At 36.8% G+C, this 123,743-nt stretch overlaps 1 protein-coding gene across 1 annotated transcript; it reads left to right on the top strand.

Moving 5' to 3' along the window:
- The first annotated feature begins 2,648 nt into the window (after positions 1-2,648).
- On the top strand, positions 2,649-81,965 carry NEK10 (NIMA related kinase 10). The gene is given in 37 exon segments (XM_059493384.1): positions 2,649-2,693; positions 2,695-2,723; positions 3,042-3,102; positions 4,234-4,364; positions 4,868-4,963; positions 7,236-7,278; positions 7,281-7,325; positions 7,846-7,956; positions 8,446-8,524; positions 8,871-8,938; positions 9,976-10,055; positions 11,041-11,121; positions 14,346-14,570; positions 14,929-15,126; positions 15,624-15,681; positions 17,738-17,815; positions 18,231-18,311; positions 20,047-20,163; positions 20,715-20,852; positions 21,452-21,497; positions 21,779-21,874; positions 21,877-21,899; positions 22,086-22,192; positions 49,189-49,318; positions 49,724-49,794; positions 52,730-52,961; positions 62,959-63,043; positions 70,274-70,322; positions 71,074-71,084; positions 71,116-71,119; positions 71,837-71,859; positions 74,771-74,871; positions 77,847-77,959; positions 79,955-79,962; positions 80,176-80,278; positions 81,764-81,817; positions 81,902-81,965. Coding segments are annotated over 37 exon segments (3,084 nt in total).
- The last annotated feature ends 41,778 nt before the right edge of the window (positions 81,966-123,743 follow it).

The raw sequence follows: 123,743 nt of genomic DNA, 5'->3' as shown, positions 1-123,743 counted from the left end.
CCAAGGTAGCACTAGAATTGGAATGACAGCCCTAAAGTAAGTTTGGTTGACAGTTGTAAAATGTTCTAAATAATCACTAAAACCTAACAGTTCTGGATTAAATTTTAGCCATAGTGGGAATCCTTCTCTTTGTGGTTTGGAGAGTTAACCCAAGGATTTCACAGGATGCTAAAAATTTTAAGATTTAACTCTGTTTGCTTATGAACAAGTTATTTGTGTGTGGTTTGGTTGTTCTTTAATTGGTTGAAATCTGTTCTGTATGCACAGATACTCATGGTCAAGTAGACAATTTGTGAGTTTCACAGTATTTCCCACTGTGCAAATGTGAGGTGCTTATTGCATTGTGTCATGCCTCAGTAATATTCCAAATGGACAGGGTACTGGGGAGATGATATAAGAATGTCACTGAAATAATACATGGAAATTCTTACTCCTGAGGATTCTTAACGTGCTTAGCAATGTGCATGGCTTCTCTTAACTTTTAATGCTCTTGAAGCAAAGGAAGTAAATGCTTTGAGCAAACTGCATTCAGTTTAGTCTGAACTCAGTAGTTTTGTCTGCTGAGTGGTGGAACAAATCCTGTTTATATTCCTTCCCTGGTAATAACTGGTGCCACAGAAATATTCTGGGATGTTTTTTAATAACCTTCTTGAGCAGATACATGGGAGAGAGGAGAGAAGTTTCTTGTGGATCCACAGCAATGATTCCCTGTAGTAGGATAAAGGCTTGTTTAAAATACTAGACATGGATGAACTGGGCTTACAGGCCACTTCCGAGAGGGATTTGATACAGTGCACGAGTTCATACTGTCAGTAGTTGCATTTTGGGTAGCTCTATGATGTGAGATTGTGTAACTGGAAAAATGACTCTGATGTTCATTTGGGAAGGAGCAGCTTCTGGTAGTTTACAATGCTTTTGTTTTCTTCTTCTTCTTTGCCTTTATGAGGAGGAGAAGTAAAAATCAGTAGCAGAGGAATTCTACATTGCACGAAAAGGAGGCCATCAGGTTTGATACAGAAAATCCTCTTAAGGACACACCAAAGGGAACATCCAAACAGTCCATGTTTAGTGAACAGTAAAATAGGTGGAAAGGATCAGACAGTGGTATTATATCTATGGTTTTTAAATTGAAAGTGCTCTACCATGCTACTGCTGTATGTAATTCTCCAGGGTAATTCTAAAGCCCCAGCCTGTGCCTGACCATTCTTTTTTTTTTTTTCACTCAGAGAAGGATCTGTATCAATATAGTTGCTTTTGTTGCAGCAAGAGATTCCTCTTGAGTATCCTCTTTCCACGTCTTTCTGTATTTTTCTAGGGCTTTAGAAGATTTTCAGTGAACAGGTGTTGTGCTCTGAAAAGTGAGCAGGTCAGGGCTTTTGTGGGAAGTCAGACCTACAGATTGAATGTTTTTATGCAGGGATTTAATGTGTGCTAATGGCCCTGATGAGGCCATGCCATACAGATCTGCTCATCTGTGGAAAGAAGCTGTGTGTCCCACTGCAAGGAAAGCAGGCAGGTTTGGTATAAGACATTGAGAAGGCCTAGATTCTAAACTGCTGAAAATTTCTGTTATTCTTTGACAGACTGTGTGATCAATAGATTCACAGAATGGTTGAGGTTGGAAGAGACCTTAAGATCATTGAATTACAAGTCTCTGCCATGGCAGAAGTACCTGTCACTATATAGCAGATTGATCACAGCCCCATCCAGCTTGACCTTGGACACTTCCAGGGATGTCCACAACTTCTCTGGGCAACCTGTTCTGGTACCTCATCACCGTCACAGTAAAGAATTTCCTCCTGATATATAATCTAAACCTGACTTTTTTGGTGTACAGTCATCATCCCCTTGTCCTAACACCACATACCTTTCCAACTCTTCTGTAGACCTCTTTAGGCAGTGGGCTGCTGCTGGATATCTCCCTTGGAGCCTTCTTTTCTCCAGGCCAAACAACCCCCCCTCTCTCAGCTTCTCTCAGCGCAGGGGAGGTGCTCCAGCCCTCTGATCCTCTTTGTAGCCTTCCAGACTCACTCCAGCAGGTCCCTGTTGTGCTGATGGGAGCCCCAGAGCTGCATGCAGTAGTCCAGGTGGGGTCTCAGGAGAGTCAAGTAGAGGGAGAGAATCACATCTCTCAGCTCACTGTATGCATCTCGGTTTTTTGTCAGATACCTCCTTTTTCTACCCTTCATTTGACTTGTTTATTTGGATAATATGACTATTAAATTCTCTGTTGTCTGGACAACAGCTTGTTGTTGACAACCTTGATGTTAGAGCCTGTAAGCATTGCTGTAACATAAGCAGCCAATTCACAGAGAGAAATAATGGCAAGAAGATTAAATAAAAGGAAAAGTCATAATAAAAAAATACATGAAAGAGCAAGACAGTATTGTCTATGCATGTGTTGGAAAACCAAGGTTTTTGTATGTTAGGTTAAAAGCTTTCTTATTAATATCTGGAATTTCAAAGGATATCCTGATATAATACCCAAGGCTTCATGCTGAGAAAATGGCAAAGTTGTTTTGGTTTTTTCTGTCTAAAACCAGTAAACCAGTATCGGTTGATTCTATAAGCAAACATGTGTTCCTTTTGCTGCAGTGATATAATTCTCTGTATCTACTTTGCTTTTAAGGAAGAGTTTTATCATGACAATGCCTGATCAGGACAAAAAGTTGAAGAGCACAGCAAAAGCAATAAAAACAAAAGCCTTCTGGGATCTCTATGAGGTGTAGTATCTGACGTTTTACTTTGAACTTCAGTGGGACTCGTGTGGAATTTACACTGGCTGCCAAAGCAGAATGCTTCAATTTGAAGTGCAGTATAAACATGACAACTGTTACTCTGGTCACAAAGTTTATTTACACCTATGTTGACTTAAGGCATTCTGGAGAAGCTGTGAATTCTGCTGTATGCAAAAGTGGACACCAGGCAACGCTAGAAAACTTTATTTTCTGTCAGTAGCATTGTTGCTTGTTGACCTTTTTTACACTTATGGAAATACTTTTATGTAACTATTAACACACACTGTTGTGGTTTTGTCCTAGGGATTATTCTGAGCTAAAAAGGCTTCAGTCTCTCTTAAGTGTTCAGTCAAGGAACCAACAAGTATTTTTCAATAACTGTTATTAAATGTGCTTTAGAATTGTAATTAATGGTGATTATGGTTTCTGGCATATGCTTAGAACATTATGTACTATAGTGACTAAAACATGTTAGCAAAATCTTGAATGGAAGATGTCTTTCATCTTGTCTCTTTTTTCTTGGCAGCATTAGACCTTCTGTGTGGCACAAATCACATTTAGAATGGGTAAAAGAACGAGACGGATCCATTTCCCATTCTACTATACCATATTTTTTATTTTAACAGGAAAAAATTAAAATTGCTTTATTTTGTATCCTGAGCAGGTTTTATCCAGCTATTGTTGCATATATTAAAATAGCATAGCAGATTTTTTTTTCCTCTGTGCCCTTTCACAATGTCACACGAAGGTAGGCTTAAATATGTGTGGCTAACAGCATGGGGGAGAGTGGTACAGAATATAAAATAAGATCAGCATTTTAACCATAAACAATTTGTCTTTGAAGAATAACACCTCAGCTAAAAATATCCAGGGCTTAAATACCAACTTACAGGAGAAAGTCAAATCTCCTTCACCTCAGCTCACATAGTGAAGCTTGTATTTGCTATTTGAAGCAAAGAAAACCATCACATGATTATGGGTGTGAGTCTTTGGAATCACAGAACATTTTCTCCCTTTCAATTTTGTAAAAAGATATGACAAAATGACTAAAGGATTCATCCATGTGAAGTAGGAGTTATGCACTTTCTACCTGGTTAGAGGTCTGGAATTGCTTCTGAGCAGAAAGCTGAAACATGTAAGTTGTACAACCTAAAAAGAATGTGAAGGCTGTGCAGTTGTGGAGTTGGGACAGGTAAGAAACACAGATAACGAGCATGTGTTGCAGATTTTGTCAAGCTTTGCTATCATAAATTTAAAAAGACTTCATTCTTCACCTTTTACTTACCTCTCAGTACTTGTTTTTCAGTCTTGCTTTGCATCAGTTTTCTACCATGTCGGTGTTGTTTTCCAGAGGAGGTGTGTGTTTTCTAGAATGGCTAGTTTTAGGTCCAAAGTTCAAGTCAGAACTTGAGAAAACGTACTTTGGCATGATAATGTTCTCAGAAAACTTAAATTGCCGCATTTGCCTCATGACTACTATCCCTTCCCTCTTTAGCTTCCAGCTATATATATTGAAAGTGGTCAAACTAGTGTGACAAGAACTTGGCAAAATGTCAAAAGCGATGAACAGCAGTCCAATGGTCAATGCCAAGCATCAACAGAAGCTGTTGAGCTTGAGAAATTTAGGTAAAAATAATTTAAAGCTGATCATGACACACTCATATCCCTGAACGAGAGATACTTTTATGTATCTAATGATATCACCTTGTTGAGGTGTTGAAGGCATTTGTTTTTTTACATATGTACTATTTACTTGTACTTTTCATGTTAATCCAGTATTTGAGATGAGAATTACGTATTAATTAATTAGTTAATTTTTAAACCTGTTTATGTTCCTGCCTTTGTAAGTTTCAACCTTTCCCACTCAGCAGAGTATACTAGTGAGAGTGAATAAACTCATTTAAAATGTCATAATTTCTTTATTTGGAGAAATTATACCATTCTGATAGTCCCAAATTATGCATGAGACAGACTGTTAATGTCTGCCAATATGAAATCGTGTTATTCTGTGGTAACTGCTGGTATGACATTTCTTAGTTTTTGTTGCTGATGTTAAGTTGTAGCAGAGCAAAACTTTCTTGTGGCAAGTTAATTTGTAATTCACCATTTTTCTTTTTTTTTTTTTTTAGTGTGACCTACAAGAATGAGAGAAATTTTAGCAAGCATCCCAAGCATCAGCTGTTTCAAGATATCTTTACAACATTAGTTAAGGACAGACTTACCTGCAGATCAGTATATGAAACACATTCATAACCAAGAAGGCAGGCTACTTTCTTGCCTTCCATGAAGAAGCAAAATGCATGGATAATATCCCATATTGCTACAACACACCTTTCTGTGGAAATTACCAGCAGCACTTGTGGTTGTATTAATTCACCACTTGTGTATTGGCTTTGAGGAGCAATGCCCAGGTTAGTGGGACAGAAGAACACAGGACTGGTATATGACAAACCTTGGATGACCAAAATTCTAACTGCTATGTTTTCTTGATCATTCATCTGTATATGTCTGTAATCTGTGATTTGCTTCTCGAATTTATTGCACTGATTCTGTTTGTATTTTATGGTCTGCTGCCTTTATAGTGAAAGACCTGTGGTTTCCATAAAATTCAGATGAGTTGATGCCATTTGTTTGTGTTTATTTGTATTTCTGTGTATGACAGGATTGGAAAGGGTAATACCTTTTCTTATGCTGTTCTCATTTGTGTGAGGAAAAAGTACAGGACCTTACAAAAATAGAGGGGGCAGAGAAAGATATTTTCAGGGGAAAAAAAGGTGTATTTTCTAGATTTTTTTTTACTATTCTCCTTTGCAGTGTATTGTATTTTCCTATTTAAAGTCTGAATACATTTTCTAAAAAACCCTTAAGTGGTACAGAAGTTTGACGATGGAATCCTAGAGCACTTAAAGGTATTAATATGCTACTACTAGAGGAATTTAAAAACATCACATGGTTTGCTTATACCTTTATTCACAACCAACTGGGGAACTAGGGGTGTCTTCTTTGATTATCTAAATGACAGTGAGTTTAAAACAGATTATTTAAGTGGTTTTTAAAACTGGTACCTCTTTTTTACATGTGAACTCAGTATTCACCAGTGGGAGGTCAGTGGCTCAGCTTCATTTGCCAGAAATCCAAGAATAGCTTACACTGTGATTTCCCAAGTTCTGTTTATACATTGTGACATACTTGGCTTATATTTTGGTTTTCTTTGGTGTTATTTGTGATAGTGATATTGCAAAACAAGCCTCTTGTATTAAGAATGAAAGCACCCGGGCAAGGTTGGTGAAACAAGCATAAATTAGTAGATATGCAGATAAGCTGCATATACCCTGGTGTGTCTAGTAATGTGTGTTGTAAATGTAACTGTAGTAGAAGGGGCTCTCAAATGTTAATCAGGCTCAGGGAGTGACTGTCGACCACGGTAATATCTTCAGGCCACTTTAAAATCTGACCTACAAATTTTGCATGCTGTTTTCTTTCCATGAAAGTTTTGTGCTGTTCTGAAGTAGCCAATTATGGAATCATAATGATAAATGGTATTACTAGGGCAGAATATTGGCATAAAAGGGCTGAGAGTTTGTTAGTATCTATTTGTAAAACATTTATTTTTATGGAATTATTTTTAGCTGTTGGTGTCATTCCCAACTGCAAATGATGAAATGGGAAGAGAACTGCCATGACCCATACACTTTTTCTGTTTCCAAGAAACCTATCCAAACAAATTTTGTCCTCTCATTTAAAACAGAAACAAAAAACTTATGGCAAAGATGTCTAATTTTAGGTTTATTTTAAATAGGAAAATGGGGATATATACTTTCAACAGGCAATGGAAATAGTGATTCCTTTACTGGTATTTTGTGCAGGATTACTGCCTCTGGACACTTTCTGCAAATCTGATTTGTATTTTCTGCTATGTCTTATGCTGGTGAATCATATGGAGAAATATAAAGGGGGAAGTTGTATATCAAAATACAATCCTATTTCAAGAACATTTGAACTAAATAACAATTTATTTCTAGCATAATACAATTAGAATTTTTAAAAGCCAGGATAGATTATGAAAATTCAAAAGAATATTTTAAATATAGCTATTTTTACTTCTGTAGCACCCATATTTTTGCATAAGTGTATTTTGTGCACTGAAGTTTGCTCTGTGGTTTCTCATTTACTTTGTTCTTTTGGGCCTCAATTCAACCACTAAAAGTTTATATCAAAGCACAGTTAGTTTGTTCTTACATATGAGCATGTACTTTCCCTCATCAGTCCAGTGATAATAAGTCATGGCTGGTAATGCTCATATAATGTAATCAATTTATTTATAGCTGCCACTGTGATTCAGTATAAATGGTATTAAAAGTTCTATGGTATAGTATGTTGAACAGTTGTTGTAGCTCACTAATGATCTAGTCAATTGATCCTGAATCAAACTGTTTTATGTAAGTATTTAAACACTTTTTAAATTGCATTTGATTTATGTTTTAAATAATTAATTTACAGGCAATGGGTTATTCAAGCTCCATGCATGCATTTTCTTAGATCTTATTAATCTGCCTGAGATTATTAATAAGAGATCCATGCTACCAGGTCAGTATGTCAAAATGTTTCTTGCTTGGATCAGGGGATGCTTGTAAGTGCCACGTGTGCAGTTGTGTTGGTGCTTGTGTATAAAAACATTTGTTCTTATGAATGCACATGTACATGTATGCATGTATATTTCTGTATGTGAGGATGAGAATTGCAAACAAACTGATTTCAAGGGTGGTTTTAAACCATTGCTGTATAACTTGCTCAATTTCTGTTGTTCTTTATGTCATGTCTGTTGTTGCTGACCCTAACAAGGAAACTGTAAATCTCCATAACAGATGGCTTGGTCATTGCTCGGAGCCCTAGACTTGGTATTTGACTTTATCACAAAGATTTGTAAAATTCTCATAATGTAGTTACTGAAGGAAACTGAAAACTCCAGTTTAAGAACCTTTAACATTCCACCTCTGTGTTTTTATTTATCTACTTATTATAAGTAATTCTGAAGATTATTTTTGGTTTTTTTGTTTGTTTGGTTTTTTTGTTTTTGTTTTTTTTTTTTTTTTTAATTTTCCTGTAGGAAATGCTCCACAGCCTGGGTGGAATTGAAAATCTAAAAAGTAGAATTTCTCATAGTACCTTTGTCCATTATGTTGCCTGTCAGTTTATTATTATTAAAATGATATATACTGTAAAAAGCAGTGTACAGATATTCTTGGTTTATGGAAAGAAGTGAGTCTGTTTCTCTGTTTTCACATGAGAAGTTGGTGTGGGTTTTTTCACTAGTTTTCAAGACAACTGTCCTATAATCTAGCTGCATTCATCTAGGATTTCTAGTTAGGAGACTTCAGAGATGCCTCCTGAAGTGAGAGAAGAATTAGAAAAGTCAACGCAATTGGTTCAGTCAAAAGAAACTGTAGACTTTTGAAGGGAGATGAGCAAAGTCACCCTGCACTGTAGCAAATGACTTTTCAAAGGGAGAAGCATACTGATAATTTATTTTTTAAATGTTGAAACAGGTTTAAACCTTGTGGCTACACCACTATTGCATTACAGAATTTTTTTCATGAAACAGATGCACCACCTACAGGCTCTACCTGTGAAGAACAGTCTGGGTTTATGAAGTCTGTAAACTTTTTTGTCTTAATGGTATCCTTTATTTTTCCTCCCCTTCTTGTAGTATATGGAAACAGTAGCAAATTGTTATCTTAATTACAAGGAAGAGCAGCGCAATGTAGACAAGTTGGTCAACATGACATGTAGGTACAGTAGCTGATAACAGAAATCATAAGGCTACCCACAACTTTTTGTGTGAGGCTTAAAACGTTTCAAATACTTCAGGTTGTCATTAAGTAAGACAGTAGTATATTTACTGGAGGCATCACATGAGTAAAAGCTGAAATTCCTGTAGAAGGGAGCAGCTTGTTTTTCTACATAAGTAATATTTCTTTAAGAAATTGGTATCTTTTTAAGCATTGAAATAAAAGAGTAAATCATGCTAGTTATGGTTCAAAGAAGTTATACAGTATTTTTCTCTGTTATCTGACTGGTAAAATAAAAATATTAGAGAGAGAGTCAATTTGTGTGTGTTCCTTTGTTCCATAGATATTTTCCAAAAGCTTGCTGCTGTTAGAAATCAAAGGGAATAAGATATAACAAGTGGAGCACACAAAGTAAGTGCTTTATAAAATTGTTAATTTTATTTAATTAGCTACTTAATAGAATAAAGTATGCTTTACAGATTTGACGTAGGTGAAAATAAATTCCTTACCTTGTCAGTCTTGTAAGGTAAGATAATCTCTGTGTTTTACAGATGTATTAATAGTATCATAAAAAGAAGTTCTTCTCTGTAAGTTAATTGGTCTGATGTATGATTATTGGCTGTTTGAGAGAAACAGATTGTAAACATTTGGACTAAACATTTGTTCTATAAAAAGTAGTGCTCCTGTATACACTGTCCTGAGCTACACCTTACTGTGATTCAAATAGTTTTATATATTTTTAAAATGTAAATATATTTTAAAGTTTTCTTGCACAAATTTCTGCTGTGGTTTTTCACTTGTAAAGTATTCTGTGTCTAAATATTCTGTGTCAACCCAGACATCCATTACTATACATTACCATCAGTCTAAGAATCTGTAATTAACTATTGCTGGTTTGTGGCTAAACTGAGATCCAGTTGAGATCAAAATCAGTATAACTAGGGTTTCATGATTCTGTCATGCTGCAGAAAAACAAAGGCAATTGTGATCATATGCAGACAACCTATTTTTAGAGAATCTAGACAGAGTTTACTTAGATATTAATCATGAACAGAAATACAGACAGGCCCTTAAATTACTGTGCTGTTTAAATATAAGCTGAATATTAACTTTTTACTTCAGGAGGCCTGAGTTAGTGTTCTGAAGTGTTACACAAAACCAAATTTTTACAATGGTGTAATAGACACATTTTAGCAGTCAAAGAGATACTAACTGTAGTTTGAGAAGAAACATCCTTGCATGTCCTACTGGGTGTATTCTAAGATTTTAGGTGTATATTTAAGTGTACTTTAAATGTACCTAAGGCTTTTAACATATTGTGTAAGGACTTGGTACCTTAATTTTTACTTTTCATTAAATATTTTTATATGTTTCTGAGTCATAAAATAAAGTAATATATTTACACAGAATCACATGTTTACTTACCTTTTTTTTCATTTTTTTTCCAGACCTTAGTAAATTTATTATTTGCCAGAGAGAGTTATGTGGTTTTTAGTGCCCTCCTTGCTCTGACTAGCTTAGTAGAATGGTAGGTTCAACTTAATGTGCCATAATTAACAAAAGCTTTTTCATATTTTCTCTTGACAGAATATTAAAACTGCTCTTTATGAGGAAAACTTAAATGTTCTTAATTTTATATTGAAGCAATAGAAACTAAATAGAAACTTTGGTCTTTGCAGCAGACTTCTTGTTCATGTGGATGGCTCTGCAATACTGGAATTCACAGATTCTGTTTTTTCAATCCTCATGCAGGATTCTGGAATTCCTATTGACTTCCTGCATATGAAAGTCTTCTCTCCTCAGCTTAATATAACAGTGCCTCACAATAATCAGGTAGAATATTGTTCAGTGTAGTAAATAATAAACTCATGCAGTCAAATCCATGTATATGTGCCCTCCTCTCATCAATTAGTGGTAAATAAAGATTAAAAGAGAAAAAAGTAGCCAAAAGGGGGACAGAGCAACTTTCATCTGTAATGGTATTATAGAAGAAAAACTGCTGTTATTGATCTGCTGTCTTCCAGACTTCCCAAAACTCTGATTCAGTTTAATTTGGTTCTAATATCTGTGTTAATTTAATGATGTTTTACATACATTTTCAACTTCCATTTAACTTTCTTCACTGAGTGGAATGTAGGATTTTGTGTTACATTTGGACTGGGCAATAAAGAGTTTGCGGTATATTGCAAATGTTCATAGAAATTGTGGTTGTTTTTAAAAATTAATTTCATTTCCTTAATTATCAGTAAGACACAAAATTTAGTTGTGTCTTTATTTTTACACATTCACATTCACTTTTTTTTGTACTAGGAAAACTGGAAAATTGTTGCACTATTTCTCTTGACCCAGCATATATTTGTGGCTTTAAGTGCTTGTGTGCACAAGTTGATATTATTACTTAAGACTTGGGGGAAAAATAATTCATCAAATGGACAAAGAAGGAGGCTAAAGAGCAATGTGTGTTTTTCATATAATTTCATCTGATATAAATGCCAGGAATAATCAATTTGTAGTCCAGAATGTAGAGAGGAGATAAGTGAGATTGTTGAGAACTTGCTGGTGATATTTCATGAATATGATTTTCTCTCTAACAGGTGAGACTTTTTGTGTGGATTAATTATGTTAAAATAAATTTTGACTTTTTTATTTAAGGATGCGTGTATTTAGAGGAATTAGAAAACATGACACTTTAATATAACCAAGGTCAAATTCTGAAACCTGAGTATTTTCAGTCACATACTGATACAGCAAAATCTTTTCCAGCAGTTTCATTGTAATCCATCTTCTCTCTCTCTCCACTGTTGGCCTCCAGTTGCAAATGAGTTACAATGTTATCATAAAGTGATCGCAATCACTTTTCTTGGTCCAGGTCTCTAAGGAAGTATTCAAGAGGGCTGCTAGAGTATGCAGAAAAAAAATTAGGGAGGCCAAAGCTCAGTTCGAACTCAGAATGGCGACTACTGTTAAGGATAATAAAAAATGTTTTTATAAATATATTAATGGTAGGAAGAAAGGTAAGACCAGCCTTTGTTCTATATTGGACAAAGGTGGGAACTTAGTATCTGCAGATGAGGAGAAGGCAGAAGTGTTTAATGCCTATTTTGCCTCAGTTTTTAATGGGAAGATGACTTGCCCTCAAGACACCCGCCCGTCTGGGCTGGTTGATGGTGTCAGGGAGCAGAATGGTCCCCACATTATCCAAGAGGAGGCTGTTATAGAACTACTGAAATGCTTGGATACTCATAAATCTATGGGACCAGACAGGATCCACCCCAGGGTAATGAGAGAGCTGGCAAATGAGTTTGCAAAGCCACTCTCCATCATTTACCAACAGTCATGGCTTACTGGTGAGGTTCCGGATGACTGGAAGCTGGCCAATGTGATACCCATTCACAAAAAAGGTGCAAAGGAGGATCCTGGCAATTATAGACCAGTCAGCCTGACCTCTGTACCTGGCAAAATAATGGAACAGTTTATATTATGTGCCATCATGCAAAATTTGCAGGATGGCCAGGGTATCAGACCCAGCCAGCATGGATTTAGGAGGGGTAGATCATGCCTGACTAACCTGGTCACCTTTTATGACCAGGTAACCCGGCTAGTGGATGCAGGGAAGACATAGATGTTGTTTACTTGGATTTCAGCAAGGCCTTTGACACTGTCTCCCATAGCTTACTCCTAGACAAACTCGCAGGCCGTGGTCTGGACTCTTTGCTGGGTTCAGAGCTGGCTGGATGGCCGGGCCCAGAGAGTGGTGGTGAATGGTGTCACATCCAGCTGGCGACCAGTCACCAGTGGTGTCCCTCAGGGGTCTGTGTTGGGGCCAGTTCTGTTCAATATTTTTATTGATGACATGGATGAGGGTTTAGAGTCTTTTATTAGTAAATTTGCTGATGACACTAAATTGGGAACGTGTGTAGATCTGCTAGAGGGACGTAGGGCTCTGCAGAGAGATTTGGAACGGTTGGATGGATGGGCAGAATCAAATGGGATGAACTTCAATAAGTCCAAGTGCCGAGTCCTGCACTTTGGCCACAATAACCCCCTGCACCGATATAAGCTAGGGACGGTGTGGCTGGACAGTGCTCAGGTGGAAAGGGACCTGGGGGTGCTGGTTGACAGTCGGCTGAACATGAGCCAGCAGTGTGCCCAGGTGGCCAAGAAAGCCAATGGCATCCTGGCCAGTATCAGGAACGGTGTGGCCAGCAGGAGCAGAGAGGTCATTCTTCCCCTGTACTCGGCCACTGGTGAGGCCTCACCTGGAGTATTGCATCCAGTTCTGGGCCCCTCACTTTAGGAGGGACGTTGAGCTGCTTGAGCGTGTCCAGAGGAGAGCAACGAGACTGGTGAGGGGCTTGGAGTACAAGCTTGGAGTACATATGAAGAACGACTGAGGGAGCTGGGGTTGTTTAGCCTGGAGAAAAGGAGACTAAGGGGTGACCTTATCACTCTCTACAACTTCCTGAAGGGTGGCTGTGGTGAGCTGGGGGTCAGCCTCTTTCTCCGGGCGACAACAGATAGAACAAGAGGACACAGTCTCAAGCTGCGTCAAGGGAGATGCAAGTTAGAATTAAGAAGGAAGTATTTTACAGAAAGAGTGGTCAGATACTGGAATCATCTACCCAGTGAGGTGGTGGAGTCATCATCCCTCAAAGAGTTCAAAAAAAGACTGGATGTGGCACTTGCTGCCATGATCTAGTTGAATTGTTAGAACATGGGTTGGACTTGATGATCTTACAGGTCTCTTCCAGCCTTGAATTTCTGTGATTCTGATTCTGTGATTCTGTGATCTCTTCCTTGCTCCTGGCAGACTTGAGTGGTTAGATGGGAAAGCATGCTGGGCCCTGACAGTTCCTGGGATGCCCAATATAAATGCGTAAAATTGCAAGACCTAGAGCTGCTGTAGTTTATGCCAGAGGCTGAGTCAGATTCCAAATCTTCTTCATCAGAAAATCATCAATGTTCCTTCAATTGTTTAATCATCTCAGCTAAGCAAAGCATTACTGAATTTTAGTGAGAAACATAAAGACTATCAAATTTGATAATACATCACTTATCACCTTTAAAATTCTGAAGAGGTTTTAAAAATTTCATGCTTAACTATTACATATAAGTGACCTTATATGTGACTAAGAATAGACAAAATTAATATATGAAAAGGTTTTATTTAGTTTCTGTGTCAGAAAATGCTGGGCCATATTAAATCAGAAGTTAGATGTAAGAGTTAGAATTTGAATGTAGACAGGAAGATGGTGAAGTTCAGTGCCAGTAAAGGATAATTTTAAATTCAGATATGAATCTGAATTCACATGTTTCATTAAACACACATGGAGCTTTTTGCTTAAAGTGGAAATGGATATCCTTAACCATATTTTCTATGGGAAGTCCACCTTCATTGCAGTTAATGAAAGTCTTATAAAAAGCTTTTAAGATATATATCCAATTGCTTTCTAAATATAATATTCAAACTATACTAGAGAAGAATGATGCATTTTTGTGTTATCTGTGGAACTAGGCTATTTGAGTTCCACAGATGGACTTCACAAGTCCATGCAATCAGTGCTACTTGTACTACTACTGCCATTAATAAGAAGATGGTAGCACAGATGACTGCAGCCCACCTGGCCACCTCCCAACCAGGCTGGGGATGCCTGTGTTTTTTGGTTTTTTTTTTTGGTTTTTTTTTTGGTTTTTTTTTTTTTTTTTTAATAGTAGATCTCTGTTCTTTTTTAAACTTCCTGTTTCCCCCCCTTTTCTAACTGACAATACAAAGTAGTGATGGAGTTATTGTTGAAATTTCTTGCTGATTTTTTTTTAGGTTCAGAACAGAGTTGCTATGACTCCTTTGTGCAGAGTCACGAGTCAAAGAGCAAATAAAAATGTACAAAGGAATTGCAGCCTTGCTCAGTTTGCTCCATTCTGATTGCATCAAAGTTCTATGGAGTATAGTTTGGATTCTGGTACAGGTTTGCGAAGCTCCTGAGACTACTGTGGAAATTGGGATCTGGGGTAGAATCAAGCAGCTCCTTCACATGTTACAGGAGTAGGTTTTCAGTCCTCAACATTGTGGCAATTGTATAAGACTGTTTGTTCTTTTAAGATATATTTGACCAAGCCCTGTTTTATGAAAGAGCATCTTTGGCTTGTTCAGCTGTATGTGATACCAGCAAAATTTAAAGGACTATTTAGAACATAATGAATAAGCAATATTTTTTCCAGCCTTTTGTATTTCATTGTTATCCTAAGGTGTTTTTCATATTTTTAATGTGTAAACTAAATAATGAATGTCATAAATACAACATTACTGTCTGTTTAGTTCTCCTATTAATCAGACACCTATTTAGTGAGCTAGAATTGTGAATATAATTGATGAACATGGTAAAGGAATTTTCTGTTTAAAGGCTTCTTTTCTTTTTCAAAGTGTTAGCTAATTTAATGAAAACATACACATTTTCAGAACTTCATGAATGGTTAACAAACACATATTACGCCATTTTTAACACTGCAACTGCAGCAGGGAGAATCTGGTATCTTCATTTGTCAGATGAACTGAGTCCTGATGAGATACAAGAAAATACTTTCTCACTTCAAGCAGGTAGGTTTATAAGGTCTAGTACTCTGTTATGTCTTTACATACACTTGTGCAAAAGGATTAAAATATTACAAATTTGTAAATAATTATACCTGCTTTAGGGAGTAGGAGCATCAAATTGGAGTTGTTTATTTTCAAATGAGTGATAGCAGCATTTAATTTTCAAAAAGTATACTTTTGTTAGAAGGAAGCAAAACGTAAAGTATTGAGAATCTGGGAATCATATGTATTTCTTCACCTGTAAAAACAGTGACAAAATAGTTATTTATTTATTTATTTAGTTAGTTTTGTGTTTAGTATGACATTATTTGATCATATTTTTCTTCACTATTTATATTTTCTATGAAATATCAATATGAATCATATGATTTCAAAGTGGTATTTTAATGACTTGTATTTAGGTGAGGATTCATTTGTAGTTATGGAGCAAATTCCTTTTGGAGGAGATTTCTCAATAGAGTCAAATGGCCCTAAATGTTACTTCTGGATTTTTATTCTACCTAGTTGTGCTGCAATTACTGAACTAGTGCTCAATGAGACTAATGCTTACCAGGTTGTACAGGTAGGAAGATTTTATTCAGTAAAGTAAGGCATTATAGTTTATAATTTCACGTAATTGTTGTTCTTTGTTATCATAATTTAAGAGATTGGAAATATGCCTGTCTATAATTTTAGTACTTCTGTTTCTTTATCGTTTTACACACAGAGACACAGACACAAAGGTTATCAACATAGGTGTCTGGAAGAATAAACAGCTTTATTCAGACAAGGTTCATTTTGGCATCTCTTACCATGCTTTTGTCATATTCAAAATAGGATAGTAAATAAAAGTAATCACAGAATAAACTGAGAAATGTATATTCTGAATTTCTTGATGTTTATTACAGAAAGCTAATGCAGCTAAAAATTGACATGTTGCTGCTTCACAAACTATTTCTCTTTTCATAAGAGTGTGGTATTTCTGAGAGAACTTCCTGCCATTCTGTCTCCAGGGATAAGCCATTCTTAAAATCCCTGGCTGTATTCCAGACCTTGTCAAGATATAAATATTAAGGGCATTAATATCAGCTAAAAGCTGTAGCCAGCTGTTAAACTCTAAATGTTAAATCAAAGCCTTCAAGTTAGCTTAAAACCCAACTAGAGGTATTCCTGGAGGAACCGAGAGAACAAGAACCTTAAATATGAACAGGAAAGAAGTTTGTGAATATTTCCTAACTATTGGTTAAGAGAAAATAAATGAAAGTAAGTCTAGAAAAAAATATTGTTTTTGCACATTAGAATTGTCAATAAACTGTACTGATTTAGACAACTTTTATCTAAACAATATAATGATATCTTTTAGGCTGAGACTGATTTCAGTAAAATAAAATATCATTTTTTTAAATTAAATGGATTTAACAGAGATGTTTTCTGCATTGCCCCAGCAGTGCATGGTGACTGTTGTGTCAGTAAATCATTTAATTGATGGTACAATGTGCAGAGCTGGAAAAGGTGTTTCAAACTTATCTTCTTCTTGTCATTATGTTAAAAGACATAGACCTCTCTATTTATTTAAACACCAGCCAACATCCCCCTTTCAAATCAGGAAATAGCCTCAAGCACGTTCATTTCTACTGGAGTTCCAGCCTCCAATACCACTGTAGTAATTTTAAATCCTACCTCTTTCTTTTTGCTAATATAACTTAAAGAGTTGCATAGTGAGCAAGGTGAAGCAACTCACTTGGGTTAAAAACAGAGGAAAAAGGCGTTTCAGTTATGTGCCAAGGAGGTCAATCTGAGTAACCTGTAAAGGTTTATATCATTGCTGTCAAAGGGCTCTTGAGAACTTTTGCTTCTGCTGTAGCTGCTCTTTACCTGTCTGTCTGGCCTCTGTCCTTGTCACAGCCTTGGCAACAGTCTGCAGTAATTCTGGTAGCAGACAGAATGTGTTTGACTCAATGGCTCTACTGCACAGCCCAAAACCTAAGCTTAATCATGGTCTAAGCTTAATTCTGCCTTCCTGAGCAGTAGAAGAAAATATCAGGAATTGCAGAAGGGCCTCTGCAGAGATGATATATATTCCCTTCAAGTCTGCTAAAGAGGAGACTAGTGTCCATCAGGGACCTTGTCAAGTAACTGGGAACAGTATTCCAACTAAATCTACCAGTGCCCATCTATCAGACCTACCAAGTGGAGAGAACACTTGGAGGATACATGGTTGCATGAATATGGAAGCTGAATTCAGTATGGTTTTCACAAAATTTTAGAGGCATGGACAGACTTCTCAGGCTATTGCTTTTGGTGTTTCTCCAATTTATTTTTATTAAGACTTGAATTTTGTTCTTGACAATTCAAAATATGGTGCCACATGATGACAGGAGATCTATTGCTGCAATTTCCTTCTCCTATAGAGATAGAAGCATTTCTTCTTTATCTGTTCACAGGCTCTTTTTGTGGTATCAGTTTAAATGTAACAATGATTTAATTCTTATACATGTTTAAGCTTATATTTTAGGTGTGCAATAGGATGTTGAGAACATGTCCGTTGCTATTAGCTTCTGATTTATCTGAACATTAATTTTCATTTGTGGTTTGCCTGCAAAGGGGCATTATTAATGCTGACCTTTTTCTGTTTCCAGGCAAATGCAATATATACAATAGCAAAGCTAATTTTATCAAACAAAGAAAGGAATGCTGAAAAAGCCAGTTTATTACAGGTAACTCGCTTTATTATCATTGCACAATGAAAGCCCCAACAGTCCCTGAGAATTTTTATGAATTAAAGTTTATTTTGAAGTACAGTAGAAAAAAAAAAATCATATTTAAAGGGGAAACCTGTACACCAAAAGAATAGCCCAGGAACTGAAAGTTAAATAGAGACTCAGTTTCTGTTCTGATTTGCTTTGTTTCTGGCACCTCATATAGTGTAAAGGAAAGTTAATATTTTTCTTGTGATAATCTTTCCTCTACGTTTTCATGCTGTCTAGCATCAGACCTTTATAGAGCCTTGATGTTCATTGAAACTTGCCCTAGACTTGACACTCTACTAATATCTGTTTATTTCTGGAGCATTTTTCTGTGAATGTTAAATAATATACATGAAGGCAATGTATAAAATATAGAAAATTTAAGTGTAGAATAAATATAGGCCAAATAAGCATCGAATGCCTCTTGGTTTTGCATGTCATTACCCCCATAAATGTACTGGTTAGAGTCAACTTAGGCTAAAGGTCATCAGTAGTAATTAATTACCTGGTAGCTTTTCTCAGGCTCTGTACAGTGGTGAGTGTCTCTCTAAGATATGGAAATGTAGTGCTCAGGGGTTCAGGGATTGTGGATCCCTGTATTTTCCACCTCTGTCAAGGTCACGATTGAAGGCACTTGAGACAGTATTTCATGTTCAGACTCAGGTATTTATTATTTCTTATCAGTGTAACAGCCTCACAACCATGAGTCCTGCAGCCATTCATTAGCAAGGCACAAAATTACTAACCATCTCTTCTTCCAATGTCTTTTAAGACTAAACTATCCAATTAAGAAATGACACCTATATTATTTTCCCTTTTAACCCAATAACTGATCCCTCAAAGCCCACAATGTCGGCTTTTCTGTCCAATTACAAAATACCACCCAAACCCAGGAAGAAGAAGGGGAGAAGAACAACCTGCCTCCACCCTAAAATCTCCATCTTGCTTCATATTTATTTCTATATTCTAAAACCTCAAACTTTAAGTTTTCCACCCTGTGATATTGCATGCTTCTAACCAAGTACATACCTGTAATCCCAGTGCTGTTAATCAAATTTAGAAGTCTTCTCCACAGCCTCAGGTCAAATGCAGTGATCTCTTGCAAGTCTGTGCCTTTCAGCACAGAAAGTGTAAAATGTTCTCTGCATCCAGAATTCCAACAAAGGATGAGCACAGCTGCTGCTGCTCTAGTTGGCAAAGTCCTTAGCACAGCTGAATGCTTTCATGATCCTGCCTCTCACATGGCCTTTGTTCTGACATAGCCCCTAAAATGTGTATATAGCTACTCCACTATCTAATCAGGTGGGTGTGCTTGGATAGCAAAGAAAGGCACTTCCACGGAAAAAAAAAATCATTCTACTGTCATCTGTCTCAGGACAGTTCTTCTAGATTAGAATTGGAGGGCAGATTCAGTACAGTAGGTGCCTTTCTACTGCAAGGAGATTTTATAATGCCCTTCATCTTAAGGATGAGATAAATACAAACCTTCCTGGTGGGTTGGTATATGGAACTAACATGTAGTCTAACAAACTGGAGCATATGCTCAGTATAGTTTCCTCACACAACTGTAAGGAGCTTAATTTATGCCCACTGGGGTTTTTAGATTCCAGCAGAATGCGTTGGAAATAACTCACAAGAGCTACCAAGCAGCTGTAGTTGGGTTGAACATGAAGCCATATGAATTAATAATGGACTTAATGATCACATATGAAAACTAAGTCTGTTTTGGACAAGAAGTTTATGAAACCTTGTTCAGCTTCTCATACTGCTACCTGCATTGCCTTTGAAAATGTTACTGGTATGAAATAGAGTTGCAGATATGGGAATATCCTTTTTGAGTTTCACAGATATTTTTCTTAGAATGGTTTTTCTTGTGCGGTTTCTCTACTGCCCCATTGTGTGTGTTTTCAATGATGAAATTTTCATCTTCCTTCTGCTACCTTAGTGATCTTAATTCATGACAGTCTTTGTTTGCTCAGCTGTAAATCTGCTATATCATTGGGTCTTGACAAATAGAGCTAGAGATGAGTTGCATCAAAGCATACATATTAGCCACCTGTCAGTAGCTGTTTTAAAGGTAAATAAAAACCTTAAACCTTCATAGTTTTAAGACGTTGTATTTGTGCATATTCTTAGCACAAGACAGGCATGAAATATTTTAAATTTATTTATTTATTTGTCATGTAATTTATGACTAGGAGGATGTATTGAAGCAAATTGCTGAGAACATGAATCAGAATAAGGCACCCACAAATCGTGTAGGCAATGATGCAATTTTAGAGCACCTTGGCAGTGGAGCTTTTGGAAGTGTATGTAAGGCCAACCATTCTTTTGCTATTATTTTACAGACTTGAGGAGAAGCTTCATGAAGAGGGTCTAATACCTGTTCTAGGCACAACTGTCTTTTGAATTTTAGTTGGAAAATGTAGGTGCAGAAAGACCTTTGAGGGTCTGAGCTTATTGTTAGTGTTTGCTGTGATTTTGTTTGTTCTATGTTGTACTTTTATGATTGACCAGTGTATCTCTTAGGTTTCCTACCTTATTTTCTCTTAATTCCACTTACAGCATTTGTCTATTGCAAAGGCTAATCAACCTGTGTAAAACCACAAAAATTCAAGCATGTTTCATCTGAAAGGCAACACTGGGCACAGATAATATTGCTTCCAATACCGTGCAAGTTCAGAAGCATACTGCTAACCTGTACTGTTGGATTGTAGTTCTTCTACTAATCACATCATACACAAAAAAAGCAATGATTACATATTCTGTGAGAAAATTTTGGACTCTGATAACTAATCTGGTAGCCATTGTACCATTCTTCCTGTCCCCATCCTATATTTAGTATTCAAAGGTTTAAGCTTGGTTATAGGTTAGAAAGCATAATGGACAACATCTCCTGGTAATGAAAGAAGTCAATTTACACAATCCAGCATTTGGAAAGGACAAAAATGACAGAGACAGCAATGTAAAAAATATTGTCTCTGAATTAGCCATCATCAAAGGGCAGGTGTTTCTCATGAACTCTAGTTTGATATGCTGGCATTCTGAATTACTGACTGTGAGTTCTCATGTAGGAAGCTGCCTGGTGGAAAAGGAGACCTGGGGATGCTGTTTGGCAGCTGCCTGAACATGAGCCAGCAGTGTGCCCAAGAAGGCCAAAGACATCCTGGCCTGTATCAGCACAGTGTGGCCAGCAGGGCCAGGGCAGTGACTGTCCCCCTGTGCCTGGCACTGCTGAGGCAGTACCTTAAATCTTGTCTTTAGTTCTGAGCCTCTCACTGCAGGAGGGGCATTGAGGTTTTTGGGTTGGTCCAGAGAAGGGGAGTGGAGCTGGTGGAGGGTCTGGAGCACAAGTCCTATGAGCAGTGGTTGAGGGAGCTGGGGGTGTTGAGCCAGGAATAGTACCCTATTTTCCTGCTGATTACTCTGGTAATGTGCAACATTTCTCGGCATTTGGGGTAACAGTGAAGGAAGGTGTGCTGGAGTTCCTAGACAAGTTTGTGGAATCTTTGTAATATCCTTCCTTCCTACATGTAGCTAAACATTTTAAATACTGTGCCATCAGTTAAACTATTGTAAGCCTCTGCATTTCTTTCCTCATTGTAGCTTTATCATCCAAATGTTGTATGGTATTACAGAACCTTCTTGGAAAGTGAGTATAAATGCACAGAATTATCACATTTTACATAATGAAGAAATAGGAATATATAATAAAACGATTTACAGGTTGGCAGGAGCATGTCAAATTTAAACAATAATCTTTCTTCCAGAGCTGCTACAAGTTCAAATAAGCCTATATTCTGATTCTATCTGTACCAATACAATTTTTAAAGACTAAAAAATAACAGCTTTTAAAATACATTTTAACCTCAAATACTCTATTTAAAAATTGTTTCTATATAAATACAGTATTCTATTAATTTCTTTTATGAGATGACAGGTTGTATATAGTGATGGATCTCATGGAGGGGGTGCCATTGGGAGACCAGTTTCACTATTTCAAGGAAAAGCAACAAGAGTTTACAGAAGAGGAATATGGCATATATTTATCAGAGTAAGGGCCTCCATTCTTTTTGCCAGGATTTTCCTACCTGTAATTAGTAGCACCATGTTTTTAAGCTAATAAATGATGAAGTAATGTTTATTATATCAATCACTAATACATAGCTGTGAATTTAATATGTCTTTATTTAGGTTGTAGTTAAGAATCTTTGTGAGGCTCTTTCTGTTTGTTTTTAAGCTTTGTCTAGCTCTTCGTTATTTGCATAAAGAGAAAAGGATTGTTCATTGAGATCTCACTGTGAGCAATATCATGTTGGAGGATAAAGACAGAGCTACAATTATTAAGTAGAACTGCTTTTCTTGGAGACAATTTCTCAAGATGTACCTGAGAAGCATTTCTTTACTGAAACTCTGAGAAGGTTTCAGATTCCTCTGTGTTGGTTATCATTCTTAGAAGCTAGTAAATGATTGCATTATTATACTGTTGTGTGAAATCATTGAATCACAGAATGGACTGGATTGAAAGGGATCTTAAATATAATATATTTTCAACACCCCCTTCCCCTGCAGAGGGCCTTTCTCTAGACCACGTTGCTCACAGTCTCATCCATCTTGACCTTAAACATTCCCAGGGGTGGATGACCTGTTCCAGTACCTCACCACCCTCACAGTAAAGATTTTTTTCCTAATGTCTTATCTAAACCTACCTTTTCCAGTTTCAAACCATTCCCCCTTGTTCAGTCACTATGTGCTGTTGTTAAAAGTCCTTCTCCATCTTTCTCAGAGGCTCCCTTCAGGTACTGGAAAGCCACTATTAGGTCACTCTAGAGCCTTCTCTTCTCCAGGCTGAATAAACCAAATTCTCTCAGCCTCCCCAACAGGAGAGGTGCTCCATCCCTCTGATCATCTTGTTGGTAATCCTCTGGACTCACTCCAACAGGTTGACGACCTTCCTGTGCTGGGACCCCAGAGCTGGATGCAGGGTTCCAGGTGGGGTCTCACCAGAGTGAAGCAGAGGGGCAGAATCCCCTCCCTTGCCCTGCTGCCCACGCTGCTTTGGACACAGCCCAGGAGCCATTTGGTTTCTGTGCTGTGAGTGCCCATGGCTGGGTCATGTCCTGGCACCCACCAGCCCCTCTGAGTCCTTCTCTCCAGGGCTGCTCTCCATCTGCTCATTCCCAGCCTGTACTGATACCAGGGGTTCCCTGACCCAGGTGCAGCACCTTGCTCTTGGTCTTGTTAAACTGAGTGAGATTCCCATGGGCCCATTTCTTGAGCTTATACAGGTCTCTCTGGATGGCATCTCATCCTCCAGGTGTGCCAACTGCACCCCTCAGCTTGGTGTCATCTGCAATTTATTTAGACTGATCCCTCCATTAATGTCATTAATGTATATATTAAATAACACTGGTCTCATTATGGATCCCTGAGGGACACTATTTGTCACTGGTGTCCATCGGGACTTTGAGCCATTGATCACTACCCTCTGGATGCAACCATCCAATCAACTTCCTATCCATCTAGCAGTCCACAGATTAATTACTGTTTTGGGGAACTATGCCAAAGGCTTTCCAGAACTCTTGATGAATGACATTTGTTGTCCTTCCATTGTCTACTGATGTAGTCAGTCCTTCATAGAAGGTCACTATGGTCAGGAAGGACTTGTCCTTGTTGAAGCCATGCTGACCATCTCAAATCACCTCCCTCTCCTACATGAGCCTTAGCATAGCTACTAGGAGGATCTGTTCCATGACCTTCCCAAGCACAGAAGTAAAATAATTGCTGATGCAAATATTGCGTCATCAACCATGGCTATATTTTTTGCAGCTATCGATGGTAAATATAATGGAGATGATTTAGCCTTAAAATATTTAAACTATAGTTATGCTTCAAGGCCTGTTTTTATTTAAATTAGCAAGAATATTGAAATAACTAGATTAGAGAATAAGTGCTAATGAACATATAAAGTATAACAGCTCCATTCCAATTCTGCCATGAATCTGTAATCATCACAGGGTGGATGAAGGAACCTAGACAGGTTCCAAGACAGACTTTGAAAGCAATATGTGTGTCAGCAGTACAAAGCATGGCATAGTTTTAGTCTTTGAGCAAATTAACACAACCTGGTACACAGAGCAAGCCTTCCAGGAAATTCAGATCCTGTAGTTTTTGAAGTTCTCAAAGAACTACTGCATGTTTTCTTGCTGCTCATGACACTGAAGAAAACAAACAATTTGAATGCTGCAGAATTGTTGTGAGAAGTCTTTATGCAAAATTCCATTTTTCGTCTTTAAATATAACAGTAAACTGTTATATTTAAAGTTAAAAAATACACGCACACCCATCCACAAAACACTCAGCTATAAATAGTTAGCAACTGTTGTTTCATAGTAAATATTTTTACCTCGTGATCTACATATTTAAATTTATTAATTATGAAATTGTGTGTGCTAAACCCCTTCAGAATCTTAGTAATGATGCAGAATTGAAAGAATGTGATTTAATGGTGCAATTGTCCTTGAGTGATGAAAAGAAATATTCCAGTTATTATTTTAAAGTAACGTATAATTGTATTTTATATCAACTGCTGCCACTGAGGGGCACTCTTGTCTCAACAACCTTTCCTTATCCTTAGTCCGTTCTAAATATGGAGAAGTCTAAATGTACTTTCAAGTATAAGCTCAAAATTGCCCTTGAAAAGCATTTATATATCTGTCAAATATTTACAGGAGTTCAGGAAAATTGGAAGAACAGAAACTTATTTGGATAATTTCTACAGCAATTAGTTCAAAACTATGTCAGTATTTAAACAAACACACTCTATTTAGTCCTACAGCTACTGCAAGTGTAGTACCTAGTGAATTTTTTGGGAGAGCTGAAGAACTTTTATCTACTGTTTCTGAATTTTATTAAGCCTTGCTTTTTAACAACCTTAATGAAATTAAGATTAATTTACTTTCTCTCTGATGATGGTTAATATGTACTGTGTAAATGCATGCTGTGGTCTTCTTGTAACTCATACAGTCTGTGTATGCCAAAGACTGGAGCATTTGTGATCTTAATGATTATATCTCACCTTAGCTGAGGATAAAGGTACTGTCCGTTTTGTACATTTCAAGTGCTCTTGGTGAAAGTTTGTCCTGATTTTGTTTGGGATAGAGTTAATTCTCTTTCTCGTAGCTGGTACAGTGCTGTGTTTTGAATTTAGGATGACAGAAATGTTGATAACACGCTGAGGATTTAGTTATTGCTGAGGAGTGTATACTCTAAATCAAGAACTTTTCAGTTTTCCATGATCTGCCAGCGAGGAGCTGCACAACGAGCTGGGGCCATAGGGTACATCCAGAATGGCTGCCTGGAACTAGCCCAAGGGATATTCTGTACCATTGGGGTAATTTGGCCAGGAGGTGCCAATGGCCACTCGTGGACTGGCTGGGCATCTTTCAGCAGGTGATAAGCAACTGCAGTGAGCATCATTTCTTTTTCTTGAGTTTTATTCTGCCCCACATTCTTTTAATTACAATTGCTACTAATAATAGCAACTATATGTATATAATTTTATATTATATAAATTATAATACTATAATACTGAAATAATATAATATTTTATTTTGTTTCAGTCGTCAAACTGTTTTTACATTGACCCATGAGTTTTATTTCCTTTTTTTGTCATTCTTGTTCCCAGTGGGGAAGGTGAGAAATTGAATGTGTGGTACTTGGTTGTTGGCTGGGGCTAAACCATGACAAAGTTACAACAAAATGTCAGATGAATGTGAAGCATATGCTAAAAAGCTGAGAAATCTCTGAATTTAATTTTTCCTGTCAGCTTTTTAAAAAGAGAAGGTCTGCTCTAAGATTTACTAAAAACATTGCTTCCATGTTTACAAGCTGCATGCTCATCCAAAATAGAGAGAATTCAATTTTCTGGAGTCTCTCAAATCTGAAAACTGACCCAAACTTACCTTGATCTTACTAGAGTAGTAAACTGCCTGTGAAGAAGTGTTGTGTGACTGTAAGTGGGATATGGCTGAAATTATTTTGCTTTGTAAAAGAATCTTATAATACTGCTATATTTTCTTTTCCTCAATCAGTCCTTCTGGAAATAGTAACTCTTGTTAATCTCTTGCTATGAGAATCTGCAGGCTGACAGTATAATAAAGGCAGATCATTTTTCTGTAACTAATGTTCTTAAAAAATATTGTCTTTAGAGAAGTGCCTTTGTTTCAAACTCTTATGGTGTCTTTTGATTAAAAAAAAACTAGTGAAGTGAGCAATATAATGGAGAAAGACCTTTTAGAGATTCAGACTTTAATTCTGCAACAACCACACCAATGAACTGCTTTAAGAAAATTCTTGGATTCACAGATAGGCATTTTCTACCTTCTGTATGAGAATGGGACCACTCATATTCCAAATTCCTTGAAGATCTCTTACACAGTTTATTCCTTTATGTTGGTTGAAAAGGATAGAAGTGCATAGAGTGGGAGACACTCCCACCTTGCTGTCAGAGTGGAAAACAATAAACCTGCTAAATAATTATGCTTATTTGTCCTGAATTCATGGAGAAATGTTCTACAGGTGGCACTTGTAGAACAATTCCAGCAGAACTTGGTAGGCAGGGACTTAGGGTGAAAGAAAAAAAGAATTCATACAAAGAAATCTGCAGCTGGCCTGGCACAATTCAAGATTAAATTTGAGGGACCTCTTCTATGGATGGTCTCTGAATATCGTGTGTATAGGTCTTATTGAAAAAGAAATACCTGAGATAATACCTCACTCTCTGATAAGACCTTACCTGAAGTACTATGTCCAGCTCTTGGGTCCTCAGCACAAGAAGGTCATGGACCTGTTGGAGTCAATCCTGAGGAAGGTTATGAAGAGGATTGTGGTGGTTTTGCATGGGAGATCTGAAACTGATGAACCAAAACCACTGCACAGATTAGAGGAGTGGAGCACCTCCCCTATGAGGAAAGGTTGGAAGCATTGGGATTGTTCAACCTGGAGAAGAAAAAGCTCTGGGGAGACCTTAGTGCACCTTTCTGAACATAAAGGGGACTATAAGAGAGCTGGAGAAGGACTTTTTACGAGGGGCTGTAGTTGCAGGACAAGGGGGTATGGCTTCAAACTGAAAGAGAGTAGACTTAGATTAAATATGAGGAAGAAATTATTTATGGGGGCAGGGGGGTGGTGGGGCTCTGGAATCAGAGAAGTTCTGGATGCCTTGTCCCTAGAAGTATTCAAGGTCAAGTTAGATGGGTCTCTGAGCAGCCTGATGTAGTGAAAGATGTCCTAGCCCATGACAGGGAGCTTGGAACTAGATAATCTTAACATCCATTCCTACCCATTCTACAATAATATTCGGAAGAATTTTTGAATATTTATAGTCACACTGTGTTTTCTTTTTCTTAAGCAATGTGTGCGGTTAGATACTTTCTTTATTCAGATCTTTCTTTATTGTTTTGTTTTTGAACTTATGCAAGACAGAAATGAAAGTTCTAAGCCCAGGAGGTGCTTCATTCTAATGTGAAAATTGTATAACTTTTTTGTATTTCCCAGGACATCTTTTACACATGTCAATTAAACTCAAATTATCCTAATCTTTTTCAGGCTCTATAAAGTTGTGTATTGTTGCAAATGTAAACAGACATTTACAATCTGATCCCAGTGAGCTGTTTCTCTGTAGAGAACTTAAGCATGTTGTTGTTTTGTAGTCTCTAGAAGTGCCCACCCTACTCATTTTCTGTTTAATTTTTGACATAAATTCCATAGGAAGGGGTCCATAACTACCATCTCTTATGCTGGTACAGCATTTAATCATAATTGATTGAACTACCAATGCTATGAACATATAAATATTAAATCATGCCAACCTGCAATTTTGTAAGACATCTCAGTCTAAATTGATAGAAAAGTACAACCAAAACTGTACATCTCTGGTCAGACTGAAAGTCTCATGTATTGTGTCAGACACACACAAAAAAGGTGGAATTTTAAGTGCAGCCAGGTTGAAAGTTGTTTTGTTATAGGGTTTTTGAGATTGATTGAACCAATATTATCAGTGGCTTTCCTTTTCATCTGTCCAGCCTTTTTATATAAGACATTGAGAAGTTACAGTTCTAAATTGAAAATGTGTATCTGCTTTTATTGCAGCTATATTTTACTGCAGCTGTGTTTTGGTTCTAGCACAGTGTATTTCTGTCTAGAGCTCCATAGCTGCATCTGTTTGTATGACAAAACAGAAGACTCTGTAGATCATCACTTTTCCTCAGTGTCATTTAACTGCAGAAAGGTTTACACCTTAATGGTCAGAGGGCTGTGTGGAATCACTTTCAGACACCTTTCAGAGCTGATATCAAGGAGAATTGTGAAGGGTACCCTACTCTGTTTTAGGAAGCATGTTCTGTTTAATGTTTAGTTCTCATGATAAAATAGCAGCTGGAAAGATCTGTATGGGTCTGAACCTAGGATTATATAGCAGCAGAATGCTTGTATTGAGACAACTCACCTGTTGGATAAACTTCTAATCATAGCAGGCAGCCATGGAGTGTTAGAATGGTTAAATGAATGTGACTTGGAAAGTTCAAAGAGTTGCTGGGTGCTGGAAGAAAGTTCCCTGTTAGTTTTATAATTCAGAATATTTGCTTGAGTGCATTGTATAAAACACTTACTGGCTCTGGATTCTGTTCCATGCCCAGAAAAGCAGGGGCCATGAGATAAAGTGGACATAACCAGTGTCTGTTGTATGTTAGTCACTGCTCAGATTCTTTTGAATCAGTCAGTGCTATTTTTTTAGCAGATTACATGGCTCATTTATCTAATATTCATAATCAGAATTGCTACCCTTCACACTGAGGTTTAAGGAAGTCCTTGTAGTACTTTATTTTTAAAGTTATTTTCATAATAGGCTGAGTGGAATCTTCTACTTTTTTATATTCACATTGTAATTCAAACATTCTGGAAATCATTGGTGGATTAATACTATGATCACATCTCCCCACAAATCTCAGTTCTAGATGTGGATCAGGGCTTAGGTTCCTAGTGCAGAAGTTACAAGCTTCACAAATCTAGCAGTAGATTGTTTACAAAGCATTAATAAAAGCACACAGAAAGGAGAATGATAGAATAGCTAAAAGATTTATTTGGGAATGAGAAGTTAATTCTGTTTACATTCTATTGATGGGTAAAAGTAGAATAAGTATGTACTGTTGTTGATTAAATTGCAAATTATCCTGATTTTAGCATATGTTTTTATAGAAAATGAAGTTGTAATTTTATACTCTAAATCGCTGTACCTCAGTTAGTTGCTTACAAATCTGCTTGATAAAAATTGCAAACTTGCTGAAGAGAAGCTAAGGGTTTTTCTCCCATCCCTCTCTACCCTTCAGGGTAGAAGAAGAAACTTCAGCTGATACACAGTGAAAATCTGATGTGAGCAGGTCTGAAGTCCATAGATGGGGGGAATTTGCTGTTCTTTTTTGTGCTGCTTTTGGAGAACAGAAAAGAACATAAAATCCATTTTGTATTTGATTTTAGGAGAAATTAATGGCATTTTCAAATGGAGTTCAGATATAAATTAAGGCAAGAAACTTGCAGATATGGAATCAGTGTTGTTAAGTTGTATCTGGATAATTTTTGTCTTGTTTATATTGCAGAAGATAAATTTAGATCAGAATTTTGGGAAATGAAACAGCAAATGCAAATCCAGATTCTCTTAATAAAAAGAGTAATAAGAAAACCATTGCAGGTATCGGAAATGCTCATTGGAAGAGAGTGCTAAGATTTGGAAAGCTTCTGTAATTTGGCCATCATGAAAGCTGAGGAGACCATTAATAGGAGATTAAGATACTAGCTAAGTAAGCCTAGTCCTATTTTCATAGTTCTGTCTTTCCTTCATACCCTCTTCCACAGATTTTTAATATTTTTTGAAACCACCTTGCTTCATTATCACTTATTCTGCAACTCTAAACATAGTGTAAACAAGTGAAAAAAGTGAAGGAGGGTGATCAGAATCTAAAGGATTATGACTACATCATATTATTTTAATTTTTCTTCCTGTATGAGGATTGCCTTGTATACTTGTTTGACTAATTTTTAACAATTTTTAAAAAATCAAAATAAAACTAATCAATAGGGGTCACCTTCCTATTTTGTCAAATCTTCATTTAATGATACATGAGACAGGCCTGTCACAGATCTCAGAAGTTATTTCATTTGTTTGTTAGTCATTGTAGCAACTTTTGGCATCACATACCAAATAATCATGGAATATTAAATTTTTTAGACCAATTTATTTATTTATTAAGACAAATGCTTAAATACATTAAAAGAAGCAATGTCCCTAGTTTGATGCAGTTCAACAGTTGGCAGTTCTTTTTCATTTGAATCTCTATTATAGGCTTGAAAAAGCTAAGAAAAAAAATAAAGCAGATTGTCCTGGGCATTACATTCCTTAGCTCTGGCAGCGCCAGTTGTATGTAGGAGTTTCTTGCTGGTGTCAACAAAGTTTAGCCAAATTTGGAAAAAGTAATTGCCACTGAAAGGGTTTTATCCCTCCATTTCTGAGGACTTTAGCTTAAAATGAAGAGAATATATTTACTCCATCTGGCTGATTTTTCCCTCGCTTTCTTTCTTTTCTCCATAATCACTCATGTTGTATTACAATGAACTACTATTTCCAGAACTGAGATGTTCAGCTGCCTTCTTTCCTTTACTAAATCTCTCAACAGGAACTGAATTTATGAATTGTTGTAATGTCTCAATACTCTTCCTTCATCAAATATTATTTGAAGAATTCTAAAGGAAGGAATTTAGAATGATTCAGCCCAATTAATACAAGGAAGTATCAACACTGCAAAAACCTCTGGTCCTTTGGGGATTAATATTTCTTGTGGTGAGCTGCCTGAGGACTGCCTTAACTCAAGGGAAAAGGGAGGCTTCTTGGTTATCCCGTTAATTTAGCATTCTTTATACTTACATTTTCCAAGCACTGCAGAGCTAGTCCTTCTTTGGACATTTTGTTCAACGAAAAATGATCTGTGGCTTGAGCGTCTAGATTTATCTTTCTTATCAAAGGCCCTTTCTGAATTCAAGAACTGCTCCTTTTCAGACCCTGAAGACTTGCACTGAGCAAGAGCCAACAGAAACTAATTTTTCTTACCTGTATTTCTTCTCATCTCCAGCTTCTTTTAATGGGTAGTAACATTTTGAAATAAAATTTTTATGAACTGTGTCAGAGTGAAAGCAATTGGAATAGGCATGCTATGGGCTCTGTCCAAGTAGAACAGAAGTTCTTAGAATATTTTAAACATTGTGATTTGTTACTTACAGCAAAAATCTTCTTCTGAAGTAGTATTGCAATACAAAAATTATTAACAAGATTTAGGAAGTACAATAGTGTTTTCTGCTCTTTGTGCTTGGACTTAATGAAGTGTGATGTATCTTAACTGCATTGTTGTGTGGAGGCAGCAGTAGAATATTGAATTGGAAAAAACAAACTTGAACTGTTTGCATGGAACTTTGATTAAAAATATAATATCTAAGACTGTGTGTGCCATTTTGTCAACGACTACCTGATAATTACACAAGGCACTTTATTAACATAATTACATGACCATCTAAATCTACAGCTTTTTTCACAAGCTAAGGCTAAGATTCACCATTATTTCTTACCAAATTTCATTTTTGAACATGAACTACCAAGCTATTAGACCCCCCCACCCCCATGCTCCTTTGAAATTAAATTTGTTGCAAAGTCCACCCTTCCCAATTGTCATAATTTCAAGGAAAGAAAACTAATTACCATAGATTTCGATTATTAGAGATTAGTATGAGATCACTGCTTATTAGATACATAGCATTGACATACAGTTTGTTGAAATATATTAATATAAACCTGAAACTGGTCATATAGTTTACTCTGAAACCATCAGAAGTGTGCTTATGGTATTTTTAAAGCAGATAGGCTTAATTCAAGTGTAAGTTGCTGATGAATGTAGAGATAAAAGGATATTATAGTCCAGTTCTGTGAAATGTAAAAGATAAAAAATCCCAAACCTCCCTTCCACCCTCCCCCAGCTTTTCAGCTGTTGTGACTGAGCACTGATTTTCATCAATGAGTGGAGGTGGTGGCTATTGAGATGTGAATCTTTGTCCCTTTTTTTAATTATTGTAGCTGACTTTGCAAAATGAAGGCAAGAAATCTGCAAACTTGTATAAGTAGTGGTATCCTGTAATATAGGTAATCCTATAGGTATTTATGTATGTGTATATATATATATATATATATATATGTATGTGTGTGTGTGTGTGTGTGTGTGTGTGTGTGTATCTATCTATCTATCTAGGTGGGTGTTTATATATTACCTATAGGTAATCCTATTATCCTATAATAATAGGTAATCTTATTATATTTGTGATAAGTACTCCTGCATGTAACTTTTAGTCCAGGGACTTCCCTCTTCATGGTTACTCTTGGAGCAGACAGGGAAGTTGCAATGAAGTAAGGAACAAGGTGTAAGTCATGAGCTACTCTGCAATAGTTGGTTGCCTCCCTATTTTGATGTTGCCTGTTCTCAACACATGGTGGTTACTGTGGGTTAACTTGGTGCAAAAATGAACTAGCTGCAGCAATGTAGTAACTTATTCGTCTATATGTAGAATATCCTTATAGATAAGGAAATGTATGTTTAATTATAAAAAGGTGTATGTAAACAGTATCAATTACCACCACCACATGTGAGGGCTTTACACCTGTGAGAATATTTTGCCTGCAGGCTGTGATAACTAATTAAAAGGTCCAAGCCATGAGGGGAGCTGCTGGTTGTTCCTCTGAATTAAGAGTCAAGAACTCAGGCATTTGGCAGTTGAACATAATTCATTTTGCCATTTTTGAAATTGTTGCTTGTGAATTCCTAGTGCCAGAATGATAATGATTGACACTTATTCCCTAGAAATCCCTAAATCCTAAAATGGCTTCAAGAGTGACACCTTGTAATATGTTAAATATTCAAGTCACATACCTTGGAAGACATGCTTATAGCTCTTAGTGAGCAAAGGTAAGAGGGTTGCAAGGCTGCCTTAATTGCTTATCCAAATATTCCTGAAACATTGCACAATTTCTGAGTGACATTGGATCTGTGAGTGATAGCGGGGGTATATAAAGTGTAGTAAGAGTTTGGTGTAACTAGTTATGTGCCATCTTTTTTTCAGCTTCTCTGAAATAATCAATTTGTTTTGTTCACTTACAGCTGGGAAGAGAAGCTGTTGATGAGAATTTATTCTGCTCTTTTAAACATCAGTTTAAAAATAGAGGTGTCAGAGGTGTCAAAACCATGCTGCCATGGCCCTCAGGCACACTGAATTGTAATTTTTCTTATCCCATCTACATTTATTTCTTCTTTTTCCTCTGTTAGATGCCTATTTTGTTTTCACTGATATCTTTTGGGTTTTTAATATTTTGCAGGAAATTTTTGTTTGAGAGTAGTGTTCTGTATATTTAAATACTTTTTAAAATATAATTTTTGCTTATGCTATATTTATTATTATTCTTATACCCTGTCTTTGTACATAGAAGTTCATATCAGAGCTGGAACTTTGGCAGATCTTTTTCTACCTCTTTATCCAGTTATTTGGATGCAGGATTGAGGATAAAATGTCCCATACAGGTTGCAGTCTCTCAAGTAAGTGGTCTTTTGGGACGTTACTTGTCAGTTCTACTCCACAGGCAAAATCATGGAAGCAGTGATCCTTGTCTGTCTGCAGTCAGAAAAGAGAACAAGGATAGAGTACAGATGTCTTTGTATTTAAAATATATGCTTGAGTAATATTTAAAATGACAGGCTAAGATATTAGTCCTTCCAATGTCATAATAATTTAAGAATGCTAAAGAGGCTTTGCAAACAGCACCATGCACTGGAGGCCACCTTCAAGGTGCTTGGTTAGTTCTGGGTGTGACAGTGGGCTTTTTGAAATGGAAGCCTGTTCACAAGGAATAAGATGAACTGACAGAGTATTTTAGGGCAAGTCTTGAAGGAGAAATCAGACCCTGTAGACTTAAGCAGTGCTTGGACTAGACTTTTTAATGGTGCTTTTTTGTATGATTTAAGTAGATGTTAAAGGCTATTAAAAACCAAGAAAACTGCCTACCTATCAATGCACAAAAAACCCCCCCAAACCAAAAAGAGAAAGAGAAGTGAGAGATTGTTTTCATCTTAGAATGGCAGAAATAGCTTTCTTCTGAATTGACAGGTAATAGTTTTGAGTAGTTTGAGATGCACCCCACCCTTCTTTGAGCAGACAATACTGTGCAGAAGCAAGACAATAAATATCAAAAGTAGCATTTGATGCTTATTGTTTAAATTTGACTAAGCAATATTATGCAAAATGGTTCAGATAAAAACACACCACTGTATATACCAAAATGTTTGTATTTGGGCTTGGCTGAATCAATTTGCTAATGCAATTTTTTGAACCTTGTGTCATCATAAAATAACTGCAGACACTGTTTTTTGTTTAGAGAGGGGCTTATATAATTATGTTTTGTAATTGTGATGGTTTTTAATTTTACTTCATACTAAGTTGCATTCTACTATCACACTAATTAAATTCCTTTTAATTGATTATCTCCCTGAACTAAAAAATCCAGCAATGTGTGTGTTTAGAATACCAAATGTATTAAACGGATGTGTTTACACTTAATACATTAAAAGTTGAGGAAAAGACTGCTTTAGGGAATTGGTAATGAATCCTGAAGTCTTTTCCCAGCTCGTAAGTCACTAGAAACAATCTGCTCCAAGTTAGTGGTGACAGTCTTTATTATTGTGCTGTCTCAAAGGCCTTCCCAGAAGAGACACAGCAATTGTCCATGGTTATAGAGAATGATGTTTCCTTTCAATTATACCTTCCATTTCTTTGTTTCAAAAAAAGGATTGTGATTTAGGAAGAGAGGATATATTGCCAGCAGATCAAGAGATGTATATAACTGTATATGTATAGAGACTATTTAGATGAACTCTGGGAAATTAACTTAATTTTGATATTGGATGGAATCGAGAGTCCCATCATAATTGCTTGAGAACTTGACTGATCTTTAAAAGCTGTTGAGAAACTATGAGTAGATCCCTCAGGTGTCATTAAGAAGCAGACAAGAAAGTTCTACCTTAGTTGATGAGGTAACTTGATCTTTCTGAAACAAAATTGTTTTCAAATGTTAGAAAACTGATGCACAGAACAATGTTGTTTATTTAGCTTTTTGTGCCAGTGTTGGGGAGTTTTCTTGCTGTGGTGTTTTGAAGAAACTCCCATTTCAGTGGCAATTGGACATATTATTTTACTCCCTCATCTTCTCTGCTGTGGAGGAGAAAATATTCGTTGATCTTCATTTATGTTTATGGACTACACACTGGGTCTGTGTACAGTGTTATGCTAGCCAGATTTCTTTTCTAGTACTGGTCACTGCTTCTCTTTATAACCGTATCTTGTGAGAGCATTGCATAAATCAATAGTCTGGTATGATTTCTCATGTAGAGACCTGCAGTAGCTGCATTCCCTATTATGGAGACAATATTTTCACTTACTTAAAGCATTTTTGTTTTGGGAAAGGTAAATTAAGATGAGGGAGTATGTTGTATTTTCAGAAATACTTTCTTTTTAGCCATTATGATGCTATATGGTCAAACTGATGATGAGATTTCCCAGCAGTACTTTATTCCTCCAAAAATAGAATCTGAAACATTTCACCAATTTCAAGCATGTTTGAGAGTTTAGCTTCTTTCAATGTTTGTGAAAATTTGGTGATGGATATCAAGTAATGAAATAATTCAGTCTTGGTGAGAAAAGTTTTTAAATTCAGCTGATTTTTTCCAAATTTCCAAAATAAGCTGCAGGATATGCTGTTGTGTGACAGCAGTTTGGTGTGTTTAGATAACCCAGAGAATAGGAAATGGAAGGTACTGTGTAATGGTGAGGGGAAACAGAAAAATAATGGAAAACTGATCTTATGCTAGTTTTACCATTCATGCAACAGATGGCTCCTGGAGGGGATTTGCTGATTTGAATAGAAAGGTAACAAAAGTTAAATAATCCTTTCAGTACATCAATACTGATTTTTTTACCAGAGGATCTTCTGAAAGTTGTTTAATACAAGTGTTCATTCTGAGAATGAAAGATAGCAATGAAATACAATTGTGAAAATTTGGTTGTAGTGTAGACATGAGTTTATAATACTGTGTATCAGCAAAAAGTCCCGTCCAATTAGAGATGGAATGCACAGGGAGAATATAGGCTGGACAGGCAGGCAGCACTGTCCCTGTGTGTAACCCACAGGACAGCTCTGTTTAGAACATTATGTTTCATTGTGAGCACCTGGTGACTAAAAAGATACCTGGATAAACCTCAAGGAAGAACATTATAAATACTTGACAGAGACTGCCTTACAAAAAGATGTTCAAATGATTTAATTTTTATAGGTTTTATTAAATAAGAAGTTTGTCTAGTTTACTGTCACCTGACATTTGAAATATACTTAATACCATGTTGTGAGATAGCATCATACTTGGGGGTAAAACTGGAAATTATGTGAAACAAAGTAAGAAAGCATGAAGATATCTGTATTTATCTCCAGAAAAATGTTCCAGTGGCAATTATACAATTCTCACCATAAGAGATAACTTAATACTAGACAGGAGAGAAGGAGGAAAAAAAAAATCTAGGACTAAAAGAAAACCATCCACTTTATAAGTAACATGAACTAGTCCATATTATGAATTTTTTCTAACCTGAGTAGAGTTGTACTCACAAGGGCTTGTAAGTAGCTCAAAGTCATAGCGCAAGTTGTTTACATGAAAGGGAATGTGAAAACAGTTTTCTGAACTTCTTTTCTATTAAGTGAATGGTGCTGATCCAGCTTCTAAAGAGTTACTTTAATGCTGAGGGGTGGAATGTAGCATCTAATAATTTTATAGGCTCCATGGTGACTTTAGACTGCTACCTTGAGGGAAAAAAATAGTACTGTTTTACTACCATAATACATTATAAATCAAAGTACTTCTCAGAAATAGTTATTTCTGTAAAACTTATACAAGTTGTACAGCAATTATTTTCATCTATAATAATCATTATATTATTATCTCTTTGGAAGAGATAATAATGATAATGAACAAACACTTAGAATAAGATTAGTCATTTAATCAGACTAATTTATCATCTTCTAAATGTCTTTTAGTACAATGTTACTGGCATTTGTTTGCTGGAATTCTTCTTTCATTTTTGTTTTAAGTAATGTTAAATGAGTTACATTAAGATAAACTATGTTGTTATGACATCTGAACTGCAGGACTTAGAATAGTTTTGGTGAGTTTATTTCTGCCTTTTCCATTCTATTCTATATGCAAGATGCTAGCTGTATTAGTATCTTAGCAAATCCTTACTATTTCTAAATCTTACTATTTCTTGTTCTTCTTTACTTTGCTGCTCAGTATATAGTGTGCTGTTTGAATTTCTTGTGCCACTATGTGGCATCTTTCTGTCTTGGATATTTCCTAAAGACCCTCTTTGCTATTTTACCATTTCTTTGATGGTCAGTTAAAGCTGTTTGCTCTTTTCATTTGAGTCTTGGGGTTTAGTTTCTTGTGTGGCCTTGGTTCAGTTGCTTGCTTTCTCATAGAAGCCAGATTTCAAAGCTCTATCAAGGGTTGTTTAAACTTAGTCTTTCCTTGGTCTGTTGTATCTATTCCAGCTGAAAGAGTTTGAATTTAAATACCCTGTGGTTTCAGACAGACTCATATGTCTGCATTTGCTATTTATTCTGCTGAAGAAAGCTGTTGTCCTGGGTTACTGCCCAGTATCTCTCTAGGTTCTCCACAATTTAATCTACACAAGCAGGGGTAAATGATTTTATGACTAGAGAGATAGTACAGTGTTACTAACTATGTGATACCACTTTCAGACAACTAGTGTATTTTTATGGAGAGCAATGTGCCAAGTTATTAAATTGGGAAAAGAGGATATGTAAATGTAATTTGTGGGTAGGTTTTGTTGATTATTATTTACAAATTCGTGTGTATGTTGATTCTCTTTCTACTTCCCATCTCATGGAGAATTTATAAAAGCTTTAGTTTATCCTGAAAAGGATTTTTAGAGAGAATTTGGTGAAGAAAGCTGTGGAATTAAATATTTTTCTCATTGGAGGATCATGTGACAGTTCAATTTGGATGTCTTGTCTTATTTTGCTTCTGGTCTATTTCTCAAGGATGCCCATTGCTGGGGTTTGGTAGTGAGCTGAACAGAATGAGGTGGTATCTGAAATCTCTTCCTTCCTTCTCTTTAGTCTTTGCTTAGTTTCCCATGTAACCTTACATTTTCAGTTGGTGTAACCTTACTTTTTCAGTAAGTGAGGTAGGAAGCAATACATTTCAATAAAAAATACAATAAAATATGTATAGATTATTGTGTTATAAGCCTGTGTGCTTATTTAATCTATTGACTTTCATCATGGTTGTTGGGAGCATCTGGATCAACAGATCCAGATTTTATTTAGATTGGAGAGTTTTAAATTCTATGCAAAAGAAAACAATGAAGTCCCCATCTTATTAGGTAAAATTTTCATCTGTCTGCTTTTTTTCCTGGTTGTTTTTATTTTTCCATTTAAGCCATACTGAATGTGATTGCTACACAGAAGAGTTGTTATTAGTTAATTATATTGTGTATTATTTTCCAGCAAATCCACATACTTGCAAAGTCATCTAATTCATACCTTACTGTGAGACACAAGTTACTGTCAGAAACAAGTCTCTGTGTGGCTGGGATTCATCTTATGCAGCAATTTTTAAATTTCTTATATGCAGCAATTTAAAAACTGGGCATCTTACTCAAGCAAGCAGCTAGATTACTGAAAGTAATGATTACTGAAAGTAATGGAAAAAAAATGGGCATTCTGATAATGAATTTCATCCCATCTACCTTAAACAGTTGTGTTTAGTTGATGAGATGAATCAACCACCTGATGTGTCTATCTTTCATTTGCTACAGAGGGATCTTAGCATAAATATCTTAGAGGAGTTTAAAGTTAGGTGAAATTGACACCTTTGAAATCAGTTATCAAAGATCTCGGTTTATTTTAGAGTTGTTGTAGAGTAGGATTTGCTATTGCTTCTGTCGTCTTTTTGCAGATACTTACTTTTCCATGTCTCCCTCAAAAATGTAAATATTCATGCAATTTCTTGATAAGCTTGGTTATCCAGCTTCTAAGCCTGATAAAGGCATTGAATAAAGTTTATTCCAAAAGGCATGTATCTCAGTATGCAAAATCCTTTACCATTTTTAACTGTTCAGATTTCTGTTCCATAGATAAAAGGAAAAAAATATTTTCTTGAGCTGTTTGTACAGTTACAGACTTAAGGCAATTCTTGAAATATTTTACAGGAAATTGGGATATGAATTCACTGAAAAACATCTATAGTTGGAAGGAAACTCTTCTTAGAAGAATCTGCCAGATGCATGTTAGGAGTACCTTTTTAGTATATGAGTGGTTCAGGTTTTTACGTGTATGGATAACATTTGCCACAGCTTACAGTTTGCCTAGAGCATTTCTGTTAAAACTGACAGCTTGACAATTTGCTAGGTATTTTTGTATAAATGATATAACATCCCATGGGTGGACCGTGCAGTGATGCTTGGTTTTGATAATATAAATAACAAATCATATCAAAAGGAAATTTTGTTTTTTTTTAAGTTTCAGAATGCAGCTTATACTTCCTTGTGTTGTTTTATACTTCATCTTGTTCCATGATGTGTCTGAAGGAATGACAGATATAAATTAGAACTTTAATGTGTTTTTCTGTTTTAAGCCTCCCAGCAGTTCTGTATGTAATACTGGAACACTAACTTACAAATTAATGGTACTGTGATTTGTTCTTATAACTTATTCAAAGAGGCATGTAATACTCTCGAAAATTCAGAAGTATAAAAAAGTTGAAACAGCTGTGCACATTTTGAGTTTAATTAGGTAAGTGTATCTTTATCCCAGTGTGAAAGGTGGTACTTTGTGACATTCTTTAGTAACAGTAATAGAACTGAAGAAAGAATTGGCTTGATGTAAACATGAACTTTTCAAATAGAGGCAGCGAGACTTTTTAAATTGTCCTTGACACAATTTTTTTTTTAAGTGAAGGCCTAGAGAGAATAGTATTTTTGCACACTGACTCCCAGCAAGTTTTTTCAGCAGATCGACAAATACAGTATATAGAGGAGAAGGCCAAATTCAAGCAGAATTGTATCTTTATGGTACATTTTCCCAATATGCCTATACACCCTATCCCGATGAGGGGTAAAACACATTGCCAATAGATCTGTGTCATATTTAACCCCAGCCATCAAGCAAGCCTCATGCAGCCACGAGTTGGACTGGAGAGAGAATCAGGAGAGTGGAAGCTGAAAAACTCATGGGTTGAAATAAAGGTTTTAATAGGGAAAGCAAAAGCTGTGCATGGAAGCAAAGCAAAGCAAGGATTTCACTGCTTCCCATGGGCAGGCAGGTGTTCAGCCATCCCCAGGAGAGCAGGGCCCCATCACATGTAGGGGTTACTTGGGCAGACAAATGTTGTCATTCCAAATGTCCCCCATTCCTCCTCCTGTATATACAAAGAATGATGTCATATAGTCTGGAATATCCCTGTGGTTGCTTTGGGTCACCTGTCCCATTCTGTCTTTTCCCAACCTCCCATGCATTCCCAATTTCCTTTCCAGCATGGCAGTACAAAAAGCAGAAGAGGCCTTGGCTCTGTGTAAGCCCTGCTCAGCAGTAACAAACACATCTCTCTATTTACCATGACTGTGTTCAGCACAAACCCAAAACACAGCTCCATTCCAGCCACTGTGAAGAAAGTTAAATCTACATCAGCCCAAACCAGCACATTGTGTAACTTTTTAAGAAGAGTATAGAAGTGCTTCAGTTGGGGTAAATGCACATCCCAGCCCATGAAACTGATATTTGTGATGTACTTGTAATAGATACCTAAATGTTGAGACATGGGCCTTTGGATTCTGTTAAGAGTTCTCCCAATTTTTATAGCCAATGTAACTCAATAGTACTGTACTCTGCAAGTGCTCCCAAGCCTCTTCATTTCTGAAATGAAACTTTCTGTCTGGAAAATCCTAGAGATTCAAAATATATCTTTGAGCAGTAGTACTGTGTATATATGCATACACACATATGTGCGTGTACAGATATATGCATATATATACTGAGACACACAAGGGCATGCACATACACACACATATATGTAAAAATCAATGAGAATGTACACAGTTGTGGAGACTTTAGTTTACAGAGTGTAAAACAGATTCTATCATGTTTGGTTTTGTGTTCGGCTTTTTTATGGGGGGGGTTGTGGGTTTTTTTTTTCTTTGTTTGTTTTCTCTTTGTGGGTTTTTTGTTGAATTTGTTGTTTCACAATGCCAAATTAAGCGTAGATTGGATTAGCAACACTCTTCCTGGCATAGCCACATATTCAGGAAGTTGCCATATTGATGTCTCTCATGCTTTCAACCTATGATATTTTACATAATGAGAATTCTTTTTTTGTTCTACCTGCTCTTGATACTTAAGCCAATGTGTCCTAGCAAGTGGTGTCCTAGCAAGCACACAATTGCCATACCTGGGAGTTGTTGGAGGGTGTTGTTCTCTGTGTGTTCAAACATGGGAACATTTAGAAATGGATGTTCCTTGGAAGCATAATCAGGAAATATATGTGAAATATATCCTTCAGTTTTAAAGATAGTTTTATGAAGACACTTGTGTAATGAGCTGCATTGCTCTATGAAATTCAGAAAGGGCTGAGATTTAGCATTTATTTTCTCTAGCACTAGAAGTTCATATGTGTAAAAACAGTGAAAGTATAAAGTTGCCACAAAAAAACAGGTCTGTCTGCCAGAAATGTACACTCTTGCAGGAAAGGTACAGAGTTCAAAGATGGGAGAATGTGTAGTAGTTGAATATAACTTGCTAGTCTTCTGAGTATGAAAACAAGTCCTGACAATAATATTCTTCTGTTCCTTTCACCAGCTTTTTATCTAGGCTTTATGCCCAGAAAGAGGAACTGGTAATAGATATGCTGAAGTTTTTTATCCATTTTCTTGTATGGTTATATTTTGATTGACTTAATTTTTCTTAGTAAAGGTAAAAGAGACTTTCAGTTCAGCATTATGAGCTAAGGGTAAAACTGAAAGCTGTGTTTCACTGAAAGCTGATTTTATATTTCTAAAGCTGGCTCCTTGGCAGTTCTTTTTAGTATCTCTCTTCCACAGGAAAAAACCTCACAAACTTCTGCCAGTACCAGTTGTTTCTGAGGCTGTGATATAAACTGTGTCAATGAAATGATTCAAGGCAAAAAAATCCAATTGTGACAACAACCACCCAACCTGAACCAGCCATACTCCAGGGCAAACACAAGCATTTAGGTAAACATATAATGATGAACTAGATTAGAGAACTGAGCTGGCTTAAAAATATTTTAGGTCTTTGATGTGTAAAGCAGCTGTAGAAGTACTTGTGCTGGCACAGGAGAGCAGACCCTGGTGGAAGAGAGTGACTGGGAACAGCAGAAGCAAGGCACCATCTTGGCTTTCAGTATCTTTTCAATATACAGCCTAAACAACTTACCCCACATGAGGCTGTTGTGGTCTTCACAGTTTCATATTTGGTCTAAATTTTTGATGGGGGAAAAAAGTAGTTACAAGTGCCTCTTTGCACTTAGGAATTGGGAAGAGGACCTTGTGCTCTGAACATGATTTTGCCTTGGGTATTTAATGATTTAGATATGAAGAAGGTGTTTGTTCAGTTGGTTTTGTTTAACAATGCAATATGAGTAAACAACAATAGAATAAACCTTTAAAAATGCTGTTTGATTTATATTCATATGTGGCAAGGGTGAATTAGAAGTGAGTTGGTGGCAGTTTTTCATGCATTCTGGAACAATGTCTTATTACAGTGCTAGGGACCATAAGTTATTTTCCAAATTTCGTATGTTTGGCATTGCTAAGCAATGTTGTATAAAGTTGGCACACATAAAAGCTTGAAGGTTTGTAAATTCAAAGAAATATGAATCTGTTGCTGAATGTTAACTGGATGTCCATATCTTCATTTTCAAAAATATAGAATAAGAAACCCAATAAAGTAAATTGTGAAACTTCTTGATTATTTCAAACAGAGAGGTAGTGAATTGTGTTAAAAGGAAGCAGTAAGTTAATGAGTTTTCTAAATTGTTGATCAACAGCAGTGTAACTGAAATTTACACTGGTTTATTACTGGGATCTTGTTTTTACGCATATCTCAATGCTCATTAACATTTGAGATTGAGACAGACTACACAAATTTACAACTATTTGCAGTGAAAAGCATCCTTCCACATCAAACCAGGTGTTTTTTTGAAGATATTAGTAAAAATATAAGGCAGGCATTATGCAGTCTGCTGTATCCTACAGTTATTAGTGGCCTGTCACTGACTGTGAATTGGTTTTGCCTCTCTGTAGAAGAAATTATATGAATGTAGCAGAGCTTTCTGGGCAGAGGCAGGCAATGGTTGGACCAGGAAATGAAACTGTTGAGATTACACTGATGAGAGAGCAATTATACACATGAAAGTGGCCTCTCTTAGGTGACTTCACCCATTTTAAAATTACATTCCCCACCTGGTGGCGCGAGGATTTATCACAATGTATAATTGCCATCTGAAGATAGTAAATTTCTTCCCTACCCCTGTACATTTTAAAACTTGGTGGAACTGATGAATAAGTGATGAATTTTTCTCTAAGTGTCAGTAGAAGTTTAGGATGTCTGCAAAAATGTCTTTTGTGAATAAGAAATTATATGTATATTTTTTTCCCAAAAAATATTTAACATAATTTGTATGGAGAAAAATGGTAGCAATTAGACAGCAACTTAATAAATTATTATAGACTTCCTTGGCCATACTTTTTCCATTTCAAAATAGAAAACTGTGAAGGTAAAATTTTAACTAGTGATTGAAAATCCTGTTCCTGCTTCATCACTCAAGGGATAGACAGAATATCCCCAAAAGGCTTGTGTTGAATTCTTTATGTGGGTGAGAAATGCAAATAGCTTTCAGCATTATTCACAGGACCTCTTTATTCAAACTGTCAGTTTTGTGGCTCGTGTTTCTTCTTCCATTGGTTTTAGTGGTAATTATGAAGCTATGGTAATGAATGTGTATCTGTAGCTTGCAGCAAACTATCCAGAGAAAAATTGTGACATGCAGCAACTGCTTTTCTATTTTTCATTTTGGGATTGTGCTGGTGGTGGCGTTTCTTTTTTTTTTATTTTTATTTTTTATTTTTAATTTTTTTTTTCCCTCTTCCTTATTCCTCTCTCTTTCTGTGACTCAGAGAACTGATTCTAGAGTAAATGTAAGGGTATTTTTGCAGTGGTCTCCAAATACTCACATATTACCCTGCAGTAGTTTGGCAAAATGAAGATGGGTTTGTAAAAACCTAGAAATGGTGTCCAAACCAAAACATTTTCTCATTCGTTGCACTGCAATTCATGGTCTTGGATCTTTTCTGAGAAAATAGACATGAATTGAAAGAGATTCTAACTTGATATATGCAAATATTTTTTTCTTACTTGTAACAGTAAAATATGGAAATGAAAGGTTGTGTAGTCTTTACCTCTGAAGATTTCCAAGGCACTGCAGGATAAATCCCCATTTGTCTGGGCCAGGGAGCAGCAGGTTTCATTTTTATAGTATTCATTTTAATTGTTGCAGTCATAGGTACGAAGATTGTGAAAATCCTTTTCTCTGCTTTGCTTTGGTGAGTCCTGCCAGTAAGTAGTAAGGCTATCCATTGCAAGTGAGTATTATTATATAGGTATTTTAACAAGGATACCGCCTTACCTGAACTTAGTAGAAGCTGCAGAGACTCTTTCAGCATTTGGGACCAAAGGAAGCAAAAAAACCCCATCGATCAGTTTGGCAAGCTTGCCTACTGTCTCTCCTACTGCCCTGTCTCCAACAGTGGGAAAAAAATCAATATCCTTAGGTAAGGGAGAATGGGATAAGCATATTGGATTTTTTGCAAATTTCCAGCTATTTTCAGCATGGATTGTTTCCTGAAATAGTTAGGGTTTCTAGGCATGAGTGTTTGTATAGCTAATACCTACTGCTGGAATTCTCCATCAAAGTTTAAGTAATGAACTGGAGTTATGTTAAAAGCAATAACTGTCATTGTTAAAATCCTCAGTACTGGCAGATGATTCTTTGTTTAGCCTTTCATTATAACCACCACCTTCTCTGAGAGTCAGTCTTGAAGGATCACTGCTGTTTTCATTCATTCCTAACTGTCCAGTTGAAACCAAGTCTCATTTAAAAGTGCTCCTCCTACTGTGGGATGCCACATACCAATGTGTTCCTACACACTGGCGTTGGAAGCACCAGTGAACACTGCACCAAGATAAGTCATGAGTGGCTCTTTGAAGTTCTGCGCAGCTCGGGAAATCTTCACTGGCTGTGTCCCATGTAAAGTCAGCCTGAAAGTATTAATAACATTCTTTAGAAGTTTCAAAGGCTCTAGAAAATTAATGCTGTTTTGGAAACATCATTCCCTCATCTCCTCTTTTCCTTCCTCTCCAAATTCAGGACTTCTTTTTTAATTTTGGCACTTCTGCCCACTAATAACTAATGTGGACACGAGCTAATCTAGTGAGGATAGTCATCTTTCATATAGCTGTGTGGTAGGGCAAATGTAGCAGACTCAGATACAGTCTGTTTAAATCTCTCTTAAAAGTGTTATTAAAGAAAAATAATGGTAAAATAACATCAGTAAGCAAAATTATAAATGAAAGCTTGATGGCAAAACTACCTCCAAGGCCATGTAGAGGTTATTTGGTTAAATATGCTGATGTGTTTGATGTTTTACAAGTAGCACTGTACTGACAAGATTTGTTTATTATTGTTTCTTTTTTAAAAAACCTCCTAATTATAAATGTGGTGTAGTATGGGAAACCTCTTCTGTATTTAGAATAGCTTCTTAATTTTGTAAAAAGGAGTTCAGAAGGAAAAACAACTATTTGGATTAAGCAGTGGCTCATTTTGATGCCATGGTCATGGATGATTCTATTATTAAGAATAAAAGCAGTGGTAGTATGTTGACCTTTCTGAGAAAAAATTATAAAATTGTCTGGTAAAGGATGCTGAGAATTTGCATGGTTATTCTGGGGATATAATTCTGTCTTTCATTTAAAAGAATTTAGTCTTGCATTTGCAATGGACATTTGTTTAGTGAAGGACTCCCTTATATTTAATATAATGATGCTGGAGTAAGCTTTTTCAGATTGAATATGTAAGTTGGAAATCACCAGTGATTTGCAAACTTAGATGAAAATTATCTAGAGCTATTAGATGAAAAATATCTTAGATGAAAAGTATCTTAAAGCTGTTATCTTGAATACGTTAGCTGTAAGAATTACATGCTGCCACTTCTAGTAGCTGTGGCTAATAGCATCAGCACTGCTGCTTAGTGGCAGTAAGCTCAGCCCCTGGAGCAATGGAAATTAAAATCTTTATAATCTCTTAGGGTCTCCCCCTTTCTGTATTCTGTTTTGAATGCATTTTATGATGTAGGCTTCTGTTTGCTAAAAATTTAACTAGTACTGCTGTCTGATTTCAGTCAACTGAGTTATCTTCAGCTAAAAGTTAAAGGATGAGTACTGCCTTTACAAATAATAATTATAAAAAAGTCATACTAATGCTTAAATTCTCAGTGTTTGTGAGTAAAACTGGTTCCACATACTCTTTCTGGTCTTGACCAGGCAGTGACAGTTTATACACATTTGTCATCTGAGTTAGGCAAACCATATGTACTCCCACCATGCTCCTGTTGGTGGGTGGCAGTGTACAGGAACAAGAACTGGGTACTTTCTCTGCTTGGCATCCCTGCCACTGGGGATCCAAAACATGCAAATTGGCTGCAGAACTGTTTTGCTAATCAACAACTACTGTACCCCACCCACATTTCTAACTAGCAGATGGTGAGGCAAGCCTGTAAAACATGGTGATGGGTTTTACTACATCCCCAGAAAAGTAAATAAATAATATTTGAAAATCCTATTTAAAAATCTAAATTACAGAACTAATGAACTACAAAAGCATAGCATCATATAAGTAAGGGATTTATATTCTCTGTAAAACTTTCATGGTCACCTTAAATAAACATTGCTTCAGTAATTTAAAGTACTTCTTAAGCAGGAGACCGTATTTTTTAAGGTATTGGTCATCCTAATGTTCTCAATATCTGAGGTTTCTGACTAAGACATTAGTTCTGGAAGAAAAGAAACACTATTTTGCTACAAGTCCCTTTGATAAAAAAAAAAAAAAAAAGAGGAATTAGATGAGCATTTAGAACAAGAAATCTTTCAACATGAATAAACAGAACAAATGACTTCATTAACTTTCAGCTACTGTGCATTTGTGTGAAACTATGCTAAAACTATAACCCTGTCAGCACTGTATTCTTTCTATGATTTCCAAATCATAGTATGATTTTTCCAAGTCACCAGCTGGTGGGCTGCTGTTTGCTCTGGACATCAGGCAAGAATTTTCCCTGGACAAATCTTCAGGAATCAAGATGCTGTAGGCTAGGTCATGGTTGCCTTTGTTTCTCTCTCAATTGTATTCAGCTTATTCTTTCTGTGGCTGCTGCACAGCTTTCTGCATAGTTACATAAATTTGGCTTGAATAATCTCAGTTTGGTATTTTAATATAATTTAGTAATGTAAAATAATATTTTTTAACTTGATCTCTCTGTGGATGAAAATTATCCTTAGAACAAAAGACTAAAATTCAATTCAGATATTTTCTTCTGATCAGGAGCATTCTTAGAACTTTACTAAGATAGGTGCTTTGCCTTATTGAGCTCACCATCTATATGATAAGTTGCAGTATTAATGTTTGCTAGTAGACACTTTTAATACACAGAAAGGAAATTTTCACAAAGACATCTAATGAACTAGTGTCACAGGCAGTGTGATCACAGAAATACCAGTATGTCCTAAAACAATATTCAGTACCCACTCTGTAGTTATGTAACAGCAGCAGCAAGATTCAAAGAAAATTGCTTATTAGATTTGACCCCATAATCTGTATCTTGCTTGATAATTTTATCAGAAGAGTGTGACCCTGTCAGTCCCTCTCACTTCCCTGCACTGTGACCTCTCTTCTGACTTTCTATTGTAAAGTTCACGTAATTAATCTTATCTTTTGTCTAGGGACCTCATCCCATATATTTTAAAAATCTGCATTTTGTATATAGCAGCAGGATATCCTCTAGCATCACTAATTGAATTTACACAGTACCTCTGAGCATCAAAATAAGACATTTTACCAAAGATATCAGTATTATAATTATGAAGAAAAAGTGGCTCCAAATTCTAATCTGAAGGGAAAAAGTAAACAAGTTGGTTTTCAAGTTGATTTTACAGATTAGAGTATTTTTCTATATCTCTGAATGAAAAAAACCAAACACATTCTATGATATGATCTTTACTTGGTGCTAAGACTTGAACTCCAACATCAGAATACACTGACTAGTGTAAATTGTTATCATCCAGGTTCATAAAAAGCACTGAGGAAATTAAACAGAGGAAGTAAATGCTGTTTTGTACTGCATCAAAATTGAAGTTACTGCCTTCTTCCATTTTCTTTAAATGTATCTTTACAATGTTTTTTGTATTGTCATTTGGCTGCCTGCTGAGTGTGCATGTTGCATCCTCACAAGGAATGCATTACAGTAGTTTTAAGAGGATGAAAATAATACAATGAGTCAAGTTCATTTACTTACATTAATAGCAAAACTATATCCACTATCATTCTAAATACAGGAGTTGTATCAAATCTTTCTGATGTCTGGATTATCAGATGAGGTGCCATACTTATCTGTTCTGTTTTACTGAAATGTCATCATTGTAAACTTGTTCTAAATGCTGTAGTTCATGTCCGGTATGTCCAAAGACAGTGTGAGTGGAAAGGACAAGTGAACAAAATGTAAACCCCTAGTGTTGTGAGAAAAAGTGCAGCAGAATTTGAAAATCTATTTACTGTACTTCCCCTTAAAGAATTTGGCTGGTAAATGACACATATGCAACCTTTTGAATGTAATTGTGTGTGTAATTATGTTGTAGTGAGTAACTAAATATTGGGTGAGTTGGGTGTTTTTTTGTTGTGTTTTTTTTTGTTGTTGTTGTTTTGTTGTTGTTGTTTTTGTTTTTAAAGAAAATAAGCCCACTTCTAGGGGAATTAATAAAACACTTGTGGCTTGCATTGCTTTCTCCCTAGTCCTGAAGTTGTAAAGGGTGAGCTGTGTGGAGAGAAGGCTGATGTCTGGGCTGCAGGATGCATCCTTGAACAGATGGCCACTCTGGGCCCACCAGTTTACAGCACCAATGTGCCCTCCTTGGCAACTGAGGTATCCACATTTTCCAGATCAACCTCCCAGTTATTTCTGCATGTTTTGTCATGATCCAAGAGAATTTATATTTAAGTTTATTGATAAACTGCTCTCAGCTCTAATGTGTGTGGCTTGTGAACAAGCACAAGTGTTTATCATTGTATGAATTGCTATCTTACCATTCTAATTGCAAAAATTGCTAATAAATGTTCAATATTGTAGCACTTTAACCTACAGTAAGTACACTAATGTGGATACCTGACTGAAAGAGACAGTCTGCATCTAAGTTGTTCTGCAAGTTAGAGCTGGTGATGTAATGCTCATCAGGTAGTTTAAAGGGACAACACTTATCATATTGGATGCTGAAATAAATACTGGAGTATTTTTCTTCAACAAACTGTAGATTTTTTTTTTATTTTTCAGACAGTAGGGGCTGTGTATGAACCTGTGCCAGAAGGACTGTACTCTGAAAAAGTCTCATTTACCGTTAAGAGGTAATTGCTCATTTTATTTCGACATCCTGCTGTAAAGATGTTTTTGTTTTGTATGCTTCCAGCAGAGATAATGTGACAGTTTGCAGACTTAAGCAACTGCCAGTATTTGTCTCTGAATAGGAAATATCTTTGGATTTAAAGAAAAACAGAGCTATCTCCTTAGACCAATAATAACATATAAAATATAGCTGCACACATGCAACTGGAAAATTCATACCAGTATAATCAGGGCATTCATTTAGCCAGTATAGACTTTATATTCAGTACTGAAATTTACATTTAACGGTATCAGTGCTGTACTTAATTCTCTGCACATGATTTTTTTCCCAATAAAAATCCAGAATCTGAGTAATTTTCAAATGCAGGTTGTGGTCAAGGAAATAACCCCATCAGAAGATGTTATTTACAGATTACTGTATGATCATATTCATAATTTTTTCTGTTTATTTGACTGATAGAAATATGTCTTTCATTACCTTATAATTCTGTTAGCACAGCAGCAGAGGTAATGAAGCAATGTAGGAAAAGATGAGCCTGTACTTGCTACACTCACTCATCACAAATTTCCTAGCTACGTTTATATTTTCCTGGAGATAATGTAATGTGTAAGGCAAAGTATGGAGTGAATTAGAGATTTAGTTTGCTCCCTTGATTTTTCCATTTAGAAAAAAAAACCCTACTTAGTACAAAAATGCTTATACTTTTTCATTCAGATATTCAATTCTGTCTCTAAAAAGCACATTACAAAGAACATTTGTGTAAGGTTATAAGCTAAGGTTTTTATAGTATGTTATAAACTAAGGTTTTTATAGTATGTTTTAGTGTACAGAAAGGTTTCTGTTGCTTAAAGACCTTGTGGATAAAGGACAACAATGGAGAGTACAGGAGTAATAGAACTAACATTTAAGTTGAAGAGATTCTGAAATGAATTTTAATGAAAATATTAAAATCTTTACACAAGAATTTTTCTAGGTATTTTACTAACAGTGGGAGGCATTAAGTGTTTTTTTTTTTGTTATTGTTAATTTTTGGGGGCTATTGTTTTTAATAATATCTCTTACTATGGGTTAAGTCTTAAATCATTTGTTATGTTTCGGTTTTTGCTTATGCTTTGTGAGCATTTAGAGCTATTTAGAAAGAATGAAAACACTAAAGAAAAGCAGTAATAATGAGATTTTAGTTATATAGATGAGAAAACATTAACAGAAAAGATGTTATTTTCAAATGACTAAAACAACACATTTCAAAGACGAATGTTGGCAGTAAAAAAATAATTTCTTGATAATGATTTGAAGAAATATCGAAAGCTTCTTGTTGTAACTGTAAATTTTCATTTAGTGTTATGATTACTATTCTTTAGTATTGTTATTAAAACAGGCAATTAAAATAGTTTTATTGCTTTAAGCTACTAAAGAATGTATGGCTGTGGATTCTATTCTGTAATCATAGCCATCAAATTCCAAAGTATATGGATTCTGTTCTGGAATCATAGCCAACAAATTCCTTCAGAGTTGAACATCAACCTACTTGATGTTTAGTCATAAATATTTTTTAGTCATAAATAATTTTTCCTGTAAATAATTACAGGAATTATTATGCATGGAAATGGATGCAGGACTTATTAAAAATCTCTTCTAGCTCCCTTTGGTCTTGGAACTTTTGTCCAGTTTCAGTGAATTAAAATAAAAAATCAAAAGGAAACCCCAACCCCAAGTATTTTTTAAGGGTGAAAACTTGCACCTCTTTCAAAGAAATAAAAAATTTAAACTAAAAATATTTTTTAAATTATGAAAATTAGTGAAATTAATCAACACATTTAAGAAAATTTAAACAAAAATATTCAAATCAGGAAGTTCAAGCACTGTAAAGCATTTTCAAAAGTGCTACTGTGCATGTCAGTTGTATTTTACTTAGAAAGAACTGCTTTAGAAATCATAAGTCATTCTATGACATTTTCTTTGAAGAAGAGTGTTGGGTTATATGTTTGTGTTAGCAGATTAATGGTCCTATGCAAGGAAATCATAGTACATGACCAGATTCATTGGAGTTAACAGATTTAAGACACTTTTTAGTATATGCACGACTGTCCCCAGCAGCTTTCCTGTCCTACACTGCATACACTGCAGAAAATATTTTGGGGATTTAAAAATAGACCTAATAATATATTATTACCATTACTGGGGGTACCTTTAACATAGATCTGTTAAAGTATTTTAGATTGGAAGGGACCCCTGGAAGAGTGTAGTCCATCCTGCTCAATGCAGATACAATTAGATCTGGTTGCTCACTGCTCAGGGTTTTGTCTATGTCAGTTTTGTATTGAAGGATGGAGATTCCACAACTTCTCTGGGCCCCTCTGTAGTGTTTGTCTGCCTTTGTGATTAAAAGTAATAGTAATAATAATAATAACAAGTTTTGGATCTATCCAGACTTCCCTGTGGTTTAACTTATGTCTCTTGCCTCTTGCTCTAACACTGTGCATCCCTGAGAAGGATCTGGCCAGGTCTTCCCATTGCAGGTAGCAATCAGATCTGAGAACAGGTGGTCCAGGTCCCTCTGACAGCTGCCCATGTATCCCTGCAATTCATTGCTCACAAACTGCTGCAAAATGCACTCTCTCCCATGATCTAGGTCATTAATAAAGACATTAAATAGTACTGACCCAATCCCTCAAGGTTGACTCCATCTCCCCCATCCCAGGAGAAGGCCCCAGGCACTCCTGAGTGTGTCTGGGAGTGCACAGCCACAGTTCCCAGCAGCAGTTCTGTTGGGTCAGTGTCAAGGATAATTGTTCCAGCTGATGCTGGAGGCTGTGCTCTGGTGTGGCAGCACCAAAGCTGCCCAGCCTCAAACTGTCCCAGGCAGCATGCTGGCTGGCATTACTCCATAAATACCAGGGCAGGAATTCATTGGTGGAAAAGAAACAAGTAAATAGAGAATGTTCTTCCTGTGGCTGCTTGACTCCTGATGCAGAGGCACGTCCAGACATGTTAGAAATCACCTCACTTGTGCCTCATGTGATGATGAAATATCTGGAATTTTTATCCACCTCTCATCTCATGCTGGAGAAGAAACTGGATTGGGAGAGGAGACAAACCCAGTGGTACTTCATGGAGGCCAATTAAAATGCAGTAACTTATCACCATCAACTTCCCATTTTATCACAAGTAAGTACATGTATTAGCTTTATTTTTTGTTATTGTTATTTGCCATATCTGAGAAAATAAGGTGCAGCAAAGCAGAAAATGAATCAAAATTAATAGGCACATCCTTCTGTAACGTTTTTCCATGCAGGCTCTTTAATTTATTTTTAACAAGGTATTCATTAATTTTTTTTTTCCTGCATAATTTTTTCCTTATGCAGGAAAAATGACAGTATCTTAAAACCCAATGTCATTCTGTGTTGGAAAATGGCATTGTTATGGAGGTTCTTGCCTCCAAGTTTTGATACTATCTGATAACATTTAATTATTATGGCACATTTGTGAGTGATTCGTGAGTAGGAGAATATACGCTTGATTAGGGTGGAACAAGTTGATAATCTTGTGTATGATTCATAAATGATGACACCTAGGAAATGGAACCTACAAGAATAAAATTTTTAATTACAGATTGCAAAATACAGACTAGTGATGCTGATAAGGTATTTGTTCATGCTTTCTAACTGTCTGATACAGTTCTGCAGAAATACTCACAGTTCTTCCATTTGCTTCAGGCTGTGTTTTAAGCATCCTTCATGAGAAACATCTGTAGTTTACCTACCATATATAATCTCAGAGAATTAATTTAAAAAATACAAGGAAAATATTTTTGCATAGCAAAATTGCTCTTTGAAAATTGTTATAATAATTCCAGTATAAAGTTATAATTTACACAGCCACTCATGTCTGTTCAGATATTGCATCTCTTAGATTCCTTTTGTCAGGGCTCAGTAGCTTGTACAAAGAACCTCTGTGTAGGAAAATGGTTTTCTAGAACACTTGGTACCAAACATTCTAGTTTTCACCTTCCAAAAATAAGTAACTTGTATCAATGGTTAATATTTTTTTCAGGAGTTTTTTGACCTATCAGTCTAAGATCATTATTTATATTACACCATTTTTTTCAATAAAAAAGAATGCCAAAACCTGCCAGCAAACTGTAACAAACCACTGCCTTTTAAAATGTAAGAGATATTGGCTTGAAAGGAAGATACAGAGTAGGATTTGTAAGTTAAGATACTATAAGCAACTTTTCCCATGTGTTTTTCATTTAATTTTTCTTAACCTACAGATTTGGAAGCTTGTTGTGTGCCATTATCTTTTGTATCTTGATATAGTCATTCTCTTGCATAATTGTGATGAAATTTGCAAAAAGATGTGCTATAGATGTAAAGATGCTAGATTTGGGATTTTGATGCAGTTATTGTGTCTTTGAGAAAAGAATGCCCTCTCTGGATATTTGTGATATATGGTAGAATGGATGGTTTTACATAGAAGTTAGAATACTTATGTTTTGTATAAATACTTGGAAAATATACCTATCTACAAAACTGCCTGTGTGTTTTAGGCAATAATGGCCAGTTTTCTCAAGGAGAAAACTCTGAAGTTCTAGTTCCAATTGATATTTTTTATGCATATTAAAAGAACAAGAGATTCTGACAAAGACCCAGAACACTGAAGAAATGGAGGGGAATATGGCTTAGTAATGAGACCTGATGTTGCAAATTGTTATAAATAAGAATAAATCAGGCTAGGATCTTTCAGATTTCAGAGATATGTTACAGGGCTTAGAAACGGAAGGAGCCATGTTGTTTCTTTCTTCCTGGTATTTAGGAAAACTTTATAAAGTTGAAGGGTTTCTAATAAAGAGAATAATTATTCCTGAAAAGTTTGCCTTTTGAAAAAAAAAAAAAGCAATGTTCTGACTAAAAGTGCTTGGAAGAATTTCAAGCAGCTGCTCCTAAAATAAAAGCTCTGTGAGATGCAGACAGCCTAATTTATCTTAGTCAAGGCCCCAGCAAGTCCACACCCAAGTAATTTGTCATTTTTCCATGGTGTCAGAGAATTTGGTGTTTCTGCCATGTAGTTCAATGTTTTGTTGAAGCCAGCTAGCTTATATGCTTTCTCTACTGTAATATACTTTTGGCCTCCTTTTTCATCCCAGTTTTGTTATATTGTGAATGTTTCTGAAATTAGGACTGTACTCTCTGTCCTTGTATATGGAACTAAAGAACAGAGATATTTTGGAGCCAGAATGGAATTTGTTTTATAAGTAGTTTAAAACTACAGTTTGGTAGCTGGAAAATAGGCAGTTGAAAGGCAGGTCAGCCCATTAGTTACCTTGTGTGGTAAGGAAAGCATAAAATCCATGCTTGAAAATAATCCCAGTAAAAAGAATCGTCATCAGCTCTCGACACAAATTCTTATATTTCCTAGTTTTCCACAGAAACTGTTTATGTTAGAGCAGAAACAGATATAGGGGTGACAGGTGTTTGATAGAGCTTGTGTGTTCAGTTCTCAAAGGTTAAGGTTACTGACATAACACATGGTACAGAAGACCCAAACAAGTAAGAATAATGGCAATAATTCTTTCTCGTTAACATTAATAATTCATGTTGCAACTTTCATTTCAAGTTGATCAATATTATATTTTCATGCTCTGGGCAGGAAGAGGTGGAAAGGAAAAAGGTAGTTTGTGTAAGGTCACCAAACAGACCAGTAGCAAATTTGAATTTTCTGTGTTCCAAGGCAAGGATAAGTCTCAAAACCGTAGTTGATCTAACTAATGAATTGTCTTTCTAATATTTTCCTTTGAAGAGATAAGTGTATAGCCAAAAAATTATTTGATTGCTTTTTGAAGTATAAAGATTTGAAAAATGGATTTTGTCTGTTTAGAAAACAGTGAAAATAAGTCATTTTTATTACTTTGGAAACATGCATTTCATTACATGGGCATCATCCATTATTGTTTCATTTACTGTATATATCCTAACAGGTTTTCAACTTTTCTCTCATTGCCACATTTTTAAATGTAAAATATACATATACCTAAAACAATATAGAATGATGAATATTCTGTTCAGTCCTGTCTTTTGAATGTGGTAGAGGAAAGTGTAAGTTTTATAATTGGAGTCCATCAGCTAGAAATATGAACCTTTTATACCTTCTGCTACTCTGAGAATATATTAAAAATGGGCAGACATGGTAGACTACCTGGATGGTCAGAACAACTTCCTTTTCTCGGTTTCTGTAGTTCTGATCTGTGTATAAGGCACATATATTCTGTCATGTTCTTTCTCTATGCTTTTCTGTATTCTTTGGGAATTTAAGCTTATTTTAATTTTTGTATCAATAATGTTACTAGAATACCCATTTCATTTTAAATTCATATATGCAGATCCGTGTACTCAGAACGAGTTCCCAGTTGCTTAGAGTAATGGGGGACGATGATACTTAGATAATGGGAAAAATAGGTCCAATATATTTTTCTGAGTGTAGTCTGATCTATGGAGTGTCTCCCCATTCCATGTTAGTTGGGGCTAATAGGGAGTCAGAATTGATTAACTGTGCTTGGTTTGAGCAGGTTCATTTAGGTTGCGCTTAGCTGAGTGCTTTGTCCTAGTGTTCAAATGCATGAGAATGCCAATTAGCAAGGCTGCTCTCTGCATTTTCCTGTTTTCACACTTGGACTGGTCTTTGCCTAACCCAGCAATCTGGTATATAGACCACAGTGAGGCATCTTTCATCTAGATAGGATTTTTAGCTGCAGGTCAGCACTGGCCCTCCCAGGCTAGGTCTGTAGGTATCAAGGTGCCATGCTACTGGACTAGGTTGGTGCTTGCAGAAAACATACTCTGATTATTCTTCCTGCAGGCAGCTTGGCTACAGCCCATGCTAGGAAGCCTGACTATCTCTCCTGCAGAGGCTCCTCAACTCTTTGTTGGCTGAAAATAGTAAATGAAGAAGTGTAGCTGTTTTCAAACTATATGTAAATGACTAAATTTAGACTAAAGAACCTGACCGAACCTGAAATAGCTGATGCAGCTTCCTGACCTTTATCTCTGACATAAACCTTCATACTCCACATCTAGATGATTATGAGTTGATTGTATTTTGTATTTTTGAGGATCATAGCAATATGATGGACAAAGAAACACAACATAATTTAACTGTTTTTTCACCCAGTCATTTTTCCCCATGTCTAAATTCAGTTCTGCTCTGCTGGCAATTGTTGTGCTAATAATCGTGTCAGTTTCTAAGCATCACCACATGCATTACAAAGTAGTACTTAATTAGCAATTCAATTTGAATTAATCAAGTTTTTTTGTTAACTCAGAAAAAGACATAAAGATTGGATTAATGTTCATTTTAATTTCCTTTGTGTTTAGAAATAGATTTTGTGCCATTCAGTGCATAAGAGAGTTCTTTCTTAAAACCGTGTGTGTGTGCAGCAGTTGTTTTGGTGTTTGTTAAAGCAATGAGTATACTTGAGTTTAAAACACTTGGCAGGCAACAGGTTATTAATTTTTCAGAAATATGGTCAATATAGAAGATTAAAATATTTTTGTTAAAATTATCACTGAAACTTGTTAAATTTTTATAAAATAAAAATGTGGATGATCATGACCATACACTGCTGCATACATAAACCTTTGGAAATGAGCGAGGACTCAGGAATGTCATGAAGACTTCCACAAATTGTTTTCTAATTCTTCCACCTTTCACTCCATTGTAACACCATTCTGTTCTGCTAATTAAGGAGCAGGTACTAGAACTTATGCCTAAATTTTAAAAATGTTGGTGTGATTAAAAGAAAGGAACCTTTTAAAATTGATACTATTTAACTTTGGAGAATAAAGCGACAATACGGGAACTGTTTTGAAGGTATAATTTTTTTATAATTGCTGAATGTTTAATTTGTTAGTGCATCAAAGCTTTTTAATAGAATTGCAGAATGTAAGGGAGGAAGAGTTGTCAAAGATTATCTTGTCCATTTCCAAGCCTTAGAGTTACCTGTCACTCCTGACAGGTATTTGACCAGTCAGTCTTAAAAATGTCATGTTATAGAAACAGTTTGGAAACAGCAGAAATGCAAATACTGTCTTTACAGTCAACAGTGATATGCCTGATTAAGTATTTTTTTTTTCATATGAAGATAAAATCGGCATTTAGTCGGTTGCTTGCAGAAAATTTTGACCTTTGCTTGAAAGGGTTTAGACTTCATGTACGTCTGGTTTCCAGGAGACATTAGATTGACTTATGCCTGTGCACCTATGGGATGTATATGACGCTTGGAATTTTCAGACCCAACCTAAAGTGTCATATAAGGACTCTGATAGCACTGAGTCCAGAATATCCCCAAAAGCTCTTTGCTGTGTGCATTCAAACCTGTTACACAGTGAAATATGAACCCATATTTCTCTCTGCAGGATCCCAGATAGATGCAATAGTTTAACACTTAATTACTGAAAATTTCCTCCCCACAGTGGAAGTAAGTAAAAGTTATATATGGTTTTTCTCTTATGTTGTATCCCCCCAGGTTTTTTTTGTTTTTTTGGTTTTTTTTTTTTAATTTTATTTGAGCTGAATAATAAAAAAAGTGGAGAAAGAGAAGGAAAGAAATGAGAATAATCAGAAGTCTACAGAACATGACTTAAGAAGTAAGATTGTCATGATTTTAAGTGTAGTGATCAAAATTGGACCTAATTACTCCAACTGAGAATCTTCTTGGTACAAAGTAGAAAGAATACAAAATTTTCAGAATTAGTCTCTTTTTATATATCCCAGTATGATGTCTACCTTTTCAGAACAGTATGGTATTGTAGTATAATCAGTTTCTGATCCAGTGAACTCCCCATGTCTTTTACTGCAGAGCTTCTGTCACCCGTCCTTCTCTAGTCTGTGCAGTTGTATGGTTGTTTCTTCTTGCTCTCAGAACTTTGCATTTTCCCTACTTAAACTACATCAGTTCTTTTAGTTTGTCCAGTTTCTCAAAGTTCCTTTGACACTAGCTGTCACTTTGATTGGCACAGCTCTGTGTGTGATGTATGTGCTGCAGTGTGATACACAATATGAATGGATCACAGTCCAGGCACTTCTAATAGGCACTCTGCCTATCCATTATGCAGATTGTCACTGTAATTCAGTGACAGCATTCAGTGCTTTTGGAACAAGGTCAAAAAGGAGCCTGATAAATTGTGCTCACTACCCATTTTCAGTTTAGCAAACACTCAGAGAAGTTACCAGGTTGAGTACAGTTTTATGGTCAATTATTCAGCCAACTGAATCAACTGGTCGTGATTTTGTCTAGCTCACACTTCCTAGCTTTATTCTAGGACCTTATGAAAAACATTGTCAAAAACCTTGCTAAAACCCACATATGTAATATCTACTTCTTGTTCCTAATGCACAGGAGCTGTTACCATCTTACTGAAAAAGATATATTGGTTTAGCTTGGTTTTTCCCCTGTCAATTTCATGTTATATATTACTTTTTTTATGGGTAGTTTGCCAGTGGAAATAGGTTGTAATTTGTTCTTGTTTTTGTTTTTCTTTTTTTAATAGAAATTCAATTGACTAGCATAATGCTGTGATTGTAAATGTCTCTAATAAAGAAGATTAATTAAATGCTCTTTGCAAATGCCACTAGAGAGCTCTATATTTCATGAGGACAGAAAAGTTAATTATTCTGGACAGCAGTATAACAAAACAGAGCTAAATAAAAGATCAGTATCTTTATTTTATTTCAACCTACATTTTCCTTTCTTTTTCTAAGAGCTTTTAGATTCTTGTTGGAAGTCAAAAGCAGCAATTCAGGTTTCACTTTTGCAAAAACAAAGTATATCTCAATTTTAGTGTTGATAGTTACCAATGAAGAGATAGGGCAAGTATACAGGATCTGAATGAATACAGAAGTTTTCCTCATGGCTGGGACACAAATTTACAGAGATGCTTTTGCTCAGTAATAATGGTAGATAAATGCTGGAAAAAAAATGTTAATTGGTTCATAATTTGAACACTTTTTTGTGGGCGACTTTCTCCTTAGCTTTCCTTTTCAGCTGTGTTCTTTATACAAGAAGGCAGAATTTGTTTCAAAAATTAATCTGATGAATTGGGAAACTGAGGCACTAGTTTATAAGGAAAATGTGAAAATACACTGTATTAACTGATGGAGCCTCCAGAGAAATTTGTAAAATACTGGACTCTAGAATCAAGTGTAGTTATGAGCATAGTTCAAATGAATAAGTATCAACTGAATTCCTTTTTTAATGTTTGGGATATTTTGAATATTCCAGTTTCATAGACAGATAAGCATCTGTCTTTCTCCTTATCTGAAAGAAGCCTCTCTGAGACTTCAAGGCATATGAAAGTGATTGTTTCAATGTGTTGGAGTACACTTTACTCCATGCACTTACAAAAAAATTATGTTATTTATAACCTTATATCCTTATGTAGGCCATTTTGGTCCCTCTGCTATAGTGAGCAAAAGTGACATTGAATTTTCCTTCCATTCTCTTCTAGCCAGGGTACTTTTTTCTTCTAAATCAGCCAGTGTCTTACTAAAAAGAGAAAAAGCAGTACATAATATCCCTTTTAAAAAATATTAGCTATTTTCTAGGTGGAGTAAAATATATCACAGCAAATTTATTTATTAATCTCAGATTAGTAATGAAATACTATAGTTTTCTGTGTTCAAGTGCTTTGTCAATGGGCCAGATTTTTTTTCGGGACAGGTTATAGCTTTACAGTTTGCATAACTGCTTTAACACTTTAGGATGTGTTCCACTGATATTTTAAGAGTTTCTCTAGTAGGTCTGTCCATTATTTTCAGGCTGAGGTCTATGGAATTCCATTCAGACATCTCAAACAGGTTTCCTTTCTTAAGGGACAGTGGGATCTGGCACCAGTTGGTATCAGATGTCTTTTTGATCTTTTTCTCCCCCCCTCAACTCCGCCTGATGTACAAGTTATTGTTAACAATGAATCTTTTGAGTATGAGGTTCAATACTGAAAATGTTGAAAGGAGATTTGAGTTTGAAATGTCCATGCAGTTTGACCCTTCTCTGTCTTTGCTTTGATTCCTTTGATGTGGAGCAGGTGGACTGTTTCTCTTCAGTAACTGTGCACTGACTGTTCAGGGCACAAGAAGTGTGTTCATGTGTGCCAGGACTGGAGTGCTCTCTTAAAGTCAGCTTGAGAGTCATCGTTAGTGATTTTCATGCTGTGCTACACTGCAGTCTATTGTGGCATCTTGGACATAACCTCAGCCCAGTACGGAAGTATAAAATGACCTTTTTCCACCTGAATTTAAAGAGAAAACCTTAACAAGCCATCTCTTGGCTTGTTATAGATTTGGGACTAGAACAAAGGATGGGGAGGTAGTTGAAGAAGATCATTATGTAGACAGTGTAGTATATGTAGTATATGTAGTAATGCTCAGGGATACAGTGAAGTTTCTGAGGAGTAATTTTCTAGTGCATTCACTCCTCTGTGTCCTAATAAAGGCAAAATACTTAATGGGAAAAACTTTGAATGACTGTTGTCCTAGATACAAGACAAATTTTATGCAGAGTCGGTAAGAATATAAGTTTTAGGAATGTGTTATCATCTGAAATGACTTTAATATTAAATATACTAATTTGTTTAATCTGATATAAATATATAATTAATCTCCTGTCCACCTTTATCGTGCTTTACTTTGACAGGATGGAGTAAAAAAAATATGAATTTATTTATACACAACAGAAATAACAGAAATAATATGTGAAGATTTGGAACAATAGGAGATCATAAAAAGTCTTCCTTCAAAATATGTTGCATTAAAATAGAAGCAGTAGCAGGGACTGGGGATTTCTATTCATTACAGAAAAACGATAAACATCGACAGCAGCAGGGGCAGAATTTTATATGCATCAAATAACAAACAAGATGCAGCACTTAAATGTTACAAGCAAATAATTTGTATTCAGTGTTTTGGTTTTCTTAGATCTGCTTTGATAATGCTAGCAGCATTTGGTCATTTCAACCTTTATGTCTCTCTAGCATCACATCTGTATTGCTTTGGTGCAGCCTAGCTTTAGGTAGCAGGGGGGGTCACAAAGATGGATCCTGTGGGGAAGCTGCTGGAAGCTTCCACCATGTTTAGCAGAGCAAATACTGATGCCTGTGAAGAGGGACATGATGCTGGCCAAAGCTGGGCCAGCGAGAGAGGCTGGTAACTTCTCTGTGATGTCATATTTAAAAAGAAAATCAAAATAAAGTTACAGGTTTTGTTTCCAGTCAGAGAAGAGGAGGAGGTGAGAATATGTGAGGGAAACAACATAGAGACACCAAGGTCAGTGGAGAAGGAGGGGAGGGGAGGAGGTGCTCCAGGTGCCAGAGCCAAAATTCCTCTGCAGGCTCTGGTGATGACCATGGTGAAGCAGCTGTGCCTCTGCAGCCCATGGGGATCCATGGGGAATGCAGAGATCCACCCACAGCCCGTGGGGATCCATGGAGAATGCAGAGATCCACCCACAGCCCGTGGGGATCCATGGAGAATGCAGAGATCCACCCACAGCCCGTGGGGATCCATGGGGGATGCAGAGATCCACCCACAGCCCGTGGAGGAGTGGGTGGGTGCCTGGAGGAGGCTGTGATCCAGTGGAAGACCTGATGGAGAGGGAGGGCCCTGGCTTCCAGGCTGGAGCAGCCTGTCCTTGGAGAACTGCACCCTGTGAAGAGAGACCCATGCTGCAGCAGTTTTGGGAGGACTGTGTGCGCATGGGAAGGACTCATGTTTGCAGCAGGTGCAGAAGGCTGCTGCTCATGAGAGTGGCCCCACGATGGAGAAGTTCATGGAGAACTGTTTCCAGTGGGAGGGGACCCGATGACCTCACAGGGGAAGGACTCCTCTCACAGAGCAGCAGAAGAAAATCCCAGTGCTAAACTGACCAAAACCCCCATGCCTTGTCTCCTTGCACTGTTGGTGGGAAGGAGGGAGAGGCTGGGGAGGGAATTGTGTTTTAAGGACTTATTTTACCTCTCATTATCCTCCTCTGATCCTGTTAGTAATAAGCTTCATTTTGCTACAGAAGTTGCGCCTGATTTGCCCTTGAAATATTTCTCCCGGTCCTTATCTCACTCATGAAGCCTTTGCTAACTTTTCTTTGCTAACTTTTCTTAGTTTTCATTTGTATGTGCAGGTATTTTCTCTGAATGACAATGAGATAGACATAGTGGACAATTCAAGCAGCTCCAGTTCAAATAATTTGGAAGAGTCTGCTGTTGGTAAGATTCTTCAAGAATGAAATGTACAAAACTTTCTAACAGTGAAGCAGTTGTTTAGTCGAATATATGAGGCTATTTCATGATTTGTCACAAGTTCACAATCTGCTGTTACCTAAGTGAAGAAAATCACTGTGCCTCTGTGACAGCCATGTCCAGTTTCATACATTTGGTACCACCAGGGCTTTGTGTAGTTTGTCCCCATATTTTGCAGTAGCAACTATGAAAACTGGAATATTATTGAGCTTCTTGAGAAGGAAGATGGTTTTCAATTTAAACATAAGATGACTAATATTGATACGAAACAGATGGAAGAGTGTGAAGAAGAAAGTTGAAAGAGGCAAGCTTTAGCTGTCTGGAAGAATTGACTGAATGGAACTGAAGGAATGTGCAGATTTAATTAGAACAGAATTATGTGGCAAACAGCATTAATTCTGCTTATAGTTATTTATGGTAATCAAATTGGAAAACACCAGCTGTGTTGTGTGCAGTAACAGTTTTTTGGATTATATTTCCAATTTGAAAATTTAAAAAAAAATCAACTCAAAAAACAGTAGCACTAACCACTATGAGTTTACTTGCTAGATTGTGAGCTACCATGACCTACCTATTAAATGCAGTGGGATTCTGATTAGTGAAATCCAAGTGCATTTTATACTAGAGAAAAAAGAGATGGGTGTTAGAGTTAAGCAAAATTTAAGGTTTCCATTAATAAAATATGGGGATGATTTAGACGTACTTTTAAAAGGTAAAGGGAATGTAGTTGTCTGAAGATTTGAAAATATTATTGCTGCAAATGTCCTAGGCTCCAAAAAACCTAGAATAACATTATTTGTTTGTAATCCTATTTGGTAGCTAGGTTTTATTTCATATTTTGGTCCAGATACTGAGGAGCTGGGATGAGCTCTTATTACAGAAGCTATTAGTGCAGGGCAAATAATGATGTGGTAATTCTACTTAAAATCCATTAAAATGATTTGCTAATTGTAACTGGATAGCCTGCCATTCTGAAGGCTGGAGGACCTGTGGCTAGCCAGCCCTGAGATTATTGTCAAAATTTTCTTTAAAAATAATAATTTTAGAAAGCACTTTTTTGTGGCCCCATTCTTGTGCTAAGAGAGTAACAGGAGACGGTTGCAGGATACAGGAAAGCCTTGAATAACTGTGGGAAGGGGCTGCATAAAATGAAGCCCTTGAGAAAAAGCAGCCTTCAGGGACAAAGTTGTATTCTGTGTTAACACTGAAGAATAACACATTGTGTATCTCACAGGAATGCAATTCTTTGTGGCCTAGCTCAGCATTGTGCACAGAAATTTGAAGCCTTTCTGTAGTTTGTAACTCACCACACCCAAAGCATTAGTGGTAATGATTTCCTTGTAGCTAATTTTTCTTTGTTAAGATTTTGACTTTAACAATATATCAGCTTTTCCTAATATTTGAATGTTCCGAGCCATGTTGCCATAGTTTTAATTAAATATTTTAAGTGGAAAGATTCCCTCAGTTCTTATCAGTCCCAGGAGCTTTAATCAGCATTTCTAGAAGTCATCTATTTTTCTCCTGGCAGAGAGTCTAATTATTATATAGATACTTCAGGATTGCTTTTTCAGGAAAATAACTGCAGTATTACATTCTTAGATCAGCTGTAGTTTCTACTTCATGTTGAAGTCAGTGTTATAGATCAGTTGTAATTAACGCTGGAAAATGTTTCTACTTTTCAGGGGTAAAGAAAAGATAACTTAAAAAAATATAAATTCAGGATAATTGGGTATTGCTTGAGAAATGTTCCATTCATTAATAATAAGTGGGTAACAGAGTTTGAATTATCGGCCATGGTTTTGTCAAGCATGTCAGCATTACAGGGGAAAATGTGGCCAACTTTGATCTAGCTAAATTGGAAATTTCTAAAATGAAGATGAGAGTTTTAGTTTCAGGTATATTGATGAGGATTGTAAAAGGATTTGTCTAATCATGCTGTCATCACATCACTCTCAGAGAAAACGTGATCATTCTAATTTGAAACTAGGGTGGTATTTTGCAAAAAGGTGTGGTATGCTGAGCTGTTCAGTAGCACAGACACTGGTATGGATTTGTCAGTAATAGGGGGAAGCTTTTTTATAGTCCCATATTGTCATAATATTTTTAATGACTTTGCATACTCAGTGTTTTTCAATTATGCTTTAAAAAAAGAATTATTCTTCTTAGTACAGAAGGTATGGACAATGTATTTCTACATGACCAACTCCTTTAACAACATTGCCAAGTTCAGGGTGTGTAGATTCTGGAATAGTTGCTCCGGGTACTTGAAATGATTAATCCTACAGGAACAAAATTCTGCACATTTCAGAAACATAGAGGCAGCAGTGACAGATGCATTTTTCTTTTCCTGAAGTAATTATAATTTCAAATTATGAAGATTGACAGAGGATAGGGACATACTGAGTCAAAAAACTGTGAAGAATGATGGGATGGTAACAGTTTATTAGTTGCACTTTTTTTCTTGGTTTAAAATTACAAGGTTCCCAACTTTACCTTAACTTAGTCATATTAAAGGATTTTTTCTTTTATTTGGTTTACAGCGTAACCATATCTTCACTTCTGTTGGTAAAACCAAATAGCAGGAAAATATGTTATATGTCTTAATGCATAGTAGTCCAGTAGAGCCAGTGTGTCAGTTGGGTGAAAGTTGAAAAATTTACTTTTTGTCTGGGAATGCTCTTTTGGACAATATTTTTTGTTTCCCTTAATTGTGTTCATTTTCATCACAACCAGGACAGTGTCCTAAATACATTGAAGGACAATTCTCTGTAAAACCTGCTATTAGAAAACCCTGGTCTAAGGCTTTATTACTCCTAACCTTCCTCGCAATATAGAGGTAGCATGCAATAGATTCTTTTCCGAATTGCTGAGCCTTTTCAAGAGAATAGTAAGTCTCAAAACACAGTCCTGCTGTGCAACTGGATCTTGTTTAAAAGTTTTTCTCTTACCTCATAATTTCATTTATGCTTCCACTATTTGGAGGAATCTCTGCACTTTTATATCTTGTGACCAATAAGCAAAGATACTGATATTCAGGATTCCTTTCCTGTAAGAGTATTCAAAGTTACCATGTAATGAAGACACCACAGATATGCCTGAACCATATTCTAGCGATGTAACTCTTAAAGGGTCTCCTATATCCTTCTTTGAGAAATGCAACTGGTTTACACAGTGCCAGGACTTGAGTATTGTGCAGGTAGTGCTCGTATCCAGTTGAATAATTGAGGATTTCTAGAACTAGGATACTCTCAAAATAGGAACTCAGTGTGTTTTATGTAGCAAGTGGTTTGGCTCATCACTTAGGTCATGAATTTAGGTCATCACTTCACTCTAAATTTAACTATTTACTTTTGAGGATAACAACAACACATTATGAAATAAACCCCCATTCACTAATGTAATTTGTTTTCTGGAGCTTGTGATTTGGGCTACATTGCAGACAGCAACCTTATATCTTGAAAGTTCTGTAGTCACAGAGATGAGCCTTGTTTTAAAATTCAGACCAGTTTTATTTGATAGATTTGGCGACTTGAGAAGACATTTCTTCTTTATTAAAATGACTAGATAGTTTGGTATGTTTTTGGAATAAGATTGTCTGACATCTGCTATATATGGTTTTCTGGTTTGTGAGGAGAAAGTTTAGGGAATGTCTTGAAAATTATCATTGCACCAAGAAATCTATCATTTGAGCAATGGACTGTCTGTGAAGAACTTGGGAGACCTTAGTGTTCTGTAGGCTTGCTTTTCATTATTTGTCTAAGATTCAGACTTCTCTTGAGACCTCAGGCTAATGGGATTTTGTTGAAGTCATCAGCCAAGACCTGGTTTTCCTATATTATGCCTGAGTTAAGTTTGAAGTATGTTTATGTCAACTTCTGTTGCTGTTCATGGAATCACTGCTAGCAAGAAAAAAAGTAGTTGTTTGCTCTGCAAAACAGCTTAATTTACCCGATTGGGATTGTCCATTCCTGCGTAGTGATTTGAAGGGCAGCTTACTAAGTTACTATTTTTGAATAAATAAAGGTAATTTCACCTTACTCCTGAAAAGATCATTGAGCTGTCATTCAAAAAACCACTCTGCTTCCTTTGCATTCAAGGAGATGTACTGAAGTTCTCTGCTAATGCAAAATTTTAATTCTATTTTCCTGCCAGTCTGATCAAACTTGGAGAGGTTTTCAGAGGCTTTGGTTTTTAGATACCATTGAAATGAAAGTTAAATCCAAAGCAAAAGTTACTCTCTTCTCAGGTTTTTCTGATCTCATATAATGTAACCTGCTCTTCCCTTGCAATTGCCTGTTTAGGTGCCTGCAAGAGCAGAACATAAAACTTCACATTAAAATGTATTTGTATGATTTTTACTGATGTTGATGCATGTTAAGAAGTTAAATTCTTAGCAGTTGCTCTAATTACATCAGCTGCTAATGACCAAAGTAGCAGTCAGAGAAATTATTTATGCCTAATTTAATACTTTTAAAAATGTCCTCAAGGCATCTGCATAGAGCCATTCAGAACAGGGAGGCTGATGAGAATTAAAAGCTTTGGCTTTTGTGTGTCTTTCCCATTCTAACAAAAGTGGGCACACAACAGGAAAGAGATGGAAGCTTTGTATTTCATTTTCCTTGAGATTGACTTGAACTGAAAAATACCCTCTTGCAAGGCATTTGAGCAGAACATATTGCCTTGCTCTTTCTATCCATGTCAAAGGAGTAGCCATGGTAAAAGGAAATATGGCCCAGGAAACCCTGAGCCGAACACCAGGATACACTATGTGCTCCATGACTTACATGAGTCACCTTGCTGCACATCTGTGCTGTTTCTTACTCCCTGACTGGCTCTGTATGATTAGCATAACTCATACACAGAAGACCAGGGATTATGAATAAAGTCATTAGCGTTCCTTGAATGTGTGGGTACACATGTGAGTGTGTTTGTCACAATGATTTTTACATGTTTGAGTCTCCTTGTGTTTAGTCATTAAGTAAATTATTTTCCTGTTTTCATAGTGAGTAACATAATGAGATTCCTCTCTCAGGTCTAGCTGCTCAGTGGGTCTCTAGCATAATAAAAAGCAATAAATATAGGCCTGAAGGGTGTTTGCTATTGTTTAGTGATGTTCACCATCTTTGGCATTTTGTTTTTTAGCATTAATAAGTATTTTCCTAACTTTAGCGTATGAATAAGAAAATATTGCACCTCTGATGTGTACAGTCAGTGGTGATACAGACTCTTTGGTGTGAAATATCATGCACTTGTAAATACACTCATACGATGGTAGATTAGCAAGTCAAATGTGGTGAGTCATCAAACTGATCAAACAAATTTGGATACGAACCCTTCACTGATAAGAGACCATTTATTTGAAACAGCCAAAGGGTGAAATATTTCAAACCCAATTTTGTAGATGGATACTTGAAAAGGGGGTTGTTTTTTATAAAATTCTAGCAAACATCTGTGTTCACTCTTAGCTTTCTAGCCAAGTGGTTTTAGTTACAGATTTTCTTGCATACATTCACATAATATATTATGGTATTTGTTATGACAGAGAGTCTGAGGTTGCAACTCAAAATCCTTACCCCAAACAACATGACTCACATTCACTCAGAGTTTCTACTTTTGTATTTATGTTATTTTGTCTGTGTCCTAAGCAGGTAAAATATCTGTTCCTTGAATAGGCACAATAACATTTTTCATTTCCTTCACTTTCTAGGCCGTGGGCACTCTCTTTTTCTATTTTTCTGTCTCATTAACAAAGTTAATTGAAGAAATTTTACTTCTATGAGGGTCTAGTTTATTTGCTGTTATGTAATTTAGCTGCTCTTGTCAAATAGTCTTTTGTGCTAGCTAGCACAGAATTTTGGTGTCTGTTTTGCTAAGCAAACAATCAGCAAAGATTAAAATGTTGTTTCTTTCTTGTTTCTTTCTCTTTCATTCTCTCTCTGTTTCTGTGTCTCCTTTTCAGGGAGACAGATTTGGCCTAAAGATGTATAATTTCTTTTGGTTTTAAAGTGAATTCAGTTTGACAGATGAAAGCCTCCTTCAGATTTTTTTCAAAATTTAGAGGATATCAGAAAAGTAGTAAAAATATTTCAGAGTACAACACAAAAGTATGTTTGAACATGAAAATATCTAAGGCTCTCAAAAATATGTTTGCTCTGCAGTTGCTCAAGAACTAATATAACTGCTGTAACAAGACCAACAATGGGAAAACAAGTTTGTTTGACATAAAATCTTTTTTTTTTCTTATCTGCTGTTTGAGTGATTAGATGCCTCTGTTCTTGTTTAGAGATAATGTCTATGATGTTACTAGTGTGGGATAAAAATCTCATGTAGACAAAGATGCAGGCCTTGTACTAAAATACAATAATTGTATGTGAAAATTGTAAGAGTATTCTAATCTTGCTATTCAGATTTTCAGTTAGCAGAATTATCTTTTCATTAAACATACACTCTACCAAAATGAGATACCAGGGTGGTCTCAAATTACCATCCAAATTACCATCAAAAGAATGGTTTTACAGGAATCATTTAAGACAAATGCTTAAGACTAATATTTGCTTTAAGGCAATGCTTTCCAAGTGCATGAATAATAGATGTCATCAAACATTAGCTTTCCTTCTACACATTTTTTGGCAGTATGCAATAAATGATTTCAATGTTTACATTCAGTTTTATTGCTGATTAGATGTTGGCCCAATAACTGGTCATACTGCTGTGTTCAAGGCCTTGACTTCAGTAGGATTATTTTAAAAGGAAGGTATTGCATGTGTTATTGCATATAGATAGCCACCAAATGGAATGGTGGCAGTAAATGTCTGGTGAACCTCTAAGAACATGGGCAAATATTCTATCTCCATACCCAGACTAGAGACAATGTTGTGGCTATAGTGGTAGCAGTACCTGTAACAATTTAATGCAAATCCGGATGCATATTCTGTGAACATCTAGTCAGCCTGTGTTGTTACTTTCTGTAACGGTTTTTGATATAATTTATTAAAATACTTGTCAGGCTGAGATTTTTGTTATGATGCAAGCAATTTTTTGATACATCAAACAGCAACTTGATAGGTGGAGGTTTGGAGCTTGTTTATTGCTGTTTTTTAAAAGTTGTTTTGACAACATATCTGGGAATAGAAGATATTAACATACATGTTGTACATTTCTTTTAAACAGAAAATAATATTTATGTGTTGGTTTCAGGTATAATTAAACAAAGTTTCAGTGTTTCTGAAAGACAGCCTCAGATAAGGTAGGTGTAATTTATGATTTAAATATAATTGATCACTGTTGCTATCAGTTCCAGCTGGTTGTTTCACAGTGGAACAGTTCCTCAAGTTCCTTGTGAAACATGTCCTTGGTTACCTTTGACTTTATTTTACCTCAGCCTAGGACCCCAATTCTGCTTGAGGATATGTTAGAGGGTGTATGCGCACAAAAGCTTTACATGATAAATAGTTTTAACAATGGACCATGCTACTGAAACTTAAACTGATATCAGTTTATTAGCCAAATTCTGGTTTTATATTTTTAAGCAGTTGCTTTTCCATAGAAAATGGTGCTTGTGTATTTGATAATTTAGAGTATGCTGTAGTCGTCTAGAGTAGTACCTTGTCTCTTTGAAATCCTCTGGACTTTCTGTATAAGCATAAACACCCATTTCTTGCATTTTGGAGGCCTCATTTCTTCAAAAAGGAAACAAACAGAAGCAGAATAAGTCATGCCATCCTTCTTCTAAAGATCTTCCTTTTTCTTCTGTGTCTTCAGTAACATATCAAACACATTCCCGACCATTATTTTTCTGATCACTTTGGCACCACCCTTATGCAGAAATGCTGTCAATTGTTTCTTCATTTCTGCTTTTCTTCCATATCTGGGAAAAAACTCTCAAAATCACTCCTGGCAGCATCTGTCTCCCAAACATTTTTTTTCATTTTGCCTTTGACTTAGCTAGGTAACTATTTGTAATGATTGCATTGATTCTTTTGCTTGTTTCTCCACAGACCCTGTTTGAGTCAAGTGCAATATTTTATTTTTGCTTTCAGAATGGTGCTTAGCATAACACCCATCCAGTCTGTTATTTATCCCTTCCTAACCTTACATGTTCTGCAGTCCTGTTGCAGCCTCCCCATGCTTGAGCGTTGAAGAAAGCATTTTCTTTCTCATTGTAGAAACTCATTACTATACAAATCTCTGCCCCTCACATTATCATCTGCAAAACTATTTCCTTGTCTTGATTTGTGACTACTCCTTGAAACAGTGGTTTTCCCTACTGCTACAAAAATAGATAAAAATTTGGGCTATTGTGGCTGCCATCCATCAGGACATCATGTTTATTCTTTCAGTTCCCTGGTATCTGTGCCCATTTGTTATTGCTTATCTCAGAGAGTGAGATCTGCAGGCTGGGAAAGTATTTGTCTAGAGTTTAGAGAAGGATATAGCATTGATACATGTAGACCTGTATTTCTGACATTGAAATATTGCCTTCCTGGTGATGGAATACCAATTTTTTCCCCATTTTACTAGTACTGACCAAGGAAAGAAATTTTTATTTAGTAGAAGTCATTCTATTTTGGGCATGCAGAGTAAACCAGTTTTTAGAAATGGACAGTTGTAAACTAGTGAATTTGGACAGATTTCCTTTAGGTGAAACATGAGAAGGAGTCAAGGAATACTGCTGTTTTCTGTACAATCATTGATGCCAAAGACAATTAAAACTTGTTTTTTTTTTTTTTTTTTTTTTTAAATGATAGATTATGTTGACAGTTCTGGATAAAGACTGCGATCAGGTAATCTTGTGCTCACAAAAAATTCAAACTTTAACTTACATTAAATCTAATGATTTTCAAGTTTTTGAACATTATTACATTATTCTCCCATTGCATATAGAATGTTTCCTCTTTTATTTCTTCCTCTTTATTGCCTATTGATTTGCTTTTAAGAGTACCTTCACTCACCCACAGGCCCCACACTAAGAAAATCAAGTGTTTCTTTGTGATGAGATGGCAGTTTCATAGTCTACCAGTTGTAGCTCTTTACAATGTGAATCATCATGGTTTTATTTATAATTGTATTTTTAAATGTTAGAAAAAGAGATAATTACATTTTACATACAAATATCTTATCTGAAGTATCATTAAGGTACTTCTTAAGAGTATGAATTCCAACAGTGAATCAGTAAGATCTCATATTAATTGTCATTATCCCAGCTAAACTTCTGCAGAATGAAATCGGAAATTCTCCTGTAAAATGAATATTTCATGCAGCTCTTGCAAATTATCATGTATTTATGCATCATGACTGATGAAACAAATTTTCCATTTGAAGTACTTTTACCGAGAAGCTTCACACCCTCTAAGTTGCTAAGATGTGATTTCAGAATGCATATTGTCTGAGTTAAATAATATTTGAAATAAAATTATTTTGATCAGTTAGGATATTCATCTTCACAAAAAAGTGCTTGTTGTCTGTACTAAGTTCTATTTTACAGCTTTTAATGTAAAAACTGTATTAAGAATTTTAATTATGCAGTACAAATCCAAATTTGATGTCAACCTTCTGTAGTTTCAGTGCTGTTTTCTAAAGGGTGCTCTGTAATAACAATTCAGTTTAAACATAATGTCTGTGTGCTATAATGATCTACAGAAAAATACTTTAGCCTTTGTTGATATTTTCAGTTCTGTGAGTAAATTGAGTGAATCCATTATCTTTTGTCAGTGATAAAAGTCTTAAAAGCTTTGGATAAAAGTCTTAAAAGCTTTGGTCAAGTCTTCAGCAGCCTATTCACACATGTACCCTCATCTTCCAAATAATGCTTCTGTATTAAAAAAAACCCCAAAAAACCAAAACAAACAAGCAAGGAACTTGGAGTGGTCCAGTGTGTGGACTTCATGGGAACTCCTAAAGTCTTTGAAGCACACAGGTACTACAAATAGACATTTAATCTGGTACTCGTAGATTTTTAAGTCAAATTGTTGCTGTCATCCTAGAAAAGAGAAAGAGCTCCTTAAGCTGAATAACAGAGAAACCTAAATGATGTCTTTCTTGGTCTTTGCTGTTTGCTGTTATCATTCTAAACATATTTCTATTCAGAAAAAAATAATTTAATACCTACAAAAGAAAAGGCCCTGACTTATTTACTTTTGGTTTATAATACAAGCCATTGACAGGAAAAGAGGAGACAAATACCACAGAAGAGAGAGCAGTGAAAAAGGGAACATGTCAAAGCAGTGAAGGTTTTATGAGTGTCCTTAACATAACTGAAGATTTTAAGGCAATAATGTCAAGACCACACTGGATTCTTTTGGGCCTTGATTATAACAGAAGTGAAACAGTTGGTAGAGAGGTGAAAATTAGGCAAAAAAAACTAAATCAGAATTATTCTTTGGATAGCATATATTTTTAGATTATTATAGCATGGCTTCCACCTTGAGCAGAACCAACTTACATTCTTCTTTAAGTGACTCAGAGGAAACGCAAAGCTTTTTTTTGTCTTACTGATTATTAAGAGAAGACCTAGGGAAAATATGTCAAACTGAATTTCACTTGGCTTTCTTAAGACATTTGCCAAAAGTCAGTGCAACAAAAACCCCCATAAATATCAATGGTGTTGTCTTCCTGAGCCTACTAGAAATGTGTCTCCCTGTGGTAGAGAAGGATGTTTATCTGTATTGCTTTATTTCTGTGAGAGCATAGTTCAGATCTGGATGGTCTTTAGACACTAATATTTGTGAATATATTTCTTCTTATTGAAGTAGCCAGCACAGAAATTCATCAGTAAAAAAGTAGTAGTAGTTCTTTTGTGGACTAGTTAATGTTGGTATTTGGATTTCATCACCCTCTCAGTAGAATTTTTAATCTTGACATAAGATCACATTGGGAAAAAAAAAAAAAAAAAAGAACATTTTCTGTGGTTGTAAATTTATACATCAGACTTGATGATCCTCAGGGTGTTTCTGTGAGAGTAAATGTTAGAATATCTAAATTAGTCTCTGAAGTGTGATTTAGAGAAAATTGTATTTAGGAGAGGTACAGGGCTGCTGGCTGAAGTTCAATACTTTGAGCAAAGCTTTGCTTAGCTCCCAAGTCTAATGGTCAATGTGGAAAGATTATTTTGTGAACTAATGTTCTTCTGTGATCCACTAAGTGTTTTATAGTGGAAGCCTGCTGATAAACTTTTATTTAATCTCCGAGCCTGACATGGTGTATGAATTCAATACACAAGATTAAAAATCCTAAACAATAGATTTACCTCATTGAAATAGTCCACATCAGACATATTATTATAATGCTTAGGGTAGAATGAAAATAAATTCAATAACATCAAAATACATGAAAAAATATGTTTTGTTAGTCTATGTAAAAAAAATCAGTTAAGAAAATTATGTTTCTCATATATTTATCCTTTTGAATAAGTATGACACAATTTTAACAATTGTTGAGGTACATTAATACTGCTTCTGTCATGGAGTAATTTAGTGATTCAGAGAAAGGGATTTTCTTTTGAAACACATTGTCACTTATATTGTCTAAATTTTTAACATTTTAGATTATCCTTTTTTTGTTCCCAGAATTATTGGAAAAACAAGTCAAACATTTCAACTTGGTATTTACAGCTGCGAGTTTTAAACATTCTGTGCTATTAATGTGCTAAGGCAACAAAATGAGCTGCCCTCCTGATTTTTCTCTTGCCATCTACAGCATTGGCAGGAATTGCTGTATCACAAGGAAAGGTGCATCAGATCAGTGACCCTGTTCAGCAGATTCTTGTTCAGCTGCACAAAATTATCTTCAGCACTAAAGTATGCATTACTGTTGCTTTTGACATTCTGTACTTTTTAGTCATTTGCTGTTGTCAAAATGATGTTACTGCAAAGTGCTGCTAATTTAGTTACTGTTCTTTAAAAACAACAGAACTTGACATTTTTGCAGATGGCAGGATGCTTTAAAAATACATCATTAAAATGAAGACTAACTTTGAATATTAGTATGTGGAGGATGGCAATAATTGAGTCATATAAAAAAAAAGCTGTAGCTCACCTCAGAAAAATGGATTGTACAGTAAAGTATTTTTACAACATTCTCTCATACCAGCAATATGACTACTTAAGGTGACAATATCATATACTGACATGGAGAGTTAATGAAATGCTTTCTTCTGTGGTAATAGTTTTGATAATTTTAAGTTGTATTTTAATTATCAGCACATAGTAATGCTCTCTTGGGAGTTTTAGTGCAATAGATGAAATCCTGAACATGTTAACTTTTTGAAATGTCAAATAGTTTTCAAATTTAAGACTTATTTTTAAAATTAAGTCCAACTTCATAGTGAGAGTTGAAGTTATTTCATTTTGATTCCAAAACAAAAATGGAGCAGAGCTGGTACAAAATCTGCCTTGAATTCTCACATAAAAATGTGATTGGAACCTCTTTATTCTGCAGAAGGATGGCTACCATGCAGCTATTTGAAACATTTGCTATTATTAGAGAAAAAGCTTTTTATTTTCCAAAATGAAGTTTACATTTGGGACATGATGTTTATCACCTCAGGGCTTTTGAGATTTATCAGCCACATTTGTTTGGTTTTGTTTAGAACAGAATAACATAACTGAACTTGGGTGTGCTTTACATGTCTCCTTTTTGTTTTCTTTTTTCTTTCCTTTTAATTGTCAAGCTTATCAAAACAGGTAATACAAGAACTAAATTATCAGAGACAAAAGAAACAAACATTATTTAAGACAATTGGAAATTATATCCTTCTCCTATCAGGAGAAATGAGGCAGTTCAGTTTTTACATGGTATTTTAGGAGCATGTCCAAGGTGCTCATTAGTTCTATCCTATTCTTTCTGTTGAAGGAGGTTTTCTCAAGTGGCTTACTAATTAGTATGAGTTATTGTAATGTGGATACTCAAGAACTGAGAACTAACAGCAGCTCAAAAACTGGCTCAGAATTGACCACTGAAGCAGTAGCGCCAGCTTTTCTCTGATGTCAGAGAAACCAAAATCCATACCTGTACTTGTTTACTATGTTCCACATGCCTCCCTTGCACTTGTTTATGTTTTTACAAATCTGAGGTCAAGTATTTTTTATAATACACAGCTGTTTTCTCAAACTGTTACATATTCCAGTTGACAGTTTTAAACTGAAGTTTGCAAGGAGGAGTTCTTGCCTGTTAGTTCTTGGCTGCCAGCAGCCTTCCCTGTTTCCATGGGAACAAGAATCAGAGTGATCTCCGGAAAACAATGTAAGAGAAAGCTTTTTAAAAAGCATTATGTAAATCCTTGGCTTTTTTTTTTTTACTGATCTGACAACTGATTTGATTAAAACAAAAGCTAAAATTGAACACTAGTGCCTGAGGCAACTCCAAGTTTCTCAAGCACTGGACTTGTTCTTTACCATTTCTGCTTCAGAATATCCCAGTATCCCCATGGTACATTAACTACACACTGCAGTGGTATGTAATCCATAGAATATGTTGTCAGCCTTTCCTAGGGCATCATTTTTTTACTCTCTCATAGGCTAAGGATCATTCAACTTCTGACTTAAAGCAAATGTATAAGGCCTTATCTGCATGAGAAAAGAGTAGTGTCTGTCTGTGAGAAAAAAAAAAAAAAATCTCTGCATGCCAGCAGCTGTCTGGAGAAGTCTTTTGTGCTTAGCATGTGACATTGATCCCTGGTTTATTAGAGCAAATCAGGACTCCGGTGAGGCCAATAAAACCATTCTGGATTTATTGCTGTCTAAGAGCAGTAATTTGTTCCAGTGGGATAAATGTCTCTATAATGTCTCCTATGGCAGGGTTTGAATGTGAATCATTAGGGGTCAACCCCTCCCTAAGTAGTCAAAAAGCTTCCTGAATTCAGTTGAGTGGTACTTCATGAATTCACATCAATGAAATTATTATAAAGTGTGTATGAAATGGGAGAAAATCATAGTTTTTCAACAACAGAGCAACAGAGAAGATAAATTCAAAAGGGTAGTAACATACCGTAGAATTGTTGTCAGACTGGGTTGATGTCATTGCAGTTACCAACAGCTGAAACTGTACATTTGCTGTTGGAACATAAAAATTATTTTAAAGGAAAAAATAATGTAAAGTCTTTATTGAAGACTTTAAGTACATTATTTGTGGGAGTTTTGTTTGGGTTTTTGTTGTTTTTCTAAATATAGGTGAAAAATGTGTTCTTTTTCAACCAAAAGGATACAGGAAGAAAAAGTATATAAAACTAGTTATGCTTCATAAACAAGTGAAAGGTAAATTACCCCCCTCAGGAAGCTTAGAGCAAAAGGGGTGTTCTGAATTGTATGAAGACCCTTGAGGACATTAAAAGAGGCCATTGAAGCCATTCTATGCACATTCAAGGAAGGTCTAAGTTTCTTCATTAATTTCAGATTGAGAGATTCATTATAGCCAACATGAAATCTAAGGCAATGTTCTATGTGCTTCATCTGTAGAAAAATGTCCCAAATACTGGCACTTTGATCAGGGAGGCAAATCTGGTATTACCAGTGTTAGACTAATAAAGATGATTACCTTCAAGACTAGAGGAACTGGGTTCATGGTAAGCTAAGCCTAACAGAATGGGCAAACAAAGGAGCCTTATTCTAATATGTTACTAAATCAAGCCTTACACTGTTGTTTATCACCATGTCATTAGATAACGATGTTTCTTTTTTCAGGGTAGCTACATTTCTCAGTAATGGCACTTCTGAATGGGTCCCTTTCATGGCAGGTGTAACTGAATGGTGAAAGTGCATTTCTTTGTCTCATGTAGCTCCCTCCAGCTTTGCAATGCAACTTGGAAAGGAGAATCGTTGAGAGATTCAAGAAGTCCCTTTTCAGTCAGAAGAGCAATCCTTGTAAACTGGAATCAGAAATCAAAAAGGTGTGGTACACCATTTACTACTTGTGTTCAAGTTTGTCTCTCTTTCCATTCAGTCATGCTATTGATATCAGTATCAGAAAAATGTAAGTGTAAGAATCCATTTTCAAAAGGAAATATTTTAAATATTTTCCAGCTATCCTATATTTGGAAAATATGGAGTCTCCTTAAGTAAGAAATTTTTGCAGGATGGTTTCAGGTTTGTATCTTGTCATTAGAACTCTTTCTGTAAATGGTAAGGACCTGCTAACTCCTAAGACACAAACCCAGATTTCATCTCATCAGAGCTCAAAAAGACAAGTGGAAGGGTAACATAACTAGAGACTATATAAGCTCTTAAGTAATACAAGCTCCGCTTGATTTGATTTGTTAATAGTTCCTTAATATTTTTCTTATTTTGGACTGTATGCCTACTTAAACCATTAAGAGAGCAGTGTCCCAGAGTACCTTAAATATAACATACCTTGTCCTGCTGTTGCACAGTGTGTCAGCAACATTTTAGTGTCATCAATTTAAAAGTACTGCAGATTTGTAAGAATGAAAAAGCATTCTTGCTTGTTTTCCAGTGACATGCTGGATGCTTTCCAACAGAGATCTAATGACTAATATCAGAATTTATAAATGTTCCTTCACAATCTCCTGAGAGGACTGCAATCAAAGGATTTGAACTTTACTTCCTTGGCATCTGTGTACTGTGGGATACTGAAGTGAAGATGTTTCATTTATGAATTGATGATAAAGTAGTTATTAGTTTTATTATTGTACCTAAAATTTGATGACTAAGGTGACTTATTATCATTCACATAGTTCTCCCTCTGTAACTTAATTTGATTATCACCTACTTCCACTGAATTATGGAATCTTCTGTGTAATTGTTTGCTGTGAAACAGACTCATCCCAAATTCTGGATCCTTCCTTTGCTTTTGTAATAATTAAGCTGAGGTGCTAAAACTTCCTGGAAGGTGGCACATTGGTAGTACATTAGATGCTTCTAAGGATGCTTCTTTCTGAGCTATCAGTTTCATGCTGTCCTGTTAAGTTGGAATTTGTATTAAATATTCCAGAATTTCAGCCATAACATTAAATCTAAGAAATACCTGCTCATTGTGTATTGAGTTGATGTTTTCAGAAACAAATGCCCAAAAATATGGTAAGAAAAAGGAAGTGTTTATTATAAAATTAACTTAATTTTCAGGTGTTCAGAAATAAAGGAAATTATTTGTAAATGTTATCAACTGTAAAATTGTGTTAGCTTCAAAACTATTGGACTTTAACCTGTAGAAAAGGAAAGAAATACTTTATTTAGAAAGTAAATGGTAGTAAATTGAAAATGCTTGAAACATTGAATACAATTCTGGGCATTCTACCTTGAAGGAAAGATCATTTGGAGGTAATGGGAAGAACCTAAATAGAGAAAAGAATGATGTTGAACTCTTACAGCAAATGTTGTTATGAGGTTTTACAATTTCTGGAAATAAAATTTTAAAATAATGGGGTTTTAACTACATCAAGTTAGAAAACCTAATAAGAATTACAGACAAAAAGATTCCTCCATAAATCTGTGGTGGAGTAAAGGTCTTCTAACAGCAGAGATTCTTCTGTTTCTGTAACTGTAAAAGTTATCATGTTGCAGAAATGCGTAACTGAGATTTCTCTCCCATGCACAAAAGTGGTCCTGTTGGAGTTGTTACCTTGTTACCTGTAGATATTTTCAAAACTAGATGCTTTTAAGTTTGTCGGTATCATTGCTCATATAATCAAGTAGCTGAACTGACTTTCAGATTTCAAAAGTGCTGGAATGGGAGTTCTAATGGGAATTATGCCACTTGAATATCAGCTAACAATTTTGCTTGAAGCCACAATTTTAAAAACCAGAGTCCTAAGCTGCTTCTCTCATAGGTTCAAGAGAACACACTTTCCTTTTTATCTTCACACAAATGTATAGTTTGTGACATTTTTTCAGATAATCTGAAAAACTCAGTGTTTTATACAAAGTGCAGCTTGCAATGTTCAGTGATTCTGGAGAGAAAAAGGTAGAATGTTCGTAATCATGTTCACCACTTTTTCATTAATCTCAAAAGTACTGAAATTTCTTTTGATTTCTGATTGCACTGGGAAACATAAGTGTAAACTGCCTCCCAGAAGTCTGAAGTTTTGGCAAATGAGAAGGAGGAACTTTTCAGGTGTCTTTATTTGTTTGGTCTCTTTTCTTTTTCCCTAGATGCTGCTGAATTGATTGAACCCAATATCTTCACAACAGATTGGCATGGGGTACATCTTTCTTCAGGTGGAAATATGCTGCTGCCAGATGACAGAAAAGGTAAGCGAAGCACCATAATCTTTGGTAGTGGCATATATTTTTCTGATAAAATGTATAGTAGCAATGTATATTTTTCTAATAAAATGTATGGTATCAAAGCAGAAGGAATTGCTACTCTATGATCAGTCTTTAAAGACAATAAAGTTATGTTGACCATACTGATTTTCTAGGGTGGGTTATTGGTTTTTGGTTTGGAGTTCTTGGTTGGTTGGGTTTTGTTTTGTTCAATTCCTGGTAAGATACACAGCTCAGCACTGCTGGAACTTTCTACTGATTGAAGAGAGTACACTTTGAAATTATAAAGAAATATCACAGATACAAATAGTTCATGATTCATCCATGAAAGTTAATAGAAATGTTTGTAAGTGAAAATATCATATTAAGGACTTACCTGTCCTTGTGTATGACTTTTAAATCAACTATGTTTAAACCCTTAGGTTGTTCTTTTGTCATTGTAAATGTCGTAATTGGTTGATTTAATTACATAGATCAAACCATAAAAACTTGAGGAGGGAAAAATGCACACATGCATATATATATATATATATATATATATATGTATATGTATATGTATATATGTATATATATATATATATATATGTATGTACTTTAGAAAATATATCTATATATATGTGTCAATTCTACTTTGACTAGTGATACTCAGCTAGACAAATCATACACACCATTTAAAATCAAACCTGCCAACCTGCCAGCTGTGGTGTCACCCAGGGTGGGGAACTACAATTCCTGGTTCAGAGATGTTTTACATCATGTGGTTTTTTGTGCAGTAGACATAAGGGAAATGTGCTGCCTGTATTTTGGTAATTGTCCCAATTACATTCTTCTAAATACAGAAAAAACTGTTGCAATCCATGGACTAGCAAATACAGTAACATGAAAATCTGTGGCACCAGAAAGAAGAGTGAAAAACTTTAATTTTGATGGTCTTTGTGTTGAAAATAGCATATCTGTTCCGCAGCTTATTGCAAAAACCAGAATTAATACTAGGTGTCAAGGGTGACATTGGAGTAGGAAATGAGTTCCTAACAATCTCTTTAAATATGAGCATTATTTTGTTCCTGGAGACGATAATGCAATTTGTTGATATGCTCATTATCTGTAATTTTTGAATCTCTTAACCTGCAGACAATACTTTTGTCCTCACAAATTGCTGCTGGCTGTGTGCCCTTTCCACTGTAAATTTCCTCTGTAAGTGGGAAAAAATATGAAAGTTGCATTTCTGAGTTCTGTTACATTAAGTCTTTATTTTTCATTGGTTAGAACATTTCCATAGTGCATGTGCACCAAATGTTCATATCATGCCATAAAATCACCCCACCTTTTCGGGGGGTCATTATGCTCAGTGGGAGTTACTGATCATGAAGCTTCTGGCTTGTCATTGTGTTTGAAGTGGAATTGCTAAGAAACTGATAAGGGAGCACAGATTCCAAATTCAGTAGTATAACATTGCTTGCCTTTTACTTGAAAGCATTCTTGGCACTTCTGGCATGGCAGAAGGGATGACATATGAGCAGTTGCAGGTAAGCTGTATATTTACCTGTATGTATTCATTTATTACTCTTAATGAGTATAATTCATTGAAATTAAGTTCTTTTGTGTTGTACACTCTAATTGAAGAGGTTCTGGAGGAAAGTGGTTATTACAGCTTCTCTTCTTACAGGTCAGTCTAGTCAATTTAAAAAGAAAACGTTAATTATGAAGTGCTAAACCCAAATGTATCATCTTCCTGTTTATGTGACTGCAATTCACTTTAAACTTGGTGCAGTATGTGGTTTATTATAATACATGGATGTATGGACTGGAAGAAATGTGTGTGGGATATGTTAGCTAATATAAGCAGCTTTTTTGGACCACATCTATTTTCTTCATTCAGATGAAAGAGTCGTACAAGTGTAGCAGCAATTTCCTCACATTTTTTCCCACATAAACTCACATTTAAACAAAAGATTAATTACATAGAAGAATATTTTATGTTAACACACTGCCATTACAGGATTTAAAGGAAAAGCTGATATCTTTAGCAAAATATTAGAGTACGGTGCAAAAGCCAGAATAAGTGTTTACTAGCACGAAAGTGCAGGGGATGAAAACAAATGTGGTGGTCTTTGAAACTAGGCAAATGCTTTGTCCTCACGATGGTATATCTTTTCCTGCAAGAAAATTTTGACACAAGAGAGAAAATTAACTATATAATTTTTCATGTTTTTCACCTGATATCCTATTATTTGTCATCTCAAATATTCTTTAATGCAAAAGAAACATTAACTGCTTCAATTAAGTAAGTCTTTCTTGTCTTTACATTAATCACCTTTTTAAAGTCTGAGAGACTGCAGTTAGGTTTTCTAAAACAAACGAATAAACAAACATAAACCCTCCCAGCCCCTTGCCCTGACTGTTATAAGTATTAAGAAATTTTAAGAATGGTTCCTGGTGCCTCAGCATACTTTTCAGTTATTTTTTATCTTTGCAAGGTTTCTGGTATGATTCAAACTCAAAAAATTTCTGATGGTAGTCGATAGGCTACTCATTAAACTGATATTTCAGCTGCCAGCTCAAAGTATTGAAAATCATGATTCAACACTCCCAAAATAAAATAACAGTTCAATCTTTAAACCTTCAGGGTGTGCTTGAATTATGTTTACAGATTACTTTTTCACCCATGAAGTCTAACAAACTTCTTCATGAATGTTTTCAAGTATTTTAAAATCTTTGTCCTCATGAAAATCTCCCAGAATTTGATGCTTAGAAAAAGCATTGCACAACTTATGGAAAAAAAAAAAGAGAAGAAAAAGACATCAAGGTCTGCCAAGTCCTATATAAATATACAAATGTGTTGTAGTTTTATAGGGATTTATCTCACAGACTAGTAAAAAGTGTCTAATTAACTGTAACAAAGGTGGTGAATATGCTGAATATGGACTTCAGTATTTTTTTTTAACAAGAACTACTAGAGAGATAAGGTGTCTATTAAAGGAAATCAGAATGATAATGTGTCTCATTTTGAATGGACATGTAAGGATTGAGTCCAACTCCCTGCTGCTCACAGGACTTTCTAACACTAAGCCATATGACCAAGAGCTTCATCCAGATACTCCTTGAACTCGGACAGGCTTGGTGCTGTGATCACTTGCCTGGGGAGACAGTTCCAGTGAGGAACCCTTTCCTCATGGCCAGTCTGAACTTCTCTTAGCACAACTTGATTTCATTCCCTTGTGTCCTATTACTGTGAATGTAGCTACTGAAATGTAGAGCACACTTCAAGGTTGCAGGCACATATGGTGATACTTTCAACATATGAGTGCCACAGAAATGCACGTGGGATTAACAGTGGTGAAATAATTTACTGTCTTTTTTTTCCTGATTTATTCAGAACTTTTTCTCTGCTCGAATTCCTTAGAGGGTAGCTGTTCTGCAGAAAACTAACTTGAAATTCTAAATGTTTAAAAATGTTATTTTAAGGGAGGCATAAAAAGTTGTCCTTCATAGCTACATGGGATGACAGCATAGTATAAGGAATTCTTCTTGATCCTGCAGCAGGAAATGGGTGAAAGAGTGAGCAGTACATTTCAACACATATGTAAGCTCTGGAGAAGGCCAGGGATATTTGTCCTTAATCACATTGGTTGATGTGCTATGTCTTTGATTTTCACAGGAGCACAGCAAAATTGGAAAGCACATTTTGTTTTCCCTGAGCCACACAATTTCTTTAGCAGCACTTTGAGTATGTTACTCACAGTCAGTGCTGATCTGTGTTTTCTTCGTGGGTTTTGTAGCAAAGACAAAATTGATTTTGGAGTGAATTTTGGAGGAATGGAGTGAAATCTCCTTAGAGGTGAAGATGTATGTTGTCTAGATTTTGTTGGGGTTTTTTAATTGCTTAGATTTGTTAATGGCATGCACAAAACTGCTATTGCAGACTTTGCCTGACTCCATTGCATGTGTGTCACTACAGCATGTCCTGGCTTTAGCTGGCAGGTACAAGACAGTTGTACTGCAACCCTATTGTTGGTCTGTCACCAGCAACTTGTTTGTTCAGTATGTTTTTTGTGGTGGATTGACCGTGGCTGAATGCCAGGTATCCACCACAGCTGCTCTGTCACTCCTCTCCACAACTGGTTGGGGTAGAGAAAATATAATAGAAGGTTCATGAATTGAGATAAGGACAGGGAGAGACATCACTCACCAATTCCTGTCACAGGCAGAACAGACTCGACTTGGGGATATTAGCTGAATTTATTACTGATCAGAATCAGAGCAGGATAATGAGAAGCAAAACAAATCTTAAAAATCTCCCCACTCCCCTCTCTCCTTCCTGGCTTTACCTGCTCCCCAAAAGGGGTGCAGAGAGACAGGGAATGGGGCTTACAGTCTGTTCATCACAGGTTTTTCCAAGGAGAGGAGTCCTTCCCCTTCTCCACTGTGGGGTTGCTCCCAGAGGAGACAGTTCTCCACAAACTCCTCCAGCCTAAGTGCTTCCCATGAGTTCTTCATGAACTGCCCCAACATGGGTCACTTTTCCAGGGGGCATAGTCCTTCAAGAATAGCCTGTTCCAGTGTGAGTCCCCCACAGCATCACAAGTCCTTCCAGGAAACCTGCTTCAGTGTGGGTTCTCTCTCCATGGGTGTGCAGATCCCTGCCAGGAGCCTGTTACAGCATAGGCCTCCATGGGCTCACAGCCTTCTCTCAGGCATTCACCTCTCCAGTCTGGGTCTCCTGCATGGGCTGCAGGGGGGTCTCTGCACTCCCATGGACCTCCATGGGCTGCTCCATGGACCTCCCATGGACCTCCACAGCTGTCTCACCATGGGCTGCAGGGGAATCTCAGCCCTGATGTAGAGCAGCTCCTGCCCGTCCTGCTCCACTGACCTTGGTGTCTGCAGAGTTGCTGTTCTCACATTCCTCTCACCCTTCTCTTCTCTGAGCACAACTAAATCTGAACAATAACTTTTTTCCCTTTTGAATCTGTTATTACAGAGGAATTATCACCATCTCTGATGGGCTCAGCCTTGGCCAGCAGCAGTGCTGGAGCCAGTGGGCATTGGCTCTGTCAGACCTGGGGGAAGCTTCTGGCAGCTTCTCACAGAAGCCACTCCTGTAGCTCTCCACTACCAAAACCTGTCCATGCAAACCCAGTTTGAACACTATTATTTGCTGTGATGCATAATTATGTTTGGTTCCCTTGTCACTATTATGTTAATTGTTTCCCAGACAAGGTTCTACTCCCAAATAACTTATATTCTTTCCTCCTGAAAACTGACAGACCAGGCTTTAGCCTTGGCTGTCAAAAACATGTCTATATTTCTGTATTGCTGTATTTTCTGAAGTGTGTTCTGCTCAGTGCCATTCAGAGCCTTCAGAACTTGAGCAATTTTTATTTTTTGCTGCTCACACTCTATCCAAAAAGCCAGAGTCCAGTTTTGATAGCTGTCCAGTATTGAATGATTCATTTGGTTAGCAGACAGAATCATTAGGTTTCACCTCAAACTCTTCAAACAACATGAGCAAGCTAGAAGAACAAATCAGTTTCCTGAGCTGCACTGCAAGTCACTTATCAGTGTCCACCATTACCTGGTTTTATTCCATCACACAGTAATTGGTTTGCAGCCCTCACAGCAACATGCCGTCAGCCATTCTTGCCTAAAGCTGATTTGAGCCTGGCTGTACTTCTCTTTTACATACACTGAGACATTTCAGAAGCAACTGCAAATTTTCTAGCAGAACCTCAAGCCATCCTGCAATCCCCTTCTTAGAAAAATGTTCACAGAGGAGCTTTAGGAAAAGGTACTTAGAGTAATGAATATCTGTATCTTACTTGCTTTAGCAACATATAGGGCAATACTATTTTTAAACTTATGTTATGTTAAAAGTTTTTAGTTTAGACTGGGTTTTAAATTTTCTAAGATGTAATGGTGCAGTATGTGTGGGTCTTTCCCAGTGGAAACAGAATGACAGTGCTTCTAGCAGGAAACAAATTGCCTTGCCTTCAGCTCATAATATAGTTCTAGCTTGTCTAGTAGAAATGAGAAGGAAAAGAACTTCAGGGGCTCAAAAGTCCTTAGAAGGTACATCAAAATACCACAAACTTGATTTGAGAACTTACAAATGTTTAAAGGTGCTTTTCATTTTAGGGCCAAATTTCCTCACATTTTCTGACCAAATTGACATTGACATTATCCATTACATACATTGTAAGATTACAGGGTGAATCTTGGTTTAGAACAAAGAATTGGGATGAGTGCTATGGCTAAAAGCATGCTTAAATGCAGAATAATTAGCTAGATAACATAGTAATGCAGTCTTCTACCTCACTGTGGAACACGCTTTATAGAGAAAATTCTGAAAATATGTTGCATTTATTTTCTGGTTTGGGAGAATTTCTATGCATTGTCTTTTTCTCCCATCACTGTTGCCCCTGGCTGTGGCCTTCTAAAATACCAAGAAGATGGGAAACTAAACCTTAAGTGAGGTGATGACATGAAAATTGTAGTAGGACAAATGAACTGTGTAAAGAGTTAAAAATAATTCAAGCAACTTGATTGGGTGATGAGAGAAACATGAATTCTTTAGAAACTGACAGCTTCATAAGAATAATGTCATGCTGCTTTTTTTACCCTATTTTCATTATAGTAGTAATTACTATCTCAATACCAGTCATTTCATGGGGATTAATGACCAGCTGAGGATAATGACCCTCAGCTTTATCTTGAATAATCAACTTGTGCCCATTTATCACTAATCTCCTGAAATTACTCAGCACTCCAATTGTATTACTTATTTATACAGAAATTTGGTAAACATGCATAAAAAGACCCTGTAATGTTTCCAAATTATTCTGCTCACATTCATTGTGCCACTCTCTCTTTTCCACCTTCTGATTTAATATTATACTGCACAAGAGGCAAGCTCCTTGTTTGTGAGGCTATTTATGAATAAGGCTGTGAATACCAGTTTCAAAATTTCATGCTGTTTTTTTATATTAAAGTACACATGTAATACCCAAATTCATGCAGAAATCTATTTTTTAATAAATTGCTTGAAGAGACCTAATCCAAGCAGAAACTCAGTTATAAGAAAAAATGCAGTGGTCAGAGAGAGGAGATGTGTTCAGCTGAGTGCTGTAGCTCTGTTGAGGTTTCACTCCCATGGGCAGCCTCAGCACCACACAACCACTCGTTCACTCCCCTGCAGTAGGACAGGTGAGAGAATTGGAAGAATAAAAGTGAAAAATTCTTGCCTTGAGATAAAGATAGTTTACTAGGTAAAGCAGAATCTGCATCTGCAAGCAATGCAAAAGGAAGAATTCATTCTCTGCTTCCCAGCAGCAGGCAGGTTTAGCCTTTTCCAGAAAAGCACGACTCCATCACGTCTCATGATTACTTGGGAAGACAAGTGCCAAAAATCCAAATATACCACCCTGCCCTTCCTTCCTCCTTCCTCCAGCTTTTATTGCAGAGCATGATGCCACATGATCTGGGGAACATCCCTTTGGTCAGTTAGGGTCAAAGGGAACATCCCTTTGGTCAGTTAGGGTCAGCTGTTCTGGCTGTGCTCCTTCCCACCTTCTTCTGCTCTCCCAGCCTAAGCACTGCTGAGGTGGTGAGGGATGCAAAAGTGGCCCTGGTACTGTGTAAGTGTGGTTCAGCAATAGCTAACACACTGGTATTTTGTCAAGGCCGTTTTCAGCACAAATCTGAAACATAGCAGCATGCAAATTACTGTGAAGAAATTTAACTCTAACCCAGCCATAAGCATACAAACTCAAATGGCCATGTCTGTTTATGAGGAATGCTTCCACATTTGTTTTCTAGGAAGAAAAATGGTTGCAGTGCAAGTAAGACAAGAAGGAAACAGGCTTCGTAATCAAATGCATATTGATATGTTGTCACATAATTCCTAATTTTCTTCAGTGAAATTTATTCCATTGTTATTAAAATTTTAGAAACAGAGAAGCAACTAATTTTGTCATTAGAAAGAGCTATTTCATGAAGAGCATGTCAAGTCTGGCTCTAATGATAGCTATACATTTTTAACTATTCAAAGAATATCTCAACGTATTATCCCCAGAAGGATTATATAGCTCAGGAATGACAGCAAATTCTGAACTGTGTCTGTTTGAGGCAGCTCTCATTTGTATTTGGTCTATGGTTCATAATTTGAAAATAGAAATGCAGTAGTGGAGCTTTTGCTGCCTGCAAATTTTTACCGTGTTAATTAAGTATTCTTCAACATAATGTACCACTTTAATTCTGTTAGATGGCTAACGGATTCCCATTTGGACTTCATTTAGTTAATGTTTTGTTAATGTTCTAGAACATACCGAGCTAGGGAATAGATGACAGTACACAGCTCCAACACTCCTGGAATCTAAAGCAGATTTTTGACTTGGTGATACTTAGGTGATTTAAGACATTCTGGTCCTTTTTATTCTTGCCTGGAACCATTTCCAGTAATGCTGCCAGGTATCTGTTAATTGTTTTCTTCTTCCAAATGGTTCTCCATGTAGCTTCATAGTTCTCACACATACAAGAGATTGTTTTGGCCAGCAAGTCATACCAGCATTCTGCTGAATTCGTATGACCAATAAAATTGGTATGACCAATTTTACCTCCAAGGAGGTAAAAAAGTTTGCCAAAGCACAGAAGTACTTTTTACTACTACTACTACTACTACTACTATTATTATTATTATTATTATTATTATTAGCATAATTACTGCCAAGCATTCGTGGCTGCAAGTTTCATTTAGCTCCCTGCAGTTCTGGTGGCTGCCAGCTGAGGGTCTATGTGGCACTGAAAGTTTCCAGTCCCATTTCCACAGACCAGCATTCACTTCACCTTTTCAGTCAGCTGTCCTTCCACTGAGAGGCAGTATTGACCTATCTTTTCTAAGCCACAGATCCTACAGAAATTAAAAGCAACATGAAAACCAGGTGTAGCAATTCATCCTAGCTTTAATTTCATCCAACTCCTGGGGTTAGACAGTGACTAATATTTGTCACATTGAGGAATACAGAGAGTTGCAATGGCAAAAATTTGGCCATGAGATGGATTAAAAGACACTTGTAGGATAGGGTTCACTGCTGCACATGGTGATTGTCACAGTATGCCTTTTCACACTTGCTGGAGAGATAATTTTAGCCAAATTGTTCCAGCTGCACAGATATAGGCTGCATTCAGAAGATATATGTCCAGGCTTCATGGTAATGGTAGAAATTTGCAGAAATAGTGACTTATAAACTAGAAAAAATGTATGCTTTGGATTCTAGGGTATTACAATTCTTCATGTCAAAATCAAATGATCAGGTGTGAAAAATGTATTGCTAACTCTATTTTTAGAGAAATGCAGAAATGTTCTAGTTATTTCATGGGTAACCAGTATGCTAATAGCAAAGAGTATTTGAATTTTTTTTCCTGGTATTACTTTTTTTTGTATTACAGCACCATAACAAGACATTTTTCCCACTTTGGTTAGTAAGTCAGTCTTCTAATTTTTTAAAAAATTTATTTGAGGCCCGTTTTTCCTTTGAGTCAGAATGAAAAGGACTGTGGAAGAAACTGTTTATTGCTTTTCAGCAACTAGTCAGCATCAAGACTGCTAGACTTGGCTCGTATTCATAGTGCTAGGTATAAAAGATGGATAACCTGGCTGTTATTCATGACATTGTGTGGTGTAGAACAGAGAAAGTAATCCATCTGGTACAAGTGCCAGAATAATCTGATCACGTGGTAGGATTGTCATTGATGCAAACCTCTTCCCTCACTCAAGCTGAGGATTATCTTTAGCAATGAGGTCTGTGGAAAGGTGCATTTCACCTCTTGTTGGAAAAAATGAAAGAGCATTAGGCCTGAATTTAGGTTGACTTGTAGGTACCAAGTTACTGATACAGTTCAGTGGTCTAGAGACAAAATTAGTGGTCTCCTGGCACTAGGAATGCCTGAAGTCCACAGTGCCTGTAGAAAAAGTGCATGTTTGTGAAGCTGTCTGTCAGCATTTGGGCTGTGGGAATGACTGTTTTCAACAGCAGGCAGATGGCTGTGGTCCCTTGCAGAGATCACATGCCCTGAGCTCTCAGACATTCTTCTATGAGCTCTCCACCTTTGAGTGGAAGCATCTGTCATCACAGACTTGTTTGGCCGAGATAAAATGGGCTTGCTCTCGCAGTTCTGAAGCAGGTCTTTTTACCAGTTTGATGAAAAGATTTAAGAACAGCTATTGTGCATCAGGGATGTCTGCATGGTGGAAATTGTGCATAGAGCATAAATAAACTCAAAGAACATCAAATAAGGAGGTACCTCCCTACTTAAGCTGGTTCAGAAAGCTCAGTATAGTCTAAAATCATTCTTGTGTAAGCATTCTTATACAGCTATTGTGAACTGAACACTTTCAGTTGAAGTAAAGGGGAACGGTTTTGGATGTGTTCTTTTTTTGGTCGGTTTGTGTTTTTTGGGGCAGTGTAGGGGTTTTTTTGTTGTTGTTGGTTTGGTTTGGTTTGCTTGGTTTTATAGGCTTTAATGGTTTGGCCAGCTGGCCAGTTTAGCTGCTAAGAATGTAATATCCTTCCATGTCATAGCAAGATTATGTTTAAAGGCATTTTGGGAACTCTTAGACTAAATAAAAGACAACCTGAAAGTTTGGGAAGAAATGGAAGATGAAATTGACCTCAGTGTTCAGAAATCAGGGCCATACAAAGATAAATTATTTTTTACCTGTTTCAACATCTCCTTAATGACTATGGGTAGAGGAGGAATTGCAGAGTTACATAGGTGGGTGTTTTGATATAGGGCTGCAAGACAGAACAAAAGCTATTCCAGGATGTAAGTATAGTACTAACAGACACAATGTTCCTCTAAGTACTGTAGTTGTGTCTTGTTTTTTGAGTACTCCCTTTTTACTAGCAGAACATCTATTTAATGGTAAGGGAAGGTCAAATATTCATGTTTCTGACATGGTACTGCATAAAGATAATTTTTAAGTCTCGTCATAGTATCAACTCCAGTTTTGAAAGTTAATTTGAAAGCTTTTACTAAGACAAATCATGGGAAAATGATATAAAAAGAAGGAATAACTGTTTTTCTTACTGTGACATTGTATCTGTAAACTCTCTCAATCTTCTGAGCTTTCCATTATTTCATGGAGTCCTACAGTTCTAGAAATCTGTTATGTGGAAGGATCTGAAAGATTTTCGCCTTTACAGCACTAAATGAAGGCATTTGCCCTACCTTGCTTGCCCATGTTAAAAACATTCTAGTGTTGTTTTCTTGATTAACTTGTGTGCTACAGCAAGGATTAGCCAGAAAAGTACTTTTGTGTTTGTTTTTGTTTTTGCTCACAGGTATGAATTTCATCCTTCACTTAACAAATCTGTGCCAGTGTCATAATTTCAAAAAAACCCACAGTAGTATGTGTATGCTTAACAGTAGGCTTTATAGAGTACTGAAATATCTGAAATAGTGTCAGGTCAAGTCTAGACATCAGAACAGAAAGTAAGGTTTTCTCATCATCGTAAGGTAATGCCTAGGCAAAGAACTGATGAGGAAAAACTGATGAGATAGAAGGTAGGAAATGAGAATACATCTAGTGCAGAGCCAAGAACAACAGGAGATGGAATGCAGGAATTTTGAGAAGGAGATTGGTAGGGGCAGAAGGAAGAACCACCTGTAGCTGGGACTGACTAAGACAAGAGAGATGGGTTTGCAGCTGGGGCAGATGGTAGACACATAAAACAGGAATCAGGCTCAAAAGCTCAGACAAAAGGGAATCCAGGGGGAAATTATTACAGCATTTCAATAATTAAAAGGGCCTTAGAAGAGGATTTTTTTTTTTTTTTTTTTTTCTACCAGGGCCTGTAGCAATCAATAAGGGGCAACAGTTTTAAATTTAAAGCTGTAGATTTATGTAGATTTGGATTGGACATAAGGAAGAAATTGTCTGTGGTGACAATGGTGAGACCCTGGAACAGAGAAGTCGTGGATGCCCTATCCCTGGAAGTGTTCAAGTTCAGGTTGGATGGAGTTTTGAGATTCTAATGATAGTCTTTCCTGCCCATGGCAAGAGCATTGGCCTACATGATCTTTAAAGGCCTTTTTGAGTCACAACCATTCTGTGATTCTAATTTTTGCACAGATATCACAGATATGGTGTCTCATCAAGGATTATGTTATCCACATAGCAGGCTAAGTGGAAGTTTCCTGTCAGCCTTTACTCCACGTGTTTTGTTTTTCCTTAAGTGCACTTGACTTTACAGCTTTAATAACAATCTTTCAGCTTAGTGAATTCTATCTACCTTTGTTGAAGTGTGCGTGCAAAGCTATAAACTATTTTTCATATTTTTCCTTTCCTCATTCCTGGAATACTTTGATATCCTTCAGTACTCCAGTAATCAAAATAACACTGCTTCCCAAGGGACCACATGAGCAGAGGAACGTTTGCAAGGCCTTTATGTATCTGAGTTATACAAATTGTATACAAGTAGTCTGGGAAAATTTCAGAAGAGGTCTTATACTTGTGTTGGAGACTGATAGAGTTTTTGACAAAACCAAAACAACCAGTTTTCCTTTTTCACAGCATTGATTATGAGAAATCTTTACATCAGATTTTCATAGAATAATTGTAACGATATAATGCATCTTGATTATGAGACAAGTTTCACCAGTATAAAGTTGACAGATGCAGCTCCATCACTTTCTGTGCTAATTTTCCATGTAGCAAGCTAAAGAGAAATTAGAAAAGGAGAAAGAAGTGATGTTAAAGACTTGCTTTCCACTTGTTCTCCATAGTGCTGAAGTTTCTGGGTATGTTACATCAGCAACATAAGTTAAAGCTGTCCCACAAATACATTATGTTACATTCAGGCTTCATTGATTATCTGTGGGGGATCTTTGCACCATGCTGTTCTAATTCTATTTGTGTGCTGTGGAGACTAGTCCATAAATTTTGAGTCAGAGGATCATTAGACAAAGTAATTCCCAGTGTGTAGCATAAATGATAGAGTTTCACCCAGATATTTCTGCATCAAACTGTTGTAAACTATGAACTAAAACCATTTTGTTTGATAGACTTTTGAGGTTCCTTGGCTTCTCCATCATGCTCATACATCAGCTTTCTGCTGGTAGCACAAAGATTGATCCCATGCCTGGTGAGTGTGAATAGTGGGAAATTCTTCCAACTACCTACCAATTTTTTCCCTCCAGGTATCTCTACGGTCCTGAAGGGAACAAAGAACTATTCAGCAAAAGAAGAGAATGTGTGGTTCTAAACAGAGGATATGGAATTATTCCTGATTAAATCAACCTTTCTGTATTTCAGCAGAGGCTGATTACCAAAGGGTCAAACTTTGCCCATTGTATTGCATACCAATGTGGAACAGCTTCAAGTATCATTTCCAGATGTTACTCTTTAGATTTGTTTACAGCATAAGCACTTTACAAGAAGCATTGTGAAAAATGCTTCTAGGTTTAGACATTAGAAAAAAAGCACAATTCTCAATAGTACATATTTTCTATTTTTAGAAATTTTTTTGGAAGCTGTTGCATCGTCAGGTTTTCTGGAATGATGGTTTGGTAGCCTTATTTATATTCATGTATGCCTTCTGTGTAAAGAAAAAAAGATTTGTAATATGACCAGACAGAAAATACATGTCGATTCACTGTGCCAGAATTAGAAACAGATTAAATACCATCAGTATGGTTTTAATATTTGGAAGAAACTACACTTCTTACGTTTGGATAGTAGCAAATTCTAATGCTGATTTGACGCATTAATAGTCACTATTTGCAACTGGCACAGCTTCTGAAAACAGTGTTATTTTAAAACCAGCTGGTTTTACTGCTATTTCCGTCTTCATTTTATATGTCTGGAGCCACACATTATATAGATCTATGTACATAAAATGAATCATGTACATCTCTATACATTTTATATACACAGTCATTTTACTCTGTAACAGGTTTAAGTAAATTAAATACATTTTTTGCTGCTAATGAAAAGTACTTAAGGACACTTCTAGAATTTCAATTTTTATTCACTGTGTTAAATGTAGATTAAAATGTTTCACTCCAGTAGCAGAGAAGCTATGTTTAACATGTAAAAATCATGTTTTACTATGAATTTAGTAAGGAATTCTTACTAAGTGCAAAGGCTTTTCCCTGCAATTGCTACTGTGGCAACCATAACTGTTTCAAATAACCAGGATGCACTTGGTAATTATTGTTGTTGAAAATTGTTAGCTTTATAGCAATCACACGATTACTTGTAAGTAATTTGATACGGATGTATGTTGTGTACATTTTCTTTATTTTTCCCCAGTGGTTCGTTTGTAACTTTAAAAAGCTAATTGGCATTCATTTTGTAACTATTTAAATGTATAATTTTATCTTTGTAACTTCAATGCCCTGAATTTTGAAGCAGTGAAAAGGGGCCCAGTGGACAATGCAAAAAATCCCCAAAACAATAGTAATTAAACTGATCCTCTTTTCACATACATATTATGTTGAAAGTCATCAGGCAGTGCCTTTGCATCTGTACAATGGTGCACTATTGATGGTAAAGGTCTGCTAAGGGTCAAGGCATGTCATTGCTAAGGAATCCCCAGCAGGGAGCTGTGGATTCCACAGGTAGCTACAGTTTGCACCATGAATCACCACAGATGATGCATTTCCTGCAATGGTGCCACTCAAAATCAATTTCTACTCTAGTTCAGAGTGTTAGTTTTGCTTTGCTAGAATGAAGAAAGGGAATGCAGTATGGTTAAGTCTGATGGATTATAAAGCAAATCCATATTGTATATGACTGCCAGTGGAACGGATTACATGGTTATTTATCCAAAATTCTTCGTTTAAATTCAACCTTGATGTGTTCTACTCAAATTGCATATAAATTCTAATAATAATTTTCTACTGAAATAGCATGTAACAATCTACACTTTAAGTAACCTATTCAAAGATAATTTTTTTCAGAAATTTTTATAATTCTAAACTGCCAGTGTGCACTGAATACCCTAGAAATACTTTTGACTTTATTTCAAGTGTGTTTTGAAGTATCACTGTTTATATTTTGTCTGGATTTGTATGATGTTAATTTATAATTTATAGTGTTGTTTTTATTGAGAAATAGAACATAATTAATTAGTGTTACTGCTTTTTTTTTTTTTAATGTACTTTTTGTGCTTTTGACTTTGAAGCAAATTATGTGCTTGTTTTTGTGGCAGTGAGAAGTGGAATGCTAGGTGGTGGCCAGCAGAGCATCAGACCTCTCCAGTAACTCCAAGAAAACTCCAAGTTGATTGGTGGCATGTGCAACCACCAAGGCTTTGATTTAAAGCAGGAAATCAGTGATCTTTTCTGTTTCTTTCCCAGTGTTCCATAGGATTACTTTTCCCTCCCTGGTTGCAACACAACAGACATACTGACTGTTGTAGGAAAGAGCTGATTGATGCATTTTGCATGTAGGGCAGCCAGTGGCTACAGAAGATCTATTATCTAAGCTGTTAAATAGTTTATGGCATGAGTACATAGATGGTCCCCACTGATACCAGCTTCCACTGTGTTTCCCATAGTATGAAAAGTAACAAGTGCCAGTTCTGCCATGAATGATTTCTGTATGGCTAAATTCTGTATAGATAACACAGGTAAAGCATATTTAGGGAAACACAGAAACCAAAACTAAGTTGCTTAATATCATTCAGTAAATAATCAGCAAAGTTGGGAATGGAACTGACATCTCCTGGCTTCCAGTCCAGTTCATAACTGTATCCTTCATGGTACGTAGCTCTTTTTTTTTTCCTCATGTTTGACATCTTTAATGTAACCTATGTAAAAATCCAAGAAACAGTCATAGCTGTACTTACTATTTAGCTAATTGAAAAAGATCCTGCAAAGTATGGTACTAATCATGTTGAAAAACTGTACTGAACTACAGGTAACTTTAGATAATTTGTGAGTTAATCTAAACTGTGACTTATGCATGCCTTTCAGTTTGCTTGGCTGCAGTGGAGTACCTGAGATTATGTAGTGTTCTGTCTTCTATTATTCATGCTCTCACTTACTACAGTCATCTGGTTACAAATACTTTCTCAGGAGAATGTACCATGTCTGTATTCCGTGGCCTGATTTACATATGTTGTGCTCTGTCTGAATCATTTCCCAGTCTCCTTTCATATCCATCTGAATAATCAGATGTAGACATTGGACCAAATCATGAGTTATATTCCTGTTTACGGGCACAAAATAATGTGTTTAAAGACTCTTTCTTACTGTCATTGTAACTCTGTGGGATTAGTGCCTGGTTATTGGTATTTCACATCAAGAAATTTGACTAATTAAGGAATTTTTGGATTTATATTCATTAAAGAAGAAAGGCCAACAAATTTCCATGCTGTAAACAGGAAAGCTTCCAGCAGTGACTTCTCCAAACTGAATAATAGACACAATTTTAGCATGTATGAATTCTGCCCTACTTTTGGGAAGAACCAAGCAATTCTGAATGACTGCATTTCAGGAGATGTGAAAAGAGGAAGCCACTTGAGAATATTTGGGTTTGACTGTATGAATTCACCATGCACTTGAATTAAAAAACTTCTCAGCTGAAGGTTTCATCATTCAATTTGTCTAGACAGATAACAGCAATTGGAAACAAAGGTCTTCTAATTAATTTTGTTTTGTGACTTGAAGGAAGCGAAATTGTATCAATACTCTGTATTCAACTGTTCTCAACAGGAGACAGTGAGAATTGTGATGAGAAAACTAGTAATTTAAAATTATTTAACATTTGATTTCCTACCAAACGAAAACTTATTTCTATGAAAGCTTTATGTCCATAATTGAACCCATTGTCTACTGGCAAAATACATTGGCTGTATTTTGACCTATGTTTCTAATTTCCACCAGTAAGGACATGTTCCCTGACTTAGACTGCAATTGGATTTACTCAGTTTTGCTCCAAATTTAGGCTTGGTGTAGCTTCATTACTGTCTTTTGTCTGCCTCCATATCCATTGGTGCAATGTAAGCAAATACAGATTATTTTTAGTGGAGAGTTTGCTTAGCAATAGAATCTGTAGTCAGTTACAGTCCAAATCTTTATAGACAATGAAGACACACACACATCTTTAGATATATATATATATATATGCGTGTGTGTGTGTGTGTGTATAAATTATAGAAATAAAGATGTAAGTTTTTAAAGTTAATATAGTTGACATCTTAGCAATCTAATTAAAGAATCATTATTAGTCTAGACCTCTTGCAGAAGAAAGAACTATAATGCAGTTGAATTGTTTTATAAACACTTTTTAGTTTCTCCCCATTTGGGCAGTTATGCTCACCCTTACAGTTCTCCTTACTGTCCCAGGGTCAGTGGTTTGGTTCTGGTGGGGTTGTCAGCAGTTGTAGTCCTGTCCTAGGAAGAACAGGATGTTCATACTGATGGCTCCATCTTCCTCACTCTAGGATCCACCATTCAGGATAATTTTTCTACATTTGCTAACACATTTTTACTCCTTTACCATTTCTTTGTTGGTTTGCAGCTCCATGAGACATCTGGATTTATAACGTATGGTGCATTTTACACATACTGGGTATTGTTTCACTGTTCTCTTAAATACCTCTAACCCCAGTTTTGTCCGGGCCTGCATTTTGTTGCTGATCATGGCTGAAGTTGTTTATAGTTACCAGTGCCCACCCTGTGCCTCATCCTTACCCTCCCATACCTGAATTCCTCTATACCACATCCTGTGTTTTAAGGCACAGCCCTCTTAAGGACCCTGCTGTCTGACTTGGCCCGTGTCTCTTCATACTACATCTTATGTTAGTCTTGTAAGTATCTCAGTACCACTTTTTACAGCTCCCTGCATAAAACTGTCCTTGGTGGTAGTGGTACTGCTTTATTGCAGAGCTCGAAGATTGCAGCTTCCAAAGCTTTTAAAAATGCACTGACTCTTGTTCCTGTACCCTGTGTACTGCTCTTGATGCCTTCAAAAGGTACAAGTCATTAACACCATGGCAATATTCCCATGTGTCAGAAAAGAAGGAAGACCTTGTTGCTGAAGTCTGGTGTCTGTGATCTGTCTGTTGTGTGATCAGCGATATCATTTAAAGAGGACTAATGTTTCTACGCTTGCTGAAATGGCGAATTGCAGTTGCCGAGTGTGCGACCATGTGGCTAAAAGTGGCCAAACATTGGAGCCACCATTTGGAGCAGCAAGCAGTGCTGCTGCAGGGTAAAAAGGAATGGATGAAAACAGGAGATGCGCCTCACCAGACAGAAAATGAGTCTCTTTGCCAAAGGCATGGTTTGAAATCAGAGGACTCGCGGCCTGTGCATCTGGTGCAGCCTATGCTGCAGTGCTGGTGGATGGGAAGAGACCTCTGACTTTGTGAATTGAGCAGAACATGCTCTATGGTGTTCCAGCAGTCTGTGGGGATCTTGGATCCTTGATGGCAGGGCTCCATGAGGAATAGTTTGATTATTACTGATTGTAGCCACTGGAAAGATTATGACTATGAGGGTATGCTATTGGAGAGTGGAATGTCAGACAATTTGCTCTCTGAGCTTGCTTAGAACTTTCTTATTTCTTCTTCCTGGTTCTCAGACAGCATAGGGATGGAGTTGTTCCACAAAATACTTTCTTGAGTTTCTGCCACAGTGTAATACGTATAGATTCTACAAATACATGCATAAAAGAATTGAAACAGTAGCCATTGAAACAATATTTATTGACATTATTTAGAAAGATTTAAAAAATTGTTTTAATTAGCAGTATTTGGAATCAAAGTTTTGCCTTTCTTTAGCATGATCATGATGATTAATTCTTTACCTTTTGTTAGGCAGGTCATGATACAGTGGAGTTATACAGGATGGTTTATGTTAGCAGAACATGTCAGTATGGTGTAGTGGATCTGACACTGGCCCACTGCTGATGACACAGCATATACCTGAAGGGATGTGGATCTACTGTCAGTTGTGATCCTTTGTAATCCAGTTGCAGGCAATGAAAATAGACTGTGAAAATAGACACAGACCAATGTTTCACCTGTTGGCAGTGTTGGTAGGAATGATCTCCTGGAGACCTGTAGGAACCAGTGAGAGCACAGTAAACCCCAGAGACTTCTGTAAACCTCTACAATGCAATCTGTTAGTCCTAAGTTATGTTGTGCTGTATGGATCATTTCTGCAATTAGTTTTATATTGCAGAGAGTAGGCATTAAATAAATGAGTGAGGTGTAGCACTCTGTAACTACAGACAGCTATTTTTAAAGATGTCTTCAATGGGGCCTAAATTAAGGTTGACCTATTTGTCATCTTCACTTCTTCGAGACAGACATTTACCGTGCTCCTTTGCATACAGTTTGAGTACCCTCTCTGAATAAGAAAGCCTGGCAGTCAATTAGAGCTTTGCCTTGAGTGACCTGCCCACTGACTTTCAGAAAGATTAAATGATGATGCAATACAGTGATATTTTATTGAAAAATAATTATAGAATGGATGGAAATAGATGTTCCTGACATGAAGGAGTAATGGACAAGGAAAAATATCGTGTTCCAGTTAATCAACAGTGAACTAACTTCTACACCTGTTCTCAGTAAGAAGTCACTGCTGCGAGACATTCTGGTGAAAATCAGCAGTAAATCCCTTTTTTTACCAATAGGAAACTCACTTTGTGTTCAGATTTCACTAGGTGAAACTGAGTGTACTTGATAGAGCAAAAGTTTGGAACAACTGTTTAAAAGGTTGAGTAAATTCAAAAAAAGGTAATAACTGAGCACTATTCTGCTGAAATCACTATACATTTTGGAGTATTTAAATATCTGATCAGGCTACTTCTCTGCAATTTCCGTTATTGAGACATGAGACTTTCCATACTGACAAAATAAGTATTATAAGTATTCCTAAGAATGAGTCTCCTCCTCCATGCATTTTCTGAACCACGTGACCTTTGCATTGGTGCACCTAGCACTGAGGTCACACAGAGAATCAGGATATATTGCTATAGAGCCTGGGGATCAGCTAATCCACAGGAGGTATTATAAGGGAGATATTCTTGCAGATTTTTCTTACCAATGTAACATAGAAAAACAGGTAATATTGCTGAAATATAGAGCTATAACAGCAAACAAACACCCACCACACTGATACTATCCTGATGAGTGCTCAGGGAAGACTTTGATGAAGCTGCCACTGTAGAGGCTTTTGGGAAGCTGACTGTGCCCTAATTGCAGGAAGCCTGAAAAGTATGTATAGCATCTAATCAAATTGAGTTTTCTTAGAATGAGTAGCAGGAAAAAGATAATCCCCACATAATCAAAGCTATGCTCATATTTTTAACCTAAGTTTTTATCACCTTCTGTTTCAATTGCTTCATGCACTCCTGCTTGTTTTTGTGAGCCTGTGAAGAGAAGATAGTATACTTATATGTGGGAAAGAGATTAATTTCCTCAGGCTATTTTTCAAGATTTGTTATTTGATTTTGTGTATTCCTCTGTAGCTGCAATGTTCTTTTGTATACCTCAGAAAGATCTAGAAGATATTCTTAGTTCTTCAGCCAAGCATGTTTGGCAACAAGCTGCATCTTTTTGTTTAAAAATGAAGAGAGTTATCCATCTTTTTTGAAGTGTGATTGTTACCCCTCTCTTGTCTCATTTCTGTTTTTCAAGACTGCACATTGCAAATGTTCACTGTTAACTGTTTCAAAGAGACAAGCTGAATGCACTGCATTCAAATAAACTTAAAAATAAAATATTGAAGGGTATCCTAAAACATGTTTCAACATAATCTGTAAAAGAAAGCCCGGTGAATTTTGTACTGTAATCTGTAATTCTGTAATCATCACTGCAGCACATACTGCTGTTTTTTTCCTAAAGCAAATTATATCCATCCTCTTCACTAAAATGTGTTAAGTGCTTGACAGTAATTATTCTACATGTTTGCTTCATTAGCAAGTAAAATATTAAGTCTTAAATACCCTTAATGGTAGGGATTGACGTCCTGCAGCTTTGACTCATTTGTATATTTTTAAAAAGCCTTCAGATTTCTTGGTGTTTCAGTATTAGTCTTTTATATCCGAGAAGGTTTTTATAATTTTTTTTCCCCATTCAGTTTTAGAGGAAGGTGAAAGTTATTACTGTGTGTTGCTGGGGCAAAGTAGATGGAGGAAGGGGAAAGAAGTGTGGGAAATATTTTGAAATTTCATTATTACAGTGGAGAGTTTTGTTTAGATGAGAAAAGGCGGCTGTATTTTTTGTAATGTATCAGAGGATGTAGTGATAATTTGCGTTCCTGTACAGCTTTCCATTTAAGGCTCTGAAGTGCTTTATAGACATCAATTAAGTAAATCTTTTAGCACCCAAACTAGGTAAAGATTAAGATCCTCATTTTACAGATGCAAAAGTTATGCAGGGACAGATGATCTAGCAATAGCTTTATTCTTTTACCCATAAATAATAACTCTAGTGGAAGGTTTCGTTGAGGGAAACAGCACATGTCACATTTGAGAGCAGCAAGTTCTTGAGAATTGTTGAAGACCTATTTCACTTCAGGATGTGAGATCAAAGTTTCCTGAAATTTTGACTTGTATTTTAGAAATTATATCCTCTTTATTTCCTTAAAAAGATGATCTTACATCTTCTTATTATGTTGTATCTAAGAATATTATTATGATTATTGTTTGGAAAAATAAGCTTTTCTATGTGCTCCTGAAGAGATCAAACCCAGTTTCTGTGAGCTTGGCTCACTGTCTGGTCCTGCTACTTAGACCACAGTTAATAATTAATTAAAAAATAAAATCTGGAAGCAGAAATGTAGTGATATAAAGATGCCTTTTCACCTCATTCCTAGCTGCTGTTGATGTAACTGATTGCACGGATGTCCTAGTACTGCCACTAGCAAACTGGGAAAAAACCAAACACCAAAAGGGCAGAAACTAGAATGAATGAATATGTACAGATTCATTTTTACAGAAAAGGACTCAAGTTGAACATGAGCCAGCAATGTGCCCTTGTGGCACAGGAGGTGAATGGGATCCTGAGCTGCATTCTGGGCAGATTTGACAGCAGGTCAAGGAAGGTGATCCTTCCCCTCTGCTCAGCACTGTGGAGGCCATACCTGGAGTGCTGTGTCCAGTGCTGGGCTCCCTGTGCTTGAGAGACATGGACATTCTGGAGAGAGCCCAGCAAAGAGAGGCAGACAAAGATGATGAAAGGACAGGAGCATCTCACATAGGACAAAAGGCCGAGGGAGCTTCTACACATGTAGAAGAGGAGGCTGAGGAGGGTCTTATCAAAGTGCATAAACATCTGAAGGGAAGGTGCCAAGAGGACAGAGCCAGGCTCTTTTCAGTGGTGCCCAGTGTCAGGACCAGTGGCAGTGGGCACAGAGATGAAAACCAGGACTCTCTGCCTGAGCACATTTTCACTGTGAGGGTGACCAAACACTGACACAGATTTTCCAGGGAAGTTGTGGATTCTCCATTCTTGGAGCTATTCAGAAAACTTCTGGACATGGTCTTGGGTACTGAGCTCTCTAGGTGGCCCTTCTTGAGCAAGATGTTGGGCCACATGACCTGCGCACATCCATTCCACCCTCAAGCATTCTGTATTTCTGTGAATATCCATTATTTTATCTGTTTCTCTGTATCCTTGGTATCTGCAAAACCCAGAAGTTTAGAACTGGTCTGCAAAAGTCAGTTTTTAATCACTGCTGTGGATGTCAGAATTTCTAGTTCTAATCTCAGATTGTTCTATACACAATAGTCATGAAAGAATTTGAGAAAACTGCAGGCTGGCGTTGGGATAGTTTTTTTGAATGTGGAAATTCTAACTGCTCCTGTGTGATAGTCTTACTTGATGGTACTGAGCACACATGGAATGACTTCCTTTTTTGAGTTTTTCAGTGGTAAAAGGGAAATGGTACAGTACACTATAGAATAAAATAGATAAAAGATATATAAACGATGAAATATGCTATTTAAGAGGATTGTCTAACAACAGTCAATAAATCAGTCTTTTTTTCCTTAGCTTGTTATAGTCTAAAAAATGGTCTGTAAAGAATATTAGGAATGTGAACATGAATATTACATTTTGTAATATATTACAATATTACAAAATGTAAAATCAAGAATTATGGCATAATTTGGTCCTATATTGCTCATAGTATATTTTATGAAACTGAAAATAAACTGAAAAATAAAGTAGCATGGAATTGGTAACATATCAGAAGGTTGAGAAAAATTGCTCACAACTTGCTAAAGCAATGATCCCAAAATGAACACTTTTCTCATATTTAATTTTATTTATTAGATAAGAGAATTTATTTATTAGATTGGGGAAAATGGTAAAGTAAGCTGTATCTCTGTATCAAGGATTTTCAATGTATTAGTAACATATTTTTTATTAATACTGCTTCCTTTTGTATTGCTTTCATTACTTGTTTATCTTCTTGTGTGTGTGTGTGTGTGTGTGTGTGTATTTCTCACAATCTCAGAGATGGCATTAGGGCCACTTGGAAACATTCAGCTTTAGTGATCCTGTAGAAATGTGCTCTCTGCAGGGAGTGTTGGATTGCACACAAGTGTGCAGACTTCCTGTCTTCCAGCTGAACTTCTTGGAAAATGTCATCCATTGCTACACAGTACTGCCTAGCTTTTTTTAATTGATGAATTTTATGTTATTTGATCAGGTTCTCTGTATCCTTGGGATTAGAAACTTCATGTTAGAATTCTCTTTTTCTTATGCACTAAAACCATATATTTTACATGATGCCTGGAATAGGCTAGTAAAATTTGATCTTTGTGTGGTTTCAGTCTCTTGTCTTGGAAATTCCCAACTACTGCAGTATAGTGCCCTCCTTCACATACACATGTCTCCTTCCTTATTTAGGTGCACTTTGTTTACTCAAGCTTTTTATACCATCATTAATTTCAGAGCTGTGTGGTCAAAATCTTTCTGTGTAATTCTTCTTTCTAAATGTTCGGGATGTTTATTTGTTCACTTCTTACTTATAGAAAATACGTTGCTGTTTCAAAAAGAGCTTATTTTGTTCTCTGTTACTTGGAAAGTTGCAAGTGCTCCAAAATGCCATCAGATGTTCTCCAAAATCTACTGACAGTCCTACTTACTAAAATATCAAATTTTTATTCACAAAACTTACGGGCATAAATAAGTTTTTTAGAACACAATGAGGCATGAAATGTTATTTATGACTTCTAAAAAAGTCTATTAGGCATACAAATGCTAACTCTCCAGTTGTTTTGTATATCATTTTGCTTGCTAATACTGACAGAAATGTCTTGACTTTCTATAAATTTCCATTTGCTTGTTAGTGTGCTTCTCAGGTCCAAATGTAATAATGTCTTACAAACATATTTAGATTTCTGTTTTTCTTTTTTGATTAGAGACAGCGTCATTTGCTTCCTGACTGTTAGACGTTTTATTTAATATGCATTAGCTTGAAACATTCCATGAAAAATGTGTTGAATGTGAACTTTAATATATTTCAGTGACTTAATAGATATTAATAGAGCAATAATACAGTAGCAGACACAGACCAGATTACAGCTTGTAAATTACAGCCAGTGTACTGAGGGCAAACACTATTAGGAAAACATAATTTGAGCATTAAAGAAATTGTGTTTGTAATCAGGACATCTGCCAAAACCATATCCAAAATGTAGAGGTCCTCTAGCACACTTCTTTTGCGGCTTGCATCTGTACAACCTGATGTCTTCATCTGCCCAATTGAATTAAGTATTATAAAGTACAGCCACAAGGATAATTGCTACAGGAATACCAGATACAGATACAGCAACTTAAGTGGTGGTAATGTTTGCAAAATGTGGTCTGTGGACAGGCTTGGATGTGGAACTCTTTATCCACAGTAGCTGATGGAGTGATTCCTGTCCCGTGTGGGGACTCACAGAGAATCAAGAGAACTGGGTCACTGCTTTGCTGTTTTCAGTCTCTTCCTGAGACTACATTGGTGTGTATCAACCACCTGGATAAGAACAGATTTGAGCTTAGTGTTGCTTGAAGAGGAAAGTGATCTTCCTAGCTGGAGACTGAGCGTGACTGAAAATCAGAAGGAGAATCATTTGCATTTTATATTTTGCCAAGGTTTCTGACAGTTTGTCTGCTTTGAGATTTCTGTTAAGCAAAGCAATGAGATCTTCTCAGGTGTTTCAGTGGTCCCTGAAAAGTTGTCATTTTCCAAACCCTATCAACATCTCCAAACACTTAAGAAAAACTCCAGACCTGGGACCTAATTCCATGTTGCTGAAGAATTTTGAAAAATTATTCTGGAAAGAAGGGGTGAAACTTGAAATGCAAGATTATTTTGCATTGGACAAAGTGCCTGAAAAGTGATGAAAAACAAGGAATTTTGTATCTGTTCCGTCCTTGGTTTGTGTAATGCAACAGATTGGCATCAGTTCTGTTGGTAGATTTTGACGTGATATCTATCAGTGGGAAACAATTTCTTTGAACTCCAAAGAAATTGCTTCATAGGAGCTAGAATTTCAGATTATTAACAGGTCATAGATGGTGAATGACAGACACCACTTTTATAAAGATCCATTTTCAAAGAAGTGACGGAGAACAGAAAGGCTAATTAGGAAGCTATGGACCAGCCATCTAGCTAGAACATCATCACAAGCTCAACAGCTGTTTCATGTCTAGCTCTGCAAGTCATCAGGGACTTACTTAGCCATTGATTTTCTTGGCAAACTGCTGAAATTCTTGAGTTTGCTCTCTACGTGATTCAAACTCTAATAATGTATTGGTTTATTTGTGTGAATCTTGCCTCTGTCCATTTAACATCTTTCTACAGTGGCTCTTAGGCACCTCCTGCTGTGTTTCCCCCATCTATTTTATATTTTGTTTCTGTTGCTCTCTAACACTGGCTGTTGTAGTGTGCTTGTAGTCATTTTCACCAAAAGTGGACTGGCTGTTCAGCTCTCTTACAAGGGCTCCACATGCTTATCACAAACCAGGTCTTCCCCACCTTGAGGAGTAAGGGGCAAGACCATTTTCAAGTTGTGTGATATTGATGGACTTCAGCATTTCCAAAGAACTTTCCCCTTTCTAAACTAGTTTTACAAATTTTCAGTGTGCCAAAGAGCCATCCAGGACCTTTCGGCCCAAAGTATTCATAACTCCACATTTTACTTAATTGACAATATGAAGGCATTTAAATAACCAGTTGCCAAATATTCTTGCCTGACAGTAGTCTTGATCACAGGTAGAAGGGGACAGGAGAGGAAGCGCCACAGTGTTATTTCAGTGTCAGGGTGTTTTCTGTAGATGTTCTGCTGTATTTTACCTTTGGGCTTTGTTGCAGGCTCCCACCCTAGTTTCATGCTATTCAACCTATTCATGAACCCAGTTTTTAAAGCTTATATAGAGATCATGGCAACTTACCCGAGTGTGAAGCTGTCACTCCATCCCTGCTCTGGCTCTGCCTGATTTATAGAGACAGCTCTTCATTATGCTGTACACACACCGTGACCAGAGCAGAAATGCTGGTTGTGCATTGAAGCTGAATGTTTGATTTGGAAGCGACAAAAGAAGGGTTCTCTGTTGTTCAGGCACCGCAAAAAAATGGGAGGATTTTGTATCCTCTGGGGTGCTGGACCAAGAGCATCATATTTGCTTTTTTGCCTCCTACCTCAGCAGGAGGTACCCAGGAGACTCAGAGGCCAGAACAACAGACCTGAACAAGGTCTTCTTCTGATGCCTGGAGCATCCAGGTTGTCAGGCTCCATTCCCAGACTTTAGTTATCATGCATTAGTTATCGCCCATACACTTTCCTATATGCTGGAAGGACCAGTATCCCTACAAAAAAAAAAAAAAAAAATGCCTTAAATCACTTTAAGGCTTTGCAGCCCTTTCAGTTTCCCCTTCATTATTATTTGTGTGTGAAGCTAACTCATGCAGTAAATTAGGGAACTGTTGATTAAATTAGAGTGACCTGAGAGAAAAAAAAAATAGTAGAAGCTAAGGAAACATTCTTAAAGGAAGTGTTTTTAATGGCTCAAAATCTTCAAACTGCTGCAGAGCATAGCTGGAAAATCAATTTGGAGTTTCATTTTTTTCTGTTCTCAGAAATGACACAGATTTGGCAGTTGTGATCCAGCATTAATGATTTAAGGGACTTAACCTTGCTTCATGAATAGAATTCAATCCAGCCTTAAGGCAGGTTGCCAATTACTGCAATAGGTATGTACATGACATGCCTTAAAACTCCATATACATTGCAAAAATGTGGTGAGGGGTGGGGTTTGTAGGGGTACAACAAACTCAAAAGGAATTTCTAATGGCACAACTGCATGCTAATCTTTATCTAAACATAAAGATCATATAGTGCAGGACAAGATGCTGGTAATATTTGTCTCAAACTAAGAAGGCACCATGTCAGGTAATGCAGGAGAAATGAGTATTCTTGAAGTGATCAGACTGAGAATGTTGGTATCCCATAAAGTGCTGCCTAAAAGTAAGTGAATTTTCTGAGAACAGTGGTGGAAATTGACTACTACTATTATTCAGGTAAGTTTTTGATGAGGTGGGAAAAAAACCAAACTCTTGAAGACCTGGAGCAAAATCAGTGAGTTTAAACATAAAATACTGATGGATCCATTCCTGATCTTAGCAGTTATTGTTCTCCCAAAATTTTAGAAAAGTAATGTTCTTGATTAATATAAAATAATAAAATGGTACAAAACTATCCTAGATTTTGTAATCTTGTTTGTATGGGTAAAGAACAGAAGAAATGTGCCAACTTTTTGTTCTTGCCGCCATCTAACAGATTCTGCAGGAATTTTTCCTGTCTGTTCGTGCAAATTTGCTCTGGATCCTTCTCATTTCCTTCCCATTTATTCTTACAGGAAGTGTTAGATATTGTCTTTGTAACAGAAGTGTTGGACTGAGATGGTGCTATCTTTCTAACATTCCCCTGAAATATTTATCTGTTTGCTGTCTGAATTGTAGCTTGTCTTCACATTTGATTAGTGAATGCTTGTCACTTAAAAAGGCAGAGTAAGATGGAAAGAAGTGAAACGTTTCAACAGGAATGGTAAAATAGAAGCATCTGTAGACTGTTTTCTGATCTTTAACTCATGGGACCATTTCTCAAGCCATTTCACAAATTTTTTAATCAGTGTTTCACATATTCATACTGCTCATTTTAAAGAAGGCCTTCTATCTGCATATAGTTACGTTGGAAGAAAACTCTGGATTACTTGCATGTGTTGACTCTCATTAATGCAGAATAGGAGTCCCTGATCTCTTGTAGATCAAAGTATCTGGAAAATAATAGCTTTAAAAATATCCATTTTCATAAAAGCAATGAAATATATAATTATATCCTGCAGCTCATTTACTAGTGCAATTGGTGCAAGACATATTTTCCGCTCTTTCTTTCTCTTAGCTAATAGGATCATTAGAATAACTGAAAATAAGGCAGGAAAGGATTTTGGGATTGGTTCTTTTGCCCCAGGGTAGGATCAGTTAGACTTGTTAAACTTCTCACAGATGATTGTGTGTAACTAATTATTATTTTTACTTTTTTTTTGCAAGTTTCAAAGGTCATTTCAGCCATTTACCAGTCTCTAAATGAGCAAAACCTCAGTAGTTCTAAGACAGAGAAAGAACCAGATAGACTTGCTACCTTTATAATTTGTATTTGCTGCTAGCCTTAGTTGAACTGGTGTTGGTAATTAATGGACTGATGGTTTTGGTAATTCACTTGACAGCCAGCAGTTTTGCTCTATGCTCAGGTAGACTCAGGCTGCTGTGTTGGTGGGTTACTGAATTGCTGCTGACTGTTGCTACTAATTATTTGCAATTACACTGGATTTTGACAAAATCTGTGAGGTGACATATGACCAAGAAAGTCACATTGAAAGAAAATCTCACAAAATTTAAAATCTGTCCAGGTGCCCCAGGCCACTCTTTCACAATCGTTAACATTAAGAATTTTTTTGTGGTGTAACTTGAGCTTTTTCATTTTAAAGTCCAGTTTTGATTCCTTATTTGTTACCCTTTTCTTTTTAATGAATACTGTTTTCTCTTTGAAAAACCTTTTATATTCTCTTTCTGTGTTCTTCTGGTTCATCTTTGGGTTGAGAAGTTTGATTTAAATTTTTCTTAGAACCCACTGTCTGAGAATAATAATGTATTTAAAGTCTTCCTTTCCTTCCAAGTTTTGCCATTGGTTTCTCTGGAAAAAAGAAGTACAGAATACTACCAAACTGTTATATTTTGGATATTAACTAGCCCTTGAAATTGATTTTTAACATTAAATAGTTTTTAAAAAAAGCCCTCCTTACACATCCTTGTAGAGATTGTCATGTAAGAGGTAGAGACATAAGTTTATGATATGTAATTAAAAAACAGGAGAAAGTTAGTGGTCATAATCTTTAGTTTCTGAAGTAATCTTAGCCTGTCTGTTTCACTTTGCTTTCAGGCTAGATCTTGCTTTCAGAGTTGTGATCTGCTGTAATGACATGATGTGCCAGCTGTACACACTCTGTTGTACCTGGTTGGTGCACTTGTCTCTTTTCATTAGCAGATTGTTTCTAGATAGTCCGACACAGAGTTATTGTTTAGCTTCACAAGCATCATTTCAACACGGGTGCAGGTAATTATGGCTTCATGACTTTAGATTGTGCTGCTAATGTCCTCTAATTATAGTAGCTACAGCAATATGTTAGTTGGCCTTGCATGTTGTGTTCTGGCATGGTTGGATTGCTCACAAACTGTAAGAGTGATTCTAAAAACTTTTAAACAAGGTTAACAATCTTTTTAAGGTTAAAAAAATGTAAAATTGTTTTGTATGTGAATTCTAACAGGGCGATGTTTAACACCAAAATATGTGCTCACTGCTTCTGTTCTGTAGTAAACTGGTGCACAGTTCAGAGGCAGCTTATGCAGCTGCAGAACCTGTTTAACAGATGGACTGTTGGGTACAAATCATCTTTAAATTGATTAGGACATGGTCATTACAGTGAAAAAGAGCATTACCATATGATCAGTGCTTCCCACAACCCAGCAATCTAAATGAAGATCAAAGCTCAGGAAACTAAAAGCCTAAGAAAAGCGAGATGAAATGCAATGTGCCATGTTAAATATTTGAAAACTCTTTTGTCAAATGATTATTGATGAAATAATAAGATCAGAGCTGGAATTCATCACACAAAATCAGTTTTAAGTAGTCATGGGAAAGTATCTTACTGTCACATGGTGAAACTAGAACTATGGTTGATATGGGGAGTGGGCTACAGATTTAAACACAGATGAAATGAGGATGATCAAAGGTATACTAAAAATTAATAAATATGGGAAATCATATTGAAAATCAGCTAATCATCAAGAATGGGAAAATAATTAGATATTACAGGGAATGGCATAGGCCAGTACAGGTTGTTAGCACAGGAGCTTGAGATAAAGGGTGAGAAAAGGAAAAATAAATCAGAGGTAAGGTAGAGTAAATGGGAATGTTGCAAAAAGCAACAGCATGAAACTTGGCACAGGATTGTGAACTGTGGAAGTTGATTGTATATAATCAATGTACATTCCTTGACACCACATAATCAATTTAAGTACACAGATTATCAATTGCTTTTACTATTTACTCTCATTTATCAATCAAGTCTAAGATTGGTTTTCAGTAGTTTGATGGGTTTTTAAAATTTGTTTTGGTGATCTAGGTCACACCAACTAAGCAATTAAGCTTTTAAGTTTTACTGTGAATCAGAAAATTGTTCACTTATGTTAGAAAATGCTATATATACTCCAAAATATGAAGTAGTGTGAGTCTTGTCCCTGTAGGTCCTCAGAGGTGTCAGAACCTAAACCAAAAAAGGACTGGATTTCATCTGGTTTGAAGGTACTTCTGTTTCTATTATATTTTTTTAAATATTTTTTTCTGATTTCCTGGAAACAACTTAGATTTATTGGTCTTACCCATGGAAATGTTTCAATGAATTGTCATCAGATATCCTTTCCTCCATTCTTCAGACAATATGTCTGATTTCAGTGAGGATTTACATCTCTCAATTAATAGCTCAATTCCTTTACGACTCTTCAGAGTTACCTGGTTTTGGTGTGATTTTTTATGCTACTTCTGCTGATTTTATCTAAGACCTTCCTATTGTCTCTTCAGTTTGACCCAGCTCTTCTAATTGCCCCTGAAAAGCACTGTGTGGTTTAAGACATCTAAGCAAGCTCCTCTTGAGCAAACATGAGTGCAAAGTATTCATTCATTTGTACCCCTCCAAGCGTGCTTTGTGGCACCCCTATGACCCAAAATTTTCGTGTCTCATGCTCCTAAGTTCTAGCCAGTAGCAGATTGCAGCTGTTCTATCATGTTCTGTACTTCTAATGTGCAAGTACTAAATGCTGTATTTTGGCAGGGATGTGATTTGCTCTCTTAGAGATTTTTAAAAATAATCATAATAATTTCATAATCAAAACTCTCTTGGAGTCTTTTTTTAATAATCGTGATCACTACATCAATATAATTTTGATCCAAGTCCAATAGTGTACTCAGGAAACAGTCAAGCATTGCTTCTCCTTTTCTGGGTATTAGTTGTTCCAAGAAAATATTGTTTAAGTGGTGTGAAATTGTTTCTTATGTGCTGTTATGACATTTACTCCATATGTAGAAAGGTAAAACTCCTCTTCCATTATTAGTCCTCTACACTCACACCATTTTCCCAGCAGCTCCTCTGGATAGTTAGGAAAGTAATAATAAAAATAACAATAGCAACAAAAATAGTAATCCTTTTCAATTTGGGCATTCAAAATTCAGCCTTCAATGTTTCTTATTGACACTGTTAATTTTTGTGTCCTATTTGACTCTTGGCTTTCTCTAATATGTAAATACTCCTTCACAGATATCCCTACTACTATATCATTCCTATGTAATTAGTTCTCCTTCAATATTATCATGAATCACATTTTGGACTTTTCACCAACTTTTTGAGCTATGTTATTATCACATAGAGATAAGCATTTAAGACTACCACCTTATTTTTAGGCTCTTGAAAAGTATTTGAAAGGATGATCTTAAACTGATAATTTCTTTTTACAGACCTGCTTAACAAGTTTTATATTTTTTTTGGCATTGTAATTCACTGTTTTCTGTTAGATGTTTATCAACTTTTATGCTAAACTTTATTTAAAAATGTTATCTTTAGTTTAATGACTTAATCCCTTAAATATCTTTTAACATATTATGTTGTTCTCCTTCACATCTGTTGGCTTTTTCTAGTTTTAAAAAGCTGTTCTGTGTTGATTTTAATTTCAGTTGTGAACAAATTGTTTTTGTTGTGCAGTGAGACATTTCTTTCTTTGTAGGCTCATCTACCCCAAGCTTTCCCAAGTCATAATAAATTAAACCCACTCTATCTATTATTGTTTCCTGTATTATGCCTTGAATAACTCAATGGGACCTGTCCTCCTTGTCTTGTCCCAGTCAAGACACAAGAAGCACCTCAGAAAATTGCTCTCAGAGAGATCTAAGGCTTGAAGTGTCTTGTAGAAGTTTTGCTTTTTGCCTTGAGCGACTTTTGCATCTGCTTCCTTCTCATTGCACTGTAATTCCTTCCCACAGCCCAAAAACTTATGATTTTATTGTTCTCTACCCTGACTGTAGTTCCTGTTGCATCTGAGTTTGCCACATTAATTTACTTATTTTTAGCTTGTTCCAGCATACACTTAGCATAATATGCATGGGCAGAAAAGCTTATGGTAGGGTGTTTTCCACCTGTGATTTTTATGTAAAATGATATTTTGCTGTCTGTCCAACTTGGGATATGAGCCAACAATGGAGATACCATCCCTTGACTTAGTTGTGTTTATTGCTCCCATAATAATTTGTTGATTACATGGGTTTTATTTTTCCTTCCAGGTTAGTTGCCAACTAAATGAATTTAGTTCACCAGGAAGATGGTAACATACAGAAAGTGGATAAATAGAAGGATCAAGAAAATCTTTGGGGGAGTGTGAGAAAGCTCTAGAAGATTGTGACAACTGAGGTCTGAGTCCCAGGAGTCAGCTGGCAATACCGAGAGTCAAGCTAGGCAGACAAGCTCAGGTTCAGGGGGCATCAGCACAAATGAAATGATTTTTTATGGCTGCTTAAGTGAAGCTTCTGTTAAAGCCTTGGCAACAGCCCAAAGTAAGTCTGTGTTGAAGAGATTTAACTGCAGTTGGAACAAATAATCCTTATGCAACAACTGAGTCAGTGCTGAGGAAGGAGTGCGTGTTTTTCACTTGTGTATACAAGAAAGAAAGGAAAAATCTCTCATCTTTTGCACATCCAGGAAAAGCATTCAGGATGTCAATACCTTGTTGTTTGTCTTGAATCTCACTTGCAGTGCTGTATCACAGGGCTTCTTTATGGTAAAAGTACGCATAAGAAGTTTGAGATTGCTTTCCTGAGATCATGAACTCTTAACCTGCGAGTTTTGTTTGCCGGGAGGCAAACTAGTTTGCCAGTTTAAATCCCTCTGACACGTGGTGTGTTTCTGCCAGTGTTCTTCAGGCAAGCATTCTCTTGCATTGTGAGGTCTGTGCAAAAGAGATAAGCCCAGGCTCACACTCCTGACCAAGCCTGACAAGACATTTTTTCATCAAGAAGGAAGGGATGATTCTAAATTGCAATCCAGACTGCATCTCAATCTGGAAGCTTGAACCTAACTCTAGTTTACATCTACTGACCCTTGCAATAGCCAAAAAGATTTATGTTTCTTCAGGACAAGTAAGGTCGATGGTTCATTTGCCTTGCTTTTCTTCTGGGAGTCCCTGACCAGAGGAGGCATCTGTTCACAGCAAAGCTTAACTTGCATGTGTGACCTTTCTGACCACTATCAGAATGTCACTGCCACTGGTCAGTGCCTCTGGTGCTTTGTTTCTGAGTGTTTTGTTGTGAACTGGTTATTGAAGTTTTCCTGTCGCTGCCAAGAGATCTGTGCTCGTGAAACTTGTGACACAGATGGATGTCTGTCACCTGTGCACTGGGGAAGCAGTGAGCCCAGCAGGCCATGAGGGATCAGAGTGCACAAATGTGCTGTGACAGCTGGGTAGGGTGATGGCTGTGGCCCTGTGCTCTGGCTGACAGGATGAGGAGCTCTGCAGTATGTAAGGGATTTTTCTGCCTTCACAAACAAAACCTTGAGACACAATCTTTGTACTGCCTTGGGACTTAAAACATTTGAGTTTCAATTCTTTGTCTGTCTTTTTGTTAGTGTTAACATAAATCAGTATCATTAATGTGGTTTGCATTTCATGTGTGTACATGGCATTACCTTGCCAAGACCCACAAGTAAGTTTTATAGCAACAGCCAAGTATTTCATTTTTGAAATCTGAAAAACTTCTAGTGAAATTAATCACAGCATAGCCTTCTAAATTTGATATAATTCAATATGAATCAGATTTAATATGCAAGAGGATGAATCAAGGCATTGCTAATAGGATACAGAATCTTTAGACTCCCATCTGAAAATCAGTGCTACATAGAGATTAGTGAGGTGGTTTCTGAGAATTGGATCTGACAATATCTTTGCAGTGTCTCTAGCAACACCTGGAGTGGATACATTCTGCAGTTCACTCTACAAGTCTTCATTATTCATATTCAGCAACTGGTGTGAAAACCCTGCATGAAAATCAGGCATAAGCTGGGATGGTGCACCCAGCTTTGTAGGGGAATGACTGAAATGCTGAACCTCAGAGCACTTTGCAGGGGGCATAGGTTAGTCTGTGACTGTAGATAAGACATCTTCAAATTAGCTCAGGAGCTCAGGAGGTGGTTGCAAGAATGGTTGCACTGACATGTCATCTTCGTTGCTGATCACAGTTTGTAGAGCCCTGGGCAGATGGGAACTTCGCAGAAATTTTTGCAGTTCTTCCATGGATGAAAGGAGGTTCTCTTGGGCATCAGCTTAATGACTTCTGTAGGCATTCCAATGGTTTTGAAAATAACCAAGAATAGTATGTAGAAAGATAGCAAAGGAGTGAAGAAAAAGGTTCTTGTCGGTGAACATATTTTTACTATTTTGGTTTCTAATATTTTACTATTTTTACTATTTTAAAACTATATTTTTACTATTTTGGTTTCTACATGTATTCAGCCATCACTACATACCTAAATTACTTCCAGCAATATCTTAACGTGTGCAAATAGTCTCAGTCAGGAGTAGCTTTTCCTTCTTTCATATTCTTTTCAACTTGAAACCTCAGGATATATTTCTTTAAGGAAAAAAAATTGGTATGAGGTTTGTGTAAAAAGTGTACATAATTTTTTTCTTTCATATCATTATATATGAATGTGTAGATATAAAATACTACATCTCTCTATTACAAAGACTATATGTTATAGGTTACTCTATTTTATATATATATGTTTATATATTACCTTTTTGGAGCCAATAATGAGGAGATTCTGCAGATTATGAGAAGGAGATTCCATTTAAGGTAGTGATCAAATGCAATGGAAAATTTAATATATGGAGCAAAGACAGCACTGAAACAAATGTCTTCTTATCTTCATGACCAGTATGTCAGCTGAGGCTGCAGGCTGGATATTTGTTGAAAGAAAGCAGAAAAATTATGGTTTGCTTCTGAGATAGGAATGCTTCAAGACTTTTGAAGAGTACAAAAGAATTACAGCTTTGTATTAATGTGGTACTGAAGCCAGAAGAAAGGAAAGTGCTCTCTAACTGTTGCAGCACAGCCATGAAGTATCTTTTCCATAGCGTTGTCCTAGAGAAACTGATTGCTTGTGGCTTGGATGGATGTGCACTTTGCTGGATAAAAACTACTGATTGAGCCCAGAGAGTGGTGGTGAACAGAGTTAAATCCAGCTGGCAACTGGTCACAAGTGATGTCCCCCAGGGATCAGTGTTGGGGCCAGTCCTGTTTAATTTCTTTATCAATGATCTGGATGAGGGGATCAACTGCACCCCCAGTCAGTTTGCAGATGACAATAAGTGGGGCAGGAGTGTTGATCTGCTGGAGGACATGGAGGCTTTAGAGAGGGATCTGAACAGGCTGGAATGATGGGAAAAGGCCAATTGTGTGAGGTTCAACAAGGTGAAGTGCTAGGTTCTGCACTTGGGTCAGAACAACCCTATTGAACACTGCAGGCTTGGGGAAGAGCAGCTGGAAACCTGCCTGGTGGAAAAGGACCTGGAGGTGCTGCTTGACACCCAGCTGAACATGAGCCAGTGTGTGTGTCCAGGTGGCCAAGCAGGCCTATGGCATCCTGGCTTATACCAGCAATAGTGTGGCCAGCAAGACTAGGGAGTGATTGTCACCCTGTGCTCGGCACTGGTGAGGCCACACTTTGAATGCTCTGTCCAGTTCTGGGCCACTCACTTCAAAAAGGACATTGAGGTGCTAGAGCAGGTCCAGAGAAGGGCAATGGAGCTGAGGAAGGGTCTGGAGCACAAGTCCTGTGAGGAACACCTGAGGGAGTGGGGGGTGTTTAGCCTGGAGAACAGGAGGCTCAGGGGGGTTCTTATCACTCTCTACAGCTGCCTGAAAGGAGGTTGTAGCCAGGTGGGTGTTGGCTCCTTCTCCTGGTAACGAGCAACAAGATGAGAGGAAGGAGTCCAAGTTGCATCAGGGGAGGTTTAGATTAGACATTAAGAAACTGTTTTCACTAAAAGGGTTGCCAAGCTTTGGAACAGGGTGCCCAGGAAATGGTTGAGTCACCATCCCTGGAGATGTTTAAAAGACTTGTAGATGTGACACTAAGGGAGATGGTTTAGTGGTGGACTTGGCAATGTTGGGATAACAGTTGGAGTCAGTAGTCTTAAAAGACTTATCCAACCTAAATGTTGGCTCTGTGATTCTGTTATGTACATGGGTACCTAACTTCTTTCATGGACATTTGTTTAAGATGTGAATGGAAAAACAAAGAATGACTAATCCTTTGGGGTTTCAGTAGGTGTATGCTTTGTGTGTCTGTGCCTAACAGAGGCAATACTAGGAAAAAAACCAAAACTTCAAGGGTTGGAAAATGGCCAAGCAGGATGAGGACACTTGTCAACTGCTTGTGGTATGTGAAAGGGAGATCTCCTGCAGTTTTCTAGAAGACCTACTAATCTTCTCTATCTGTGCGTAGTTTTCTATGTGCTCTATTTCGTACAACAAATGACCAGTGTAACAGGAATCCAATCCCAGCTATCTCCAATTCTATTAAAAACTCTAGTTGTAGAAGACTGGAGCCCAGAATGGATTCTAAGGGCACAAATGAACATCTGCTTTTATGTCCTCTTTCTTAAAATCTTCTTTCAAAGAAATCAGAATTGTATTTGACACATGAAGGAACATTTCTCTTCTTTTCCAATGCCCTCCTCTGCCACCAAAACCATAGTGTAAGTACCAGAATGTGGGTGAATTTGCACACTTAGCACCTTTGAAAAGATGTTGGGTGGTTTCCCACCAACATCGTGTTCTCTTCTACCCTTAAACTTTAAAGATAAGATATGGTTATTTATCTCACCTCTCTTTTGGGCCCTTGAGAAAAGATGAGAGGATAAATTTTTGTACAATCTGATCCTCAGATGAGCCTGATAGGTTCAGCTGCCAGAGTTTAGTCACTGTCTCAAATAAGTCACCTATTGAGGTAGAGTGTGTTGCCCAATTTCACAGTTTACTCAAGCTGTTACTTTGCTTGTTTACATAGTCTGTCTAAACCTTGTTGTGGAAGAAAGCCTGAAAATGTGTAACAAATAGCTGGATAGATTAGAAAATATAGTATTTATTTTTAATTCAAAATATTTCAAGCAAAAAAATTCTACCTTGCCAAAGGGTCTGATCCGTTGGCTTTGCATACTTCAAGAGTGTCACACTGAATGTAGGTACAGATACATGACCTGAAAACTTTATGTGAAAAGCAGTGTAATAATGAGATGACCAAGATGGTTCTATAGCTGCATGTGGCCTACAGTGCCAGGTTTATATCATACAAACATAAGGAGACTGAGCTGACATGGAGTTCTTGAACTAAAGTTGGGTTTGTGGATGTGGAATCAGGGAAGGAAACATAGGCTGTGAAAATATTCTTTCCAAGCTGGCCAAGAAAGTCACCCTTTGGGTCTGAGATACTTGGATGTGTCCTGTGAGGATTTTTAAACATATGAAGGGTTTGACATGTAATTGAAAGAGGAGAAAGACTGGTCATCTCTCATCAGAAGATATGCTTTCCCCATGTTGCCTAACCTCCTTTTGGCAATGCATATTCTCACTGCTTCATTTTGTATTTCAGTAATGTTTCTGTCCATGTATAGAACCACTTCTCAGGCAAAGCTGGAGGCTGCTTCTGATAATAGTCTGCAAGCTTTGTGCTTTTTATTTGGGAAGAGGCCAAAGGTAATGATGATTCTGCTGTGGTAAGAGCCAGTTTCTAGGGAGATGAAAAACCTCAGTTTCCAAGAATGATCAGCCCAGTTTTTGTTCAGATGTTTGTTCCACTTGTCCAGCTCCTGGAGGAGAGCAGACAGGCAAAATCCTTACTCCTTTGCTTAGCAGGAAGGGCAGGACGGTGCAGCAGAATCTCAGTAGATGTACTCCCTTGTGCCTCTCCCGCCTCATGTCACCCTGCAGGAACATCAATGTTTGGTCAATTTTTACAATGCTAAGACTTGAAAGGGAGGAGTGTGCATCACAAAGCAGGAACCGAAGGTATGAAACCTGGGAAAAAGGTGGTGGTCAGGCTCTTTTTGCCTGGAAATTACTTGGAATGAGAATAAGACTCCCTAGAAAAGGCTGGAAGTAAGCAACTGCCACTCCTATCTTCAAGGAAAAAAAAAAATCTGGAGCACTACAGTCTGGTCAGTGTCACCCTGATCTCTGGCAGCATGAGGGCATGAATAACTGTGAAAACTGTTTCCAGACATTTTAAAGACAAGGAGGTGATTAGGAAAGTAAACATGGATTTATAAAGGAGAAATTCTACCTGGCCCAAACTGATAGTCTTCCATGGTGAGCTGACTGGCTTGTGGATGAGGGAAAAGCAACACTGTTGTTTATTTTTACTTCAGCAAGGCTTTTGACATTGTTCCCTAAAATCCTTAAGGCAAAATGGTGATGGATAGTTGAGGTAATCAGACAGCACAGCAGATTGGAAACTGGCTGTACCAATGGGCTCAGAGGGCAGCTGTGGCACAAAGTCCAGCTGGAAGCTGGTCACTAGTGGGGTATTTTAAAGGTCAAAACTGGGTCTAGAACTGTTTAAGACTTCACTCATTACCTGAGGGATGTGACAAAGTGTTCACCCTCAGCAAATTTGCAGATGATAGACCAGAGGGATGTGTTCCTACTCAGAAGAATTTCAACAGGCTGGGGAAACAGACAGGAACCTCATGAAGTTCTACAAAGGTAAGAGCAAAGTCTTGCATCTGGACATGGATAACACCATGCACCAGCTGCCCTGGGGGCTGACTGGCTGAAAAACAAGTTTTCAGAAAAGGGCCTGGGGGTTCTGTTGAACACCTAGTTGAATATGAGCCAGTAATGTGTCCCTGTAGCAAAGGAGACCAACAATAACCTGAGCTGCTGTAGGAGGAGTTTTGGCAGCAGGTAGAGGGAGGTGGCTCTTCCCCTTTACTCAGCACTGGTGAGACACATCTCCAGTGATTTGTCCAGGTCTGGGCTCCCCCATACAAGAGAGAAATTGACATACTTGGGGAGTAAGAAAGGTTGAGTCAGACTCTTCTCAGTGATGACAAGAAAAAGGCAGGAGAGACAATGGGCAAAAATTAAAATGCAGAGAATTCCACTCAAATCTAAGGGGAAATTTTTTTTTTATCATTAACTACAGACTGGAACCAGGTTGGCCAGAGGGGCCATCTTTGGTGATAGTCAAAACTCAGCACAATATCCTGTGCAACCTGTTCCAGGTGACTGCATTGACCTGGATGACATCTGTAGATGTTTTCTTCCCACCTCTCTACCATTTCTGTGACCTTTTCAATCAATGTGGAGTCAGCTGTCCCAATTGTCAAAGTCTGAAAATCCCATACAAAAACCTCTTGCTATTTCAATGTCAGTGATATTTTTTGTGTGAGGGTAACTCATATTTTTTTAACCTTTGGGGTTGTCACTAAAAACTAAGTATAGATGTGCTTTGATGATGAAGCCTGGCAACTCAGAAATGGTTTCTTTTCTTCAAGTATAAATAAAGATAGAACCTTACCAACTGTTTAGCTGGCTGTTGAAACTCCTTCATTTTTGGGAGTGTCTGCAGACATGAGAATATTTTGCTTGGGGGATCCACTAAATGCCTGAACTTCTAGGACATTTAAACCCTGGTGAATGTACCTAAAGAAAAAATAGCCTTCACTTTACCCATGCAAGATGGGGCTGTAAATGGGCTATTGCTCTGTTGGAAATGAATCTTGCTATCAGTTTTTGGCAGTTTTCATAAAATCACAACTCCATGTTGCTGGTTTTTTATGAAAAAAGTACAGAGAGTGACACAGAAATTGCCCCTAGATGACCATATCAATTGCACTAAATACACATCCATGATGGCCAGTGCTTTGGTTTGAGTGTTGAGGCTGTGCTTCTGTCCTCAGGCAGGGCAGTATAGCAGACCTCAGAACCAGTCCTCTCATGAGCTGTATTTCCCAGAAGGTACCTAAATCTTGTTCTTAATTATGCATTTTGGCACCAGGAGCACAATTTCCATTGAATTCGACACAGATCAGCACAACATATTTTAAAACCTCCTGGTGCAATTAGAATTGTATTAAGGTTATAAAATCCATTGCCAGGACACAGGAGCTAAAGAAAGTGCCAGCAGCAGGAACAGGTTGCGACAATGGTGACATGTGACATCTTTTCTTCCTGCCGTCACTCCTTGTGTCCCTGACTACTAGCATCTCAATTATTTAGTGTCACATGCCACATTCTGATAGAAGTGTTGCAAGAAACTGTGGAGGTAAAGTTTGGAATCCTCATTATAACAAGAATGATTAGGCAAGCTTTCTGTATCTTTGCCTGCAGCATTATTTGCCTTGAACAATGTCTGTCATCTTTCCTTTTGGTGATGCTGTCATTGTTTGATTAGGCACTGAAACCCACTGATTGCAAATAATGTGGAAAAGCTCCTAGATATGTGCCAGTCTTCATTTCGCTATAAGTAATGAGTAGTCAGGAAGTCAAAATGTTTGTTTTGTTGTTTTTTCCTCCTTCTCAAAGAGTCTGTTTCATTGGATTCTGATTAATGTTTCTAAGTTTGGAGCCAAGAATAAATCAGGAAGAAAGATCATAACTGGAGGGATGCCAATCCTTCTACAGGTAATTTGTCTACTCTGTGAACAAAGGTGTTTATGGTCATGACTAGTAATGGCAATCTTAGTGATCTTTTCCACTTGAACAGACAACTTAATTAATTTACAGTATTCTGAACCCAAGTAAGTGGTGGATATCTCATCAGTAAACCATGCTATAGTGTTTTCTGAGGCACCATATCATGTCAGAGCAGGATTTAGCCATGTTCTGAGAAAGAGTCCCATTTAGAAAAGGGTGAATTTGCACATGATTATTCTGCTCTCAGGGATCTCACCTAAACTTTAGGCTACGTAGCTCAGTAGCCTTGAGAAACTTTATCTTCTTTGATTCACCAGAAGGATGATATTGCCTCCCTACAGACCTACAAAACCTTTTTTATTCTACTCCCACCCTTTAAAACCTCCACTGTTCCTCAAGTTCTTTTTTTCCCAACATAATCCTTAACATAGAAACTCTCTTCATTTACATACTCCACCCAAAGGCCTTTGTGCTCTCCTTTCTAGCCCATTGCTCTTTAAGCAGCTGTCATTAAGTTAAATTTACATACACCCCATCATTCATAGCTCCTTAACTTGCAGCATGTGTTTGCAGCAGCAGATGGAAGTAGGAAGAAAAATCACCTGTGCTGCCAGGTTTCATTTCCCAAGGCAGAGAGTGGCTATAGATCAGGAAGTAATAAGGAGATTTAAAAGGAGAATGCACGCTAACTTTGCTGTGTGGTGGAGGATGCTTGAACATCTCTAAATAAGCTGTACCTCTTGAGTTCTGCTCCGTGATCAGTCCCAGGGACAGCTTCCTTTGTTGCTTTGTGTCAGTCAGCTCCCATGGGCAGTTTGTGCAGGACTGGGGATACCCATTAGCCAGGGACAACACTGACATGGACATGAAGAAAATCTCTGCCTTTCTGCAGTAGACAGTCTTGCCCCTCAAAATTTAAAAAGAGTTTTTCTTAAAATCTGTGAAGAGAAGTATTCCATATACCACAAAATTCCTGTTTCTGCTTCAGTTACGGATGCACCTTGCTCCACAATTACTGCCCTTTATCATTCTTTTGGAATTACAAAGCTTCCCAGATCCAGTCTTCTCTGGATTCCTGCTTGTGAATAGGTGACATGGGTTCTTAGTGGGGAGGGAGAGCACTCCCTGACATAGCACAGAGTTCACTGGCTGGATGTGATGAAAAACCTGATTTACACATGTTTGGGAGCCAGGCTGCCTAGAGAATCCTGCTCCCTGACATTCCCTTACAATCCTGTGCTGCTCCTGCTGTTCTGTCAGCACACCTGTCACACAGTTGGCTGGGGAACAGCTTTGGGCTGGATCCTTTCCATGCTCTGGGTCTCTGACAACCTTGTTAGCAATTGTGTCGGCAGCACAGGGATATGACCAGGTGGCCTGGGGGGGAAGGGCTATTCAGCCAATAATACTGCTGGAGATAAAGGTTGACCTGGCCTTTAATAGGCAAAAACAGAGCAAAGGAGACCATTGTCAGTACACAGAACACTGTCAGAGTTGAAAAGTCTCTTGGCAGAAGGAAAGTGACACTGGCAGTTTGAGCTTTGCATGCAGAGTATCCATACGTGTGGTAAGAAACAGTGAATTTGGAAGTGTAGAACATGGAAGACCTACACTGTCAATGGAATTTATGGCTCCCTTCAAAGCCAGGCATGGGATCCAGTCAGCCCACATGTACTACTTCCCAAAACCAGTACTGATTGCTTCAGTACCTGGCCTGAGTAAGAGCTACTTATATGCAAATGTTTGTAGCAACTGTGTTCACCAATGTCCAAATTGTGGCAGGGTTCAATGAATGAGGATACCTCACACTATGCATAAAGGGACATGAGATTGTTGAACAGAGAGAAGTTTTACCTTTCATCCAGCCAAGAAATTGCTGACAGGCCAGTCAAGTACAGCAAACAGTAATTGGTCCCTTAAAGAAACATCTCCTTTTCCTTCCTTTGTTTTAATCCTCCTCTTGTTATTTGTTGAGTGAGACAGAATGAAATAAATGGGATAGGCATCTGGAAGCAGGGTGGAATATGGATCGAGCTGGAGAACCTCAAAAGAGAGGCTGGCTGAAAAAAATGTTAAGAGTTAACATGAAGATGATTTAAAATGAGTCAGGGATACTAATAGTCAAGTTTTCAGATGTGATCAG

Source organism: Ammospiza nelsoni, chromosome 1 (assembly GCF_027579445.1).
Source record: "Ammospiza nelsoni isolate bAmmNel1 chromosome 1, bAmmNel1.pri, whole genome shotgun sequence".
Classification (NCBI taxonomy): domain Eukaryota; kingdom Metazoa; phylum Chordata; class Aves; order Passeriformes; family Passerellidae; genus Ammospiza; species Ammospiza nelsoni.
The sequence above is the reverse complement of the archived record's forward strand: the minus strand, read 5'-3'. Positions and strand labels throughout refer to the sequence as shown.